The 125353-nt window shown below is 44.7% G+C and overlaps 2 protein-coding genes across 3 annotated transcripts; one reads left to right on the forward strand and one right to left on the reverse strand.

The window, feature by feature from the left end:
* The first annotated feature begins 7040 nt into the window (after nucleotides 1-7040).
* On the forward strand, nucleotides 7041-29999 carry TBC1D8B (TBC1 domain family member 8B). 2 transcript variants are annotated; one of them, XM_059482820.1, is made up of 20 exons: nucleotides 7041-7148; nucleotides 9239-9357; nucleotides 9978-10203; nucleotides 11126-11366; nucleotides 12412-12619; nucleotides 14153-14320; nucleotides 14881-15030; nucleotides 16155-16305; nucleotides 16535-16749; nucleotides 17203-17320; nucleotides 17993-18278; nucleotides 19548-19677; nucleotides 21559-21657; nucleotides 22781-22849; nucleotides 23036-23276; nucleotides 23939-24004; nucleotides 24104-24187; nucleotides 24999-25055; nucleotides 25370-25467; nucleotides 25740-29999. In XM_059482820.1, the coding sequence occupies exons 2-20, from the start codon at nucleotides 9292-9294 to the stop codon at nucleotides 26148-26150; spliced, it is 3084 nt and encodes a 1027-aa protein (XP_059338803.1). In that variant the 5' UTR covers nucleotides 7041-7148; nucleotides 9239-9291; the 3' UTR covers nucleotides 26151-29999. The 2 variants fall into 2 exon arrangements, with proteins under 2 accessions (XP_059338803.1, XP_059338805.1); XM_059482822.1 differs by lacking the exons at nucleotides 7041-7148; nucleotides 9239-9357; nucleotides 9978-10203 and having other exon boundaries at nucleotides 11199-11366; nucleotides 12414-12619.
* A 3043-nt stretch (nucleotides 30000-33042) lies between these two features.
* Nucleotides 33043-83410, reverse strand: PASD1 (PAS domain containing repressor 1). Its single transcript, XM_059482913.1, has 21 exons — nucleotides 83244-83410; nucleotides 60085-60176; nucleotides 58659-58715; nucleotides 57198-57352; nucleotides 56389-56480; nucleotides 54535-54624; nucleotides 53342-53462; nucleotides 51785-51898; nucleotides 51029-51147; nucleotides 50773-50855; nucleotides 47190-47296; nucleotides 44891-45038; nucleotides 42728-42809; nucleotides 41270-41393; nucleotides 40352-40452; nucleotides 38759-38917; nucleotides 38069-38269; nucleotides 37059-37264; nucleotides 36402-36494; nucleotides 35733-35943; nucleotides 33043-34522 (listed from the first exon to the last, which is right to left on the reverse strand). Exons 3-21 carry the CDS (start codon nucleotides 58688-58690, stop codon nucleotides 34352-34354), a joined length of 2409 nt encoding a protein of 802 aa, XP_059338896.1. The 5' UTR covers nucleotides 58691-58715; nucleotides 60085-60176; nucleotides 83244-83410; the 3' UTR covers nucleotides 33043-34351.
* Nucleotides 83411-125353: the final 41943 nt, after the last annotated feature.

A 125353-nucleotide genomic window follows, 5' to 3' on the forward strand; every position in this document is an offset into this window, starting at 1 on the left:
TGGCTAATGACTTTTATTTTATTTTTCCCTTCTAGTAAAGATAGACCACCAGAAATTTGTTGCTTCCTCTTCTGTTATAAAAACAAGTAAAAGAATTGCAATAGTTAAATCTATATTCAATCCTCAAAGTACAGCTCTTCAATTCTACAGCTTCCATTGCTGTGGTGCAATGAGTGACTGAAAAGGAAAAAATTCATCCAGTTTTGAATCTTCCTGTGAGTTAAATGTGATTGCACACTCGGGTCTGCTTTCACACTGCTCCTTTCGTAGGTGATTGCTTGTGCAGCTGGAAGCAGATGGGCATTGCCAAATAATTTCTGTGGCTGTTTGGCAAAACTTCAGTGTGCCTGTGCTCACAAATAGCCCAGTGCTGGCAGCAGCATTTTTGGTAGTGAAGTACTATTGAAAAGCATGAAGGAAGGCAGTATAAAGCAAAAGTGCCAAGGTTGCAATGTACAATTAGTGCATAATGGGCATAATTTTTTTTAGAAAGAGCTCAAAGCAGAGGCTGAATTTAAACAACTGTTTGCTGAATTTTTTGTATGCCATACAATCAATAAAGCATTATCCTTGAAAATCTTAGGAAGGTCAATTATGCTGGAAATAGAGTGCTAAGGAAAGTGCACAGAAGTTCCTGGGAATCAGGAAGACCTGCTCACTCCATTTGTACTGAATGGCAGATTGTGTAAGGAGCAGGACTGGCTCTTACATGGAAGTGGTAAAAGATTGCAGCTCTGGGAAGTCCTGGGCACCGGAGACTGAGCAGGGCAGGCAGTGGGGCATCCAGCCCTCTGAAACTTTGTTTGCTTTTTGTTAGCTTCTCACCAAACCCCACCTGCAGTGGAAAACACACCAGGGCGCCAATCCCGTCCCCAGTGACGTCTGTCTGTCTGTCTCTGTCCGTGGGCTGAGAATGGGGTCAGGCTTGGCCAGAACTGAGAACGGGACTCGCGCCATGGGGGCAGGGCAGGGGCAGCGGGGCACGGCTGGGTGCGGGAGAGCACGGGAGCCGTCCCGGGCACACAGCCGGGACTGGGCACCTCGCTCCAAGGCACACAGCCGGGGCTACGGACCCTCGATCCCCTCCCCGGGCACACAGCCGGGGCTACGGACCCTGGCCCCGCTCCCTGCTCCGGGGCACCGCACAGCCCTGACCCCCGGCTCCGCTCCGGGGCACACAAGGCGGGGCTAGGGACCCCCGATCCCTGCTCCGGGGCACACACAGCCGGGGCTAGGGACCCCCGATCCCTTCCCTGGGCACACAGCCGGGGCTAGGGACCCCCGATCCCTGCTCCGGGGCACACACAGCCGGGATCCCCGATCCGGAACAGGCCGCCGGCGCTAACGGGGCGGAGCAGCCCCGCCCCGCCACGCGGCACGGAGCGCGCACGGCCCGACGGGAGCTGTAGTTCCGAGGCAGGGGAGCGCACAGCCGACGGGAGTTGCAGTCCTATTGCTGCAGTGCAGAGTGGCCCCCTGGCGGCAAGGACTACAGCTCCCAGCATGCTTTAGGAGCGCTGCCCTCCCCTGCCTAGCACCGCGGCTGCGAGCGCGGAGCGGGCACGGCGCTGGAAGCGCTGCCGTGAGGGGCCGCGCGATGTGGCTGAAGCCCGAGGAGGTGCTGCTGAAAAATGCCCTCAAGCTGTGGGTGCAGGAGCGCTCCAACCAGTACTTCGTGCTGCAGAGGCGGCGGGGCTATGGCGAGGAGGGTGGAGGCGGGCTGGCAGGTACTGCCCCCGTGGGGCCGGGCAGGGCTGGAGCGGGAGGACGGGGGTCTGTCAGCCCCGGGACTCCCAGCCAGAGGGGCGGAAAGGGGACCCGGGGACCCGCTCAGGTTCTGGAGCCCCGGCCCTTCCTGGGTTCCTCATGGGGCTCTTCCCGCCTTCCTTTGCCAGGGCAGCAGGGGCCGGCGGGCACGGGCAGCGGGCAGGGGGGCGGCGGGCGCTCCGCATGCCCGGGGCACCGTGGGCAGCGCAGCCCCGGCCCGGCCCCGGCGGAGCCCGCACGGCTCATGGGCAGCTCGGTGGAAGTGGACGCGTCTGAAGAAGGACTGATCTCCTTCTTGTTGGCAAGATGCTCGTTTCCAAATCCCTTTTTCTGGGGGGCTTCTTGAGATGAACTCCTGCTTAGGCATTTCGGATTGCTGGTTTTAAAAGCAAGCATATGATTTGGTGGGGCTTGTCAGCAGTGGTGGGTCAGGAGAGTGACAGAGGGGTGGGACTGGAAATTGACCTTCGTATAATAAAGTTTATTCCATCAGAACTTCAAGGTATGGAGCTGAATTTCTATTTATAATTCTTGCCTGATTGTATCATGAGGCACTGCAGGGGCCCCAGGTACTGCTGAGACCTCTGTGATGGTGGCAGCTCTTCTGACTGACTCCTTCAGAGACTGGTGGCATCTGTCTTTGACCCTGTCAAGGAGAAATCTACAGGGAATCAGCATAAAGTGGGATGTGGTTCTCGAGTGTTTGTATTTCTGTAGCTTTTCTAGGCTTTCTCTAATTCGTGTCATCCTAAAGCAAGCTGTGTTAAACATAAGGCATAATTGTCGTGTGGGAACATATTATTTATTTTATTGAATAAAACCACAAGGTTCAAACTTCTGGCTGGTGAATTTCAGGTATAGAAATGGCCCTTGCAGCTGGATGTGGGGCATTCTTCATTGGCACCTGAACCACTGGCAGGACACATGGAAAGTGTGAAAGAAAGCATCCCAAAATCCCAGGTTGCTATGCATTTCATAGTATTATAAGCAGATAGGTGATGTCAGGCCTTGGCTTAGAACTAAAGGTGATACATTGTGAGCTTGGAAGTCTTGTGGGGATTAGATTTGATGGCCTATTCTCTACCTTGATTTATATGGAAGTCAAGGAAACCAAGTTGCTATGAAGGTTGATTTTCTGCATGATAAAATTCATTGAAGGATTGTGATTAAAGTGGAACAATGAGAAGTGGAATAAATTGTTCTTCTGAAAACCTCCTCATAGGCTTACAGCTGAGTGGACAGCTGGCCCTGCAAGTGCCCTTTGGGTTTTGGTGAAGGTGAGGCTTCTGTAACTGCTCTCCTGCTCTTGGTGTTTGTTGACAGTGTGGGAAGAACACTTGGATGGGATAGTTGCTGTAGTATGTTGCTTTTTTTGGTGTGGCATTGCACATTTTATTTCTGTAACTTTTCTTGTAAATTCTTACAGATTCTTGTGTGCAAGTTACCTTTTTCCCTGGACAGAAACAAAAGGAGTGAGATGTTCTTGAATTAAAATTGTGATTAAGAAAGATTAACAAGACAATTGCATGAAACTGCAATTACATTTGTGTTAGGAGGTTTGGAAATATTCAAACCTCCTAGGTATAAGCCAGCATTAATTTGATATTGCTGCATGTCGCTTGAGAAAATTAGCACTTCTTTAGGAAAAAAGCAAAGCACAGCTGCTGTGTTATGAAATCATCCCAAATGTACAATCCTGTTCTCCTGGAGAGCGTTTACAGCTGGTGAGACAAGGCCTGAGGTGACTGCCAGCACTGAGGAGTGAAAAGAGGGAGGCAGCAGCAGTGCAAGAGTCACAAGGGAAGAGTCACAATGCCTCAGGACAGGAATGGAGACAAAGATGGGCAGTGCTGCAGGGTTTGAATAGCACTGACGGGGACAGGACAAAGGATTCCCAAAAATACAGGAGTACAGTTGGTAAGACAGGCTCTAAGGGGGGAAGTTTTGAGGAAGCAGCCAGTACCTGGAGGAAGGTACAGACGAAGGAGCAAAAGATAGATGCCAACAGAGGTGCTTACCTGGAGGAAGGCTGGGAATTCTGTTGCTGTCCTAGGAATAGAATGCAGCCTGCAGTTGGATTTGTTTGTATGACCCAGGGGCAGGGCCAGTTTGTGGTCTGTAGGTGACACAGGGAGGTGTTGGGGCTTGTGTGCACACACACCACCCTTCTGAGTTTGCTTGTGTGGATCACTTGTGAACAGGTTCAGCAACCTTGTGCTGGCTGTGCTCAGCCGTGCCTCCCTCCCTGCTTAGCTCCACACTTCATTCTCTGCTTTAGAGCTCCTGAAGGATTCAGATGCTGTAACCTGTCTGAGTGGTGCTCCCTTGGGTAATTCATTCATCATGCAGTGGGCTCTCCCAAAGTGTGCTGTCTGACAATGCAACTGTGTGACACCATGTCCTCTGGTTGTTCTGTCTCCTGCAGAGCCTCTCTGGGAGAGCTGATCAGGTTTTCAGAGTGGATGGATAAGAACATAGTTGTGAATATGTGTGCTGTAACTAAGGTCTGGTGAGATGAAGCATGCTGGTCACAGAGCTCTAGCTTTGGTTCTGGTTTAGGAAGGACCTTGATTAGGAGATGGGTGTTCTGGGAGTAGTGATGCAAATGAGTATTTGGTGTCATAAAGTTCCAACCTTTCACTGAAATTTCAGTGCTGGTTTTTTGGGGCATGTCTCTGTGCTAATGTTGATATTTTTCTCACCAAGTCTTTTGGAGACATCTTGGGAATGACACATCTGTATTTCAAAGCTGTTCTGGATCCTTGCCCTTTATTTTGGTTTCTAGAGTATTTTACCCTATTTAGTGAAGCATCTAGGGTATTTCCCAGTAGTTTTACTCAGGCAGCTATGAAACTGATAATGTTTCTAAAAGCAGAGCCTTTTTCCCATGTAAATGTCCATCACTTTTCATAGATGCAGTTGAAGTCATTCTCTGAGCAAAGCAAGAGGATTAGGTGGAATCCCCAGGAAAAACTCTAGTTTTAACCAGAGATGGAAGTGGGGACCCCCTGTAAGTTATCCCTTGGTTCCCATTGAGAAATAGCAATCCAAGGGAATGCCTGGGCAGAAACACACAGGAACTGGAGGGTACAGCAACCCTGCCCAGTAATGCAGAATTCCAAACACTGGCAGCTCGTGGAGGACTTTCAGGACTAGGATGAGATGAGTGAGCCTCTGCTTGTTCCCCACAGTTATGGCAGGGTCCATAGCCATGGAATTAGTGTGTATTGCACTGAGGGGCTGTTTATTGCCTTAGGCTCAAACCTGTAGTCCTGATCCCATTCATGACCTGTGGCAATGCTCAGGTGATGGATCCTCACCTGGGACAGTTCATTGTGTCTGAAATCTCATGACCTTCCAAGGAGACAGGAGCTGTGATGGCATTTTGAGGAGTGCTCCTTTCTAGTGTGTTGTGGTAACCATTGGCTCAAGCTGAGTTAGCCTTATAAATGGTGAATGATATCCTTGTACTGTATAACAGAAAATGTTATTAGGAGATTTGTGAATGAAATAATGCAATATTTGCTGAAGCAAAGCCATCTTTGAGATCAGCTCAGTGTCATGACTCATTCAGTAAGCAAAAGCTGCTTAAACAGACATAAATGTTGTTTCTTATTCAATGTCTGTCTTCAGTCAGGAACTACAAAATAATTCTACTTTCCAGCAGCAATTAACAATCTGTTAATTGCAGACAAAACTAGAGATGTAATATATTGCTCTGGTTGTGGGGTTTTTTTTTTTTTGTTTTTAGTGTGGTTTTGTTTTGTTTTTCTTGTTGGTTTTGGGGTTTTTTTTGTGGTTTGTTGTAATTATTTACTTCCATGTTTTTGAGGAGAAGCATAACCATTTGAAACTTGAATAGCCACAGTGAGGTAGTCCCACCGGCTCTATGCTAAAAGTGTATTCTCAGGAAGAGCATGCTCTGTGGATGAGTGTCTAGACTTATAAATTCTGCTTTATTTTGTTTCCTTGTCTTCTTTCACAATTTATATTTTTCATAATTTGGGAGGGGGTTAATGGAAAGAAAGTGAAACCCAAAGTGCCAAAGCAGCCAACCAAAAAATTCCAAAATAACTTCTGAGGGATACATTTGAAGCTGTCTAAATCTAGTGCTTCTACAAAATATTAATAATCAAAAAATCATTTTCTGTTAAGCAGGGAAGGGTATTTAAAGACATAAAGGTTCTACAAGAGCTATGTTAGCTCTGTGTTTCACCTCTCTACTGGCATTTATTGGGAATGCTTTCCCTCCATAATTTCAAGAGGTTTCTGAAACGGACTTTACAGCAGCTCCTTGAGTAATTGTGTGATGAGTTTTTGGGCAATTTCATTTCTTATTTTTCTGTTCTTCTGTAGGAGACTAAGAGCCCAGTGTGACTGCTTTGGTAACTTTACTTCAATTGAATTTTCTGTTTCTATGGCCATGCTAGGAGAGTGCAAACATAGGAAATGCAGGAAAGAAGCATAAGATCCTTTTGATTGTATTTTTGTTTCTTTTGTAACAAAAAAAGATTTTAGGGTGCATCAGGAACCAAAAGTTTCAATTGTTTCTTCAGTATTGATTTTTCTTCTTTTAGAATTTCCTTATTTTAGATTTTAAAGGATCACTTAAGATATCTAGGCTAATATCTTTATTACTGCACAGTGAGAGAGAATGGTTTTGAGTCATTATGAAATGCACCCTCATTTTCCCAGACGATGTTTTTGTCCTGGTTCTGGAGAGATGAAGTTTGTCTTTTTAGTGAAATTAATATATTTTCATCTGAACCCTATTTAATGGGAGCTAATTCAATACTTAGTGGCAGGGAGGTGACAGCCAATTATGGTCTTGAAGGGCTCTTTCCTGTGCCTGAAAAACAGAACAACAGTAAATGACTAATTAAGAGGTAGTTCAATTACTGCTTGTGCTCACTGAAGGCTGGGACTGCCCTGGTTGTGCTCTGGTTTCACACAGACTGCACGGCTGTCACTTCCACAGGGGCCATCTCCAGAAACTTCTTCACCCTCATTTGTGCCTTGTGGCTTTTACTGGTTCAAAACTTCTTCACCCTCATTTGTGCCTCGTGGCTTTTACTGGATCAAAATATCACATCTCAGAGAAGTTCCTCTGGGAATACTTTGTGCTCTTCTCAGTTGTGCTTCTTATTTTCTCAGAGTTCATTAGTCCTTACTTGGGCAGCGTTCCTGCTCCCCAAGGAAGGAATCAGAGGGGAGTGTGCATTTCAGAACTCGAGTTTCACTGTGCTGTGTACTTTTCTTGGCCACCCCAGGTCTCCTTGTGGGAACACTGGATGCAGTGCTGGACTCCACGTCGAAGGTGGCCCCGTTCCGCATCCTGCACCAGACGCCCGACTCGCAGGTGTACTGGTCCATCGCCTGCGGTACGTACAGCGCCGGGGCCAGCCTGACAGGGCACGGGGAGGCTGCAAAGTGTGGGCCCATCTGTGGCTTAATCCTCTCACACTGTCACTCATTCTCATGACCTTTATATGGTTTAAAAGCATTTGCAAGCCTGAGCTGGACAGCAGAGTGTGGTTCCGGTTTTTCAGAGTCGATCTATGGACTCTTCCTGTTACACCTTCTGATTGCCTGCTTTCTGCAGGAGCCCTTCAGGTGCCAAAGCCTTTGGGCACTGTGTCCGTGATAGAGGCGCAATCTTTTTCTTTGTAAGGTGCAAGGATAACTTGACACAGTTCAGGATGAGCTCCCAGCTCATCTCTGCTTATTCCAAACTGTGCTGTAGGCAGGAATAATAATAGGTGCTTATCCTAATATTTTTGTTTGCTTTGTCTCTTCATGTTAAAACGTGCAGGCTCACAGTCATGGTCAGAGATGAATTCTTCCTTGTATCTGTTGCTCTTGTAGTACAAATTCTATCTCTTTCTCGTGTTACTAATCAACAGGGAATGGAAAAGTAAATACAGATTTGTTCTTGTAGCTTTAATTTAATGTAATTGCATGTCACTTTAAAAGGGCAGCTCTAAAGAATTTGAACAGTTTGTGAATTGACAACAAATAACATTTCAGGGCCATTTCAGAAAAAGTCAGACCTGGTGAGAGGCTATCAAAAAAGTACTTTAATATATATGTTGGAAGTGTGCTCTGGGGAACTCTACTGCCATCAGGTCAGCCTTTGGCAAAATACAAAGCGTAATCTTCATTTTAGGACTGAGTTTATATAGATTTTGTGAGGCATAGATACACTTTACAACAGAAAGCTACATAATATAATTGTCCTAATTGTGTTAGATTGTTTCTTCAGTTAAGAAATTCAAGCGTTGACACTTTGTTCCTGCTATTACATATTAAATGTCTGAAACCGTGCTCTTAAACCATTTAAGCAATTACAACAAAGTTTCATTATTTCTAGGTCGCCTCTGTGCCTCTGATTCACATTGTGACTCAAATAATTGGCCTACACGTATAGTCTGAGAAAAAGAATTACTTTTGAGATGTAATTGCTATGTTAATTACTCTTCATATAATCTGTTAAGTGTAGCTGCAAATCCACCCAGTGTAATACAGTCTATTTAACTATATTTAGACCAATTTTTATTCATTCACAGGGCCACTTTAATTCTATGGAGTTCATTGAAAGTTGGTTAATTGCCCTTTACAAAGTAAGCTGAGAAAAAAGCAATTGTTCAAGGTGTGTTCTTGCTTGAGGGTATCAACAGTATGTGATCACACTGCCTGCTTTGATTGGTGAGCATTCTTGTGGAGGATGAAGCTGCCAATTAATTTAAATTCTAGAATATAAATTTAGTCAAACCTGTGTAAGTTCTTGCACTCTCTCTGTCCCCCAGCATCTGATGGGGTGTCACTGTCTTTAAAGCACTGACTGTTTTGAAATTGCTGAAACCCTGCTGTTTCAGTCGTGGCATCTCAGTCCTTGCTGTCTCCCTGGTTCCAGTGGTGTTTGCTTTACATCCTCACACGTGTAAGGGATTTTGCACAGCAGGGCCTGGTCTTGAAGTTCTGCTCTGGAAACTGTTGTGGGCCAGTGATCAAAGCTGAGGATATCAAAGGCACAGATTTAATTTCCTGCTGAGCCTCATGGGTTTGGTCTCATATTTCCCACATTCTGGCCTGTTAAACTGGGAGTGTTGCAGTGCTGCTGTGCTGTGTTGGGGAGGTGTTGCTGACAGGAAGGAACTGTCAGTCCAACTCAGGCTTCAGCACTGAGCCACATAATGTTGACAAAGCTGAGATGCTTTTGGATTTAATGGCCAGAAATAGAGCTGCATAAAGGACTTGAAAGATAAAAACACAGCAGTGCATATGTTTCATGTACACTGAATACATTTTCAGTGTTCACAAGGGGTAACAAGAAATTTAAAACTTGTGATTTTGACTTGTGTATCTAAATCGCTCTGTGACTCAGGAATTTGCTAAATATTCTCTTGATGAATAGTTTTGGTGAAATGATTAAGTCTGTCCTAATTTAAAGCAATACTTTCATTTTCAATAGGATCCAGCAGAGAAGAAATAACAGAACATTGGGAGTGGTTAGAACACAATGTTATGAAAACTTTATCAGTGTTTGATTCAAATGAAGACATTACGAGCTTTGTCCAGGGAAAGATAAGAGTAAGTAACTGGCATAATTGGGAAAGGCTAAGTATTCTTTTTCCTTTAACTGTACACAAATAATATGTTCTCTATAGAATATTCAAGGACAGCATTGTAGTGCTGCCTATTCTGATTGAGTAGTGTGTGACTGTTCACTTTAACATGTGCCATTGTTCCTGTGTCTCTGCCCCACAACTAAGTAAGATTGTTGGACATAAACTCCACTTAGTAAATGACACATCAAATGCCTTTAGATAGTGATCTAAGACTGTTGATAAATTATTTCACAGTAGTTTTAACAGTGCCTGGGAAGCATATGGTTCTCTTTTTTTTTTGCTCCTTATATGCTAAATATTTAGCCCAAGAACTCTTGGGATTAAGTGAGGAAAATATATCTGTTTCAGAGGAGGAGACACAGGAATGTGTGTCTTGCTTAAGCTGTGTTGGAGACTTGGTGGATGGGTCTGAAATAGCACATTTTATTTGTGACCTATGATTTGATCCTCAGACTCTTCTTCCCCTTCTAAAACTTGCTCTCCTATTGAGAGAACAGGAACTGTGCTGTGTGCATGCAGGTGCATATATGACAACTACCCACGTGGACACATGCATTAAGTAATGTGATTTTTTTGTTGTAGGGTTTGATTGCTGAAGAGGGAAAATATTCTTTTGTAAGAGAAGATGATCCTGAGAAGTTTCGTGAAGGTCTTATGAAGTTTGAGAAGTGCTTTGGGTTACCAGAGCAGGAGAAGTTGATTACCTACTACTCATGCAGTTACTGGAAGGGCAGAGTGCCCTGCCAAGGATGGCTGTACCTTAGTACCAACTTCCTGAGCTTTTATTCCTTTTTGCTTGGAGCAGAAGGTAAGTAAGCTTGATGCTGAGCTGTGTCTCTCCATGCTGCACTGCTCATCTTTCAGATTAGTAGGAATTCTTCCTCTGTGCTAAGGGAGCTGTTTTGGCATGTGAGCAGATGTCTGTAGAGATGAGCAGGAACTGCCAACATAATTTATGGAAATGCATACATTTGTGTAACATACTACTCAATATCCATTATTACTCTTCCTTAATTCAAGCTTCAGAGAGAAGGCAGACTTCCAGAAGATGACTGTAGCTAAAAGTTGTCCATCACCTTTAGTTCATGCTACAATATTAACTCTATAAGGATTACAGTTATTTCTTCACACACAGGCTTAATATTTCACATGGCTGCACTACACACTGGTGATAATTGCACATAACTCTTTTTTTCTGTGTGTAACATTAGTTTGAAATGCCCAAACAAATGCTTATAATAGTGTGTACTGTAACTATATTTATGTGAAAAATGGAAAACATACAGAAAATAGGATCCTTTCAAGGCTGATTTTGATCTGTATTGAGAAATGCCATAGCTAAAGGGCACAGTTCCTCTACATGCCAACACATGGATTTAATTTAAGAAGCCCTATTGGTGAGCTGTTGAAGGGGGTTGGCTTGTATGATGGTATTTATTTGCTGTTTGCAGTTTCACATAAGAGCAATGAAAAGGAGATGTAAACTTGCCTTGTCATACATGGTCTGTGTTTTAATGCTTTTCTATGAAATTCTTTCTAATGGAATTAATTTTTAGGAAATATGAAAAGAATGCATTTTGTGCTTATTAGTTTGTAGTCCTTTCCAAGTGTGTTATCATTTGACTATGTTGTTTAATTATACTCTGTTAGAGCTGCTACTACTGCATTTCTTTTTTAATACAGGCAGATATTGAGAACTGACTCATATGTCCTTACATTTTTATTTTCAGTAAAACTTATTATCTCCTGGGATGAAATATCAAAACTTGAGAAAACTTCCAATGTGATTCTGACAGAGAGCATTCATGTGTGCTCCCATGGGGAAGATCATTATTTTTCCATGTTTTTGCACATTAGTGAAACATTCCTGCTCATGGAGCAGCTGGCAAACTATGCAGTTAGGAGACTTTTTGACAAGGAGACATTTGAGAATGATCCAGTCCTTCATGACCCTCTGCAGATCACCAAGAGGTAATGCATTGCTTATAGTTCATCTGTTCTGAGCTCAGTATTTGTTTAGGAAAAAGAGGAAGAGAATCCTTGTCTCAAGGAGATTGTAAATATTAGCAAAGCTGATATTTTCTTAACCAAGTGAATCATTACAATGTTGGACCAAAGCCATGTGAGGCATTGTGATTTGTTGTTACTTGTCAGGCTCCAAAGTGTGTATATGAAGGCAAGAGGTGATCAAATCTTCAGTTTTGGTCTTCTAACTAAAAGGTTTATATTAGTTTGAATTTTGAAAAGGGGTTCTTGCAGTATTTAGGATTAGAAAATTCAGATTAGAGCTACGGTGTCTCCAGAGATACCTGATGAGGAAGGATAAGGTGGGGAAGAAATAATTTAATAGATATGTGTAAATGATAACTGCATGAGTTATATGATAAATGATAACTGATGGGTGCATGGCTTTCCTGAGGTACAGCATTATTTTGGGTGGTGGGAAAGAGATGAATACCAGTAATTTAATGGTTAAGGTCCTTTCTTTTCCTTTGATTCCTCAGTTTGGTGGCAATGCTGGAGAGGGATGCTGCTCTACAACCAAAATACTGTTTCTGGCTGCAGTTACCTGTGAAAAATTAGCCCCTGGCAGATGTTTACAACATGTGCTGCATTTCTAGCTAATTAACCCTCCATCAAGCCAAAATTTGTTCTAGTTTTAAAGGGATTATTCTCGTGTGTGGGGAAATAGAGCACATAATGCTATTAGTATCTTTTCTGCACTACCTGTAGCTCTGCAGTGCTCTACTGTGTAAGAACATTATTGAATTTGGCCTTGTTTAGTGACATATTTAAATATTTTGTTAAGTGAGTGTACAAGTAGGTGTGGTCTTGCCCTTTGTTGCCTCTTCAAGAAAAACATTGAACCCTTCAAACTGGTGCCCTAGATTATGGTAGAGGAGAGCATGATATTTTACTGTCTTTTCACAAGATACTTTTGTATTTGTTAAGATATTTAAAACTTACTTAATTTTTCTTTTCTCTTTCCTACCCATGTGTTATGTTTTTAATCCAGAGGCTTGGAGAGCTATGCCCACAGTAAGCATTTTAGTGCATTCTTCAGGTTACCTAAAGAAGAGTCCTTGAAGGAAGTTCATGAGTGCTTCTTATGGGTTCCTTTCAGTCATTATAACACCCATGGGAAAATGTGCATTTCAGAAAACTACATCTGCTTTGCTAGCCAGGATGGCAGCCTGTGCAGTGTGATCATTCCATTGAGAGAGGTAATACAAACTACAAATCAGAGTCACTTCTACCAGCAGCTTTGCACTTGTGTACTTTAATGCCACTTCAGCAGATTTTCATTAGAATCTCCTTATTTTATGTGATGTCATGTATTTCCCCCTACCCTGGATACTCCATATAGGAATTCTGTTTGTAGGTTTCTGGAACTGCTTTCATGTTTCAGACTTGTTTCTCTGCCTTCTTTCCCTTTTCTATTTACTCTTGTTTCTGTAGCTCAGTACAGAATCCAAACTTTTTAATACTTTTTTTATTAAATGGAAAAGCTTTTTCTTAGTACTTGTAGGTGAGTTAATGAGACATTCTCAAGGTAAGAAGTAAAGAATTGTAGTGGGTAGAGGACTTTGAAGATCAGTAATACTGCTATGTTTCTTAGCTCAGTAGTGCAGCTTTTTGCAGTGGTTGAGCAGTGCTGGATTTTCAAAAGTCTGGGAAAATCCAGGTGTTGAGCAAGTAGCAATGCCATTACAGCTGATAATCTCAACAGACTATAAGGACAGAATGAAGACCATATAGCAAAGGGCACAGCTTTGGAATTTCAATTTATGCAGTATACTGCAGAACCAACCCTCTTCATTTCTGTCTTGACTTTGTGTGATCTGGGATATTGCCACATTTCAGTTGTCGAGTGTTAAAAGCTTTTCATCAACACCAGACACAAATAAGCCAGGTTCTATAATTGTTCTGTAATAGGGGGTGAGCTGTACTAATCTCAGCAGTACACTTGGTGTTCCCCACTTACATAAAACAATTTATTTGGTTACTTCCAAATAGTGCTGCAAACAATACAGACTTCCATAACATAAGAGGCTGTGTTAAAGGAGCTGCCTCTAAATTTATTCTTGTGGGCTGTCAGACCCTCACTCTTTGTTCTGCAGGACTGCAGTTACCTCATTTCAGTGGTCTTTCCTTCTTTACCTACAACAATGTGCTCAGTGGTTTTCCATTCTTTGCCTTTAACAACATGAATACATCAGCAATGCCAGCCAGTCTAGATTCTCATGATTGTCACATTTGAACTTGCATGATTAAACTGTTTTAACTGCTCTCGTCTGTAACTGTTCCGTCATGGCAATTAAAGTCAGCTCTAGCTGTCATGTGTTATGACAGCTGTTTTGACAGGGTATTCTCAGTGGAAATTCAGTCTTTTAAAACTTGTTTTATTTGATTACTTACAAAAGTCATGTTTTCTCTGCTTTTGGATGGTAAGAAAAAAAGCAACTGCTTCAGTGGGTAGAAGGTGACAAGGTTTTTCAAAGAAGCTGAGCACTCACAGCTGGGAAAACCTTTTTGAAGATTTCTGGTACTCTGTCAAAAATCTGTTGCATAATACTTAGTGCCTTTTGCTAAAATAGCTACAGGCAGTTGAGCTTTCAACTTGTGCCTTGTGTTGCCTGGTCTGCTTGTGTGCTTCATCCACTGTTCCATTTACACATGTATTCCTAACAGGTTTTCTCTTTTATAAGTAAGCAGGTAAAATTCCTTGCTTAATTTATGTGTCTTTGGTTCCATAGGTCACAGGGGTGGATAAAGGAGATCCAGCCAACAGAGGAGTCAGCATTAGTACCAAAGGGAAAACAGCTTTTCGTTTCACAGAGGTGAGAGATTTTGAACTGCTTGTGGCAAAGCTCAGGATGAAATGCAATGCAACTGCAAGTCCACAACACATCATAAGTACTGAGGTAACTGCTCTGGCAATTCTAATTTCTTGAAATTTGCTCATAGGAATAAGTAATGAACCTTTGGTTTTAAGGTTTAGAAAAATAAATTACTCTGCCCATGTGAAAGAGAATGAGTTGGGCAATGGTGCTACTGTGAATGCATTCCTTTTTGGGTTCTTTTACCTTGTTTCTCATCAGGTTTTGAAAAACAACTCTAGCTGTAATGCTGGTTTTTAAGTGCTCTCAGGTTTTCTGTATAGTTCACTGTATGAATGGGGTTTTTTTTTTTGGTGGTGATGAATGGTCAGGCCTCCTTATCTTCCTATTCTCAGTTCTCATTATGAATATTTGTCCTTTTATAATTTAGGTTTTTTTTGCTTGAGAGATGCCTTTTTTTCCTCTAAGTGCAGCCTCCTGAAAGCCCAGCTGTGCAGAGCAGGGACTGTTGTTTATAATTTATTTTAGAAGTCTGTATCTGGCACCTGTAACTTAATATAATGAGCAAAAATGGTCTGATATCAGTGCTGCTTCTTGGAGTATTGTTTGTTATTTACAAGTACCACTGTTAAATTTTTTTCAAGGTTGCAGCTGGTTCTGCCACTGACAGTCCAAAGGATTTTGGTGCAGGACAGTCAAAGATGGGCCAGAGAGATAACAGCAAAACTGTCAGTACAGAAGCCCTTATGACTGTCTACCATCCTCAGGATGCTGAGAACCTGGACTCTAAAATGGTAAGGGATAAAATGGCCAACAGGATTTGAAATTGAATTGAAAAGGAGTGGACTATATCAAAATGAATTCCAGCCAGGCTGCTGATTTCCTCAGAGGATTTGCCAGTATTCTTTCATCTGGATTTTCTGTATTTGGAGTCCACAGGGTGCTTCTTCATAGCTCCATTCAATTTTCTGCTCATCTTGTTTAATAATGATATGCCTTATCTTCATGGAGTTAGATTTTCCTGCTCTTCTACCCCTCAGGGAAGAGTTGGCTGTTTGTTTTATGATAGTGAACATGTTGCATTTCTGTCTGAATTTTCAAGATACAAAGTCACTACAAACTGTGGGAGCAAGGAGAATGTTCTAAGAAATTGATTTAACTTCTTTCTTATTTCTCTCTTCTGCACCACTGTCTAACAGAGTTACGCTCTGGAGAATATTTATGTAGTTGTTTTTGTAACAGATCAGGCAATTCTTGCTTCTCCATAGTATGTGAAAAAAGACAGGTTTTATTTCAAAATAACTATTTCAGCAGAATGAAGTAAATTAGGATATGAAAATTTTTATATTAGAAATACCATAAAACAAATACCCTTTGGGCACGACAAAAGGGAGTCCAGACTTTTAAATGCTGCTTTTTGTAGTATGGTGAACAAAAGTGAACAAAATCTACTTTTCCTTTCAGTACCTTTGATTGCTTTAACAATGTTAAATCTTAGTTCTGCATGCACAGAAATTGTAGTGATGGCATTCACCCTGTCTCAGCTCTGGAGCCTCACATGAGCTGGAGCACCTGATCAACAATTGCTTTGCTTCAGAGAAATGTCTGTGTGGCACTTGTTGGTTTCTGTCAGATGGGATACTGAATTAGATCTACCTTCTGTCTCATCTTGTATAAAAATACTTTAAAGAATAGTAGGTCATGTATGAGATGGCATTTCATGCTAAATTTGTGCTCTGCATGGGCTGGATTTTGCTCTGATTTGCTTCAGTGCTCATTTCACACATCAATACGGATGCCAATGCTGCAGTTTCCAGTTTATATGAATATAACTGGGAGCAAAATTGACTTCTGTTCTCTGACACTTGAGGAGAATCTAACAGTATATTTAATGCTTGTTATCTTCTGCTTTTGGTAGTTGAAAGAAAAAATGAAGGAGCAGTCATGGAACATCCTGTTTGCAGAACGGGGCCATGGGGTCAGTATGTTTCGTACAAAGAAGACTCGAGACCTGGTTGTGAGAGGCATCCCAGAGGCATTAAGAGGAGAACTCTGGCTGCTCTTCTCAGGTATTGCATTACAAGTGTAATTGGTTCATTTTGGGAGGCATCATTGGCAATTTTCATTGCTGAGTGTTTCCATTAATTCCAGTAGAATTACTCTGACACATTACTTCAGAAATATCTGGAGATTCATCAGGTACCTCAGTGGTCACCAGAATTTTTATACAAATTGCAAACAATCAAATTGCTGTGTTACTGTTGTCCTCTAATACTGTGCCATGCAATGTATTGGCAGGTGCTGTAAATGACATGGCATCCAACCCTGGTTATTACACTGAGCTGGTGGAGAAGTCCTTAGGAACGTGCACTTTGGCTACTGATGAAATTGAACGAGATTTACGTCGCTCCTTGCCTGAGCATCCTGCTTTTCAAAGTGACACAGGAATTTCTGCCCTCAGGAGAGTTCTTACAGCTTATGCATTCAGGAATCCACAAATTGGATATTGTCAGGTATAGAAGATTTGAGAGTCTTAGTGTTGGTTGTTGAAATATTAGCTCATTATTGCAGTATGGTAGCACCTCATAAAATCTGTCACAGAAATGTGGAATAGTTTCTTATTTAGTGGCTCACTTACTTTGCTTATTTCATGCCGTTGTGTAAAATGAGTTTTTAGATTGTACTTGGATTAGTTTATAAATGCTGTCATGTCCACTTCATGTATGCATTTGCATTCTAACAAGACATACAGCACTTAAAAATATTTTTATGTGCTTTAGATACTCTTTTCTGTATTTAATAACATAGAAGTAAAACTCTTGTCCTGGATATGGCTGTAGGTTATCCCAGCACTTTAAAAATGTGCTGTAAAGTGCTTTCAGAAATATAAATTCTAAGAAATAATACCAGTTGTGTTTTCTCTGTCTTTTCTCTTAAATGTTTCCTTTCTTGTTTGAATGTTGCAGGCAATGAATATTCTGACATCAGTGCTTCTGCTGTATGCTAAAGAGGAGGAAGCATTCTGGCTTTTGGTTGCTGTGTGTGAAAGGATGCTCCCTGATTATTTCAATCGCCGAATCATTGGTAACATCCATCTGCTTTTATCCATCTTGAACTGAATATCTGCCTATGTTGAATGTTAATGGTTATTCATGAAGAACAAATGTAAGCTGAAAACTGACAAGTGGAGAGAAACCATTGCATTTGTTTCAGTATTGTGGGGTAGAAAATGGAGAACATCCCATGACTTCTCCTTAAATAGGCATGGATGTGATTTTCAGATATTGTCAGTATTCTGGGCATAGCTATTCAGGAAATAGTTAGAGTATTATACTGTTCTTTTGGAATTATAAGTGCAGTTCATACTATTTATTTGAAACTTAGCCAGTTTAGATAAAGAAAAAGGAGTTACTTCAGGTCCAGACTTGGACTTTGATCTCATATGCAGTTATTACAGGTGTATATGTTAGAAGAAAATGGTGTGAATTTTTTTGTTGCAGAGGAATTGTACTGACTGTCAGGAGAGTCACTGGAAGCAGCCATGTGCTCACCAAAGTGCCAGCACACTTGGAGCATGCCCAAGGCTCTGTCCCCAGGCATGGGGGAAGGAGCCAGTGGCTCCCTGCAGCTGGGCCTGGGTGTGCTGGTGCAACAAAGCTGCACTAGAACAGGAACTTTGTTTCTGGCTGGTGCTCTGAGAGGTGTGCTTCTGTGTATTAAGATTTGGGTGGTGGTTTTGTTATCCTTTCCCTGCAGGTGCCTTGGTTGATCAGGCAGTGTTTGAGGAGCTCATCAGGGTTCACCTGCCTCAGCTGACAGACCACATGACGGACATGACTTTTTTCTCCTCAGTCTCTCTCTCCTGGTTCCTTACCCTTTTTATCAGTGTGCTGCCAATTGAATGTGCAGTCAATGTGGTGGACTGTTTCTTCTATGATGGAATAAAGGCAATCTTGCAGCTGGGCCTTGCAGTGCTGGAATACAACATGGAGAAGTTGCTCACTTGTAAGGATGATGCAGAAGCAGTCACTGTTCTCAACAGGTATCAGTGTAACTGTTAATCTCTCAGGCTACATAGCAGCTGCTATAATTGCACGTAGATAAGTCATTTTGAGGTAGCTGAGAAGACATCTAGCCAAGACTTCCAAAGGCTTCAAAGGAATTAGTGCTCATCTCAGGCTCAAATTCTGGAAGAGGTGGCTGGAAAGTGGGCCTGGATCCTCTGAACATCCCATCCTAAAGTTTTACTAAAACCATAACTGTTTTGTGAATTAAAAACAAAAAAGCTATGTGCTTTTAACCTTGAACTTGTATCATGTATAGAAGGCAGATTGCCTTCATGAGAGTATCTAAAGCCCATTATGACTGTTCCAGACATCAGTTCAGGCATCAACTTACAGCAGCAAGTTCTTCAGCTTAGTTCTTGTAGTTTAGTCTGCTGAATCCTCTGATGTTGTTGGTTTAAAACAGAAATTAGACCAAAAAAATGTGATGACCTCATCAGTGATGATATGTTTATTCTGTGTTAGCGACTTTGAAGTGTGCTTTTAACTGACGTACTGCAAACAAAACTTGTACTGTTTTTTCTTCACTAACTAAATTCTCTTGTTGATGCTGCGGTTGTGTATCATGGAGTATTAGAACAGCAAAATTACTGTTCTATAGCAGTTAATGAGTTATGACTGTAATGAACCGATAATAAGAATTTCTGTTTAATGAGGTTTTTACATGTTGCATGTTTGAATGGGGTAGGAGCTACAGAATTATTGAAGAAAATGTAGTTTTTGTTATGAGACCATGCAGTCTGGTGTTTATTGTATAATCTGGCTTCCCCAATGGATATATTTAGGCTGGTTATGTGGATGAGATAAGCAGGTACAGATCAGGCATGTCTTTGTCTTGTACATCTGGAGGAATTAAGATTGTCTTGTTCACAGTTCAGGACAAGCCTTTTTCTCTGTCCCAGTTAGCACAACCTTGCTATATGTATTAGAAAACCAGGGGATTGCCAAGTGGAACAGACTTTGGAAAGAGTCTAGTTTGACTTCCCACTCAAAAGGGGATTGCTGCTAGCACTAGATCACATAGTCCTAAAAACTCCCAAGTCTAGAAGTTCTACAGCCTTCTCTGGGTGGGCAGTTCCAATGTTTATGTATCTTTGTTACTATTATAGCACTTTTGTGCTACTGACTCTGATATTCTTCGTTTTTTTCCTATTCTCTGCTCACTTTTTCTTCAGTAGATGCCAATGTTATTGTTTTATTGTGATAAACTGGTTCCTGCTGATTTCTCATGTGTTTGCTTTGTGCAGATTTTTTGACAGTGTCACTAACAAAGACAGTCCTTTACCTCCAGCTGTGCAGCAGGGCTCCAACCTCAGTGATACAAAGAGTGACCATCCAAAAGTGGACATCACTGATCTGATACGGGAGTCAAACGAAGTATGTGTTCTGTGGGCATGTTTTTGCATCCTGTGCAGGGTTAATGTTTCATGGGCTACTTTGAAGCAGTTACAGTGTACAAACTAGGGTAGAAAATCTGTCTGGATTGGTAGAAATTTGGCTCTTTGTTGAATTTTAAAATGTAGTTCAGTTTCATTCCTTTAACTCATGCACAAATGCAGATTCTTTGGCAGTCTAATCAGGCATAAAGAAGTCGTGTTTACCTAGAGAATGGAAGACTGTACATAATTTTATCACATTAAATTAATTCAGATTTTCATTATATATTGTATGTATATTTTTACTAAGGCCATTGCCCGTTACCAGTGCTCAGTAGCCAGACTCAGTGAATGAGTTACAATTCAGAGATGCAGTTCTCTCTGCTTCCACTTTGTTTCAAACCAGAGGGATGCTGGTAGCAGTCTCCACAGGAACACAGAAAGACAATTCTGGAAGAAAACTCAACAGCTTATCCAGTTCAGCTTCCTGTCCAGCATCCCCCCAGATCATGCTCTAAAAGTCTAGTGTTGTTAAAACAGTTCCACAACAGAAAACCTGCAGAAACTCTAGTTGATCATAGGGTTTGTCTGCCCATGTGGGATAATATTGAGTTAATTTCTCTCACATGTTCATAAAGCACTATTGAGGAGAGTTGGCTGTGGTTTTATCCATAGCTCCTTGTTGCTGTTAGGTGGTTGTTCATCATCTATCCTTTCAAGTCTGGTCATAGAATCAGTTATAGAATAGTTTGGGTTGACAGGGGCTTTTAAAGACCATCTAATCCAATCCCCTGCAGTGAGCAGGGACAACTAGATCAGGCTGCTCAGTTGGAGTCCAGCCTCATCATAACTCTAAGAGAGAAGAATGAATTTTAACAGATTGCTCTCCTAAAAGGGAGTTGCCAGATCTGTTCTTTTGCTAGGTTTAATACAACCAGTTCCTTTAACCTTTCATCAAAGTTAATGCGCTCAGAGTCTTTTGTCTGTGTTGCAGTTTTTCATATCTTGTTTAAAGGGCATTGCTGATAAGGGGACACACACTGCAGAAGAGCTTCTGGAAGTCCTGCCTAATTTGGTTGTTTATCAGTCATTTGTTCTCAAAGTTTGTTATTAGAAGCAGTTTTGCCCATGGTGCATGGTGGTCATGGTTAGGCCATCTCTTCCTAATTGCCTGTGCTGCTGAAAAGTGTCAAAAAACTTACAGAAGAGAAGTTAAATCTATTGAATTTCCTCATAAAAGGAAATTTAATTGATTTTACGTGGTCTTGATAAAGAATGTTGTCCTGTTTTGATCAACTGGTTTCTGTTTAGCTTTTAATTGTTTAATAATTTGTTCCCTGATTTCCCTGGTAATTTGTTTCCAGTTCTTGCCTCCTATCCCACTTTTCCTTTAAGATAAATGCATTTATTCACTCCAGTGCTCAGATGCCTTTCATGTCCTTCAGAAATTACAGAGGTAGCCAGAAATTATTCAGAAATTACTTAGCTGATTTCTTAATTTCATTAGAGTGAACTTCAGTCCCTGAAAACATGCACATCTTAGACTTTGCTGCCTTGCAGAAGTAGTCACCATGTGATAACAGAGTTGGGTATAGAGCCAACACACAGTAAAATCCCTTCCTTTTTCTTCCCACACAGGGAACTATTCCAGTTTCTTCTTTCTCCATCTCTCTGAAACACCCTTTCAAACATCCTTTTAAGAGTTACGCTGGTTAAGGAGAATGTTAGTGCTCTAATAAATTATTTCTTCCTCAGAGTTTCTTTGATCTTCCTGCATGTGTCCATGCCTGTAATGTGCCTATTAGAGGCAAGAGAGACAAAGGTACTTGTTTAGATGTGTCTCCCAGCAGCTGATTGCATGGACTGGTGCCTTTCTCCTCAGAGGTACGGTGACATTCGCTATGAGGACGTGGAGAGCTTGCGCTGCCGGAACCGCCTTTATGTGATCCAGACCTTGGAAGCTACGACGAAGCAGAATGTGGTGAGTGACAGGCAAGAGTTTCAGCCTTCTCCCTGATAAAATCCATTCCCTTTTGGAAGGTTCTGAGAAGAGCTGCAGTTTTCAGGCCAAATATATGATTTTATACTGAACCCCCTCATGTCTGCAGGGTGTCTGTTAACTGAGGCTTGGCCTGTGATGTTTTCAGGCTGTAAATCACAGCATGACCTTCTGGTCTCCTTACAAGCAGCACCATTGCCAACCACTTCAAAAGGCTGGTGCATCTCTCACACTTTGTGTGGATTGGAACAGGCTGACCTATATTTCTATCTGCTGATGTTAATACTGTTCTCTTAGAGGCATAGAGCACCATACAGTAAAACAATTAAGCACCTGCATTTTTACTCCAGGAAGCAGCACTGAAGAGGTTATTGTGGTGGATTCAATAGGGGTTGCTTTTTGTCTGTGTTGTGTGTGAATGTCTGGTAATGTGGCAGCTCTCTATCTGCCTATCTCATCCTTTCAATTCAGACTGCTCAGTGAAGATGGAGGTTGTGAGGAGCTTCCTTTGTTCGCCTGTTTTCTGCAGTGGCTCATTTCCAATACCTGGTGATAATACTAGTCTGTCCACCACCTTGTGCTTCTTTCTGTAGTAAATGTGGCTTGTAGCAACAGAAACTAAATGCCGGTGGTTATGCTAAGATAGTATTGTGTATTTAATTTTACAAAACATATATATTGTGAAATTAGAAGCTGGTCTTACAGCAAACTTTGTTTTTTAAAAGCTGCAAACATTTTTTTCTTATTTAAAAGAATTAAGATTCAAGCTTCACTGTTGAGAGCTGAACATGCATTTGCCCATTTAAAGGAAGCTATATGTTATGTCATTATAAATAATTGAGTTGTATCTCCTGGGTCTCATAGTGTTGGCTCCATGTATGTTAGTAACGTGACTAGCCTTAAGCTTGTCTTTTTATTGAGAAATTATTTATTTTAATCTATAATCTTCTGATTACTTTTTAAAAGAAGTGCTGTTCTTACTTCTAATTGTAACATGCCAAAACCTGGAATATGCAAGCAGTGTCTCTTAATCTAAAGTTAAGTCTCCAATGTTATTCCAAAGAGGGAAGACACATTAATTATTTTTTTCTTGATTTTGTTTCAGCTACGTGTTGTGTCTCAAGAAGTAAAATTCAGTCCTAGTGATCTTGAAGAGCTTTATGAATTATTCAAGGTAATGTGCCATTTTCCTCACTTACCAAACAGCCATCTTAACAGTAGACTTTGAAATGGTTTTAGTAAATAAAGGCTGGACTCAATATATGTTTTATATGCCAGCTCTATATAGTTAACTCCTCACATCTTTCCCCGAGAGGGACTTGTTGTTCCTGGAACCTCATGTTTTATCTTTTCTTTGCAGAAGGAGCATTTCCTCTCCTGTTACTGGAGTGTAAATAGTCCTGTGCTGCAGCACCATGATGCCAGCCTGCCCTACCTTGAGCAGTACCGGGTTGATTGCCAGCAGTTCAGGGTTCTGTGCCACCTCCTGAGCCCCTGGTCCCACTGTGCCAACAGAGACTCCCTGGCTCTCTGGACATTCCGACTGATGGATGAGACTTCCAACTGCCTTATAAACTTCAAACAATTTGCTTGTGTTCTTGGTATGGTAGCAAAACACACATGAGCACATTCACATGGCTCCTGGGAGTAGTCCTGGGGTGTATCACCTTCCATACTCTGTACAAAAAGCTGAGGAGATTGAGTCTCTTAACACAGGGTCAAGTAATGTGATTTTTATTACAGGCAGAATAATTTCCTCTTGGAGATTAAATTTAATATGGCTTGGCCATCAATATATCCACAAATGAAGAATGGCCTGATCTCATTGCCCAGCCTGTTTGGTTGATGATAATTATTCATACTAAGTCATCTTTTACTCTGATTGTGCAGGATGACCAATGCTTTATTCCTCTGGGAAACTGAAAGTTTTCTTGGCTCACTGCTCTCTTTCATCTTGTTTTCAAAGTGGTATGGTCAGGAACAAAAATTTAAGGGAAATGCTGAGACGTTAGTGCTTTTTTTCTTTTGGTGCTGTGGTTTTGTCTTAGTAAGTCATAGATATTATTAGTGTTCTTTCATGAGTGTAGGCTAACCCCAGGCTCAGCCACAGGTGATAGAGCTTTCTTTAAACTTCATATCTAATTATACTCCCTGTAAGGTAGGGCACATGTCCAGTTCCAACCTCTCTGGATTGTATTTATTTAAGTTGAGAGGCTGTTTTAAAGTTTGGTCCAGTTGAACAGACTGTCCTTTCCCCAAACAGATACGATGTATAATGGAAGCTTCACTGACAAACTCAAGTTTCTTTTTAAGTTGCACATCCCTCCAGGTAAGTAAGAAACAGTGGCATTTGGTTTTTGTCATTGTTATCACTGCTTTGGTAATGCCTGGGCACCATGAACCCACTTTATTTAATCATTTATTGCAGCTTTTACTGAAGTAGAATCTCTAAGCCCTTCCAAAGGGGATGATCTTTCAAAGGAAGAACTGATGCACTTCAGCCAGCTCAGTGGTAAGCTCCAGAGTGTGAGGTTTTGCCTGCAGAATACTAGAAGGAATCTATTAATTATCCTGTGAAAAATGGGGAGCTTTCTTCTGAAAATGAGTAAATCCAGTAAATCATATACCCGTTAACAGAATCCCTTGTGAAGATCTTCTGTAGATAGTTACAGTTTAATAAACTTGTGCACAAGTTGTGGATAGCTCTTATGATTGTTGCATTCAAAGGCCCTTGGGTGTTTACATGGAAATAGGGGAGTGTATTTGGTTGGCTTTGTCAGCATTGTGGGCAGCCTGTTGCAGTGTTGAAGTGATGGCTGTTTCATTTCTGCATCCTGAGCATAAAAGAATTAAAATACCAAATCCATACTTACTTTGAGGTGCTAAGCGTTTCAAATTTTTTTGCTTTTATTTTAGACCAAGTGAGCTGAAAAAGCTTTAGTAAATTTGTAGACTTGATAAAATACTATGTTTGAAATACTCTTGAAACCTGTGGAATTTTTATAGGGAAGACAGATCCCTTTTTGTTTTTATAATCTGCCGCAAGTAGACAATATATAGATAATGTTCGTGCTGCTCTTCAAGTCGTGCACCATGAACATTATAAAGATTATTTAATTGATAGAAGTTTCATTTGGTATCTTCACAGTGGCTTCTATTTTTATAGAAAGTATGCAGATTTTGCCATGTGGTTTCTTCTTGACCTAATCTGTGCTGAGAACATTGAGGGTCTTGTGCCTTAAGGAAGGAATTTTTGATAAGGGAAATGAAACACTGGTCCTTTTTTCTGAAATAAGTAACTTTTTTTTTCCCCTAAATTGTAGTTTCATCTATTGGTGATAGCCTTGAAAGTGGTTCTTTGAAGAGCAGCCCAGAAAAAGGTAAAAGAATCCTGGTGGCACATTTGGTAACTGTGTCTTTTGGGGGAGTAGAGCTGGGAAAGTGTGTGGTAGCAGAGTATATTAAGTAACATCAACCTTAGAGTGCTGCTAACGTTCTGTCCTGTTATGTAAGGGTAGTCATGGGAGCAAAAGGGCAAAAGTAAACTCTGGTCCTCTGTAGGTCCTTGGCCCCACCACTCTGTTGAGAAGGAGTGACATTGAAGATGCCAGTTCTTTTGCTTATCATCCCTTATGGGAAGGTCTCCGTTCTTGTTTGTTCACTTTTTTTTTTGCCCTTCTTCCACTTCAAAAAGGCAAGGGGAAGGTTGACATTCAGGCATATCTGAAGCAATGGCAAGATGAACTTCTTAAAAAAGAAGAAAATGTCAAGGATTTGCCAAGAATGAATCAGGTAAACTCTTTGAGTCTTATTTAAATCTATTTTATGACTCTTTAAGTCCTATTACAATATTTCTGAAGGATTTGTAAGATCCCTTTAATTTCAAATCTTCCCATCAGTCATTAGACTGTGGCCTTTTAAAACTGCTGTAATGACACACATCGTTTTCTCAGGGCTAGTCCATGCTGTTGTTAGAGCTGCTGCACCAGGTGCCAGGCAGCAGCAGTGAAACAGAACAGTTGTGTTGCCCTTCTCTGAGCAGTCTCCTCTGTATCTCTCGGTAGTCTCAGTTCATCCAGTTCTCAAAAACTCTCTACAATCTGTTCCATGGGGATCCTGAGGAGGAGCTCCTGTACCGCGCCATCGCGGTGGTGACCAGCCTCCTGCTGAAAATGGAAGAAGTTGGCAGAAGGCTGCAGAGTCCCATGTCACCTGTCACAAGTCCAGTTGCTGTTACAGAAGTGGCTGCTGAAGTGCCCAGAGAGAGGCAGGAGGAAAGCAGCTCTGAGCAGACTGAAGGCAGTAGAGCACAGAGTTTGGAAGGGAACCATGAATGGTCTTTTGCCTTTGAACAGATTCTGGCATCCTTATTAAATGAGCCAGTCTTTGTGAGATTTTTTGAAAAACCTCATGACATAAAAGCTAAAATAGAGTGTGCTAAAAATTTACAACTTAAAGCAAGAACCAGAGTGTAATTTTCTGTACATTTGATCCTGAATTAATCACATAAAGTGCTTACAAATGAAGGCTGTAACTATGGAAATCAAGTCTGGTGTTGACATAGGAAATTAAGTTTGAAGAATTAGCTTCAAGTATCAGATTACTGGTATGTAATGTAAATAAAAATAGTTTGAAGCACAGTCACTTTCTTGCATTGTTCATGAGTTTCACTCCAAAATAGGGACTGAATAATGAACTGCCTTTACCATGTTATTAAAACATGCAGCATTGCTTGGAGATACTGGATGTGTACCTGTTGCAAACCTGTCTGAATCACTGTTACACCAGGTGTTCTCCAGGTTCTTTTCTATTACTGTGATAAAAGGAATGACTTTTTCCCATTTTTCACTTTAAAGGAGTGTCAACTGTTTGGAGGTTGTCTTCCACATTAATTAGTTATTTCTACATTGCTTGTGGACTGGGGCCAAAGCAGGGTGAAGACTAAGAACAGAGGCTGTGGTAGCATGACAGGACCATGAGATTAGAAAAGGAAGTTGCTCTGCTCACAATTCCTCTGCTTTGATGTTACCCATGGGTCTGGACTCTAGTAGATTCCAGCCCCTCTTTCCCATTTTCATACCAATCCTCCTACAAAGAAAAGTTGAAAAGGATGGAAGTTTATTTGGTCATCCAGACTACACAAGGATGCAGAAACTAATACTGATTGTTTAAAATCAAGGGAAAGCAGTGGCTAAATCTGTCTGACCACATGGTGGTTGTAGTTTGTCTGGCAAGAGGAGCCATTGTTGGCTTCTTAGGAGCATGTTGATGAAATGTGGAGTTTTGCTGGTGTTTGGAAAGCCCAAGCACAGGCCATCTGTAGCTGAGTGTTGACTATTGAGCTGCTTAGGGACAGATTGCAGTTGCTTCTTTGCCTACCCTGAGTTCATATCTCAACCCAGTAATTGCTATTGCTTTTCTATAGCACTGTGGATTGTTGCTGCTGTAATATTTTCCCTCTGTCAGGATTCAAGGCAACAAGAAAATCCCCTTGAATCTGACTTGAAATTTTTAATATATAAAATATGACATGGTAGAGATCCTGTGGAGGAAAGCTCTGCCAGTGTAAAAGCTGAGAAATGTTGACCTTGAATCTTTGGTAGCTGATGCTAGAAGGAATTTAGAGAAGGAAGGTAAGAGCTTGTATTTTAACAACAACAGCAAGTAAGTGGGGAGTCTTGCTAAACTAGTTTAAAACATCTGTTTCCAAAGCCTGTATGACAATCTTTCTCTGCAGAGCAGCATTATTTTTATATGTGCATGTTTTTTAAAGAAGCAGAATGGGGATGATGGTTTTCAGAGGCTTTTTGTGCAATACTAGTGTGAATGAAGAATAAACCAAATTTCTGACTTGTGTTACAGGCACTTTGTGAAATGCCATCATTGCAGTTGGTGTTAAATTTATGAATTATGTCTTACACTCTCCTCAACACTCTCAGGTATTAATGTAAAATAAAATTTGACTGAAAAAGTCCAAAAGCTGTATCATATATGTGGAGAATGAGGAAGCTTTTTCCAGAAGCCTTCACAAAGTAATTGCAGCTGATACAATATACTGCTGATTTGTATTTTTATGTATAAAATAAAAAAATCTGAATTTATCCATTTATGTGGATATGGATAGGGCCACTCTGTATTACTTTTTAAAAATGTTTTCACAAAGTTGTTCAGAAATACAAAGCAGATGATGTTTTTCTAGTCCAGGATTTACCCAGATAACGTTTGATCAGTGAATAATTCTGCAAATAGCCATGATGAAATTAATGGAGCCTTATGAGAATAGATACAGCTGCCCCTACCAAAAGCTTTTGTAGGTTTATGAGAGATTTTGTTTATGTCAACAAGTAGTCAAGGCTGTAAGCTATTTGCTAATGAAAGTAAAGGAATATTTTCAAATTCCTTAAAACTCAAGGCTTAATTTTTTGATTGAGAGCCAAGATGTGAAGATCTAAGTGCAGAAGAAGGTGAAGGAACTTGCAAAGTACAGCAACCTTCTGTTGTTACCTGGTTGTAAAAAGGTGCTCAGTCTGTACAATGCCCTTTTCTATTAGTGCCCACCCAAGAGACTGCAGAGCCTTTGCCAGCTGGGCAGTAGCTCTTGTCAAATGTCATATCCATGTATGAAGAGCATATATATCAAAATAGATTTAAGGTGATGATGTAGGGGGGAACACTAACTTTAATTAACTGCATGGATTTTTTTTGTTAATTTTATTTATATTTTTTCCCAAAAGGGATGGTGTCTTTAAATTGTTCCTGTAATACAGCTGCAGGCTGATCCAGGTAGAGTAGTCACAGTGACCAGGCATCCAGTGTCAGCAGGATGGAGGCTGGCAGCATTCAGGCAATGGCTCAGCTGGCAGGTTCTTCCTTTTGGAAGCTCTGGATCATGGGCTGGTTGTTTGGGGAGAGGTGGCTGCAGCAAGTGCCAATGATTTCCAAGGAGTGTAACCCAGAGGTTTTATTTGCTGAGCTGCTTCCTCAGTGCACCATAAGCTGAGCTCTGCTTGTGACAGAGGAACTCTGGAGTTAGTGGCTAACTTCTTTCGTTCCCTTTCCTATTCCAGCTCCTTCCATCCCTACTCCAGACAGGCTGACAAACAAATAGGTGCAGGTTTAGCTGGGACTGGTGGAGCTAGAGCAACAGCAGCTCATTCCCTTCTTCCACTCCTGGAGAGTGATGCCTTGGCTTCACAGCCCTGCCCAGTCAGAGACAGAGATCCCTGTGCTGTGCTGCTTCTTGGCCAGGTGAAGTTGGTGATACAGAGATGGCCCCAGACTCCCATCACATCCCCTGAGGGTGCTGGGTGTGCACATGAACAGGAAGCAGCTTGGTTAAGTGAATTCTGTTCTGTCATTTCACTCACTTGTGTTACTTTTTTTCTGTAAGTTTCCATGAAGTTTTCCACCTTTATTTTCAGGTTCAGTCATAGGAAATAAATGAATGTGCATCATTCAGTACAAATAAGACAGCTGTAGATTGCTACAGCCACTGATGCTGTTTGTCCAGCTTGACAATTGCAGTGCCTGCTGCAGTGTGACTTAGCAGCTGTGTCATGGTCACCCCTGCTGTGGGGGACACTGCACAGTCCCTGCTTGTGGCTGGGCAGTTGTTGCTGTGTGCTAAGATGCCTTTTGTCAGAGCTAACCAGTAGCTTGGGGACACAGCCAGCAGAGCTGGGATGTTCCTGGTGTTGCCATGTGGAATGTGCTGCTCTGGAGCCTGGCTGCTCCCTGTGCTCTGGGTGACCAGTGACAGCCCTGACCCCCACAAGGACCTGCCTGCTTGGCCTCTGTGTGCCCAGCTCAGGGGAGGGAATAGCTCAAATAATAAAAATACCAGCTCTTTCCACCGTGGGGGACAACTAATGGTAACTAAACCGGTAGCATTTTCCAGGACGTGGAAGTGGCTGCTGCCATGTGATACAGAAAAATCACTTTCTGTTTCCATCCATTCCTAAAACAAGCCACTTGTTCATCACTCTAATGGCTAAATAATAATGTAATTTTAGAAGAGTTTGCTACTGTAGTGACTAAGAAATTGCTGTGTGTTGATTTTATCAGAATTTTCTCATCCAGTTGTACCATACAGGGTTCTTGACTGTGATTGCTGTTGTTCTCTGGAGTAAAATAGAAGGAAATAACTCTGATTTGTTTCCAGGAAAACAGGCTATTTTGTCATTTTTGCTATAGCTTTGTCACTTTACCAAGACGGCAGCACATCTTTGTGTTGACAGATTGGCTTTTATACAATGTGTTGTATGCAGAGGTACTTTAAGACAAATGGGGTGTTAAATAAAATATTGTTTCCCTTCAGTAAAGAACCTCTGTGTTTGAGGCATTATTATTTCCTGTGATGGCCTGCTGTGGAAGTTCCTTCAAGAGTGTGGGTCATGTTAAAGCCACATTTAGTCAGTGCTTTGCAAAACAAGGAGCAAGCCAAAGCCCCTGCTGGGACAGCAGCCTCCCAGAGGAGGAGGAAAAATGGAGACCCACTGAGTTGGCTTCAGTGCTGGGCTGCTGAGTACTGGCACTTGCTTTTCCCATCCAAATTCAAACAAAGTGTGCAGACCCTGATGCCTTGTTCTTTCTAATTTATGTGTTGCTCCTATTGCCTCTGGCACTGGTCACAGCAATCCCAGTCCTTGTCCTGAGCCCCATCCCTGCAGCTGTCCATGCACATGGACACAATGGCTGCTGCTCTTGTCTCTCCTGGAGAGCAGGGATCAGATCCCTAACAGACCCACACCACCCAGGGAATAACAACATACATAGTGTGTAAGAGGTCCTACAAGTATTATTTTATTTCTTCTTAATTTTTTTTTAAATACTATGTACAATCTGTTTAAAGCTTGTCAAAATGCATGGGCTCCAATTCAATGGAGTTGTGCAGGGACATAGATTCAAAACAAGAATAAAATCTTTACTGTTCATCTTCATAAGACACTTACTTTTTCCCATTACAAAATACTTTTAAGAATAATAACATTTATAAATGTATTTATATTCAACATCATATAAAATAAACCAAGATTTATACTCAATTCTAGAGTTTTTCTTATTTTCTTTTTTTTTCCTTGCATGGACTATATACAATATATACAGTAACTCCTCATTGTGTTTGTCAAATCAGCCTGATTATACCCACCAGGCTTTAGCTTATATGTACAAATATGCTAAAAGTGCAAGACTTTATTATTTAAAGCTGCCTGTGTTTTCAGAGGTCTGGAATTGTGTGGCCTATATATATTTATATATAGATATACATCTGCATACATATAAATGTACATTAAAAACACGTATATCTATATATAGTTATGGTATATAGGTATTTGTGTACTAGAAAACCTCAGAACATTTATGACTGATAGGTCAACACCGACACTGGAGGCCAACCCTGCTGCCATCAGTCACATCCCTGCCCTCTGCTCATCACCAACAAGTCACACTTTTGTTTTCTTCTAGGAGGCTGGGGGGGGCATGAACCAAACTTACCAGCAACCCTCAATTCCAAATGAGTCATAAAAGCACAGGTCATAGCTAACACCGAGGTAAACAAATACAAATCAACCTGAATAAAGACATCTTTTATCCATCTGTTTTTTTGAGAGTGACAATATAAGGCAAAACCCCCCTGGCCCTGACTCAGCCTTGCCCTTGGCTGGAGGCAGACTGAGCAAAGACCAAGCAAGCCCCAGAAAGGGTCGGTGGGATTTTGTCCTTTGGAACATGTTGAGAAAACAAGGCCCTGCTTTGAGGCAGTGCCTGGGACTGTGCAGCCCCCACCCACCAGCAGCGAGGCCAGTGGCTGGGGGGGCTTTGAGAATAAGGGGGCACGTGATAAAGTGCATTTTTAGGTCTCTGCTTTTAGCAAGGCTGGTCTAACATGTAAACATCCTCACCAAGCTCCTGTGCTCCTGGCTGGGAGCTGTGAGCAGGGGCTGATGGCAGCCCTGTGTCCCGGCAGCCCAGGGCTGCCATCAGCAGGGCTGTGCCCCATCTGGCACACCCACCACCCCCACCTCCCTCAGAACCCCTTCCCAACCCTATTTATTTTTAGGACTCGCTGTCAATGCCACAGCAATGCCAGAAAACTGCTCTGCCTCAGCTTCCTCCCTACCAAGCCCTGTTAAAAAATACACCCCTCAAGGCCCTGACCCCATCCACCACCACCTCTGAGATGTCTGTGAGTGCCACCTGCCATGGCTGGGCTGTGTGGTGCTGGGACACTGCAGAGCAGCCATGGGGATGCTGGGGTGATGCAGGTTTAATGGGGAAGCCAGGGAAACCACAGCCTTTCCCTCCAGCCAGCCACAAACTGTGCAGTGCTGGAGCCCTAACACAGATTTAGGTTTGCCTCCCCTCTAATGTTATGTGCCAAGGCTATGGTGGAAAAAAAATCCCACTAACAACTCCCAAAAATACAACCCTCTCCTACTGCATCCTCATGAGCAACCCAGCTGCCTTACAATGGGGAAAGGGAGACCCTAAATCTAAGAGTGCTTTAAAAACAAGCGTTTCCTACCCTGAAGGCTCTGTGCTGGCCCTTCATGCAGAACAAACCTGCAGAGCAGGGAAGCCCCAGGTGATAATATTTCAGCCCCAGATTGCCCCCCAAAGGCAGGTGTTCCAAATCCCAGTACCAGCAGTGAGGTGGCCCTGGCCCATGGCTCTGCTGTAGCCACGATTTCTTGTCCTGGTTTGAAACGGAGGGGCTGGCTCAGTGTCCAAGCACCCAGAGGCTGCATGTGCTGTGTGGGCAGGGTCTGTGCTGAGCCCTGGTATTGGACACAGGCTGTTGGGCACCTCATTGCCTCCATCCTGTGGGCAGCCACATTCCCCAGCACGCTGCATGTGGGGAAAAATGTCTTTATGCTGCTCTGAACCCAGGATCCATCGTGTCTGGGAGCTGTGCATTCAGTGTCCCAGTCAAAGCCAACCATGCAGCTGCTTTTGCCCAAGGGAGGGGACCCATGAATAGCCAGGGGTTGGCACAGCTTTTTCACAAATCCACCTCTGCCCTGGCCAAACACCAAAGCACCCCAGGGCCCTGCACCCGTTCCTGAAAGCTCCTGGCTGACCCCAGCTCCAGCAGCCTGTCCTGCCACTGCCCCAGGCAATGTGGCACAGCAAAACCCCATCCCCTGCCCGGGAGGAGCTGCTGGAACAGCCCCTGGAGCCCTGCTGTGCCCTTTTCTAAAACCAGGGCTACTGGCAGCTGCTTGTGCCAAAAGCTTCCCCACCAGTAACACCAGGAACACCAGGAACTGCTGCAGTGCTGCAAGGGCCCAGAAACAGGCATGCAGAAGGAAAAGAAGGAAACAAAAAAAAAACCCCAAAACACCATATTTAAAAAAAAAAAAAAAAAGGCAAACCCAAGCATTCTTCACTTGGTTTCAACAGACATTAGGAACTAAACATTAGGAACTAACTAACTAACTCCTCTCTAAACCTTGCTCTGTCTGCCAACTAGAGCTTTAATGCTCTGGTCCTAATGGTCCTCTGCTCCCTGGTCCTAACTAACCACTGCCTTCACTGCCTTGCAAAGTTTATAGTAATGGCCAAACCCATCTACATTTGGGCTCTAACAATGCCCAAAGTTAGCACTCAGCTACTAACACTCCAAAAATGTACTTTTAAAGTTTTCCTTTGGAAAGACACAAACAGTAGGGACACTTAACTATACACCCACTGAGGAATAAACTGGCTTTTCAATTCATAAATATAAACTTACAGTTAAAAAGTGACAATTTACAAAAATACAATTTATTGCTGACCCTATGGGCTTGTAACATCGTGTGTTGTGATTATACATTTTGGGTTTGCCAAATTGAAATATGACCTAGCAAAACCACAAAGTTTGCTGTCATATGCTGTTCTATGCAAGTTTGTTTGTTTTTATGAATAGAAACATTTACAACTACATCACTTGAAACAACAACAAAAAAAAAGGAGTAAAGATTCTTTGTCTGTAACCTGAAAAATATTTGGCTACAGGGAGTAAAAACCATACAAATTTATCTTCACTTGTTAACCAAAAATAAAACATGACAAATATTGAACTAGCTGTGATGTGAGCTGGTATAACAACAGTAAGAAATTCAGGCAAAAGTGGTGTTACGTAAATTAGCAGCATTATCCAAACTCCTGGAAAAAAATCTGCGGGACTGAGGTATAGAAAAAGGAAAAAGAATTCACAATGGACCTACTACAGCAAAACGAGTTATGTACACGGAAATCCAATGGTGTCCTGTGGACTGGTACAGTCTATGTGCTCCAAATGCTGGGCTTAAATTCACAGTGACTTTCAGCATTGAAGTCCTGAATGGAAAAAGGTTTTTTTCCATTGCAAACCGAGCTCCATGACGGCCTGATGCCGATACCTGCCCTCCCTGCAGCAATAGGCACCACTCCCAGTGGCACCATGGTGCTGGGCCAGGGCACACTCTGCTGCTGGAACAGCATCATGGAATGCATCCCATGCATCTGGCTGCATGGCAATCCCACCAAAGCAGGCCCCTGCAGCCATGCACCCCTGTCAGAGACCATCCATCCCTGCAGGCACACCTCCCCATGAGCCCGACCTCTCCGGTGCCGTGCTCTGACAGCTCCGTGCTCTCCCACGTGCGCCGGGCGCGGCAGCTGCACTGTGTGCTCCTTGTCCCCACAAGCGACCTCAGGGCAGCTGCATCTCGGGCAGGTCAGGCAGGTTGCAGGGCTGGCCCTGTGTGTGGTGGCTCTGCTGCTGTGGGTGCAGGAAGTAGCTCAGGGGGTTCTGCTGTGGGGCGTGGGGCGGCTGGAAAATGCGCTGCGTCGGAGCCCCAGGCACCAGCTCGGGACCCTGCATCTGTTGGGAGACACAAACCTGAGCAGTCAGACCTGCCCCAGCACCCAGCTGTCCCTCTCTGCTGCAGGGCTGATGCTGAGACTCATGCCCCAGAGTGTGCACCAAGTCCTGAACCTGAGGGTGTGAGCTGTGCTCCTCAGGATGCTGCTGCTGTCAGCAAAACCAACAATGCCTGGAGAGCTCTGTCCTAACACGCCCCTGGGGAGCCCAGCAGGAATGGAGACCTCCAGAAGCTACTTGGAGGTACAATCTGAAGGATGTGCAACTTTAATCTTTCACTGGAAAGATCTTCAGACAACCGAGGAAGAGGTCCTAGAGTAACCATGTACCCACCCATGGCTGGTACCTCAAAGACCTGGACTTGCTGTTTCACCCCTGTTAAAGGCACTGTGTCATCAAACTCTGGTTTACTGTGGCCCTGAAGCTGTTTATCTGTTCCAGCATCATCATTCTGCTGTGCACACTGCTGGTCCTCAGGACAGCAATGCAGCCCATGAGGACTCACCCAAAGCAGGGACGGCTCCTGCCCACATTTCCTGACAACAGCGATTCATTTCTCACTTTAAATTCAGTCCTGCTGTGTGGCTGCTTTCAGCTGAACCTCCTCCTCTTGCTTTCTTTTCTATCTTTGCCTGGAGGACTGTAACTTAACCTCTGCCATCCAGGCAAGGCTTGGAGAGTGTGTTACTGATGAATTATTAGTTCCAACAACACCTTTCCTTGGTGGTGTCACTAGTTCAGCATGTACTGATGTAAACTGTGTGCTGAAAAACCAAAATCACCTAGTCCAGAGATGTGTGTTGTGAAATGCTCTTTTTTTAAAAAGAAAGCTGTGATGGCAGCTGATAAAAACCTTGCTCTGATGAGATGTAACAGCAGGAGGTATGTTTCCAAAAGACCTTCTCTCCTATCATTTTTCATGACTACAGCAAGCTTCTCACCAGAGTTCCTCCGCATGAAAAGCTGTGTTTGAAAACCTGGGTATTTCTTCTGTGCGCTATGTGATAACAGAGCTTTTTGGAAAATATGGCCTTGAGCAGGTGCAGAGTCAGCCTGGAAAGGCTGAGCACCTGGCTCTGTGGAGATACAATGGGAATAGAGGATGTGCAAAGGCCCTGACCAGGTTGGATGAGCCAGATAAGCCCCATTTCTTCCAAAACGCCCAACCCATCCCGACCCATCCCTCAGAAAGCTGCTCCTGCTCCAGTACCTGAAGGTAGAGGCGGTGCTGCTGAACCTGCTGCTGTGGCCACTGGTGCAGGTGCAGGGGTGTGCTGGGCTGGTGGGAGGTGAAGCTGGAGTGTGGGACAAGGAGGGACGGGGAGAAGATGGGCGGCGGGGCTGCAGGCCGGGCGGGGCTGCAGGTGGCTGGCGGCACCTGTGCTGCTGGGGGAGCCAGGCCCTGCTGCTCTGCAACAAACCTGCCACAGGGGGAAACCAGGCATGAGAACACACACCCAGACCCTCCCTCAGAACAGGCACTGGGGGGGGGCCCAGCTGCTGCAGAACCTGCCTGGAGCAGGGCTGGCCAAACCTTGCAGCCCCTGATCCCTGATTCCCCTCTGCCCACAAAGCATGGACTGAAAATTAAGGTTTTTAAGGTTGTACATTTTCTCTATGTCTTGGTCTAGCATTTTATGCTTTGCAAAGGCCAGAAAATAGTTCATTTTAATTAACTAATTAATTAATTAAAATACTTAATTTTTCATTTATCATAAAGGTCTTTGTAATTAAAAAATATTCTCATTTTTTCCTAACTGGCTAAACTTTTGTTTCACTTCAGACTGAGACTGTTTGTACAAGTTTTTTCATGTCTTTTTCAATGTCATAAAGTGTCCTGCTAAGACACTGCAGGAAAACAGGGGCCACAGAGACTCACTTTCCTTGCTGCCTGCTGGCACTGCTCTGCACGGGCTGGCAGCTGCTGTTGGCTGTGGGCATCATGGCTTGGATGGACTGATCCAACAGCATCCTGGGGTGGAAGGAAAACAGGATGGTCAGGGAAGGGAGAGGTCCAGGGTCCAAGGTCCTGTCAGTCTCTAGAAACAACTCCTTGAAAATCCTCCATGAAATCAGGCTAGAAACCACTACCTCCGTGAAACCACTACCCAGAAAACAAACTAATGAAATAGGATGCTCCTTATCACCTCACACTTCTCCTGTGAGTACTTGCTGAGAAGATTTGGATTGTTGAGACTGGAGAAGAGAAGGCTCCAGGGACATCTTACAGCACCTTCCAGTAAAGGGGCTAAAAAAGGCAGGAGAGGGACCTTTGGCAAGGGCATGGGGGACTGACTTTAAACTGACAGAGGCAGGGTTACAATAGTTTATGGAAATATGGTGAGAAGAAGATTTAAAGCCCTGATGATACAGCAGGATGTGCACAGCACCCTGCCTGCCTGCACACTGGGCTCACCCCACAGAGGGAACATCCTCACTCTGGCTGTGGCATCCCAAGCCCTGAGCCCAGCCACGCCTGCCCTCCTTGCTGCTGCTCCTGTCACTGCCCCAGGATGGTCCAGCAGGGCTCTGGTACCTGAGGCTCCTGTCCTGGCTGTACTCAGCTGGTGTTTGCCTCTCAGTGCTGTCAGTGGGCACCTGTGCAGCCACGGCGATGGGGTGAGCCTGGGAGAACACCATGGGGCTGTTGTAGAAGGGCACTGGGATGCTGCCCTGCCCTGGCACACACGTTTGCTGGCCTTGGCTTCCTCTCATGGGGTGCTGCTGCTTCTGCTGCTGTACCTGGAATGAAGACAGAGGTACCCATGTAAGTTTTAAAGCTCCCTAATGGAAGGATAAAATAACCACTCACAGTGGGCAGGTGGGAAAAGGAGAAGGAACAATAGGATATTGTCCCTGAACTGTAGTAGGAACAGTATATCTATTCAAGACCACCAACCCCTTAGCATTTATTGTCCCTGGCATCCCCAGACAGTCTTTTGAGAAATTAGAGTACAAGGGTAAGGGCACAAAAGGCTTGAGGAGGAAGAGAACAGCTTAAGAGGGGAAGTGCAAATCTGAAGTCTCCAAGGAAAGTATCTTGTGGGTCCTTTAAAGCAGCAGTGTTGGCTTTTTTGTTTTTGAACAACTCAAGTCTTTCCCATCTTAATAGTGGATTTAGGTCTAGTGGTGACAAAATTGTTCTTTCAAAGCTGCCTTCCAAGACTCCTCAGGCAGAGCAAAAGTAATCTTTTAAAATGACACCTACTCCTGTGCTATGAAACCACAACTCTCACTGGCCATGAATAACAAGCACGGTGTTGATGAGAGCCCAGACCTCCCATTCACATCCTCCCCGGGCACCAGGAGAGCTCCAGCACTGTCTGGGGTTTAAATGCTTTTTGGCTACCTGGTTTTTATTTTTATAGTTGAATGCCATTTGTGTCAGGAGACACTTGTTCACAAGTGTTCACAAGTGAGTCCTGACACAAACTCCTCAGTACAGCCAGCACAGAGGGGATGCACCATGGCAGGGACCACGGGGCCATGGCAGACAAGCATTCAGGAGCCGGAGAAGCAGATGAGGAGGATGGAGCAGGCGGTGACCTGGGGGGCAGTGCCACAGGGGTCCCTGAGGAATGGCTGCGGTGACAGCAGCTGGGGGCTGCAGTGCTGCTTTGTCCCGGGCAGGGCTGGCTGCTGTGCCTTCTTGGCGGTGCTGTGCCGGGGCGCGCCCTGGGGCCGCCGGGGGCCGGGCTGCTGCACGGCGGCGTTGAGGATGACGGGGATCGGCTGCTGCATCAGCATCTGCGGGGAGAGAGGCACAGGAGCTGCTGGCTGTGCTGCCTGGCAGGAACAGCACTGCAGCAGCAGCACTGTCTCTAAATCCAGGCAAAATGAGTAACAGAAAATCAAATGTTAGCTTGTGTCAAGTATTTATTCAGAGCCAGGAATGTTGCAGCTCCATTGTGCCTGCTGTGTTTTGCAGGAGTGGCGGTGGGATCCAGCAGCACTAACCAGACATGGAACCACCAAGCTTTTTTGTGCATGGGAGACTTTGGATTAATTTGGGATTGCCTTTTTCTAAATCATAGAAATTACTGATTCAATACTCAGCCAGATATTGACATCACTCATCTCTCAGGAAACATCACTCCCACATCCAAATCCAAGTTACCAATTTGTCAAGAGTTCATTCCCAAAAGATTTTGCCACAGACAATTTTGTTACTGCTCTGTGTGCTCAAAGGAAAAGCAAATGTTTGGTGAGTTTGGGGGCGCCAGGGGCAGCAGGTACCTGCAGGTTGGAGTCCTGCACGAGCTGGAGCTGCTCCTTGATGACATGGAGCTCCTCTTGCTGTGTTTTGATGTCAGCCTGCAGGATGCGAGTCCTCTCCTCCAGCTGCTCCTTCAGCTGGTGCATCATCCCCAGCTGGGTGGGGAAATGGTACACTGGCTGCAGAGAACAGAGAAAAGGGACCACATCGTAGGACCAGCTCTGCTACTCACATCCATTGCAATGCTGGATTCAGAAAAATGACTGCTTTTCAGCTTTAGCCATAAAAAATATGATGCTGACAAAAACTGGCAATTGCACATTTAACCAAAGTGCCACTGTAATTCCAGAGCAACAGCACATCTGGCTTACAGTGCCTCCTGCAGGGGTTGGTCTCTATAATTTCTGCATAGATGAAGTGTCTATACAGGGGACTCTCCCGTCCCCTCAGGATAACATCCTGCTGGTTTGGGCCCAGCTGTGTTTTGGGGCAGACACTGCACCCAGACCCTTGCCACACCTCCTGGCTGGGCTTTCAGTTGTGCTGATAATGATATTTGGCAGATGCCAGGCCCGAGATGGGCGGCAATTCCACCTGGGGATCCATCCTTCACACCTACAGTGGCCATTTTCAGTCTGTTTTATAGTTTGGACATTTACTGCACTGATACCAAAGCCCTGTAAGGACAGACCTTGTCATTATGGTTTATGACTCATTTTTCTTGGAGTTTTTGTTTTCTTTTCTTTTCCTGGCCTAACTCAAACCTTCCATGGCATCCCCTCTTCAGCATTGTATCAGCCTGTAGGTAGCTGGTAGAGATTTAGGGAGAAGCCTTCAGCAGCCCACAACACTTTTTACAAGTGTAAACCTTCTCCTATGCTATTTCCTTGGGTGTCCCATCTGCTCTGTCTGCTCTCTGAAATAAGTGGTTGCCATAAGGTTGTTGCAGGTAAATCTCAGCAACAGAAAGGGCACAGAAACCTTGTCACCACTCTGGGATGAGCCAGCAAGGACGTGGGGGCAATGAACCAAAGGCACTTGGGCTGCCCTGCTGACAGGACACAGCAGTGCTCTGAACAAAACCAAAGCACATCACAGGGTGCTGGGAGGGCACTGCCAGCTGAGCTACGGGGGGCTGAGAGAGGTGCTGAGGAGTGGCTATGGCCTGGAAATGAAAACTGTGCCTTACTGTAGGTCCATAGCACCTCTAGTGCAGAGCTGGTGCTTTAACAGCTCATACCAGGGATGAGCAAGTGCAGGGAACTGGACAACTGAGGTTGGAGATCTGAGGATAAGTCTAAAGGGAGAAATCAGGTTCCTGCATGCCCCTGATAATTTCAAGTCCTTGGTGTCAGCACCCATTTTGGATAAAGGCCACCTCACGTGTACAAACCCCAAGAGAGGAGTGTTGGTGGTGTGAAAAGGGATTTAGCCTGGAGGAGCAAACCGAATGCTGAAAGAAGGCAGCAGAGGAGCCTCTGGTGTCTCTCCACGGCTCTGCCAGCCAGTGGCCCTCCCCAGGAACACCCAGAGTGTGGGACGCAGCCTCTCTGAGGGTGGGATCAGTGCTGGCTGTGCCCATTCCCTGCAGCCCCAGCGGGCTCAGCACTGACCTGGGCGCCGCCGGGCGCTGCCAGCCGCAGCGCCGCCTTGTCCCCCGGAGCCCCGGGCCGCGTGGGGGTGCTGGTGTCCGTGCGCCGCATGGACGATGTGGCTGCGGGAGAGACACTCACTGAGACACGGCACGGCCTGCCTGGGCACCCGGCTGAGCCCGAGATCCACCTGTGCAGATGGGCACTGGCCCAAACAGCGCCAGAGTGGGTCCTCAACCTGCGCCTCTCTGGTCCCTCTGGCTCCCCACCTCACTTGCTGGGTTCCCTCCTGATTCCCCCTATTCTCTGCCCCTCTGTGGTCCCTCTGGCTCCTCTCTTGATGCTAACCCCCTATTCAGCCTGCCCTCCACGGCGTATCCAGATGAGATCCCCCTCCCCACAGCAAGAAAAGTCCCCTGAGTTTCCTCCCCCACACAGAGCACTGCAGTAATCTTGCAGCCTCGCCCAGGGCAAGGAGGGCACTGATGGGAGCTGGGATGAAGCTGCCAGCAAGGCAGGCATCCTTCTGTGCTCCTTCTGCAGGGATTTCAGAGGAGAGACCCCATAATAAAATGATACTATCCCGACATAAAATTTTTGTCAGTGAGCTTGGTTCAATCAAGCCAGCGAGTCCCCTTCTGGGGAAGCACAGCAAAAGCCGTGACCCTCGGCTGGTGACAAGCCCGGGGAAATGGCTCTCACACAGGGGGTGGGCAAGGGGGAGGAGATGACAGGGCAGGTGGCTGTGGCTCTGTTGATGCTCTGTGACTTGTGACACTCGGCTCTGTTGCTGCTCTGTGACCTGCCATGACTCGCTATGTCACTCCCAGCACTGAGCATCCCCTTCCCACCGCCACCTGGTCACTCCCAGCCCAACCCGAATATTTGGGAGGCTGCTCCTCCCTCCATGCCCCCCAGCGGGGCTGCCCCGGCACGTACAGGTGGAGTCGGACAGGGTGGTGTGCGAGGAGCGCCGGGAGCTGTGCGAGGACAGCGACACTCCCTCCCGGCTGGCGTCCTGGCTGCTGCCGCACTGCCCCACCTCCAGGTAGCTGCTGTGGCTCTGCGGGAGCGAAGCACAACGGTGAGACCCTCAGCAGCAGGAAATGGCCCTGGAAGGGACCTCTGCCTCCTGGAGCCCTTGTCTGCAGACAAACCCAGCACCTGCGTACACACATCAGCAAGCCCTGCTCCCCTGCCCCGCTGCGCTCACCCCAAAGCCCGCGGGCACCCACCCGATGGCAGCCAGCAGCACTGGAGGATTGCTGCACACTGTCATTGCTGCCCATGGCCTGAACTCTGCTGTGCCAGCTCTTTCAACCCTGCCCACAGAGCCCTGGGCAACGGGAAATTGCTTTTGTCAGCCTCTTTCTCCCCGATCTCTTCAGGGATGTCACAGCTGGCTGGCTGCGGTGCACTGGGGGTGCTGGCAGGGGGAATGAACAATGCTGGCAGGAGGTGCTACCTGGGGAATGGTTTTGTCCATGGAAGAGATGGAGAGAGATAACTGGAAAGGGACAGGCAACAGCTAGAGCCCCAGGGGGACCTACAGCAAATGTCTCCTGAGGGGGACAGGCACTGGGCAGTGCTGAGAGCTGCAATCCCACTCACTGCTCCCTGGGCAGCAGAAGGGAACAGCCTGAGCTCCCATAAAGTAATGTCTGAGGCTGATGGAATGAACAGCTGCACAACAGCCCACTTGAAATTACTTTGCTGATCTTATTTGTAAACTACCAAGAGGAGAAACTTAAAAGTAGTTAAAATGACCCTGACTCAAGCCATGGAAATTATTGCTCATGGAAGTTATAGGTCACAATCACTCGATGTGATCCAGCAACTGAACTGAAATCTAGGTAAGTGTTTTCCCTTGCCTTCCCATCTTCATCTGAGTATCAGTGATGAGCTGGTACAAGCAATAGAGGTACCCTGTGGTACTGCCCTACCCTGGGATCCTCTGTGCCTTGCTAAGGGTGACAGGTCCAGCAATCTGGCCTCCAGCTCCAGCTCTACTTCTCTGCTTCTGAGCTGAGGTTTGTGTCCTGGTCTCAGAAAGATTACAGGGATCAGAACAGAGAATGCAACTGCTGAATTCACAGCTATTGTGGAATCAGAGAATGCTTGGTGTTACAGACCATCTAGCTCCAATCCTCCTGCCGTGGGCAGGGACATCTTCCACTAAATCAGGCAGTTCAAAGCTTATCCAGCCTGTCCTAAACCAACATGGAGCCAGGCACCAGAAAGCTTCTTAGGGCCTGCCTGAATCATGACCCAGTTCAAGGCTTGGAATGAGATGGGAGCAAAGAAAATGGAGAGGAACAGATATTTCCCTCAGACTGGTAAGCTATGACTCAGTTTGGTTTAAACATCTGCTCACTCAGCTGTGAAGGAACGTGGTACCTTTAGAGAAGAGGATGCCAGTTCAATTGATGACTCTTCAAGGCCAAGATCTCGTCTTCTCTCAGCCCGAACCTCTGCATAACTAAAAGAAAACCGAAAATAAAAAACCAAAAAAACCAAAAAACAAACCCCCCAAAAAACCAACAAAAAATTATTTTACAGCTTCTGCGCAGGTATCCTATGCCAACAAGTGTACATTCATTTTCTAACCTGATGATGATGAACAAGCATCCTTTTTTTTGTATGGTATTTCAGTGATCCCTATGACAGTGCCTTGGGCAGGTTCCGCCTTCTCAGGGTGCACAGAACTGTGCATGCATCAGAGTCAACATCCTGCACTCCAGTGGAAGCTCCAAATACAAACAGGCAGCTACACAAGTGCAATGTGAATTGCAGGAACCCCTACAAGGTGCCTCTGGAACTATATATTTTCTTTCCTTACTTTTTTCCCTCTGAAATAATGAAATATTTACAGTAACAAATGCCCCATGATTCACCACTGGGATAAATTGGAGAGGATGTTTCAAAGACTCTCTGAGTGCTCATGCATCGTGGGCACTGAGAGGTGCCAGACTTTAGGGTGATGAAATATTAATGAGCTGCAACCTTTGTGGGAGGCAAGAGAAGCTGCTGAACCGACCTCACTTACATCATTGTGGTAATGAATTTTCCTGAAAGAACATTTTAACTTGTGTGCTTCAGTAACATATTTTAAGCCTTAACTATCTGAGACAGAATTGAACTTCAAAACCTATTTAGGACTACATCATTAGGTTTAAGAGGCACTGGAAGCAGAAAGAAGAAACAAGTTCATGCACAATAAATTCAGCCCTTAAAGTGAAGCTGAATTCCCTGAAGGATGGCAGAAGTAAGACAACTGAGAAGTAATCTCTCTGTGTAATATTTGCTTATGTTAGCACTTCATATGTAGTTTATACCACAGATCACAGAATCAGAATCAAAAGAATTTGGGTTGAAAGGGACCTTAAAAATTATCTGGTTCCAAGCCCTCACCTGTGGGCAGAGCACCTTCCACTAGCCCAGGCTGTTCAGGGCCCAGCCAACCTGGCCTTGAATGCTTCCAGGGATGGGGCAGCCACAGCTTCTCTGGGCTTCCAGTGCCTCACCATTCCCACAGGGAAGGATTTCTGCCTAAGATCTAATCTAAACCTATCCCTGACAGTTCAAAGCCATTCCCCCTTGTTCTACAACTCCATCACTCCTTCTCCAGCTCTCTTGGAGCTCACTTAGGCACTGGAAGAGGCTCTAAGGTCTCTCTGGAGCCTTTTCCTCTCCAGGCTGAACAACCCCAGCTCTCTCTTCCTGTCCTAACAGGAGAGGTGCTCCAGCCCTCTGAGCATCTTCATGGCTTCCTCTGGCTCATTGCAACACACCCATATTTTTCACATTTACTGGTGTTTGCTCTCCCAGATGTTTGACAGGAAAAGAGGGGGACTAGAAAAAAAGTTGATTCTTGACACTACAAAAACACAGCGAGCGATAAGTTTATTCAAGTTAATAGAGCAAACCAGTGTGTCACTACTTTTTCAAGCCCTTCAGAAAATATATTCTTACTCTTCACATAGTCTTTTTTGAGATGGTGGTGGTAATCCAGCAGATTCCCCTCCAGAAGGTGCATTCACAGAGCATCCTACACATGCACTGCCTTCCAGCACGGGCTGGAGCTCAGCACCAGCAGCTTCCCACTAGGGGGGGATCCAGGGCTGGATTTGGGTGAGGAATAAGGCCAGCAAGCCACCAGCTAACTTCAAGTCATAAATATTTAAAGCTCTGATCAAAAGGTTTTGCAGGAGTTATATGATCTCATTCATGCCCAGAAAGATATGTCTGATTCCCAACAGCTTTAATTCTTTCTATGGCCATGTCATCACTAGGGACAAAAGGGGAATGTAACACACTGATAAATTTGGCCAAAGCTGGCTTCCAGGCTTTTGACTCATTTGGGAAAAGAAAAAAAAAAAAAAGGAAAAAAATAGTAAATAGAACACAATTTCCTTGTCAGAATAGTTTCATGGAATTACACATCATTTTATGTGTCAGAAGCACGAACACACTAAGCATGTTGGCTAACATGAAACAGAGCTAGAAAAAGCAGTGGCTGAACACTAAGACACAACACTCTGTGAGCAGTTTGGTGCTTACCTAACTACCAGATGAGTGCAAACAATGAACTCAGGCTTGGAGTTCCACTGGTGGTAGGTGATGTAGTAGTGAGTCTGCAGCCATATCCACTGCTGCCCTTTGGTCAGGAACCTATAGTAACAGGATTTGCCTTTTCCAAACTGCATCACTGTTGAACAGAAAGAGAAAACAATTTATAGCAAAAGGGGATTTTATGGTGCAAAGGTCCCACACCCCTCTCCCAGACTGGGGCAGTGCTAAAATGGTTCTTGAGCTTTATAAGCAAGACAAATGATACATAACCATGTACTCAGCTCTTGTCTGGGGTCACTCCTGCTGACTTTCAAGAGTGCCCTTTGCTACTTTGAGATTTCTCTTATAACTGGTATAACTAGCTGTATTTTTATAACTTATGGGTTCCCTGAAATAAGCATAAATAAACAAATTATTTGCCTTTCATAAGTACATGAGAATGCATTTCAAAGACTGAAGATGTGAAGTAAGAATACTAATAATGACACAAAACAAGAAGATTGTGGAGTTTTAACTGAGAGTTTTCTTCTAAGATGTGGCCTACTCCAACCTGGTATGTATTATCAGGCTATGTCCAGAAGAATCTCAGGTGCTGTAATACAACTGGAGAATAGTGAGGGGAACCACATTAAATAACCACACAAATTGTTCCAGACTGCTGGGAGTACAAACTGTAACATGCTCACTTAAGTACCCACAATTAATGCAAAGTAAAATACAAACATGGTTTAAACAAACCCATTTCACTCGACAGTAGGCAAGGTGTCTGCCCAAAGTGCCAATGTGACAAACAGGAACCTAGCAAGCCAAACTAACCCAAGTGGTTTTTTACTCACCTGCACACCTCTATTTTGTTAAAATATAAGGACTGATTTCTTTATCGAGCCCATTAACAGTGATGGGCTTTAGATGAAGCACTTAGCAGAGATTTTCTGGCTAACATGACATGCTGGGGATCCCTCAGTTCCTAGTCCTGGCAGACATGTCCTGAAGCACTTCTCTAAGTCACTTTGCCAGCACTTTACTTTGTTTCCCTGTGCACTAAAACAAGAACAGGTGTGTTGTGAAAATATTCTTCTAATAGGTAAGAGGAATGCCTGGATGATAGAGATGTAAAATTTAAATCATCAAACTGATTCTCTGCTGAATGATCTGACCCACTCTCAGTACAGTTTGTGTCTTCACCAAACTGCACATGCATTACCAAAAGGCTCTCACTTGAATCTGAATTGTCTTTTAAGAAACAGCACTAAGAAGAACTGTGCTTGAGAGCAGCTAAAATACTCTGTTAATGTTCACTTTGCTGCATTTGACACAATTTTGTGCTCTCCTGTCACAGCTTCCTCTCTGTGCTCAGCCAGGCAACCCTGGCACCTGGGCAGGGCAGGGCAGCCAGCAGGGAAGGGGAGCAGGGAAACCTGACATGCAGACAAGTATTCTTCCCCATTCTCTTCTGGATCCCTCAGAGGGTCTGTGGTAGAGATGAGGGTGGTTTGCAGCTTTTCTCCAGTGGGCTGTGGGGCTTCTTGGTCCCAGCCTCGTGCTGCTCTGCATCTCAGAGCAATTACAGCATCCTGCTTGCTCCCCTCTCTGGGGTGCCTTTGTTTCCTTTGAACAAAACATTCTCCTCTCAAGTGGAGATAGCAGAGAGACAGACAGTGTCCCCCACAAGAAACCTGTAAGTAATATTTCTTCATGGACCTTCTTTGGTGTTCACTGAACTTGACTTTTGTGCTTTGTTGTTTTCCTTTCAGATTGACCAAACATGAGCCATATTCACCCACAGGGAAACTGTGTTCAGTGCTTTTATGTAAAATAATTCTGAACCTCCAGAAGCATTTTGCTAATGAGTAAGTGAGGTTCATAGCACCTAATTGCACAGGGAGGTGATCCAAATGATGCTCTCAAAAGGTGTTTTGGTGAGCTGAGCCTCCTGGTTAACTCCAGAGCCCAGGGGGATGGCAAGACCATGAACCGTGAGAAATCAACAAAACTCACAGGGCAGAGGGGGGATAGCTCTGACTCCCAACTTCTAATCTCATTTCACTCTGAGACAGCCTGTGCTCAAACAAGGTATCTGCTAATTTAGGAAACCTGCACTAACAGCTCCTGATCTGAGGGAATTCTGCAGATTCCAACCTCCCAGGTAAGTGTCAGCTGTGACAGTCTGACATGGACAGGGAGAGTTCCTACATGTTCCTGAAGAAGCCTTTTGCAATGACAGTAAAAGGTTTTGCACAAGTGACAAAGGAGATCAGAGACACGTTGCAGAGGCAGGGCAACTTACAGTGTTCATGGCACCTAGCAAGAAGCTCCAGGTCATCTGCGTGGTAGTAATCATACCCTGACGTTCCCAGAACCTCAAAGGGCAAATATCCTATAATAGGTGGAGCCCTAGAAAGGAAGCAAATGGCAGGGAGTGAGCACAAAACTTGACTCTGACATCCTGGCAGATAAGCTGTGATGCAGCAACAAACACCATCATTCACTTGGCAGGGAAATCTGGAGTGGGTTTTCATCTAGGCAGTGGTGCATTTTCATATACAAACCAAAAACTGACAGGGAGAGGTACAAATTGAGAAAATGAAAAGGTGTGTGTTTACTGTTCCACAGCCTATTCATTATGTGGGTGTAGAGAAAGGCATGTACATATGTGAGTGACTCAATTCATTAAGGATGCTTGTGAGACACAGCTTGAGAAATGCTATGGCTGATCCTGCACACAACAACTTGGAGCCAGAGTAAAATTATCCAGTAGGTTGGATGTAAGTGTCATTTGGGTAGTAACTGGAGAAGAGAGAATAAGTGGGAAGCTGCAGCTTGGGAAAAAGTAATTGCTCCCCTGGAAAAGCTTGGGAAACTACAGCCACCAAAACTCTCTGTGCTGGTAGTGCAGATAGCCATGGGCATGGGGCTGATTGAGGGCTGTTTGTGCTTTGGTTGAATTGATGAAGTATTTAGATAGGCACATTGCAATGACTGACCTCACTATTCTGCTATCAATTCTAGATTTTCCTTTTTCTAGGCAAAACATGAGATTTTTTTTTTTTAAAAGCAGGCATCCTAACACAGCCTGACAGCTTATGATTATGAAACAACACTGAAATGTGGGGAGAAAACCACTGGTTTTGTCTCTGCTCCCTGTACCAGACTGTCACTCTCCATCTCCCAGAGCTCAGGTCCAACCCTGTCTGCACCAACTCAAGCACTCAGTGGGGCAGGACCTGTGCTGATGTGGCTGCAGGATGTGCTGGCAGTGCTCACCTGCCAAGTTCAGTTTGGGCAAAATGGTGAATAACTCAAAATGGGGCAGAATGGAGGTGATGGTCCCTATCAAACCTGCCTCTCCTGCTGCCCCTCTCCTGCTCAGCTGAGTGCTCTTGAGGAAGAAGACTATGAGGAAAAAGCTATTTCAGTGTATTACAGGTGTGTTTGGATGGATCAGTCCTGAGTTTCTTGGTTATTACTGTGTGAAATTCTCTCTTGGCTGTGCCACATTTCTCCCCTTGAGAGGCACAGTGGGCATTGCTTATTCAGCCACAGAGAGCCCAGGCAGGTCCATAACCTCCCTCCTCCCCACAGGTGTGGCAGCCTGGCACCAAGGAATGGGGGAGAAGGACAATGTGCCTGACAGCAGTGCCAGGAGGAGCAAGGTGTGAGCAGGAGCTCCTGATCCCAGCACAAGGGCTTGGCTGGGAGAGCCAGGCCTCCCCTTGACAGCAAATCCCCTGGAACAGAATGTGCTGAGCACACATGTGGTCTCTGCCACAATACAGCTTCATTTATTTAAGTAACTTTTCACAGCACTCTGTTCCTTTTCCTCATGTGACCCAGATTTCTGTTAATGATGATAATATGTGTATTTATTAAAGTGTCCTTGCTATCTCTTTGGCAGAATGCATCACTGTTTCTCCTACTGCTTATATTCAAGACAATAGTGTCTTTCAGATGCACATCAGATAAACATTTAAGCTGATCAGGAAATTATTATGCTTTCCTGAATATCACCAGAGCTCCTCATAAAAGAAAGAAACCACAAAATGCTCCTCATCTGTCATTTAACAGGGAGATGCCTTGTGGAGCAATTTAAAAGTGTCTTGTTAGCCCAAGTTCCAGTCCTGAGATCTGCAGCTTGCTGTGCAATGGGAATTCACAGTCTTTAGAGAGTCTTTTGGGTGCAGTGTTTTAATAAATGAAGGGAAAATAACAACAGTACCACAGTGCAGAAGAGAAACAAATCATTATCAAAGTTGATGGGTTTGTCTTCCTCTACACATATTTACATAGAGACCCAGAATACAGGTTTTTCCTATCTTTCTCATGTTTATCCACATCTATGGAATGTTTTTATTGCATCTGTCTTTGATTTGAATTGTGATCATGACAGTAAAGGTCCTGATTCCAGCTGCTGCTGGGTACCCTCTGCCCTGCTGATGGCACACCTCAGTGCCAGGCAGCCTGTGCTGATGCAAATCAGCAAGAAACAGCAACATTTCAGTGTCCTGCAGATTGTACTGGAGGGAGCTTGGAATCAGTGATTAAATGAGACAACTCCCACGATCTCCTCTCATTCTTGGGTCTGAGCTCACTGCTTGCATCTGGATCTGTCACAAACTCTGCCTCAGCATCTGCATCATCCTAATTTCCTCTCAGCAGCAATGGCCTCCTCTCTGGGGATATCAGAGGGACTGGAGCATCTGCAAGCACCCAGCACAGAGATTCCTCTCTGAGTCATAACCCACATTCATCAAAAGGCTCTTTGACAAGTTTCAAAGCAGCTCCTACTCAGCTCTTTCACAGGAGCTGCAGGGACACAGCCCTGAGGAGAAGCAGCTCACTTCATCAGTGACGTGAGGGGCTTAGGGCTCCTTTACAAATCTTAACATCAATCAGCTGATTCTAAAAATGTGCATTATCAGACAGGCCGATGAAAGTCTAACAAAGCCACCCCAGCAAGATCTCCTCTGAATTAATAATTATCTGACTGTCCCAAACCACACACAATCAGCTGTAGGGGTGTCACAGGGTCAGTTCCTCCATGCATCAAGGCATGATGTGAGGCACACACCTTCTGTTCTATAGAAATGAAAGTTATTACTCATTTTTATTTGCTCTCTCTCTTTCTTGCTCTAAATGTGGAGATGGTATTTAGATTTTTTTCCTCACCAATATTTTTTCCCTTACAGCCTTATTTACTAGTCTTCTGTTTTTACTTTGCACAGCTCACAAGGGGAGGGATAATGAAGAGGGTAGGATTTTACAATGTGCTTATGCACATATGTCAAATACAGAGAAGTGAGAGAGTGAATAAAACCCACCAGCTTCTTTTGAAGAAAATTAATCCTAAATTAAGCAGCTTAATAAACTGGTTCCAGTCTGTTTCATTCACCAAGCTGAATTCTAGCCCACCATATTGCATTGTCAAAAACTAATCTACAATTAAATAATAAAATCCACTGTTTTTTATTTTGGTTTTAGAAATTCTATCCTTTCTCAAGCTGAAAAGTCAAAAGCTTATTGACACAGCAAAAGATTTAGAAGGATTCCTGGAAGCTGTAATTGTAGAACAGAGGAGCTAAACCAATATGGGGAACATAATGGGACCCACACTCTCACTTTCAATAACATTATCTTGGTTAGGATTTTTCTAGACATTCTAGACATTTTCCATGGTTTCTTACTTGCCTAAAATATGGAAAATAGTGAAGCATTTAAGGATGCCTAATAGGTAAGCTCAGAGTACTGCTACTCACTAAGTTGCATGTAATTAGAACTATTCCATTTGGGATCTCAGGCAACAGGTATACAAATTTTTCTATTTTTAAGCTACAGTTTATTTATTTTTCAGTGACTAAACCCAAATCTCTTACCTGTGGTCCAAGAATAAAAACTTCCATTCTAAACTATGCCTCGACGTAAATTCTTCACACGGCTCTTCAACGTTGCAGAGCTCCTGCGAAAGAGTGGGTACATTCAGACATTTAATTCTGTGAAATGACAAAAGCAGCCTGCTATCAAAACCTAGCATGCATCTTGTATTCCAATACCCAGCCACAGCCACATCCCCTCCTCTCCTCCACCAGCCCCGTGCTGCTGCCCCAGCTGCTGTGGGTGCTCAGGGCTCACCTTGAGGAACTGTGGCGTGACCAGGCGCACGGTGGCCACCAGGCAGATCTGCTCCTCCGGGGCTGACCTGAAAGCCCGTGCAATAGCTGACTCAAAGCCATTACAGGAGGGCGTAGGCACTAGGAACAACCAGACAGTTTATTTAAGAAGAGGAAGGAGAGGTTTCTCCCCGTGTTAAGACAGGTACAGTGAGTGGAGAAACCCAGCAACCACAGGGTGATGCCACCCTGATCCACGCTGGTGATATTTAAAGCACGACCCTGTAGGCTCCAAGGTACACAGCTGTAACCCCCACCCAGGGCAGCTTTGTAAGCTCAGAGCAGCTCACAGTGTGCAGCTGCAGTCTCCTTGTCAGTCCTTCTCCAGGCCAACATTTGCAACATTCAGGATTTTACAGGCACCTCAAAGTATTTAATCTCTGTAAAGTGTCATTCCACGGCCACAAGTGAAACAGAATTCCATATTTTACTGGCTATTTGAATAAGGAAGTTGCTTTATAATTGGCAGTGGGTCCAACAGAGGCATTTTCAGTCTGGTATCAACTTTAGGCACAACATGCAGGAGAGTGCACTCTTCTGATCAACAGACTCCCCACCACTTTTGTATGAAAAATATATCCAATGTATGCACAGCTCATTCCATCCCTGACAATTGTGGGGCATTTTCAGCAGAAACGGAGCCTTTAATATGCTACAGGTCAAGAAAACTTAAAGGAGAGAGGGGGAGATACAAAGGTAGGCTGGAACAGTAACTTACCATGAGTAAAATATTTAAAATCCACTACAAATTTCACATATTCATACATCAGGGGTTCATTTGGATCTAAGCTGCCTCTTGCTAAATGGCAACAAAACTCTATTTGTTTTTCTGCTGAAATGAGAGAAAGAGAGGGAGACACAGACAATGCTATTAGAAGTCTGCACTTTAGCTCACTCACATATTTAATTTATCTACCAAGTGCTATCTGAGCACACCCGGCTGGGAAGATTCTGATACCCAGAAGTAAATATATAACTACTAGGCGCAATTATCATCTGTTTCTGCTTAAGGAAATGCATTCTCACCCTTTTTTCCTGTCTTTGCAGTCACCCCAGTGAGCTGAGCAGGAAGCCCTGGCTCCACTGGCCAGCAGGATTTTCCCCTGACTCCATGGATGGATGCAGGATTTCATGCAGGGCAGGTACAGGGTATTGCAGCACTGTGCTCTGGCACTGCTCAGTGGGACCAAAGGGCACTGAACTCACCCTGAGCCCTTCCATTAACACTGGAGGGCACTGGGCCAAGCTCTAATCCAGTTTATTGCCCCAAGTCTGAACTCTATGGATTAGACCATATGGCCTTCAGCCTGAGGGAAATCACCCCCAGGCAGAGCATCATCAGGCTGCTCAGAGCATCATCAGGCTGCTCAGAGCATCATCAGGCTGCTCAGAGCATCACCAGGCTGCTTAGAGCATCACCAGGCTGCTCAGAGCACCATCAGGATGCTCAGAGCATCACCAGGCTGCTCAGAGCACCATCAGGGTGCTCAGAGCATCACCAGGGCTGCTGAGAGCATCAAGAGGTTGCTCAGAGCACCAAGAGGCTGCTCAGAGCATCACCAGGCTGCTTAGAGGACCATCAGGGTGCTCAGAGCATCACCAGGCTGCTTAGAGGACCATCAGGATGCTCGGAGCATCCTCAGGCTGCTCAGCTCCCACTGGTGCTCGTGGGACAGCAGGAGGGGAGCCCAGCGCTGCTCGGTGGCTTTTCCAAACCCACTGGGAAAGGGGTGGGGGCTCAGCACTGGCTGAAACATTCATTGATGGAACAGGTGTTGGGAAGATGCTCCTGCCTGCTCTGGTCCTGGGGACATTTTCTGAGGGAAGGGACATGGGACAGCAGCCAGCTGTACAGATCCTGATGGACTGTTGTCTCTAAAGCTGCTTAAGTTACACTAGGGCTCCTCTTGTGTCCTGAGACATGCAAGCTTCCTAAGGAATAGTGGCTCTGCCAAAACTGTTTGGGATTTCTCCAATTTTTTTTTCCCTTGAGCCTTCACTCCTTTCTCAGGGTTAGTCCAGCATCCCATCTGGGGAAAAGCATCTACCACCCAAGGGGCAAAGCAGATGGTAAAACAAAGACTGTCTTAATCAAAAAGCAAGTACAGGAAGCACATAGGAACATTAGAGATGTGATCCACTAAAACCCACAAATGCAGCAAGACAGAAGTGGCAGACAAGAGCATTAAACAGCTGGAGAGCTCTGTGCAGACTTCCCTGGGAGCTGTTCACCTCTGGCAAACTTCTCTGACCGACAGACAAGAGCAGAGCTTACCATTGAGAAAATCAGCTGCAACAGGATCTGTCATGAGCACATGTGGAGAAAGCAGCTTGTACACCTCGCTCTGCTCCCCCTCAGGCAGAAAGTTCAATATATTTTGGTCCACCAAATCTGACTGATACAAAAGAATGCTTTGTCATGTTCAGCAGTACAGCCTGACACAACCACATGCCTTTTCACCCTCAGCAGAGCACAGACACTGCTGGTCTGGTGCAGATGCCCAAGACAAGGAAGCCCAGTCAATCTGCAGATGCATCTGGGGCAGAATGCAACCCTTAGACTATTTTACCCCAGGATTACTGTCTATTTGCTAAAGGTTAAATAAATACCAGAGGTTTCCCTTCAGTTCAGGCAGATACAGGCAGGAGAAGAAACCCTGGTACCACAGGAATATAACATGATGAGAAGTGAAACATTTTTCTTTGAAAGCATGACACAGAAGAAGAGCTCCTCCCTACATCCTCCATTTGTCTTCTAGGCCGAACATCTGGCAAAATCAGCTTGACCTGCAAGTGATTCAGTGCTCATCAACCCACACATCCTGATTAAAGGGGTTCTACCAAAATGTCAGCACAGATTTGTTCTTTGCACACATGACATTCAGGTAACTGGGTGCTCCAATTTTCCCTCATTTAGGACATCCTTGGTGCTTCATGCTTGCCACCAGATAAAGAAAAAATGTTTTTGAGGGGCCAAACTGAAATTTCTGCACCTGACAACTAACTAGTTTCTACAAGTTTTCCCAGAAAACTCTGAGGCCACACATTTGTTACTGAAGACTATGGGCTCAAAGTAGAAAAACCCAATGTCATTCAAAGAGCATAGATTCAGTTCTGAAATAATATTTACATTATCTAAGAGGAGCTCCAGCACTCATTTCACAATCATAAGATTTTCCATTAACCTGGTGGGTCAAACACCTCCCAGACCTTTAGATGGACAGCCAAGTGATGAGCTATGAGCACAGAGATTTTGCATAGTTGGGGTTTTTTTAAGCTAATTCACAGACCCTGGGAGAGAATCTGTTATTCACAGGAACCTGAGAAACTCCACAAGAGGTTGTTGGTTGACCTCCCTCACACAGTCAGTTCCCTCTTTGGTTGGACAAAACCAATCCCCAGCCCTGCACTGACTGATTTGCACTGAGGAGGGAATGAGCCTCAGGGAATTGCATTGTCAGAACTTACCGGTAAGTGTCCCAGCAGAGATGAAACACTGTCAGACACATAAATAATAATCCCATCAGTGGTAAGAGCAATGAGAAAGCCATCCAGTGCCTAATGATAATAGACAGGAAAAAAAAAAGAAAAAAAAAGAACAAAACAGAATTATACAATGGAAAAACTTAAAATATTTTAGATTCATTGATTATTTAGTGATGCTTCTAACAGCTTAAACCTAGCAGAAATTAATAAAAGAAATGACAGTTCAATACGGAAAAATAAAAATTACACATGCCATCTAATTCAACATTCTTTTTATATTCTTATTTTCTCATTCTCATTATTATTAAATTGACTTGTATTTTTCACCCAGTGAGTATTTATTTAACATGAAGTGAGACAGTGATCCTTAGAATTTCAACACCCACACAATCCTGCTGACTTCAGTCACTTCATTATGTGTTCTGAATTACACAATAGTTAACAAACTCAGTGCGTAAGGAGATGTCAGATATCATCATGGCAAATCCAGCTTTGTGGATGGATAAGCAGAGACAGAAAAATGATACAATTATGTATTTTGAACAGTTTATGGACAATATGAAAAGGATCTAAAGCCTTATTTAGTTTGCTTAAAGCACTGATTTGTAAGGTTAGTGACAAAACAATTTTTAGGCTTGTTCTGTTTCCCCTTTCTCATTCACAGTGGTTTCTGTCCCAGAGTTAAACCTCTCTGTCCCTTTTAAGTCACTGCCTGTGCTCTTCCCCTTGGATGTTGTGTTCTCCCTATTCTTCACAGTATGTCCTTGTACCATTTATGCAGTGTCTGTCCCTATTCTTCCCTAACATCAAGATCTGGGAGGTTTAATAGCTGGTCAGCACTGTGCACAAAGCCAGCTCTTCTAAAGACACCGTTAGGCTGCTCTGCAGCTCAGCTACAGGGACCAAAAATGCAGCATTCCCCATCTCCTCACCTCACTGCCACACTCTGCCTTTGCTCAAATTGGGTGCTCTCCGGGAAAATCCCACTAATTTTAAGCAAACTGTTCACTGGTCTGCCAGAGTCCAACCAGCAGTTATTAGAGGGCTTGCTCTCCCCCATCACTTCCAGCCTAAGGGGGAAACTTGTTTGGATTCAGCTGGAACAAGCTGGCTTGTTTGGCAAGAGAGATTCCCAGAAAGAATGAACAGACTTTTCCAGAGAGGTGAGTCATGACATCCTGATGAAAAGGAGTAGCTGAGACACAGCAGCACCTCCCAGCTCAGCCCAGCATCCACCCTGCTTTTGGTGGGGCAAAGAGCAGCACTGCCCACGCAGGGCAGGAGGTGTCCCTGCCACAGCAGCCAGGCAGAAATGTGGGTTTGGGGGACGTTTCTAGATCAGCACAGCATTTCAGAGGTGGGAGTGTAAGAGCTGTTTTCCTGAATGCACTTGAAGGCAATTCGAGCAGAAGAGGCAGCACTCCCAGAGAGAGGACAGCAGCTGCAGAGGCAGCACAGGCAGTGCTGCTGCCTAATGGCATGTGGGAGGAACAGAGCTGCTCTGCTTCTTTCAGGCCCTTTCAAGTTTTTCCTAAAACCGCCAGCTCTAGCGGCTCTTCTGAGAAAAGGAAATTCTCTTTTCCCTCTCTCACCAGGCCAAATCAGCCTTGATTCCCAAACCAAAAGCCATTTATCTTCAAGGGGAAGCAATCTTATTTTTACTTCTGTGTCTGCAAAGCATTTAGTACAACATTGGTCTCTGTCAGGTCTGCATTGTGTGTGCCAGCAGAGTAGAAATCATTAACACTGGGACCTACAGGTGAAAAAGAACTGTATATCCCTGATCTACTCCACTGAACTGATTATTTCTCACTAATCTATTTAATTTCTTCTTACCTCTAACATCAACTGGGTGAACTCCTCGTTGCTAAGAAATGAAGGCTTCCAGTCTTGTCTAATCTGACAGGCTTCTGTCTGTGCTGTGATTTCTTAAAGAGAAAATATCAAAAAAGCAACATGACTCATGCTACTTGGATTTTTTTTTCATTTTCAAGTAAGATTTCTTTAAAGAGGCTGTTAGAGGAATAATCCTTATATCATTCTTCACACAAAGCCTTCTTGCATGCAACAGTCATTTTTCATGCTATCATAATACAAATGCATTAGAAATCAAGAAAGGGAAATGGAGACATTTTAGGTGGCCTGAAGATAACCTTAAAAATTAAGATCAATGAGCTAATTTTAGAGTAGTAGAGCATTCCTGTCAGCAAAGGGTATCTGAAATTCTGGAGCTGTGCCCTTCAACTCTGGAGCTGTTTCACAAGCTGCTGTTTTGAGTGCCCAGGCAGCAGGACAGGCTTATCATCTCCTAATCCAAGAGACCTGGGAAGATGGCATAGAATACTCTTTCCCCTGACTTTTGTCATGGGTGCTGTTCCTCAGCTTTTCTGTTTGAGAGAGCACAAAGCAGGCCAGGGGATGTGGAGGCCAGTGAGGGTAATGATGTATCTACAGTAAAAGGCACACAGCACTGCATCTTTTCAAATCTGTGTTTAACTGGTCAGCAATGTATTCAGCCCTAGCCACCTCCTGAGGCCAACTGTCCCTTATTCTGCCCCTCAGTCAGGCTCCTGTCCTCTCTGGGTGGCACCTGAGATGCTTGGGATTTGCATTTTCTGGCTGCTGCAGGGCAGCACCCCCAGTACCTTTCTGTTTCTGTAGGAAGTCGATGGTCCTCTGCAGGATTGTGGACTTGTCCATCTTGAGAGGGTGGCCATGGCCCTGCAGCATGGTGCAAAGCTCCTTAATGAGGACATTGAACTGGTCTCTCCTCTTCTTCTCAGATTTGTTGCGTGATGCCCTGGGGATAAAAGCACAAATGCCACTCAGCAGAATGAAGAAGCTACAGCACAAACCAGGGTGAGGTATCTATCCTGCCCCACAAAAACACACTAGATACAGGAATCTAAACTCTGCTGGGAATGTTTATTTGTTTAAAATTGGGCTTGCACACAAAGATTTTGCTGGTAGCAAGACTGAACTCACCAGCAGCAAGGAACATCTGGAGGTAACACATATTTGGGCTCATTTGGGAAAGATCATATCCTGATATACATTTCATACATTTCATTTCCCATTGTTTCAAAAGCAGTGATAGTGAAGGTGTTATGGGACAAATTCCTCCAGTAAGAGAAAAGTGTGTTCATGCATATTCATGTTTTGCTCACTTAATTTTTATGAACTTTTGTTTTGCAGTTAGTACACAAACATATAAACGTCAAAATGTGAAGTATTTCTCTGATTTGCACTTACAAAAGGAGCTTATCAATGACAGCACTGTGCAAGGCAACTGAACTGCAGAATAAAATCTTGTATGTGGTCTTGAAAAACTACTGCTGTGATGTATGAAACTGGGAATGTTACAGGTCTGGCTGCAGAATTACAATTAGTTTTCAGTTGACAAATCAAGAATATTTATTAGGCTTTCCTCCTCCATTAAAAACAGTAGAGGAGAAAGCAAACCCATTTAGTTCCTTCCAAAGTTTTCTTTCCAGTGCTCATATCTGAGATAACACTTTTCATACAACCTCTTCCAGTAGTAATTAATTTGCTTTACAAGTGTATTCATGATGATGCATACTTGCTGTGATCCAGACTGAGGGTGGTATGCAGAAAGCATTTCCATTCATACTCAGGTTGGCATTTGGATGTTCTCAGATCCAGCATTCACAGCCATCTCTGTTTTGGCACTAGTGTACAATGACTGAACAGAACTGAGCCAAGAGCTTCTCTGACAGAGATTAACTCAGGCCTGGGCTAAAGCAGGACTGCAAAGGGAGCTCTACCCCAGGTGGGCAGCACTGCTTGGTGCCAATAAAATCACAGGTCAGGAATCCTGCTTCAAGATAATAAATAGCCATGGGATAGCATGAGATCCTGAGGGCACAGCAGTGGAATTTAAAGACCACCCAGCCAGATAACCCATTGCAGGGGTGGCCAAACTCTGTAAGAAGCCTGAACTTAAATTGTGCTGCTTGTGGTCAGCTATACACAGCCTGTAAACTGTGTGGGAGCTTTGCCTCTGACATCAGTGGGGTCAAGTTCATTGTCAAGCACTGGACAACACAGCATTTACAGTTCTCCCCCAGGAGTGCATGCTGTCATACCTCTTTGCCCTGTCCTTCTCATCTTCATCCATCAGTTCGTTTACACAACACAGGGCTCTGCAAGGGAAAGACAGAAGCAGTTACTGAGACACACTCCCTATCTTGCTCAGAATGTCAAAACATGGAGTGTAGTGGTTTGTACTTAAAGATGTACTTCCTGGATGTTTCAGTCTTCCCTTTCCCAAATTCCACTCTTGGTATGTCTTTCCTTCCTTGTTCAGTCAGCTACTGAGGCATGAGAAGTGGGACTGCTGCTACATGCCCAAACATCCACCTACAAGGACTTTAAAGGGAAAGATTAAAAGCTGGCAGCCCCTCAGCCTGCCTTTGTCCTGCCCTCTGAGGACAGGGAATCCTGCTGAAGCACCCATCTCTGCACAGGAATCAGCATCTTCCTGCCAAATGCAAGAGCCAAAAAGAGAGAAATCTGCCCTGGTGTCTGCAGCAGGCAGCACCACAGCTGGTCCTGTTCTGGGAAATCACAGAGGTTACTGCTTGATTTCAGTCACTGCCCACCCTGCTTGAAACATATCTGAGATTTCCAGTGGAAAGACAGAAGAGAAAGAAACTGTGCTAATCCCCTAAAGGACTGGCATTAGGCAACAGAGGCAGCATGTTATCAGGATATCTAAGAGATTATGTGATAGACAGGTCCATCCAGAGCATCCTGCAGCCAGTGACTGCTGCTTGCCCTGCTGGACTGCTCCCACATCATCTGAGCTGAGTCCTGGGATTCATACCCAAGGCTTCAGTTTAAAATGTCCTCCTCACGTGGCACTAACCAGGGAAGGAGAAAAGTTGCAACAACTCCCATAAGGACACAGTACTCTAAAGCTCCATTAAATGATGGAAAATTCAAATCAAAGGTAACTTCTTCACTGGTGACTTTCTGTGACTCAGATGGGCTGAGTCTGAGGGACAGGAGCCAGGGAGGTGCAGGTGAGGCAGCTGCTGTCACTCCACACCACGTTGCCCAGTTCAGCTCTGCTGGATTGCCCTTCAGACACCTCCAAAGAGGAAATCACACCCATCCCCACCCTCAGAACCAATCTGCCCCCCATCTCCACTGAGCACTTGCCCTGCAAAACACCCCATGCTGCCCAGAACTCTAGGGGCATTTTTCCATAGGTACACCCAAAAGATTTTCTCTGTTTAGAGACTACTCCAAACTCAAACATGTTGGTAGCTACAAAAGTAACACAAACCAGAACCACCCACAACTGACAGGAAGTCAAGGATGCTGCTCACAGCAACAGCCACAAAATTTTATCCTTCCTGCCCTGCTCCAGGGCAAGGATCTCCCTCCCTGCAGATGACCTGGGCAGGAGATACTGTATGAATTCTTTTGTTATGAATGCACTCCAAAGAGAGGGAGTGGTTCTCATTGTCTGAGTCACCAAAAGCTACAAGCCAAATTAGAAATTACCTGTTCTATTCCTCAGATTCATCAGTCCAGACTGACAGAGTGGGATTAGCACTTCTTATCACCATGTAAATAGAGACGGAGAAAAATTAATCCTGCAAGGAAAAGCAAGTCCAGTTAAAACACAGTTGCAGGTAAGACAGCCTGGACAGCTGCAATCACTTCAAGCTGAGAAAAATCTACCAGCACAAATTAGAACCATGTTCAAGTATGACTAACGAAAGCTCAGCAGAGCAATGGGAGTTAAACTAAGTTCTTGGGCTCCTGGCTCTGTGGGTACCACCTACTGCCACAGAAGCAGCCTGGGAAGGCCAATGTGAGCTCTCATGCCCAAAAAGCTGTGTGACCCAGCAGGGTGGGAGAATGGCTCCATTGGCCAGGAGCCACTGAGGAGCAGCTGGAGCTCTTCCAAATATGACAGTTTACCTGGTGTGCTGTGAAAACCTCATCTATCAAATCTTGCAACCAAAACCTCCTTCAAGACAAACATCATCAGCAAAGTCAGCACAAGTCACAAGCATCCAGCTGTGAATGGACTCAAGGCTTCCCCTTAATACTTGCTACTGATGGGACACACAAAATCTAGGGAAAATATCATGTAACTCCTGACACCCCAGTGGTGCTGTAACTGGAAACAACACCTGCACAGCAAACTTAAACTCAGTGGATCTGCTGTGTCTCTGCTCTCACAGCAGTGCTACCCCACTCATGCTTTATTCCAGTTCAAAAGGAGTGTGTGATTTTATTTGTTACCCTATTGAGCTGAGGCTCTTATCCCCACTGCTCATGCCTCAGTACTGTTCTGTCAAAATCACTCAGTTGTTTCTTCTATAGAAGAATGCCCCCTACATAAGATTTGGCGACTGGGGATAAGTTCAGAGATACACAGGTATAAAGGAAAGTATTTTTAAAGCAATGGGTTAAATTATGAAAAAATTCTTGTGGATATACAGAAAGTTCTATCAAAATTTATCAGGGAAAAATTGTTCTTTGTGTGCAGACTTGACCATGCAAAAATTCAGCTAAAGAAAAGGATTCTTCCCAAGCTTGGAGTGCAAAGAATTATTTTATGGAAACTTTGCTCACAGGTTGTCTAAAAACTGAAAGCTCCCAGGAAGCCTGGTGGGTTTCCTGCCTCATTAGAATGGTTGGCCTCCCTCCCACCCAGCCAGAACAGAAGAAGTCTGTTGAGGAGTCAGACTTCTCTGACTTCTGGGACTGAACAACTGTTGGGAAGCTGAGAGAAGTCCTGGTCACCAAGAGTGCCAACAGCCCAGCTGATGCTCACTGAGCCCAAACTGGGAAATGAAGCCCAAACTGGGTTCCCCAGTGCCCAGGAGGAGCTGCCACTGCTGCAGGGCAGCAGATCTGGGCTGCCAGAGGAATGAGGCTTCCTAATGAAAGTGAGCAATGCCCTCAGCCAGCAGCAGACCTGGGGGAGCTCACAGAATAAATACCCATAAAAGAATTCACAGGCCCAGCCACCCAGAGCAGCTTTCTGCATGATGCAGCAGGAGACGGTGAGCAAGAAAAAGTCTTAGCAGAAGACACCTAAGGACAAAATAATCTTAACTGGATTAAGCACTTCAGGACTGCATTTAGCTAAGTGCTTTTTGTCTTGTTCTAAGACAGAGCTAAATATAGTAACCAGAATACTTAAGAATAGTTTCATAAGGGTTGTATACATTGCTCAGCCAGCTAAGACACTTAGCACTACTGACAGCAGTATGTCTGCAGGTTAAGAGTATTTTAAATAGATCCAGATAGAATCTCTTTGACCTTAACTGCATTAACCAGAGGGATCAAAATTTATTTATTGCCTCCTGAAAATCCCCTTCTGTAACACTTTGAGAGAGGGATTCCTGAACTCTGTGGGCAGGTAAAGAAGAAACTTGTCAGTGCTGCTGGCATCGTTTCTCACCCCACCTACAACAGGTGAGGATCAGCTTTCTCACAAAGCAATGCACATTCATCGCTGCTTAATGCCCCCTGTAAAGGGAAATTATCTTTTCCTTCCTTTGTACAGGGAATCTCAAAAACCACTCATAGCATTTTAAGGGTACATTATATTTCAGACTTTTCAAGTATCACAGTATTTGAAGTTGTTTCCAGGGTTACAGAAAGGGTAATGTAGCCAAATGACAGCCTCAACAAGACAAATGGACTTTGCAGTCAACAACTAATAGTTAAAGTATTATTCCAAGCTATCTGCTATATTCTGGCACATTTTTTACTGAAAAGAGAACGGCAGAAGGAATTTTCTCTTTCACAGAACTATCTGACTCCAGGAGCTATCTAAAACTGCAAACCTGCGAGTAAAGAAAATGTTTATTTATTGACTTGCTGCAAACCATCAAAATATTAACATTACCTTAGGATAATTCTTAATGGAACAGTCAGACTTGTGTCCTGAAACCAGCAATTCCTATGAATGTTTCATTATAGGTTAAATTTTAGTTATTTGGTTATGTCACTCATGGCAGGGCAAAGATATTTCTGTGAGAGATGCTGTCCATTTCTTTGTGATCAGCAATGAATAAAGCTTTCATCCCTCACCTAAAAGTGTCCCTGAACCAGGATGATTTGACTGCTTTTACTAGCTACAACAACTGGTCTAATGAAAAACATTATGCATAGAAGCTTTGTTCTGCTTGTATTTGAGTTTTCATAGAATTTTGCATTAAAGTAACATGCAGCAGTTAAGGAGTCTTCAAATCTATACCATAAGAAACACTTTAATTATGGAAATGTGCTGTACTAATAATTTTCACAGACTTTGCATGCAATGAATTCACCAGAGAGCCCCCAATTACAAGATGCAGCACTTTGTGCCATGATGCAGTCACAAATAAGAGAGATAACACATTCTCCAGCAATATGATTTACATGTCAGTGTACCAATGTTCCATTATTCTTGAGACAACAGGAGGGCACAACTCCCTGGCAGCAAAACAGCTGATTTCACTTTTAAAAGGCAGAATTTAACCTCATCAGTGAAGTGGTGGTTCATAGTTGATGTTTATGTAGATGGCAATTGAAAAACCAAGCAGTGTGGCTGGGTCCCTGTGGTTGTTTAGCACAGGAAGGATCAGCAGCTCTGCTGAAGCCCTGGCCCTGCTGTGCCACCCACCCCGTGCTCCATCCTCTGTCACACAGGGACAGATGTTTGCCCCAGTGTCACAGTGACTGTGTGACAGCAGCTCAGCTCAGCTGTGCCATCCCCATCTGCCAGAGCACCCCATGGGCACGGCCTCACCTCTGCTGTGCCACAGCCCAGCATGGAGCATCACACAGAAACACAGACACTAAACCACGTGTGCCAAAGGAGTTGCATATCTGTGTTATTTGATCTGCTTGCTTAAGTTTTTCTGCCTCCACTTCACCCTCTCCTTGCCTTGCCTCCTGCTGTTCTTCACTCTTTTCTGCCCTTCCCTCACTTATCCCTGTACTTAACATCCATTGGATCACAACTCAGAGAATTGGATCTCCTTTGAATATGGTTTCTCTCCATCTTGCTGTTTCTTATACCACCTGCCTTCATCTTTCCATTAATTTTCTCCTCCACGTTCTTCACTTTCTTCTTCTCAAAAGACAGAAAATGTACAATGATCTCAGTTTTGACAATCACCCAGCCATTCCACTGTGGGAACTTGGCTTCCCAGGTCTGAGCCCCCCATGCCTGACAGGTTCTCCTCTTTAGGGACACACTGCTTGAGGAATCAGGCTGGGGATCTGATGGGTTTTGGCTCCAATGTCCAGCTCCAGGAGCTCTGGGTCCTGTCCTGTCTCACAGCTCCCAGTCCCATTGTCAGACCCTCTTTGGAGGAACTGGGATGTGCCTCAGGTCAGTGGCAGAGCTGTGCAGCTCCAAGCTTGACACAAACACCACCCTGCATGCCCAGGGAAGTGCCCCAGCACAGCCCAGCCCTCCTCAGCAGCAGCAGCAGCACACCCTGCATCTCTCTGGGGCTGCTGTGCCTGCACCTGAACCCTCACAGCATCTTTGTTTGCCACAACGTGGGTGATGGTGCTCAGTGGGAACCAAATGTTCTGTGCTTCCCCTTTGTCACCTGCCACAAGTGGACTTTTTGTGCCACTACTGTGACTTTTGCATCCCAATGCTCTTATCTACAGCACACTCTCCCCTGGTTTACTGAGCTCTAAATTTAGCTGGTTACCTGTGACAGATTTATGACAACATTCATTACAGCAGGAACAGCTTCAGACAGAAGCTAAAAATTGTCCAAAGAAAATGGATTACACAAAACAATTACACCATAAAAAAGGCTGTAATGGAACACTGTGATTCAGCACAGAAGTGACTTGAAAGATACAGGCAGGAACAATGGTGGTATGTTGGTTTTCTTTTTTTTTTTGTTTGTTTGTTTTGTTTTGTTTGGGTTTTTTTCTGGTTTTTTTTGGTTTGGATTGGTTTTCAACCAATACACGCTGCTTCTGCAAAATGAAAGGCGGAAAAGGATTAAAAACTAGCAGATACTTAAAAAGAAAAGATGACTACTGGAACATTTTGTTCTCTAGGATTTTTGTCAAATCCTGGAGAAAATAGCTGTCCAAGTTTGCTCTGTTCTAGCAAATTGCTGAACCTTGCAGGGTAAAGATACAACATTGTAGAATATTATTCAAAATGTCTCTGGGGTTTCTGTAACAAGAACAACATGCATCTAATTAATTCTACCAATTTGTCTAATGGCCCCTTAAAATTCCCAAAACATGGCAAAAAGTAGAATGCTGATTCACAACCCTAGGAAATACAAAACTGTACTTTTAGCACAAGCAAAACAATATTTCTTCTGCAGTCTTGGGTGGATACCTGTGTTCATTTGTTGCCATTCAATTACTACAGGAAAGGTAAATAAATGTGTGTTGTGATATGAAATGATGATATCCAAACTATAAGCAATCCTTTACCATACCTGCCTCAGACAAAGAGCCAAATAATCCTCAAATACTAACATGACTCTCCCTCATGTGGGCTGAGAGCAAAGGTAGTTGTTCACAGTCAATCCTTCAGCAGAGTTGAGATCGTGTGTTTTCAGGGAAAGAATATTGAAAGTGAATGGTCAGAAGTCTTTTGAACAGAATGGTCTCCAAAACCTGTAGCTCTTAAAGCTCCGTTTCTGTTTCTGGCTGATCCAAATGATGCAAATGCATGTGTGTGGGGGTGAGTGCATAAACACACATTTTACTTCAGAGCAATTTGCAAAAAATACCGAGAGCCATTTCTGCCCAGGAAAGCAGGGGTGACATTCAGGTGACTCCTGCAGTGCTCACCTCCTGATTTTGGGAGTTTAGTAACCATTGCTGCTGGGTGCATGGGAGGGGAAGTGAGCACAGAGCCCTTTCTCTGCCTCAGGTCACTCCCTATCACATTCACTTTTCTGGCAAATCACAAAGGCGTGGGGGGTGTGGGGAGGTTAACCCAATAAATTTCAGCAATGAAAACAGTGACTTAACAAGCTAAAATCATTCCTCCCAAAGCTATTGATTCTCCAGCTTAAAAAAAAACTTACACCATCTGATCACAAACCTGGTGTTGAAATTCTGGCTCATTTCAGGGCTTCATTCAGAAGAGTTCTAACACTATCAGAGCCAGCCAGCAAAGGTCAGTTTTAAAGAAGCCAGCACTCTGCTCTGCTTGGCAGGGTTATCTTCTGCAGGGTTATCTCCCTGCCAGGCTGCTGCTGGGCACCCTGACCCCTCCTGCTCCACTTTCAGGGAGTGCCAGCTGGAGCAGGGATCACCAGGCTCCCTGGAGGTGCTGCTGTGCTTTGCTCCCACCCAGAGGGCACAGCTCACATCACCTGCACTGGGGGCATTCGCTGAGCTCGTTGGGTCCTTTTTTGGTCTTGGATTTTGTTTTGGCAACAAGGTAGGAACAAGGACAAACATGTCAAAGCTGCCTGTTTGGATGCATCACCCTGAAATCCTCTTGTAATTCCTCTTCTATTTACTATGGGTGAAACTCATCCTAAGCAGAGAGCTACATGGAGTCTATGTGCCATTAAACTGTCTACCTTTATTCATTGAGCTCTCCCTGTCCACAGAATAAATGTAATCATTAGACAGCAAAGAAAATCAGTGATCTAATTAAACTGAATACCTTCTCTACTTTTCTGAGTAAGAGAACACTCCTAGCAACTACCAGTTCATTGAAAGAGGCAATAATAGCATTCCTGTCCTCAGCTGTTCTCTTTTTCTCCTCAAAAAATACATTTTTGTGCTGTTTTTCTTTGCCTTTCTCTATCTTGTATATAAAATGCATTTCAGATGCTCAAGGATGGTACAGATAAGGAGATGAGCACTTGTGCTTTGTGTTTGCTTGTGCTGGAGGTTGAACTCATATTGCAAAAATAAAATGTAAGGCCTGAGAGGCTGCTTGCTCTGCACAGTGGAAGCAGGGACCTTCAACTGGGTCAGAGATGGGTCCCAGATGGTTTCAGGACCACCCTGCAGAAGTGGGGCAAAACCACTGTGTGTGACTTGGCTCCATGGTGATCTACTCCCAGCCTGCAGGACCACCAGAGGGTAGGAGCTGTTTGTGGACTGGAGGATTTTCCTTCATAAATGTCCTCTGTCTACAAGCATTGCTCCCTGGCCATGGCTCTGCAAGTGTGCCTCAGCTCAGTTTAAAGGCTGGCAGGAGCCAGGATGCACCATGGAAGTGATGCACTCACAGCCCTGACAAGCAGGCAGAGCCCAGCAGCCCCAGCCCTGCCCAGGAGAGGAGCTGGGCACTGCCAGGGCTCTTCACTGTCTGAGCAGATGTTCAGCACAGCTGCTCCGCACCTGCACATCAGGTGTGCCCCGTCTGACATGCCTGGAGTGACTGTGGGTGACACAGACCAGAGTCTGTTAGCAGCACACAGCTTGCTCCACCTGCATCACCCTGCCTGTGATCAGCCCTGTGGCTCTGGATGTCCCTTCCCAGGAAGGACGATTCAGCTGCTGCTCTGCTGCTGTGGGAGCAGGTGGGAGGCAGCTGGATGGGCTGGAGGCTGCACACTCAGTCTGCAGACAGCCAGCAACCTTTGGCCCCAGCATTTCTGCCCTTCCTTAGATCTGCTTGGTCCTCTGACACTCTGGGGAGCCCTTCAGCTGGTGAACTCTGGCAAGGTTGGTTCTTGTTCGGCATCCTTTGATTGCTGCTGAACAATGTCTGCTTTTCTGACTCTTTGCAATCAGCTTGCTGCCATCCTTTCTCCTGTCTAGTGCTTTTACCTCAGGAAGTCTCAGCACACTCTACAAACAAAGTTATCCATCCTTACTGTACAAATGAGGAAACAGGGGCACACATTTTACTTCTGTCTCCTTTTTACAAGTGTCCCAGTTTTGGAAAGCTGAATTTGAAACAGTGAATGCAGTTACAGCCTAATTTTCAGTAATGCTGAAATCCAGCATAAGTACCTACAAACACTGAACATTTTGGAAAGACTCGACCTAAATCATTGACCCAAGGTCATGCAGCAGAGTTAAGAAGTGAATCCAGATGTCCCCATGATTAGCTCTGTCTACTGGCATTCAGTCAAGTCTTCCCTCCTAAAATAAGCTTCCTGAAGCATTTAAGACTATGGTCTTAGAACTCCCCTGAACACCCAGCACTGGTAAGACCTGATTTTCAAATGAAGAAGGGGGGGGAAAACCCAGTTCATTATTCTTTCCTCAAGTGATCACTGAATGACCAATCAAAGGGCAGCTCAGAGTCATTTGATCTCAAACTTCTTCCTATAAATAAAAAAGGGAAGATTCTTCTCCCTTTTCAAACAGCATGAAGAAAAAATGTTCTGCCTCATTAATTCTAGACCTGAATAATTAAATCTGCTCTCTGTTGCAATCTGTTTCCCATGTGTATCAGCAACCAGGAATTTCTGGAACTCAATACATAAGGAAGCCATTCAATAAAAGGAAATACTAGGACAAAAGGATTAGAGATAGATCTGACTCAGACTGAAAGCCTCCCTCTATCAGAGAAGAATCCAGTTCCTCATCCAGAGTTCAACTTTTCAATTTTGACCAGTATCTCAAACCAAACACTGCAAAAACAATGGATCTCCCAGAACCAGACCACCTCTCACCTCTGGTGCAGGCGCAGAAGAAAAGGGGGAACAAGTTGAGGAGACCAGTGTAGTATTGCAGCAGAAATGGAACAGCACTACCTGTCTGTACAGTTTAACTGCTTGGCAGAAGAGAATAAAACAGAATATTTCAGTTGGAAGGGACCTAGAATGACCAGTCCATCTGCCTGACCAGAGCTGACCAGAAGTTAAAGAATGGTATTATGGACACTGTCCAAATGCCTCCTAAACGCTGTCAGGCTTTGGAAATTGACAATTCCTCTCGAGGAAGCCTGTTTCAGTTTTTGACCATCCTCTCCTTAGAGAAATGCTTCCCAATGTCCAGTTTATGTAAAAGACTTGTGAGAAAATTATAAGGAGCTTTAGTAGTTAAAATTCAAAGTCTTCACTGCAAGCTCAGTTATATCTACTTATCCATTAAATGAATATCAAAGGATTCATTGCAGCTGAGCTAGGTGACCTCATTTTCCATCTTTGCCTTCATGCATTCAAGTTCAAGCATAAGAAACATCCTTACCCTCTTGATGTGTTTAATTCTAGAGCATTTCAGGTATAATCTGCACCTAAGTCAAAAGGCTTTTAAACAAAGCCCTTAGATTTCAAAATTTGTCTTATCCTCATTTGGCTCCCAGAATTTCAGCTGCTTTCTTTACATGATCTGCTCACATCTGTGCTCCAGCTGAGCCACGTTCATGCCCCACTGACCTGAGCACTGCCATCTCTGTAATCTTGCAGTAATAACCAGCAATGCACTCAGTCCCTGTGAGCATCAAGAGCCTTTCAAGGAGGAAGAGGCAGAGAAGAGCCAGCCTTTATATAACAGGGAAAAGTAGGATTTCACAGGAAAAACACTGTTCAGCTAAGGTGAGCAATGGGAGCTGCACGCCTGAAGTGCCCTGGCCCAGCTCCCCTGGGCAATGTGGACTGGGGGTGTCAGCACCTTGCAGGATTACTCTCTGCAATGGCAGCTGGCAGATATTTTTCTAACAGAGAGCACAGCAACATGGTTCACACTCATCTGATTCCATTTGCTGCTGCTCCTATTCAAACTCGGCTAATCCGATCAAGTTATTTCTTGGCCTGTGCCTTAAAGCTGAGTAAGTAAACACCTTTCATAAGGCCTGAGCCCACTTCTTTCAAGTGCATGATTAAGGGCTAGACTTGAGCATTATTGTGAGAAAACCTACTACATCATTGCAATTCCCAAAATCACACTCTCAGGTGTCTTGAAGTGGCACTTTCCACCCAGTGTTTTACTCCTTGCATTACAAATATATAATACAGTCACCAAGGGGCACAAACACCAAATATCCATCTGTGTTTCAGCTGCCCTGCAGAACAGCTCTTTGAGCTGAGAATAGCTCACAATGGCACCACTTAGAGACTGTGATGCAAAATATTTTCTGTGGCCACCAGACCTTCTCCACAGATGTCTCTTCTTGTTTACTATGAAGAAGGCAGATGATAAATATAGTCAGCAAATGTATTTTGGACAAAGTTGTACTCATCTGTAGTATTTGCATTAAGTAACACTAGAAGACTTATGCAGCAGAAAAGATGTTGGCCCAACTGTAATTCCTTTTCTGGTACGCCAAGGATGAACTACTGAAGTTTACAAGTTATTTTCAAGAAGAATTGTTGCCACTTATGCTGGTATTGCTAATAATATAACTGATCTTGGTAATAATGTAAAATAAGGGGTATTTTCTCCATTTTGTAAAACACCCCCACATGCTTCTCTTCTCTGAGGCACTTTAAACTTCACATCCAATATTCTCTTTTTGCGCTATCTTGCCCACATCACTTCTCAACTAGCTCCTCAAAAGATGGATACTTGTTTTGAAAGCTTCAGGAATAAAGGAATATTTAAACAATTAACTGCAATCATATTCATCATCCAGCATGGTACCATGGATATGCACTAGAAATATAACGAGTAAGTAAAACTTTCCTTCAAGAAGAAGAAAAGAGAAGATAAACATCCACAGATCTCTCTCTCATTACTTTCTTATCTTTTTTAGACTGCAAATATGTCAGTCACTGGAACACTTTCATACTAGGTCATTATTGTTACACATATTATGCACAAAGACCCAAGGCCTCATTCTGTCATAGATAAGCTATTCACACACATCCTTTTTTCCCCTTACAGTTTATTTGCATGGCTGGCTGGATAATCACTCATAATAACAAAATATGACTCAGCATGGCTGAATGTCCCATTCACTTTGGGGATTTTCTTGGAGTTTTTTTTTTTTTTTTTAAACTATTGAAGACCAGAAAAGATGTGTCCCTCCCAGACAATGTTAATGTAAAAAAGATTTGATTAAACACAGAGGTCAGGGGAAGGGGAGTGGATCAAACAGCAGCATTTCTACTGCCCTGTCCTCAAAGAGGCTCTGACCATGCTGCAGGGTCCCTTGTCCCCCACTGCAGCATGGTCAGGGGGATTTGTCCCAAAATCCCCTCCTCAGGGTGGAAGATGCAGGACAGAGAACTGGCCACGTTCCTCAAGGATGGGCATCCTTGATATTAAGGACATATGTGCTTTTCTGGACATCTAAATTCTGTCTGTGGGTTATTACAATTGTGCAAGCACACAGAATATTTTAAAATATGATTTATTTCAGATCTGCAACAGTCCAGTACCAAGAATCCTCCTAGTATCAGTCTAAATCAACACTCCAGCATGACCATTAAATTAAATACGTGGGTCCCTCTCTCCCAAAGGACAACTCTCCTCTACTTAAGTGAGTTAATGGCAGTAGCAGTGGCACTGCCACCCTGCTGAGCAATCTTGGCTGCATGAATGTGACTGACAAAGATGGCAAATCTGAATGCTTGACACCTCTGGTCCCTGGTTTTCAAGTTAGAGACTAGCCCAGCAGAAAAGGCTGCAGTGTGAGAGCATATTTCACCTGGGACAGAGTGAAAATAGCATTCAGAGCCTGGCCCTCCATTCAACCAGATCCATTGGCACATGTCTCTATTTTTAACCACCTGTGTAATTCTTGGGTGAAAGAAGCAGGATATATTTGTGTTTTCCAGAATGAAGGTAAACATGAGTTTTTTACCTAGGGCTTTCCTGACTAAAGCACCTTAAATTGAGTAACCATATACTAATAATGTCTGTTACTGTATTTAACAGAACAAAATTAGGCTGGCTGAGAAAATCCACATTAAAATCAGCTGATGAAAGGAATCATATTTTAATGTACGTGGATAAAAAGCACATGAAGCTTATTTCTGTGATAATCTGACTACAGAAGACCACCAAGACCAGCAAGATTCCTGACCAACATCTACACAGGAGCATGAAGCCAGCAGCAGAAGTTAAAAATGCCCATGACCTTTAGCTGGCAGTCCCAGTTTCCTCAGAATTCCACACCACGTTTGCGAGGTAAACATCATCTGTACTGCCAGGCTCCTTTAGTGCACTGCTTACGCGCACATCTGCTGAAAATCACAAGTAAAATACGCAGTAGTTTAACTGAAACTCAAACAGGGAAAACATCCAATTAGGTAGAGAGAAAAGCTAACTTCCTCCTTCCTCTCCTTCCTCTCAGCAGCCTTTCTGCAAGAGATCACTACTGACACTCTGATCTACTTTGAAACTGGCTTTACACCCGCCCCGGTTTAATATCAAACTTTCTTCCAATTTAATTTGGTTTTAACAAGTGAGAAGTGCAAAACAAACAAGGAATTAAATCTGTGTCCCGAATTATTGCTTACGCAGAGCAAGCTCTCCAAAGAGCCAGCAGAGATTTGAGGCTGCACTGGCCGAAGGGGCACAGAGCACCTGATCCTGGCCCAGCCACCACAGTGGCTGTGCTCCCCCCACAGCCTGGCACCAACTGCAAAAGCTGAGGCAGGGGATGGGTGCTCAGGCTGTCATCTTCCTCTCAAAGCCAGAATTCACCCTGGTGCCATGAACACCTACCAGGGGCAGGATCTCCAGCTCTGCGCTCATCCCAAGGACGAGCGCTGCATGGTTATCAGGTTAGGGATGTTAAGGATTGTGCTTCTCCCCCTCTGCTCTGCCCTCATGAGAGCCCATCTGGAGTTCTGCATCCATGTCTGGGGTCTTCAGCACAAGAAAGATGTGGACCTGCTGCAGGAAGTCCAGAGAAGGGACCACAAAAACGATGAGAGGGCTGGGGCACCTCTGTTGTGGAGACAGGCTGAGAGAGCTGGGGTTCTTGAGATGCCTCTGGGGAGACCTCACTGTGACATTCAAAGACTAAAGGGAACTTATAAAAAAGAGGGAGAGACACTTTTTACATACGTGGATATTTATAGGAAAAGGGGGAATGGTTTTAAACTAAATGAGATTAGATTTATATTAGATGTGAGGAGGGAATCCTTCACAGTGAGGGTGGGGAAGCCCTGGCACAGGTTGCCCAGAGAGGCTGTGGATACCCACCCCTGGAAGTGTTCAAGGCCAGGCTGGATGTGACTCTGAGCAACCAGGTCTGGTGGAAGGTGTCCCTGCCATCTGGAATCAGATGATCTTTAAGGTCCCTTCCAACCCAAACCTTTCCATGCTTCTCTTTGCTGTCTTCAAAGTGAGCCCCTGGCTACAATCAGTGCTGTCACAAAATGTAATCCAAAATACCTAAACTTATTTCTTCTGCACTGAAGTTAAAATGAATAAGAAATCAAGTACAGTGCCACAAAATGCTTCTCTTCAGCCTCAGAGACTTGTTTACCATTGCTGTAGTAGCTGAGCTGCTGAATGAAATATTTACAACTATTCATGCAATCAAACTCATTTTCCTTAGGAAATAACTGATTAGGTGTCTCACATCTGTTCCTGACAATGATTTAAGCCTCTGCTGATCCCTATCTAGACCTGACGTGAATGTTAATGCTTTAGAAACCATCATCCTCCATGGGAGGGTGATAACAGACTGGGTCTGCTGGTGCTGCACTGCAGTGGGGGAGCTCTGCTGCATCTGCAGCTGAAGGGTGACACAACCAGCCCAGTTTTCTCAGAATTTGCCCTGGTGCCATGAATGTGACCCAAAGCTTGGGGATCCTGGGAGAGCTTGGCAGGAGACAGAAGCCAGAGCAGAGCTCAATGCAGAATTATCTTGAGAATTATCTTCCTATCCCTGTCAGAAGTTTTTAATATCTCCCAGATGCTTGCTGCCTTTATGCAGAGTAGCAATCCTGCTCCTCCCCTCTCCAGCACTGCATGTCATCCTTTCACCAATGTTTCCCCATCAGGGCCCTTCGATGGAAGCTGCTGCAAGTGTTGCAAGGTTGTGAGAAAAATCAGCTGCTAATAAAGTTGGTTGACATTTTACCCTCACAAAGCATGATGTTCACGTCAGGAAAGACAAATATTAATTCCAAATTTTTTCTCAAATAAAAGCAAAGACTCCAAAGGCAGAAGAGTTGGTCTCTATTACTCCTGGTAAGAGTGATAACTCAGCTTCCTAAGTTCTGGCCAGAGCAACTAGAACAGAATAAAAATTTTGGCAATACTTATCAAGTATTACCTGAAGGTCAAGGGACTAAAAACCAAGTGAAATAAATGAACCTTGGCCTGCCAGTGACCTTGTAGAGCTGTATTCAAATAGAGATGAAGTCTTTGTAAGTGTCTGAAGAGTAATCTCTAAAGCAGTCAGAAATGCTGCATAAAAGTAGATTTCAAACACAATCCAAAGCAGATTAAACTGGCAATTCATCTCTCTTAGGACTTCTATACATCATAAATAGGCATTATGCCTTCTATGTAAAGCAGCCCATTATCTGATTTATTCACCAATATCTCTTCTTATTCAAACAATTCAAACCAGCCTATATTAGAAAATCCCAGAAAAATTTCCTCAGCACTGCAACTTTTGAAATAAGTTGATGATTTATATTTATAAAATTTTACTTACTGTACAACTAAATTCATGTTTGTTAATATAATACACTATCTCTAAGGACAATTTTAAAGAAAGATGCTATCCCAGTTGGATCATTTATTAATATTCACATGCTTTCCTTCAAAAAAAAATCACAACACAGAAGCTGTTCTTGTTGGCATTAGTCTTTTTTCATCCCCCAAGTGAAAACAGAAATTCTGCTCTAGTCACAACAGTGTACTACCAACAAACTCATCATTCTAACACTTCAGACTCCATTTGAACACTCATGCCCTTTTAACTATGAATATACCCAATATAAGGAATTCAGCTCCAGATTCAAAATATGTACCCTGGATAAGACAAAACTCTGACTCAGCCCCATTTCAGGTTTACAAATGGCTTAGTGGCAATTTTAGTCCATTTTTTTGCAATTATTCTTCTCCCATTTTAGGCAATGGATTTTTGCCCTTTCCAGACAATACACCAGGATTATTTCAGAACCATATACACTTTCCTTCTAACCACCTTCTTCTGGGAGCCTCTTCTTCCATATTCTGAATTATTTCCAGAAAGTTGAATAACAGAATTGCAGACAATTTTCCCATGCAAAATAATTTTCAGCAAGGCTTCCTGAGAGGTGCAACCTTCCCCAAATAATGGACTTCAGCTCCAGCCCCAGTGAGACACAGACACCTGGAGGTCTCACTGGACTGGAGCTGTGTCGGAGACATCTTTTATGGAAAATCCTTTCCCTAGGATTTTTCCTCCTGAGAAGCTGGGAGGCCTCAGGAACAAAATGTAAACAATGGTTATCTGCTGCTGTGGAATGCAACAAATGGATCTTTGATCAGCCCATGTTGGATGTTTGTAATTAATGGCCAATCACAGCCCAGCTGGCTCGGACAGAGAGCCAAGCCACAAACCTTTGTTATCATTCTTTCTTATTCTATTCTTAGCCAGCCTTCTGATGAAAACTTTCTTCTATTCTTTTAGTATAGTTTTAATGTAATATATATCATAAAATAATAAATCAAGCCTTCTGAAACACGGAGTCAGATCCTCATCTCTTCCCTCATTCCCCTGCGAACACCGCAACAGAGCTGAAGTCCATTGAAAGGCCGAGTCGAAAGGCCAAGTCCCATGAGATGTGCAGATGGCTCAGATAAGAAAGTGCTTTCTCAGAAGCCCATGCTGCAGCAGGATGAGCAACGAGAATTGCCAGCCCCAGGACTGGCACCAAGGCCAGTGCAAGCTCCCTGTGCAATTACACTGCTGAGTGTGGGAGGTTAACCCCAGCGTTTATGACGGAAGGAAAATACAGTAACTCACTTTTCCTCTGTTGACACATTGTCTCCACTAATGAGAAGGCTCAGCCCTCTGCATAAGCAAAATTAAACAGAAAATGTAGGTGTCAAGATTAGCACAAAGAGTTTGTTTTATTAATACTTCCTGCTGTGCCCTTTGGACAAAAAGCCTGCCCCAAAAGGAAGCCATTAGAATTATTCAAGAGTAAAAGCAAACTATTAATACTCATCTTTAATATATACATCAGTAGCAGAGTCAACCCAAGTCCCACCTTTTTGTCTCATGTGAGTCATTTAACACACACACTTAACACATCACTTAATAAAATTTGATTGGAAGCAGTTTGATCAGAGTGAATGTTTTTAAGTTACTGTAAATTGAGCCAGTGTACATTGCACTCAGAGACAGGACAAACAGGTTTATGGTCAAACTTCCTCAGCAAGGGGTGTAACCCTCCCCAGCCATTAGAGCCTCCCTAATTGCTGCCTTGGCTGTGACAGCCAACAGTGGACCAAACACACAGCATCCTCCTCTATACACAAACACCTATTTGCAGTTTGTGCAGCAGAGCTTTGAACAGCCTAAAAACAAGGACCGACTCCTATTTTTCTCTTCAGCTGATACTTTGGGAGAGGTCCCCACAAAGAAGCTGGTGGAAGTTCAACCTTTGTCTTCATCAGGGCCAGGGTTTATCTCATCCCCTTCAGATAAAGTCTCTGCACTGGCTTAAAAATCTTCCTATAATGCTGCCATATCTATGCAAAATACCTATCAGCAATGGGAGCCCTTATCAGCTCATCTATTGCTCATTAATTACCCCAAAAAATGGTTTACTTAGTTGGTTGTTTATGATCAAAACTTTATTGTGCGGAAGCAATGCACTGCATTGTGCTCTGCATTAAACCAAGATTAAAGTAGGCTGAGCCCAGAAAAGAACCAACAAACCTTTTATTAGTTTCCTTTAAGCATGTGTATATGCATATGTTTGTGGGCTGAACAGATGAAGCAAGAGAGGAGATTAGCATTTTTATAGATATGATTCCTGCCATTGCTACATACTCGAAAATCTTGCCTAGGCTTTGGCACTTTGTAAACAAGAATAAACACACCTACAAATATCTTTGCATTCATTTATTAGTCCATCAGCCAATCTCCTTATAACTGACACTCAGCAAACCACCTCACATTTACTTATAGGTGAGGGGGAACACCTGGATGATCCTTCCAACTCAGAATATTCCACAATCATGGGGAGGCAGAGGCCCAGTGCAGGTCTCTGCTGAGCCATAATGGATAAAGAGAGGTGAAGCCTCTGCCCAGAGCCAGGACACAGAGAACAGGCAGGTACAAGCAGGTACCACACAGCAGCCAGCCAAAACCTGGGAACTCGGTGTAAAACTGAAAACACATTTCTATTTCACACAACAGGCCCCTGCAGAGCAGCCCTGAAGAACTGAGGTCCCAGGAGCTGCTGGAAGGTGATGTGCAGGGTGGCAGAGCCCTGCGTGCCATGGGACAGTGGTGCAGGAAACACCAAACCCTTTGCTGTCCCTGCCTGCTGTCACAGCAGGCGACAGGGACCCAGCAGGAGGGTGGTACAGCCTGTCAGCTCTGCAAACATCAGGTAGCAAATGTGTTGAAGGCAGTTGTTAGCCAGGGCCACCTCTCTGATCATCCCAGAACACGTGTGTGACCTGCAAGTCACCTGATGTTCACCTTCCACCACCTGCAACAGGAGCCCAGCTCCAGTGCACGTCTGTGTGTGCTTGTGTGTGTGTTTGTGTGTGTCTGTGTGCCTGCAGCAGTCCTCCACAGCCCGGGCTCCAAGGCCTGGCTCTGCCCCCTCCCTCTCCCCAAACAAAGATGTTTTGCAGCTCTCTCCACAGCAATGTTTAGCGAGCCTCCCAGTTACCATGGCGTTATGCGCTAAAGGAATGTCGACAAATTAATCAATTGTATGATTGTGTTTGCCTAAGAATACAAGTCAGTCAGATGATTCAATGCATTTCAACAGCTCCATGGAGTTTGGTTAACGTACTTCCTCTTCTACCACCTCGGTGTTACCCTCATTGGTGCTGACATTTTTCAATATTTCAATTTCCCTTTACAGACACATTGGCAGGTAGGCGATCTCTGCTGCAGGCTAAGTTGAGCTGTTTTCCTTCTTCCTTGCCTGCTTCATTTCTGTCTTGTTTTATCTACTTCCTTCTCTCCTTCTTGCAATAAGATAGACATCATACATTCAACTTTACACTAACCACACTGTGTTTTTAAAGTGACTAATTCATCACTAGTGGTCAGCAGTCACTTCTTTCTTCTAGATTTTATCTTGCATGATTTAGAGAATTTTGCTCTGATCAGCACCAGAGCAGAGCTGATACTAAGTCCAGGTTCCCAACTTACTTTAGGAATATCAGGTTAAAAGGGAACCCCAACCCAGCACTCATTGTCTTGGAAGCCAATGCTGGAAAACAACAACTCTTCAACCTGCCAAGGGGCACCAAAAGCCCAAGAACACATCCTCATGTCATGCAGTAAACTTATGATTCACATAAGAAGCAGGTAAGATTAAACTGTTCTGTGACACAGCAAAGGGCAGGTGAAGATCCCTGCCAGTATTGCAGCCCATGAGGCCACACAGAGTTCATTTATGCCAGCAACAGATCCCAGAAAATACACCATGGAGTGTAATACGGTCACTGGCAACACAGGCTGAAGGAAAAACATCTCTGGCTCAAAATCAGATGAACAGGTTGAACCAGGGAGCACGCCAGAAAAATTTGAAGGCAATTGTGCCTGTCTAATGCTACAAGGAATCTGCACTGTACATTTTCAATGTCTAGTGTTGAGAGGAACTCAGATGTGGGAGAAAAAAGATTCAAACCTGCAGCAACAGAGAATAATATTTTTTGCCTTGTCTCCCAAGAAAACAGAAGAAGACTTGAGACATGGGGTTAAAAGTGTAAACAAACAAGATCCATTCTCCTTCAAGCATACATTAAAAATATGGCTACACTGCAGAGCAAAGAACTAATTCTGCAAATGTAATTTCCTATCTCCAGGAACTCTCTAATTTAATTGTATAACCTCTTTCATAAGATTATCAAGATCTATCTCAAAACTACCCTAATTGAAAGACTCTTATGCAACTTCAATCCTTGGGTAGATACAAGCTTTCTTCTAATTCTCCACCCAAATTTATTCATGACCAATTTAGAAAATTTGACCTAGTGCAGATGCTATCTATTAGCTTATTTTTTTCCTGCCCTCTCGCTATATAGTGCCAATTGTGTGTCAAGTACCCCAATGTAGCCTGTCCCTTCACTGGTTCACCTGGCCAGAGCTAAAGAGATGATGCTCTTTAACGTCACACTGCACAACAGATGTGTTTGTGTAACCACATCTCTCACCCTCCTACTGCTGGAATTCAACGTTTTCTTGGCAGGGGTGTCTGGAACTATGCAAAATATCAGTAAACCACTCCAAAAACATCCTGGAGCTCTTGTATTGACATGCTGTACAATGATCTGTACAATGATTGTTATCACATTTCCTTGAATTTCTCACATTATTTTCCTTTGGTATCCAAGACATCAGTGGTCTCCTTCCCAGATGCATCTCAGTGCTTGCTCCCAGGTATCTTCTGAACAGCCAGTGCATCCACATTTCTCCCTTGTGTCATGGACAACTGATGAGCTCCTATTTCACACTGGAAATTCTTGTTACTGCTCTCCATGCTTAGGACTTTACTCGACCTTGCACTCAGCACTATTAAATGCCATTTTATGTCTATCACTCCCAATCAACAAAGTCATCTAAATACCTTTCATGTGATAATGTGACCCTCCTCTGTAGTGACAATTCCTCCCAAGTTTTTGTCATCCCACACAGCTCCTGGGCACACACCCACACCCTGCACACAGGTCAGAGTGGATCCATCCAACAGCCCCAAGCCTGGTCCCAAGGGAGCAGCACCACCAATCTCCCTCCATCCTGGTGATTTTCTCTCAGTACCTCTTTCCATTCAGAGAACTTTATTTGCATGCAATGGTTGTATCTTCTCTTTGGCCAGATTATTTTCTACCTTTCAATTCTTATCTTGAACCACCATCCTCATTTTAAGCTGTAACATCCTGTGGGGCATGGTATCAAATACTTGGCTTTAGATAAATGGCATTCCTACCCTACCCCATCTAAATAATCTGTTATATGAAAAAGATGTTAGATTAGTCTAGCACAATCCATCTTTGATAAAATCTCGTTTCCTACAAAATACGTCATGAGACGCTGGGTACTGTTGTGTTCAAACCAGCTGGCCTAACATTTCCTGCATTGCTTTTTTATTTTCTGAGTCTCTAGGGACTCCATGTAAAGGACACAAATGCTTGCCCTCTTCTGCATCTGAAGAGCCATGGGAGAGCCTTGCTGCCAGCTATGCAAGCCTTGTGGCTCTGCTTTCAGTATTCCAGGACTGGGATTATTGGCACTTCTTCATTTGTCTCACCAAGATATTTAAGTTTTGCCTGTTTTCCCTGGGTTTTTTTGAAACCTTTGCTATGAATAGCTTTCACTTGCCTGCAGATTTGTCAGTAATTACACTCTGTTCCAGATTCTACAGAAGGTTCTGCTTTCATGAGAAAGTTGTGTCATTATTTAGAGACATCAGTTCCCCTTCCAGTTTAGGCATGTCTAATTTCAGTTCTGTGCAAATTGACTAAGTGCAGGTTTTGGTTGAACCCAAATAAGCTCATTTGAACCTAAATAAGAATGTCCGTACACAAGGTCACATCAGGTTAATCAAATCACTTTAAAAACAGACTTAAACTAAATTGGTGTAATTTCCCCATGTAGACAAGGCCAAAGACAATAAAGGAATATGAAATAGGTCAAAGTCTCTCATTAATCGCACACACCTTTGTGGTTTGACTGAATCTGGTGATTCTGAAGCTGGCCAGATGTGCAGCCAGCACGCCCAGCTGTGCACAGAGCTCTTGCTGGGGCCTCCCATCACGTCAGCCCCCCTTAAATCTGGGTTTAAGGGAGACTGGAGTGACAACAAGTCGGGTCTTGCAGGACTTTTCTACAGGGACATTGCTCCTTCAGCTTATGGTCACAGGGCATATTGGCCATATACTTTTGGTCACACCAAAGTAGCAGTGAAACAAGGCAAAAAAAACAGAATGGCCTCAGCCTGGGCTGAGGATGGGACAGAGCTGGTGGTGCTACAGGTAGGAAAGCAGATCCCCAGGGCCATTGTGGTGGGCACAGAGCTGCTGCTGCAGCAGAGCACGGCCCCAGCTGAGCCAGGACTCACTCAAAGACGGGGGTCATCCAGGTACTAACAAATAAATACAGCTGTTTGACTTCCCTGACAGAGATTTGTAACTGAAGCAGTAAAGAGGTCTATCATTTCAATAATACCAGAAAGCATTGGTTCATATATTTTGGTGTTTGTAAGTTTTTACTGCTCTGTTTAATGCCATATTATTTCACTAGGATCTCTAAGTGTTCCAGTACAAGCCTGAATTCAGTCACTCTGATGTAGGCACACAGCTTATTTCAGTCTTGAAAGAATGATCTATGTTGGCACTAAAACCTTTGTACCATTACATGTGAATCTTGGGAGGTTGAGTAATTTAGGACGAAACAAAGCAACTTCTGTTCACAGACAAGCCCTGGCTCCAAACTGTAAAGACATCCTACCAATATTTTGATACTACTAATGAGCAGAAGTTGGATTTGACATCAGCATCTCTGCAATGTAATGCCACTTCCTCTATCATGAGACTTTAATTATGAACTACTCATTTGCTAATTTTAATCTTTAACTCTGAGCTATTTTTGTGTACTTGATGTATGTCTTAAACCAGAAAAATAATTTAATACAGATATAGTCTCAGTGGCTAAAACCCAAGAACTATCACATATCCTACTGAAGTTTGCAGTTTATAAACACATTTCAAGCCAATTTAACTTTTTCCTTTAAATCAATTAATTGTAATCCACAACATGGAACAATCAGGATAAGTGAGCAGCAAGCAACCACTCCTAAAGCCATGTTCATTATTCCTATTACCTCTTCCAGAAAAATTCTAAAGATTTGGTACTACACATGTTTAACCCAAGAGATAAGAACTCCTCCTTTCCACACAAATTTCAACTTTTGGCTTTTCCTGGAGCTTCCTGTCCTCATTAGTGCCTGCTGTGTTTGTCAGGGCTCCATCAGCCACAGAGTCCCAAGTGCACTTGTTCTGGTCCTCCCTGGTGCAACACTGACATGCTGGCTTACTCTGATTAGCACATTACAGGAGAATGATCTACTTTTTTTTAAAATACAGTTTCTAAAAACCCAAAATCCAATGCATTTTTCTGAAATACATGAAATTCAGTCAGAATGTTTTATTCTGACTGAATAACTATGGTGAGGGACTACAGCCTAGGAAATTTATAAAAATGACAAATTCCCAACCAAAACACCACATTGTCAGACACTCAGTACCAGGGCTGCACACTGCGCACTCTTGAAAGTGTCTGCAACATCCCTTACATCTCGGAGGACTGTGAAGCCTACACATCAAACCCATGAAGAGCTAGCTGTCTCTTTAAGCCAAATTCACATTTCCAGAGCTAGGGATTAGCCAGCAGTGATCCAGCAAAATAAGGACAGGGAGCACTGGCATTCTGCTCAAAAATGAAGGAAGTGACTCCTAAGATTTTCTCATGGATACACCAGAAAGTCTAATCCCTCTAGTGAAATCAACACCACAGCTTTCACTGCACACAGCAAAATAAACTTCAGCTAATAAATAACCCTACCCTCCCCAGGCAGGTAAGGCGTGGGGCAGCTCAACAGCTTTGATTTCGGGGCATTATTTCCGGAGCCACCCCCCTGCTGAAGGGGACAACTTCATCCACGGATCAGGATCAAGTGCCCCGGCTTGGCACTCGGGTGCCAGTTCTGTCTCCGCAAAGGGACTGCTGTGCTGGACTTCTCCAAAATCCACTGAGCAGCGACCGGCCTCCTGCCCTCGGGGACTGTGGCACTTCACAAAGGACTACAGCAAACCGCGTGCGACACCTCACTGATGAATCACACAGGGCTCAGCTCCGACCTGCGCTTCCAGTGCGAGCTACCCAGAGCAATCACTTCACAATTTCTGCCATAAGGACCAAGGCGTGGAGTTACCATTCACAAATCCGTGGCTGAAACATGTGAGGGACTTGCAAAGCCTTCTTATTTCCCCACTCATAATGTAAACATTCTGTAAAATCAAATGACACAACAACCCTGGTGGGAAGAATGACTTCAACCTGGATTTTAGATGCTATCTTTTTAGGTGCAAGACTCATTTCAGAGGTTTTTCTCCAACCTATTTCAGTCAAATACATTCCACGAACGACGAACTTTAAGACAGAACGAGAAGCCTGCGATCAGACCCATTTCAGTCTCCTGAAAATCAGCTTCCCTCAATCCCAAATCACGGCACGCTCAGCCGCGCTCAGCCCGTGGCGGCTCCGAGCGCCGCGGTCCGCGGGCGCTGCGGGACGGGGATGCCGGTGCCGGCTTCGGGATGCGCTCCTGCATCCCGGTCCCGGGGTCCCCTTCCCGCCTGCCCTCTACAGCCAGAGCCCTCCGGACACCCTGCGCTGCGTGCTCTGCCCGTCTTGACGATACACAGATTTTTAAAGGAAAAAAAAACAGAGGACTTGCAGCTGTCAGTTTTTCCTTTTCAGAACTTACCTGGGACCGTCCTGGCAGCGTCCGAAGAAGGTCGGGCGGAGCGGCGAGTGCCGCGTCCCAGCCCTGCAGCTTTCCCAGGGGTTGCAGGTGCGGGTCCCCTCCTTCCCTCCCTCCATCCCTCCCTCCCGAGCCGGCAGGGTTGGCGGTCCCGGCCGTACGTACCGCCTAGGAAGATGCGCGTCCCGGAGCCGCTCTCAGTGCCATGCCCAGCCCCGGCGCGGTGCCCCCCCGGCCGCAGGGGTTACCGCTGCCCGCGGGGTCCCGCTGCCCGGCGGGGACATGGCATGAGCGCGGCGGGCCGGGGGCAGTGCCGGCGGTGCGGCGGTGGGCGCACGGGGGGCGCGGGCTGCGGGACTTGTGAAACTCGGCTGTGGCGGCGGCCGGTTGTGTAACGCGGCGGGCTGGGCCCGGCCCCCGGCACTGCACAGGCGCGCTGCTTCCCCGCCCCGCCGCCACCGGCACCGCCACCGGCAGCCGCGGGCAGAGCGCGGGGCGGAGCGGAGCGCCCCGCACGGGAGGAGCCCCGCACGGGAGGAGCCCCGCACGGGAGGAGCCCCGCACGGGAGGAGCCGTGCACCTCGGCGGGCGCGGGGCCCGGACGGGGCCGGGCAGGTGGCGCGGCAGCGGCGGTGTCGGGCGCCGAGAGGAAGCGGCGGAAAGTGGAAAGTGGGTCACGACGCCGATGCGCGGGTACCGGCCGCGGAGTCCCGCCGGGACCGGCCCGTTCTCCGTCCGTGCGGAGCGAGGCCCGGCCCGGCTGCCCCGACGGAGCCGCAGCCGCTCTGCGCTCCCCGCCCGGAGCGCGGCACCGGCTCCCGGCGCAGCACGAGCTGTGCCCTGACGGGATTAGTCATCCCGCATCGTGAGTCACCCATTTAACATTTGCCGCTTCCTTCCTCATAGGTTTTTCGGGGGTTTCTGAATTCCCTTTCTCCAGTGTAACTGTTTACCCTCCTCTCCAAGGACAGCGGGCAGCTCCTTTCCCTGCCCGTGCCTGCGGAGCCGCAGCCGGTGCAGGAGCCCCGGGGTCCCGCCTGCGCTGCCACGGTGCGGCCGGACAGTCGGGCCGGGGCCGCTGCTCAGTGGTGCCATGCGGTCCTGCCCATCGCCAGAGTTTGCTTTAAGCTTCTCTTGTATCTGGAAGCCGTAGGTACCAAAGCTGGGGCGTTAAGGCTGTTCTGGAGTCTCTTCCTCTCTCTGCTCAAGGCACCGCCGGCTGGGGACCAGCGCTGCGCTGGGACACCACTGGTTGACGCCACAGCTGGGACGGCTTGGGAGAATATCGCTGGGTCCCTGACTCCGGCCCCGGGCTACTCCAAGCAACTTCCAAAACTGAGTGCACTCCCTTACCAGCAAGTTAATTTTTTGGGGTTCTTTTCGCCCCCTCTCCACTCCAAGCAGCTTCCTCTTGGAAACTGTTCCTTCACCTATGCAATGCTGGGGGATCTGCTCCCTCTGGGAGTGTTACTGCCTAGCAGCCCTTTCCCACAGCTGGCATTCTCACAGTTGGGCTTTCTTTGCTTAGCCAAAATTCCTGTTCCTCTCCCAGCCCTCGTTCTGCAGGAGGAAAGGGGCAGGCACACAGGCAGCCTGCACGGCCCTGTCCCCACGTGCCAGTGCCCCAAAGCACAGCACGGGGGACAAAAGCAGAACCCACAAACAGGGCAGGGGACAAGAGACTTTCCTATGAGGCCATGAGGTTTCTAATATGAACCTGATGCCAGTGAGGAAAGTGACGTTACAGCAATAACCCTGAGGAACATCAGCTGTTATTGATGAGCACAAGTAAAAGGGCACCTTTGCACACAGTTAATATTTCTTATTTACTTTGCTGTCAAAGTAAATAAGGCAAAGAAAATAGCTTGGTTGTGCTGCCTGCCACAAGTGGCAAATCTCTTTTTCTCATTTACAGTGGGTTTTTGAGGCACGCGGCCTCGTCGTGTGAAACACAGCAACCCTTCCCTCATTCATGTGGTAAAAATCCTTCCTGCTCGCTTTCAGACAAGACACAACAGATGTCAAATGCAGCATTTCTCTCCACTTTTACCTAGGTTCAGGTGTGCCTCTGCAGCCTGTCCAGCAGGGACCATCACCAATGGGATGGATGGAAGTCACTGCCTCCCTACATGGACATGCAGATGCACATTTGGGGAAGTATATGGGGAATGATGAGAACATCAAACTCTGTGTCTAAGGCACTTGAAGATTCAGCACCCCCAGACGGATGGGTGGGAAGCACAGGCAGGCAGGATGTGGCCCCGAAGAGGCTGTGGTAGGTTTCCCCTCAAGGTACAAGTGCCGCAGCCATTGCCCTGAGCTGTGCTAGCAGCTGGCCAGGGGTGCTGGCACTGCTGGGACACTTCCTTGGCCAGCCCCCATCCCACAAGACAGACAGGCACAGGAAACAGCATCAACACTGCCTTCTAATAAAGCAAACTGTTCAGAAGTACCACTTTACCTCATAAAAAACCATTCTTTGCTGACCAGAAATCATGTCTTATTTGAAGTGTTCCAATCAACTCCCCTGCAGCCCCTGGCAGGTAGAGCTAGCAGGCTGGGCAAATACAGGGGCCCCTCCTCCTGCAACAATGGTGAAGGAGTTTTCATATCAATTACTTTAATTATCTCATTTAGAATAACACACTTTTCACCAGGATCTTTCCAAAAGTTAAGAAAGAACAGGGAAACAGACATTTCTGCCACTGCAAAATGCACACATTGTTCAGCGAGTTGTGGCATTGGGCAGCTTTGGCTGTGCTCAGCGATGGTTGGCATGGCCTCAAATTTATTTATGTTGTTAATTTTTGACAGTGCTGCATTGCAAAGACATGCCAGCAGCAATAAAACCAAGAGAGAGCTGGTTTTGGCCAGAAAATAAGAATATCAAAGAAAAAAAAATTATCTTTGTTGTTCTTATAAATATTATTGCGTACGGTTTTACAGATGTTCTTGTGTGTGAATAGAACAGTGTATAATATATATCTATTAGAACAGTGTTTAATATATATATATAATCTATGTATATATATAAGTATGTACATACACGTATATTCATGTTACATATATGTATATAAAACCCAGCCTGCTGCACTCACTCGGTGGACTGGGAGATCCTGCAGCCTGACAGGCACCACTAAGGAGCGACATAATTAAATTAAGAACTAGGATACCTCGAGCTGTATTTTGGAAGATCACACTCCCATTCACCATCCATCATCCCGAGCAAAGGGCTGTCCAAACTAGCAAATTACACACTGCAAAAATTCCTACGCAGGAAACGCTTGCATTCCTCGGCGCTAAGTCAACAGCCAGCCCTGGGTCAGGATCGGGCACCTCAGCCTTGTCTCCCTGCGGAGTGCGCCCAGAAATCCAACGAGATGTTTTCCCCTTTTCACGCAGCAGTAACCGCGGGGGTTGGGATCGCGCAAGCGAGAAGGAAAGAGGGGATAGAGACGGCAGAAGGGAAGAGCAGCCTTGCCTGGGTCCGGAGCGCGGCTGGTGCGCGGTCCCGCGGCGGCCCCGGAGCGCAGAGCGGCAGCGCGCACCCCGCGCTCGCCATCGGAGGCTGCGGGCGGGAGCCAAGGCAGGGACACAGCGCTAATTGTGTCAGTGCTATTGCACAACGCTGTTGCCTTGACACTGTGTCATGTAAAGATTTTAAACTGCCTCTTTATTAGTCATCCTCTATTCATTTTAATTGTGCCTGATAAGCAGGGCCATTTCACCTTTGTGTTTTCTGTTCGAGCTTATCGCGCGTATTTATGTCGCCCAAGAGACTTTCAATCTCTTCCTGTAGCGTTGGTAGGTGCAGAGGAATGAGGAGGCATTGCCATCTCAGCCTGCTGGGTTCTCACCTGTTTGCTTGCTACCTTTTCAGAGCCCTGCTCTCTCATTGTGGGCTTCTCCACAGGTTCTTGATCCTGACCCCAAAAATGCCCCCGCAGAGGCTTAGGTTAATGCATGGGAGCCAGTAAGAAGGGATAGGCTGATTGAAACATGCACCTAATTTTTTTTCAGGATCAAGTCCTGTAGGTGTGTGCTTAACACCACGGGACTCACTTTGATCTTCTCCCAGGACAGAATTTTCAATGGATTAAATTCTTCCCTCTGAATTAGGGTATTGGTTACTTAACAAAATCAAAGCTGGGAGATGAATAACTAATTATTGGATCTGATGCAAAGAATACAGTGAAAGTTTATGGAATATTTTAGTCTCACTTGCAACATAAAAATATACTGCCTGAGAGTTTACCCGTGTGAACTCTGTCCCTGAAATTCCTTATCTAGCCTTATCTTTGTCAAGTCTGAAGTTTCACTGAAAGTTCCTGGAAATACAGCATTTTCCCTTCCGTGGCATTCTGACCTTCTCCTCACCTCAGAGATCCCCTTTTGTGTTTGCTGTGGGAGGAGGAAGGGCCCTTTGCCCACCTGCAGGAGCAGGGCAGGTAGCACAGCTGCTCCCCAGGACCTGCAGCACTGAGGGACTGTTTGCTCAGAGCACACCTCTGCTGCAGGAAGGTTATCAGAGTCCTTCTCCTCCTGGAGATGGATCTATTCACTGCGTTTATTTAGTTTCACTTTAATTTTCCCCATTTAAAAATGCTCAAAGCTAGAATTCAGGTTTGAGCCAGAATCATGTGAGGAGATGGGTAAAATCCCATTCTCAATTAAGTTTAGAGTAAGGAACAGAAACACTATTAAAGGCAGAACAAAAAACACATTTACTCCAGTGTGAACAGTATTTCTCCCCTAGCATAAGATCTTGCGTTCCTGTGGGACTCACTGTCCTACACAGCATCTTTGAGGGCCACTTGGAATATTATGCAACTGCTTTAAAGGATTATGAACATACATGAATGAGTTAATCACCATTTAGGACAAACTTCCGCCTAAGCTTCTGAGAACCAACTGGAATTTTTTCATTTCCATCATGCAGGACCTTCTTTTGTAGAAAATGGTTTAAGATGGTTCTTCTAGAAGTAACAAAAGTACCCAAATTTTGTGTGTATTTAAGGTCCTGTATTGCCTTGTGCTGGAGTAATACCTTGGCCAGATAAATTAACGTATTTATTTGAAAAGCTGAGAAGTGCCCAAGTCATAATTTTGGCGCAGAAAAAGATTAAAGAATACTTTTCATGTGGCTGATCGTACTTCCAAAAATAATTATTATTTTTGTAAAGGAATAAAGTGTTCTGACTTAACTGCAGTAAAATATTCTCTGATAAGTATTCTTGTGATCTGTTATTCTGCCTAACTCAAAGAAGGGAGGGGGGAAACTTGCACAAACAAGAGCCTGTCTGCCTTCTCCTACCCATATCCTTACAGGAGAGCACACAAGCTAAAGCTCTTTGACCACATTTTAGCTTGATCCCACAGGATAATGTACCTATGAATTAATTTTCTTTGATGCCTGGTTCATATCTTCTGGAGACTGCGCTGAAGACAAATTCAGACTGCTGCATTCAAATATGGGTTAAGTCACCTCTGATTAGTATAATCAGCTACCAAAGAGTCTCTTGAACAGGGACATAAAACAGAAACTTAATAATAATTATGTGAAAGGCACAAATCCCACTGAATTCAGCAGGCAGAGGACAAATGAGCAGAGGGAGCAGCAGGCAGCAGCAGCAGCTGCAGTGCTGCCCTTGGATGGAGCACAGAGGAAGAACAGACAAGTCAGTGCAGAATTAGTGTCCATCATCTGCAAGTGCATCCTTCCTAACAAATCAGTGGTTACTAGCTAGCACATGAAATAATCCACATTGATAAACATTGATATTTCCTATTAATACTTTGCTGAAATTTATTCATGCGAGGTGGTAACACTTTAAAGCTTCTCTCTGGTACTTGTCCATTCTTAGTTACTTGATCCCATTCACAGCAGTTGGAATTGTGTAGGTCAAATATTCCTTGCACTGAAGGTTTCCCCTTTCCCTCTTGGGCCTTTACTCAGGGCACATGCAAAGGTAATGTTATAATCTTACAGTTTTCAACATATTGGATTAGAGCAGCAGCTGCTGACTCCAAGATAAAACCCAATGGGCTTCTGGCCAAACATGCCAGATGGAAAGTTCCCCCTGGTCACCTGGACTTCCTACTCCAGCCCAGGGTCTGAGCAGACACCCAGGTTGTGCCTGTGGGTGACAGAGGACACCCTTATTGGGAAGGCTCTGCTGCACAGGAGCTGCTCCATCCATACCTCCCCATCTTTCTCACTGTCATTCTCCTCCTCTGTTGTGTCTGGACTGGGCTATGGCCAGAGGGATCTCAAATATATCCTAATCTCCTCCCCAAACTGGGTAACTGGGTCAGAAAGTGGCATTAGGGTGGCTGTGTCCTGCAGGCAGTTCTAGAGGCCCCTTTGCAGCCTTCCCCCTGCAGACCCACCTGCAATGGGGTGCTGAGAGAAGCTACTGCTGATTTCACTTGGTAAGGAAAGCAAAATCTTCCTTTTCATGACCAAGAGACCTGACTGGCCCTTTCCCAGCTCTGTACAAGAAGACACTTAAATCAAGATTATTTAAGATGGATAAGGATGCAGCAGAAAGCAGACAGGGCATTTGTGTGGAGAAGACAGTAGGGTTGACAATTCTACTACACCCTGATTGGAAAACACTGAAAAAACTATACAAATATATCTGTGTATGTACCTGATACCATGCAAACTCACTCACCTCAAACAACCACTGTGGAAAGGCCAGGCATAGTTTGACACTCAGATTATACATGTCAAGCAGTGGATTTTTAGGCATAAATTGTGCCAGTGGTTCTTTAGAAGAACTAAGCAGCCTGAGGGTCTCAAGGGACCACTGACAACACAACCCAGACACTGGAAAGGACAGAAGCCTGAAGAACAAGCCTCAGGACAGAGCTCCCCAAACACCTTCCTTAATGGTCTGTTAGGATACACAGAAAAAAAAAAAAGTGTCCTTCATCCCTGCACCAAAGTCAACAGGGTTCTTGGGTAATTTCCACTGTTTTCCTTCTGCCTTTCTTTAAAAACACTGAAATGTTCTAAGTAATTTCCTGAATGCATAAAACAGGTGGACTGATATCCAACAGAGATTTTGCCCAGGGAGCAGGGTGAGCTGAAAGCCTCATGTGTTGCTGAGGCTGTGCCACTCTGCTCATACCTAAACAAAAGCAAGTTAAATTGCAAGTCTATGAGATTTTATCACTGTTTTACCACAAAATTATACTGAAATGTGCCAAAAGATATTCAGAACTGCGTGGGATGTTACTGCACTCTCTACTCACAGAAAAGCACATGGTTTTTCTGGGCACAGGGGAGGTGCTGAGCACCATCAGTGAATTATCATGGTACTGGAAACTAGTATTATGTGACAGATTTTGTCTACAAGCAGTGTTGCAAAAAGTCATCCCTAATAACAGGAAATGAACCTCTGGCTCTGATTTTCCCTGGGGAAATCAGGTTTATTATGCAGCTCTAAGCAATGACATTTTTGTGTGTCTATAGAAAATGAGTATAGGAGACAGTTGGAATTTCCTCATCTAAATGGGAATATCAAGATCAGTTTTGGTCAGGGCTTGTGATTGAAGAGAGGAGCTATCTAGTGAGCATGTTTTCATGAAAGTCAGGAAGTGCTTTGCAGAAGTAAGACCCGTGAAAAACGGATTGCATTTCTGGTCTTAGGACTTGGCTCCTTACTTGGCCCAGATCTGGAGGTGATCATGAGGGCAGTTATGGACTGCCACACTTCTCACCCTGACCCCAAACCTCCACTGCTCCCCTGACTGTCTTAGAAACAGCTTCAGGTTCTCTCTTCATTAAGAAACCCCCTCTCACTTCTTATTCCAGGAGAGCATCTCCTGGTGCTCCTTGTCTGGCAAGCAAGCAGCACCTTCCCAGCACATTGCAGGCAGCCAGATGAGTCTGATGAGGTTTGTGGGGTGGATCTGTTTTTTTCAGATTTTGTTTGTTTTAGTGGTGTTGGTTTTTTTTGTTTGTTTGTTTGTTTTTTGTGTTTATTTGGTTTTGGTTGTTTTTTTGTTTGTTTCTTGGTTGGTTTTGGGTTTTTTTTTTTTTTTTTTGGTGGGTTTGGCTTTTTTAAATTTCAGCACAGAATGCAAAACATACAGTTCTGCAGAACACAGCCTGAGGGCTCTCAGAGCACTGGAAACCATTTTTAGGAAAATTCTAGCTTACAACAAACTTCATTTCAATAAAGCAAAATGCTGTCTTTCTTCGGACCATCATTGTGTCATTGTGACATCTAGTTTCCCTGAATTTTCATCCTTCCCATGTCCATTTAACACATATGCCTGCCCTTAACCCTGGTGGTGGTGCTAGTTTGCAGAATAAATAATTTCAGCTAAGGAAAAACACAATCAAGAGATCCCAAAAATAAATGTTTAAAAGTGCGTTGTTTCTCTGGAGCTTCAGTCTTTTCAGTGGCAGCACTTTGGGTGACCTGCATTAGCCAGCACTGGCACAGAGCACTACAAAAGCAGCACTCCCTGTGGGTTTGCTGCCTTGTCATCATCTCCTTCAGTGAATTCAGACACCATGCAGCACCACATACCCAGCACAGATAGTGTCACTAGCACAGCAACTGGTGGCTGAATCATAATGAAACCATGAAGAGGAAACCTGTCACAAGCCCAAGGAAACACTTGATTTCAGTGGAGTGTTTCATCTCCACACAAGGGCTGACGTTAAGGAAGCTGGTGAGAGAATGAACTTGTGCCCTGGTCACTAAATGTAGCTGTTTATGCAGTTATTTACTGCATAAAAAGTTGAAGGTTCTGTTGCCATGGGAAATAGGAATACTTGCCATGACAACTGCAGCAGAATGTGGCACATAATCCACTTCACACAGAGCATCTTCCAAAGCAACCACTCCCATTCATACATCCTACAAAATTCTGTGTCCTTGAGAGCAATTCAGTGTGTGTTTTTCAGGCACAGTGGTTAGTTAATCTGCACTTTACTGTGGCATAGTTCTTAGTGTCTAATACTATTTAATACTTGGTTCTTACCTATCCCTTTCAGTAATACATCTGAAAGCTCTTTGCAAAGGTAATCTCTACAAAAACTTCTCTGTTTATCTTACAGAGCAATCCAAGCAAAAAAATAAAATAAAAATCACATGAGTCCCCAGAGAAGAGCGGGATCAGGACTGGTGTTTGTACCCACATCACTTGGGCCAGGGACAGGAGCATTGCAAGAAGCTGGGATAAACTCTGCAGCCAAAATCTGCACCATCAGGACAGAACAGCTGCTGGGGGAAAATTCAGTGAGCCCAGGGCATCTGTGCCTCTGATCAGACAGGAACTACATGCCACAGTGATCTCCCTGAGCCCTAGTTTGGGCTACATGACTGCTGGACACTGTGGGCAGTTTGGGCATGGAGGGCACTCCCTGTGCCAGCCAGAGCACTGCAGAGAAAGGACTGTGCTCCCTGCAGCATTTTGTCCCACAAGATGCTCCTGAAAACATCTTTCCCCATCCACACAGTGGAGCTGTGCATGCTGCTGCTGCTGATCAGAGCTGTGAATGGGGAAAGGTGTTGCACACTAAAACAAAGCATACACTAAAACAAAGCACACAGTGCCTTTGCTGAGTCCACCCTGGTCACCCTGCAGCTCCAAGCACTCTACAAACCTGCAGTGCCCTTTGGCAGATGGGTTTCCCCATGCCAGAGCTGGTGCTGCTCCCCAACAGGCACAGCTGGTGACACAGGGCGAGCAAACCCCGCCAGCTTGGGTGGCCAGGCTGCACTCACTGCATCCTGAGAGCTCACTGAGGCCCTGCCATGCCTGGACCTCTAGTGGAGCATGGAGCTTTCTAAAAGTATTTACCTTAAAGCAATTTCTGGATGGGAAAAAGAAGAAAGAGAAAACAAATTGTGATCAAGAGTTATGAGTAACCTGGAACACCAAGGATGTGCTTGGAGTAAATATGTGACTGAGAAAACTATTACCAACCCAGACAATAATTATTCTGGCTATTTACCTCTTAACCTTGCCAGACACGTTCAAAAGTGCATAATAAGTGACATCTCTCCTTTATCACAAGATTTAGCCTAGAGGGAAACTGTCTCTTTGAGTTCCTGACGTTAATGATGTTGCTTTTGGCTTTGGATCCATTTGCCTGCTTTCAAAAACAGCCCTGACAACTTTTTTCCACCGTTTAATTTGTGTAGTCACAGTAATTAAATATGAATCTTCAAATATTGCTTGGCATGTTGCAGATTTATCATCAGTCAAACAGTCTTCTGCCCATTTTCATAATTATTGCTGTTCAGATCAAAATGGTTATGTGCTGAAAGACTGTCAATTTTCTCCTTTTAGTTAAGTTCTCAGTTGTTTGCCCTTTTGGCAGTGCTGCATAGAAGTTATGTTTCATAATTAAATTAATTTCTATTTGCATATGGAGGCAATAGCTTCCTTTCCAAATTTTTTTTTAATTTTACTTAAAATTGTTTCTTAAGATATGGACTCCAATACGTACTGCAAGGAGCCAGCATATCCTTTAATGGCATCTCAGGCACCACTGCTCATGTGCAGCCCTGAATGAGTGGCAGCACCACTCACCTGGGTATTTCAGCTGGTTATGGTGGCCTTGATGGCCAGGAAAGTTTTGCCTGATTGGTGTCTTTAACCCTCCCTGCTCACATGAGAGGTAGATTTTGCAAAGAATTAACAGTGAATTCAGGCCCTTGCTCAGATTGAAGGGTTGGGTTTTTTCCATTTTACATAATGGCTGCCACTAGCTCTGTGTATTTTCTGCAACTTCTAATCCCTGGACAACACAGCTTTGCACTAAAGAGGAAAGATGACAGGAGAAGTACTTTTGGGCACCCACAAACCCTGGCAGGAGCAGCCTGTGTGATTTCCATGCCTCAGAAGTGCTGAGTGCAGTGTTCTCCATCCCAGCTCCCCGTGCAGTGGCTGCCAATGTTACCTGTCCATCAGTCATGCTGTCACACAAGCTGTTCTCAGAGTCTCTGCCTCACTGTTCATGCATTTCTATCTGCTCAGAAACCCTTCTGGCTGTCTTCTCCTCAGTAAATAAATATGTAGCTTCTTGTGAACAAAGTCTTATCAGATTGAAGAAGCCTCTTAAGAATGGTTGAGGTATGAGAACTAGTACAAAAAAAACTGCAGACAAGCTGAAATACTTAAAAGTGCTAAGAAGCCCCAAAGATTTTTTTCACTAAAAATCAGTATTTCATTCTAGGGGGGGCAGATTACACTTTCATCTATAAAGGTGAGAAAGGAACAGGCTGTTCCTGTTGCATGTGCCTTTCATAAAACCTTAACAAGCACACTCTGTGTCTCACCACCCTGCAGATGCTGGCTGCTCCAGGTGGGTGCTGCAGGAGCACTGCTCAATGCATTGATAGTGCTGAGAGCTCAGGGGCCTCAGTGATGGGACCAAAGGAGAAGAGAGATTAAAAACATGACCTTTACGCTAGGAGGGAACAAGGAGTTTATCACAGCCTAAGATTTTTAGTTCCTGCCTGTGTATGCCTGGGACTCAGTGCTGCTGCCTGGATGGGAGCAAAATCTCTCCCGATTCTCCCAGGCCTGCAGCTCCTGCCCTCCTGGTGGGAGGATGCAGCACATGGTCTCATGCAGCTCCTGAACCTCTCAGCACATGGCTCAGGGTTTCATCACAGCCCACAAGAGCTGGGAGAGCGTTTCTTCATTTCACAGAAGTCAGATCAGTCCTTTCTGAAAAGCAGCTTTCATCACAGATTAGTCACTGTGAGACTACAGCTCTGGATGGGGTTTTTAAATCTTCATAGTCAGTACTGGTTAGGGCTACAGCTGCTGGTGAAGATGGGCAAACCTCAACTTTTCAACAGGTTTTCTCTAAAAGAAGCACTTACATTGAGGTGCTGAACCAATTTTCTGCTAGGCACAGGCAAAACCCATTGCCCACATGAAAATCAGGTGCTTTGCTATCCCTAATCAAAACACACAGGGGCCAGGGAGCAGTGCAATGATCTCTGAGGAACATGTCCTCCTCCTCCCTCCATGAAGGCCTGGAGATGTCCCTGTGCATGGCCAACATTCAGCTGAGTGTTTCTATTTCGGGTCTCAGCTGCTGGAGCTGGCTGGAGCAGTTGATCAGCTTACCTGCTGTCTTGCCAGGATCAGGGCCTGAATGAGGGCAAGCTGGCTGTGACCCAGCCCAGATAAGCCTGAGGTTGTGCTGACAGCCTGGGGAAGAGGGGGAGCTGGGAGAACTTCTGCTCTCTGTGACAATAGCTTGCTTTTTCCTGTTCAGATTTCCACACCCACAACTTCTGCCCATCAATTAATTATAAGAAGAATGAAAGATGGTCTGTTTGCTTTTTGTTGGGCTGCTTTTCTGGACCAGAAGGTGGAGCCCATTCTTTTGAACATGGGTCTTTCCAAGTCATCCAGAGACTGGATTTCAGAAGCTTTACCAGGAGCAATGAAGTTTTCCCCTGGCCAGGCCAAAGCTGGGTTTGGTGTGCAGCTTCCCCTGCCCACAGTGGCTGGGCATTGACACCCTGCAGAGTCACAGAAAGAAGATGTAAAGTGGGTATTGGAGTGCTGGAAATGTGCATACCCACAGGACAGATTCCTCATCCTAAGACTGGTTGGCAGAGCCAAGGCATCCCAGATAGTGCCTATTTGTCATCCTTGGAAGAATAATTTCCTCCTTTGTGTAGCTTTTCTGCTGTTCTACAAAGCTACAAAGGGATGGCCCTTTTAGCAGGGCCTCTTGTGATGGAACAAGGCTTTAAATGAAAAAATGTTGATTTAGACTACAATTTTTTACCAAAAGGATGGTGAAGCACTGCCAGGTTTCCCAGAGAAGTGGTGGATGCCCGGCCCCCAGGAGCATTCAAGGTTAAGTTGGGCTCTGACCAAACTGATCTACTTGGAGATGTCCCTGCTCAGTACAGGGGAGTTGGACCAGATGACATTTAAAAGTCTTCTCCAACCCAAACTATTCCATGATTCAATGATCCTGTGACTTAATGACTGTATCATGACCTTTCCTCACTCAGATGAGTGTAAGCAAACGAGCATTTTGCTCGACCTAACAAACAACAGCCCAGACACAAATGCTAGAAACAAATGTGGAATTTTTCACAGAACAAAACTGCCAGGGTAGGACGCAGCCTCTTCATGGCAGCTCATTTCAACACAACCTCTAAAGCTGAAAAGAGCTGCCTTGGAGAGTGTTTTGGAGTGATATGCACTGTGGCCCAGTAAAGATGAACTTTGCATAAGTCTGACACTGGTAAAGATAAAGCTGAACAAGCAGGCAGTATTTTTACTGCAAAAATTGTATTGCTTACACTTCCCAGAGGGTGAGGTGTCTCTTCATTCATGAAATTTGGTGGGGAGAAAACTTAATCACATTTTCTTAAAATCCTCTCAGAATGGTAATAGGAGGGACCTTTGCTTCTGTATCCTCATAAAACATATAATGGGCAAAATTTTAAAGGGAAATAAGCATTTGTGACTATCAATTCTCTTCTGGGAGAGATAACTGTGTGCTGTGAAGGACAGTCTCTCTCTTAGGCTCCCCTGCATGTTGGAGCACTGGATTTTACTTTTTGGGACTGCAGGGCCTGAGCTGTATTTTAAGATTAACTTGGAAGGTACAACCAAGGTTTTCAGTCAGGTAAGTGTATGACTGCATCTTATGCACAATTTAAAATGGGAGTAAGTAGAGCTATATCCTCTGACTGAACAAAAAGAGAACAGAAACCTTCAGGCAGAATTCTCTTCTTACATCTACCCATGCTGCACACAGGGATGGCAAAGAACAGCATCTTCTATGCTGCTTGCAGGGAGAATGCAGCCTGAAAACAGATGCCCAAAGCACATATCATAGATGAATATGTTACGCCTAGAAGTGTTTCAGACTGAGAAGTGATCATGCAAAATACATTTTCCTTGCCAGTACTATTTTAGTAAATAAGGAAGAAAATATTATCCTACTTACTGTCAAAGATAATCTGGTTAAAGTGGGGATGAAGGTGTAGCTGTGAGTGTGCATTCATAGGAAGTACTGTGACATGTAGTGTACCCTAACTTTTAGATCTTAATTCCTGGTTCTATGGTTAATCAATTAAGCAGAGCTTTCAGTGTTAATCCTTTTTGAGGGAAAGGAACAGCTAAACTCCAGGAGTTTGAAACTTCTTCAGTTAATTAATCAGATAGAATTTTCAGTGAAAATTATCAGGTGCTAATGTTCAGTGGAAGGTGATACACAAAACTTCAGAGGGCATCAGAGGGCTGGGGAACTTCTGCTGCTAAACATCCCTTCTCCAAAGCCAGAAGCCCACCTGCAAACCCAGACCACTTTCATGCCAGGGGGAGTGGAGCTGCATTTCCTTTCTCCTTCCCAGGGCTCTGGGCTCTCCCCGTGCCTGATGAGTCAAACTTGCTCCCCAGTTCCACTGAGCAAAGTGACTGTGCAGCATGGGGAAATCCTTCCTCCCTGGTATCCCTGCTCAGGCTCTGTCCCTGCCATAGGGGTGGCACTTCCCTTGTTCTATACCCTGGGCTGGTTACCAAACCTGGCTCTCTGAGCTGCCCCCTGAGCCTGTAGCACAGGATCTGCTGTGTGCAGAGAGCCAAGGAGGAAAGGGTTTGCTTCCTGCCAGAAAACCACTTGTTTTTGCAGGCATTTGAGGCATGGTGTGCAGGTGGGGTTTGCAGTGCTTCACCTGTGCCACAAGGCATTTACAGAGTTTGTGTTTGGACAGATCTATATCTGCACAGAAGACATCATGATGAAACAGCAGGGTGAGGGACTGTGGACAAACCAGCACACGAGCCATGAGCCATCAGCAAGTGGCTGCCAGCTTTACACATCACAATATATCACTTACTGACAGGCAAAACTTCCCTCTCAGGGCCACTTGTTTATCCTGCCCTCCATGAGGATTCTGTAAACATTTCCTGGGTGGGGAAGCAGCCATCAGGAGGACAATGATGACACAATATAATGAAAAGAATTCAGGGATTGCTTAGCACAGAGAGAAGAACACAAGAGCTCAGCAAGTTTTAAACACTACTGCAAAAACAAAGAACACAAGTCAGAGGAGCTTTTTCCTTGTGGTATTACTGCATAAAAGTTTCCCATCTCTCAGATGGCTCTGTTGAAGTCAGTTTTGCACTGGGAATAGCCACTGGCAGGACGACAGCCTACACTTTGCTCCTTAATTTTACTGGCACATTTAGTTGGCATGGTTTTGATTAATACTAGATCTATTTATAGCTGCAATCATGAAGGATGTGAAAGTTCTAAGAATGACTTGCAAAGTCTAGATCCATAAGATTTCCTCTCATTTTTTGCTGTCCAAAATTTCTTTTGGAGCCTTCAAACATCTCTGACCTCTCCAGGCTGAAGTTTGGAGGTAGGATGGCTCCCTAAACACATTGGGAAATCATACTGAGTAGTGGACAAGCCTGAATCAATGTGTCCTCTCAGCTCCTTTGGGATGGGCGAGCCAGCCGAGGCAGAAGTTGCACAATCCCTGCTTGCCTGGCTGCAGCACTGCCCCATCCAGCATGCAGGGAGGTGTCTGTTTGTGCCTGTGCAATGGGGGCAGTGCCCAGTCTGAATCAAATCTAAAAGCTCTTTCTCAGCACTCCTGGGGCACACATGGGGATGAGTGTGCCTGGTGGCTTCAGCTTGGGGGGCACGAGCCCAGGAAGGAGCTGGCCCACAGGAGGCCCTGCAGCATGGCTGGGGTAAAACAACCCCTCTGTTCTCACCCACCCCCTGACTGTGCACCTGTGTTCCTGGTGCCTGAGAGCAGCTCTTGCTTCAGTAATAAAGTGCACACAAGTAGCCTGCTGAAGGTGGATGGGAGTAACGGGGGCCCAAGTACACTAGCCCTATGCACAGAAAAAACTGAAGCTGGTTCTGCCAAGCAGCAGAGGTCACAGACTGAATAATTCATGTAACTGCAGTGCAACTCTACCTTGACATGGATTTCAAGCCAAAAGTAAGTAATGTTTTGAAGGGCCTTAATGACAAGGGAGCTTGGGTTCTGTCTGTAAATCACAAGGGGCTGCATCCTTCAGAGTGCAGGGTTGTACGTGCTTCTGAAGAAAGAAAATTGTTGTTTTTTGGAAATGTCACACATTACTTTCACCTTTTCAAGCACACTGAGATACAGCCAGATAAATACTAGCTACAAGGAAAATTATGGCTCTGTTGGATAACTGTCTGGCCAATAAGATCTCCATAAAGAGTTATTCAGATATGCCCTGTTCACAACTATCACCAACTAATTGCAACATGACTATCAGATCACCAGGACTGTATTGACATGCTAGGAAGTGATTATGAACACAGAGCTTCCTCAGAAGCAAGGACTGTCCCACTTTTCACCGTGATGTTGGAGACCAGAAATCTCTGTGGAGCTCTAATGGGCTGCAGGGGTGAGCTGACAATAAGCACTCTTTAATTAAGCTCTTTGAGAAAGTCAGGCTCCCACTGGGCTTGTTGTGAGAGCAGCAAAGCTCCTGATTTATAGCAATTCAATGCCCAAGCTTCCTAATACTGATGTAGGACACCAAATCACCAAGACCTCTTCAGTGTAATTAAAGGCAGGATGTGCTCCTGGCTGGCATATCCCAGCCCTGAATGGGAATGCAGTCAGGGGTATTCCTGCAGTTTGTCCTGTAGCTTGCATGGTCTATGCTATACAATAGGTTGCACTGGTCATGGTAAAAGCTAATTCAATTAGAAAGGGGGAAAAAAGTAGTGATGGGGTGCTAATTCAGAATCTATCAAGTTCTTACCACAAACTTGCTGCAAAGTTTTGGGAAGTCCAAAGTTTCTCTTTTCCTCTTCTAAATCAAGTGGAAAAAAATAATGCAGGGGTTAATTAGTTATGGCTTGATTTTCAGAAATTTCAACTCATTCTTGGCACTTTTTATCTTTGAAAAGTAAGGCCAAAGAGTGTTATATTTCTTGCAGCAGTTCTTTATTAAAAGAGACTATTGCCCTTACAAGCTAAACGTACCTTGGCCATCTCATCAGGGCTCTGGGCAGTGATGCAGCCCATACAGTGTCTGCAGTGACTCCCCCTGAGCTGGTGCTGGAGCATACAGAGCATGAGATGTGCCTGTGTGTCCTGTCACTGCTGGCCACCCCATTGTCCCTGTGTGGGTACCCAAGTAGGGGCTGCCAGTGACACTGCCTGGGGCACATCTGGGCTGGCCACCACCACGATAAAGTCTGAAACTTGGAACTGCCCTGCACAGGAGGGTCTGATCTCTGATGAGCCACAAGGATCTGTGCAAATTGAATTGAGAACTTCAGCTTCTGGACACTGACTCTCATAATGCCTTCATGTGCTAAACAGGAGGGTTCCCTGCTCAGAAATGTTCCTTGTAGGGACTATCAGCCCTTTCTGCAGTGAAATCAGCCCTAAGCCTCTTCTTTGGCAAGCACAGCTGGTGGAAGTTGTGGACACTTTACCAACCCATGCATTTTCCAATCCTTCTGTCACTCTTGCTCCTCCTCTTCAGGCTTTCATCATCCTTCTTGAACTAAAGGCTTGTATGAGCAGAAGTAATATCACTTAATATCCCTGACTGTAGTCCTTCTAACTAATGCACTGTGACTATTTAACTGTGACTCCTAAAGTCTCATCCAGAGCCATTACTTTTAATCCTGTGAATTTCCCTTCCCATCTGTGTATTTTGATGCCTGATTCTCTATCAGCCCTCACTCACAGGCAGCTATTCCCTATGTATTACCTTGCAGGGCTAAATAAAAACTGGAAAAAAATAACTGCACAATTTGAATCACCATTACACTTGCTTTCCCACCAGAAAAAAAATTGTCAACATTAAAAAAAAAAAAATTTCTGCTTTGGTGCAAAAATACCAAGGGAAAGAAAATGCCAACAAGAAAATTGAGTTACAATTACAACCCTCAAGGTCACAACAGTACTATGGCCAGTGGGACTCTTGTGGGTGAAGTTACTCTCTGTGCAGAGGCCAATCTGAAGCCTTTGTCAGAAAAATTCTTCAAAAACAGCTTCTCAGCAGCAGCTAGGCTGCTCTTTTACTCAGGATTGAATTTCAGTCTGTGTGCATATCAGATGAGTAAGATTTGGTTCAATGAAAGTGTCTGAAGGGAAAATTTTTTTCAAGCTGTGTGATGTGCAAAAACACTCAACCTATCAAGAAGAAAGACATGAAAAAAACAATAGATACCAGAAGCATAAAGGAGGAATAAAGACATCCTTTGGGATAAGGCAATGGAACATGTGTGGGTGGAAAAGCACACAGGAGAAATATGGAAAGTATTCAAAGAGAAATTACTGTATACCAAATGGTTATGTGTGCCATTGAGCTATAAATACTTCAGGACTGGAGACAAGGGTAAAATTTATACAAGAAAGTGGAAAAAAATCATCTGATGTAAGGTAAAGCTCTTGAAAAGCACAGGGAAATTGAAAAATTTGAGGTGGCAAATGGAAAGAAAGATCAGTTAATGATGTGAAGAGAGCAGGACCAAAACCACGTTTGGTTCTTACATATATGGGTGTGTGTTCACTAAAACCTTACTGTTCACAACCCTGCTGTCCCTGTGAAAGAGTGCATCACAAAATCACAGACACCCTTCAGAGCCACCCTGGCAACACCTCCTGGTCATCCTGCTCACTCCCATTGCTGGCTGCACCCCTGCCCCAGCACCATCCTGCACTCCCCTGCTGAGGGTCCTGCCTGCTGCTCTCTGTGCTCAGCACCAACAGAGCCCAGTGCCTCCATGAGCCTGAGAACTCTGTGTGCTCAGCATCCAAAGGGCCCAATGCCTCCATGAGCCTGAGACCTCTGCGTGCTCAGCATCCAAAGGATCCAGTGCCTCCATGAGCCTGAGACCTCTGTGTGCTCAGCATCCAAAGGATCCAATGCCTCCATGAGTCTGAGATCTCTGTGTGCTCAAAGGATCCAGTGCCCCCAGGAGTTTGAGACCTCTGCTCAGCACCAAAAGGACCCAGTGCCTCCATGAGCATGAGACCAAGCAGAGCTACAAATCACACCCCCAGTGCCAAGGATGGGTCTTAGAACCATCACTGCTGACTGCACACACTTCTGTTTGCCCAGCAGCAAATACCTGTCTATTGGCCCTTATAAGCAGGAATTTCAGGTCCCCAGGTGATGGATGTGAGTATACAAATAAAATGTTGCAAGTCCTGTAACTGTCACAACGCACTGAGAACCTCATACAGGACCTGTGCCCAGAGGTGTGAATAACTTCCAGCAAGGGTAATCATGCATTACCTCAAGGAATTCAGGCTCCCCAGGGCAGGATTCATCTCAACCAAACTGAATTATTTAAGAACTCAATGCTTCCTCCCAGTTAATTGTGCTGACTTGTTTCTAGAAACAGTGGAGGGAGAAAGGTTCCTTCAAAGGCTTTGACTCAGAGGCACGAGCATTGCTCGCAACTTCTCTTGCCATAGCAGCTTGTTGGGCAAGGCATGGGAGGCTGCCCAGTGACTTCAACCCCATTGCAGGAAATTCTGTTTTCTGGAAATGGTTGTGCTGTTGTAATATTTTGGGGAGGTGTGTCAAGAGCTGAGAAGGAATATTTTACAGAAGGGGTTGAAATGTACCTTCAAACCCCCTTGAACCTACTACCAGGAGCAGCTGTGGAAGTTCATCCCAAAAAGAGACACTTTGCCATCACTGTCCCTTCATCCGGGGCAGGTCCATGCACTCTGTGTCTGGGGGAGAGAGAAGGAGCCCTGCAGCAGGAGCAGCAGCCACACAGGCAGGGCTGCCTTGCCCTGAGCAGCAGCCAGGAGGAGGCTGAGCTTGGCTCCCCGCTCTCTCCTCTGTCCTACTTGCTTTGCTCTCATTACATAAGCAGCATTTGCCTGGCTCCTACTTTCCCATTTCCTTTGCTTGTTCTCTGATTTTTAGGACACTCTTTTGCTCGAGTTACACTGACCTCTTTTGTGAGGGAGGGTACGATATTTTCTGACTAAAGCCTCTTATCTTTAATAACCCACCACATTTACTGTCCGAGTCGATAGTTAGACTTGGGAATTCTTTTAATTAGGAAAGCAACCACTCTAATCAATAGTGCAATCTGAAAGCCCCATGTAACAGAAAAGGAGCTGTGCAGAAATCTGCAAGCAAGACAGACACCCACAACAAGTATCACATTCGTTTTCTCCTTTTCATTCAGCAGTGGAAAATATGTGAACATATTGCAGGGCACCCAAATGACCCTAAATACAGTCATCTATGGGAAGTTCTGCTTTAGTTATAGTGAAATAAAAAAATGACAGCATCATTAAAAAAAAACTGGGGACCAGCTAATAACTTCCACAATTTTCCCTGCACTCTGGCCACTGTGGTTAAACCATGCAGCTGTGGGAGACTGTCAGCAGCACAGTGGCTTATCTGCCTTGGCTGGGAGCTTATCAAACAGAGGCTGAGGGTTTCCTTCTCAGATGTGTGGCACAGGTGGCAGCTGATGCAATGGCATAGATAGTCAAACTCCCAGCCCAACCAGCTGGCGCGGAGATGGATTTTCTCTTTAAATCATGATATGCCCAGGTTAATTCAAAAGCTATTTTATCCAGGATGTAAAAAAACTTGTAATGTGGAGGGGAAGGAAGCAGAAGACACATAGTGACGGGACACAGGAGAGAAATGGGTTAAACCAGAAGGTAACAAAATGCACAAGGCACAGCTTGCTCCAGGGGTCCCCTCCTCACCCCACACAGGGACACAGCACATGAGGGCACATGGATTGCTCTCTGTGTGTATCCCAGGTATGTGTTAGGATACCAGAGGATTGCTGTAAAATCTACTTGCCATAGGCTCCTATGGGAAAAAAACATCTGTTTTCCCAACTTTGAGCTAAGCAGCTGCCAGGCTCCTGACTGGCAAGGCTGAACACAAGCCCTGGGATTTTGCTTGCAACCCCTTACAGAGGACAGCACTGGTTGGTGAGAGCCGAAACCCTTCTGCATCTAGCCCAGCATGACAGTGCTTCTCTGCTCAAACAGAATGGAAAATTAATCAGATGTTAAAAATTACTATTCAAAAGATATTCTGTGACATAAATACCCAGACTGACAGCAGAGCACTCAGCAACATGTCCGAATCATTTTCCTCTTCAGGAGAGGAACAGAAACCGCTTCTCAAACAAATGAGAGAAGGACTTTTGCTTTGTTTTGCTTTGCTGCAAAGGAAAATCAACTGATGATAGCAGACATTTAAAAAACAACCCCATGCTTAATTATAATCTTTCTGGAGCAACCAGGATGGCTTCAGATTATTTTACATAACTGTGTTAAATCCCCCCTGAGAATTATTCGCCTCCTACACTCCAGGGTGCCTGAGCTTAAAAGATGGCCAGTTATTTAACAGGCTTGTCAGTAGCTTAAAAAATGTACCAGCACTTGCTGCAAAACAACAATTGCAACTGGGTTTATTTCATTATCTTCACCGACCCTCCACAATGGGCAGGAAATTGTTCTTTGACAGTGGATTTTGTTTTGAAATGCGTATTGCACTTGTGAGTTTAAATGGTAAGGAACTTAAAACATATATATATATGTGTGTATATATAGATACACACACGTATATATATTATACATCTACATATATATCATATGTATATAAAAAGGGTACTCCCAAAGGTGGGAGTATCCTTTTTGAGCAGTAGCAGCCTTGCAAAACTTTACTAGTCAGCTTGTATAAAGACAGCATTTTTTTCTTCTGTAATTTGGAAAAGGAAGAAACATCTTATTTTCCTGCATTGCCTTCCTAGAAAAAGAGAAGACATCTGACTAATGAATAGCCTAGTATTTTGTTGGTGACTTAAAAACGCAACTGGGAAAGGGAAAGGGGACACGATTGAGCCCCAGCTGAAAGCGGTGATCTTTCCTTCTTGGGTTACATTTATTTGATTTTTGGTGTTTAAGATATGTTCTTAACCACAGTTCTCTATGTTCACATAAATTATGAAGTGAGGAAAATATAACATAAATAACGAAGTGAGGAAAGAACTGAATTCCTTTTCATGAACTTTTAAGCCCAGTAATTTCAAAGGAGTTTGCATGCAGACCTTTGTACTTCTCAAAGGTACAAAGAGGACAAGACTGTTGCTGGGCTTCAGTTGCAGAAGGACAATTTGTGTCCCTCTTCTGAGCTGTCTTTTCAGAGTGGAAACAGGTCTTCAGGCAGGTAGATAAAAGAATTAAGCAGTGTGTGGGCTTCAGCATAGCCCAGTATTCACTGTCATAGAGACAAGAAATGAGTACACTGGTAGGATTTTAATTCTTATTTCCCTCTAATGGTCTGTCAGCAAAATATGTCTTCCCTTAATCAAATTCTCAGTGAGTTATACAGGGACAAAAGTGCATATGAGCTGCGACTATGAAGATGAAAGAAGTCTCAAGTGAGATTCAGCAGATTTTTCTCAGCTGCTGATAGTAAGAACCAACACAAATGTCCCATGGAGTTGGAAATGGGAGCAGAAGCCATTCCTGAGCATCCCTGTGCCACCTGCAGCACCCTTGGGACTGCACCTGTGAAGGCTCTTAGAAGCCTTTTCTATTATTATTTTTGGTGATTAATCTATGTGAGAGCTGGAGGAGTGGCACCGTGCTGACAGCAGGCAGCCAGCCCCGAGAGCAGCCTTTGGAGGGACACCCCAACTCTGCCAGCATTGACTCCAAGGTCAGGAGCCTTTCAATTATAACCATAACTCTGACTTCTTCTGGCAGTGGGAGAGCTGTAAGGACTGGAGTTATAGCAGTGCTGGGCTCAGGGTTAAATCTCATGCTGGGAAATTCAGAGGAATATTCCCCTGTGCCTCATGGATCCAGTTCCTTCTGCCAGCCACTTGCACCCAGCAAATCCTGTTCTGCTCTTGCACAGAGTAGCTGGGACAGGTCAGGGAATGGGAGGAGGATGCACTTTGTGGATTCAGTGTTCTCTGTGCTCTAGCACCACATTTTCTGTGTGGTGAAAATACAGCCCTGAGCCTGATGACAGTAACCTTATAACCAGGGACCAATGTGAAACCTTCAGCACTGAAACCAAAACCAAACAACAAGCTGGTCACTAAGTGAAAAAACAACCTCCTGCAAACTGCCAGAAGGGAGTGCAGATCTCGGTGACCAGTTACAAACCAACTGAGAAGGACAGAAGTTCATCATGCCCCAGGCCAGCCTGTACTACACACAGTCAGCATCCCCCAGCAGCAGATGGACTCCAGTGCTGAGCAAAAGGGGTCTTGAGCAGCTGATGCAAACCAGCTGTGTGGGAAGCTGCAGGGTCAGAGCTGCTGCCACCAATCCCTTGGCACAGCAGCCCTGCAGAGCAGCACCATGCCTCCCTTCATGCTTGGGCAAAGCTGTTCAAGAGGATGTGCCAAAACATGGATCTCTAAGCTCTGAAGGGAAAGGGTACAAGCAGAGTTCAAGCTGACAGAAATGATGCCACAACAGCAGAGATGAGCAGCAGGATGAATGCAAGATGGGATGGAGGCAGAGCAGCCCTGCAGTGGCCAAACCACAGCTGGTTGGTCATGAGAGCTCTCTGCAGAGCTGGAGATGGCAGCAGCAGACAGGACACTGTGCTGGCTTAGGTGGATGGATGAGCAGCACTGAGGGACTGATCAAAGCAGCCCTGGCACCTCCACTGGGACCTTGGGCCATGCTAGAGTCCAGTCCCCAAATCTCTGTGCATCCTGACCCATCCCATGCACTGTGGGCTGTGTCCAACCCTGGGCCCTTACTTGCTCAGTCTCTTGGGGTTATGAGGTAGGAAAGAGGAACTCTCCTTCCCTCTCTCCCTTTTTCTGTATTTGTAAAAAAATTCTTCTGAAATAATGTAAATAACTTCATCTAGAAACAAGAAACTCAAGTTTTCCGAGAACACTTAGGAGAGACTGATTTTGTGTTTCTGAGGGTGTAAATTTGGGCTTTGACTTCAGCAGAGTTATTTTGAATTTTCCCCATATAATGAAGCTGGCCATTTTGAATACAAATAGAAAATACAACAACTGATATTAAATGCCTTCAATTCCATTTAAATGAGCTCTGTATTTCAGAGCTGGGATAAGTGCCCTCACTCTCTGCAGTTAGTATAAAAGCTACATGACTACCCACTATTATTATATGTCAAAACTGATACAAAAGTACAAAACTTGCTCATAATTGGTGTAAAAAAAGCTACAAGTACATAGCTGATGAACTTATCTTATTCAACCTTTGGGTTTGCCACTTATTCTATTCAGGGGAATAAACATACACCATTTACACTTGTGAGTACATTATGTCCTTACTGCCCCATAAGTCAGCCTCAGTAGGGAGCACTGCAATTGAGCTGCCAAAAAGAAAACTTTGGAAAAAGTCATAACAGACGATTTCAAAGCTTGGGCATATTAAAAATCGACATTGCCAGTGTGACAGATTTGTGTTTTATAAATCAGGCCTCTAACCAGCTTTTTAAAATGTAATGCAGCAGTCCCAATTGCCAGTGGCAGCTCAGCGAGCAGGGCTGGGAGTACCACACCAGAGCACTGCCAAGAACATCACTGCCACAGCACCTGCCTCACCCACCACAGGGTGGAACCTGCAGTGACAAAGTGCCTGAGGAAATTAAAGCCCTGTTCTGTAAGTTGTCACAAGGAGTTCCAGAGCATTCCCAAACCTGGGTCTGTCTCTGAGGCTGCCCCAGCTGGTGAGCAGCATGTGGCCAGGGCATGTCTTGTGTTTGAAATGGGGGAGACAATCCATCCCTCAGTGGGAAGGTTTGAGTGCCTGGGTTGTCTCCTCCTTTGTCCGTGGTCAGCTGGCAGGGGTGACCCAGGGGAGCCTGCAAAGGGACCCTCCCTGGGCACTGGCCCAGACCCAGAGTGTGGAGAGGCTTTGGGCATCTGCTGTGCCAAGCCTGAGGGGATCATCAGCCCAGGGCTGCATCCCCTTACCTCCCTGCTCAGCAACGAAGACATGAAATCACCAAAGCACATGGTCTATATGCTAATTTAAGTGTTCACTTACAGATCACGGGTACCCAAAGTATCTCCACTGACTGGACACTAAAAGACTGAAACACAAAATCTGTGGCAGGTGCTGAAGCTCATCTCTGGTGGCATGAAGGCTGTTTAAACAAGTGCCAAGGAGAAAGGACTTTCAGAGGATCTCCTGAAATAATCCTCATGGGAACCAGCTGAGATCAGCCCAGCAGCCTGATGTGATTTCCACAACAGAGAAGGAGCTCCATCCCTTTGTCAGCACAACCAAGTGCACACCTTAGCACCTGTATTTGGGAGCAGGGGCATGGTGGCACTGTGGGGCTGCAGGATGCTCAGAACAGCCCTCACCAGTGGAGCAGAAGGGTCCATGTGGATCTCACCCCTGCAGAGCTGGTTCTCCCTGCATCATCCATGCGTTTCTCCCTGTATGAACCACTCAAGGCAAGCCTCTTTATCCACCCTTGAAGAACCTCTCCTTATTCATGGGGCAAGTAACAAAAGAACATTTTACTTGAAACTTCAGATTGAACTCTATGAAACCTTTAGGTTGCATTTCTCACTGAAAAGTAACAAGTTCATTTGCAAAAGGCACTGCTGCTCAGTTTAATTTGTCCCCTTTCCCAGGGGAGCTCTGACCTCAAAAATCCCTGAGGCTTTTGGAATCGATCAGGATCTGTATTTTCCAGGAGAATGCCTTATTCAAAAAGCATCTGAAAAGCTGACTCTCAGCTAATCCCTTCACAACAAAAAGGCACCTCCTTTCCACTTTTTAGTCTCTCTGCTATTTTTTCTAATCTCCCTGCCATTTCCTACACTTTAATGTATATCCAAATTTTCCTCTCTGTCCCCTTCTCTGTGGTCAGCTTTTAGTTACAGGATAAGTACAAGACATGTATTTTTATACTCCTTGGGAAAGAGCAGATCAGAGGAAAGAAAGAGCTGGGTGAGTGAGCCATGTACCCTCTCTCCATCACCAAGCATTTGAACAGGATGGCACCTCTGATCTCAGGGTACAGAAATACCCTGTCTGGAAAAAGTGAATTTTCCTAAATGCCTGGGCAAACCAAAGCTTTGGAGCTGTTATTAATAGACTAGGATAGCTGGAAGAAAGCTCTCTGTATACACTAATGAAAATGTGCCTAAGTACTGCAGGGCTGTGAATTGCTATTTTGAGAGGATGTGGGTAGTTAAGTAACCCCTGCCTGCTTGTGTCAGAGCACAAGTGGCAAGTGCCCTGCCTGCAAAGAGCCCCAAGCCACAGAGGAATGAAATAAAGTCCTAAAGGACTGAAGCAGAGCCTTTCGTCTGAGGGAGACCCAGAGGGCAATGACAAATCCAGATGGATGGAGAACCACACATCCCTAGGGCAAGCCCAGCCAAGCCTGGGGGAAAAGGCAGCAGGGAAGTAGCAGGACAGACTGACCCAGGGCAGGAGGTGCAGGAGAGCCCACCAAAATCACAGGGGGCTCTACAGGTGGGTATTGTGCAGTTATTCCTACTGGGATTCAGCTGTGGAGCTGGAATGAGTGCCCCTCCCTCAGCCATCAAACCCCACAGGCAGGCAGAGAGCCCTGAGCTGGGCAGCCCCCTTGGACATAGCCCCTGCAATGCCAGCCCCATCTCAGACCTTGCTGTCAGGTAATAAAAAGTTGAAAGGCATGAGAACAAGGAGTAGAAATAAAAATAATTTCTGTAATCTCAGGTGAAATACAGATAAAACCAATTTTTGTTGCCACACAGCCCAGGGAAGAGGCTGCTCAGGGCTCACTGTGTTCACTTGTCCACTACTCCTTCACTGTGGTCTTTGGCAAATCTTGAGGCTAGGTGACTAAATGCTGCAACCATGCTCAAACTCTCCCTGAAAATGGTTGGTTTTCCCAATTTCCAGATGACCTGCCTATCATGGTGCTTCATGGGGGACAATTAAATAGCCAGAAGCAACAGGCATGAAGATAGCCTGCTGTGAGCTCTTAAGATTTTCTATGAGTCTAGTATTTACAAGGTTAATTACTCCCTGTGGTGGCCAAAAAAATGGAAAAAAAAAAAGGCCTACTCTAGCATTAATTTGCCTTGATCAGCTCCTATTCATAACAAAAACCAAAACCACAACCCCACCATATTTTGCTGCAATTAAGAAAATGTGGCTAATGCTCAAGCTTGATTTTGCCCACTCAATTCACCTGGAGTAGCAGCACTGAACATGTGGGAAGCCGCTGAGAAGTGAGCATGTCAAGAGCTGATCTGAAGATTTGATCTGTATCACAGCCTTCTCTGACCTTCAGAAGAGCTGAACATTTCATTAGGGGCGTTCAAGAGGATGCTTGTGGATCCTGCTGTGTGCAGTACATGTGCTTATCTTAATGGCATCTCTGTCCAGCAGCAGCTCAGGCTGCTCAACACAAAAAGGGAAAAACACAAGAACAGGCTAAGAAGAGTATGGATCCATCTGTGTGGATAGCAAACCCACAAAGGAAGAAAATTCAAATCTCTAGTTCGTTCAAGTGGAGATTCACCTTTTCCTCACCTTTGGCAAGTTGCAAAATCTGAAACAAAAATATTCAGTGAGGAATTCTCCCTGAAGATACACTGATCATATCCTGATGTAAATTCTGCAAACCACCTCCCATATCACAGACAGGTATTCCAGGTGTTAGCTGACTTCATTTCAGACACCAGAGAGGGAACGGACATAGTGGGACTACTGACAGCCCTGAGCTCTGAGTAAAGAGCTCCATCAGCACCATCCCTGTCTCCATGAGCATCACTCAGCACCATCCCTGTCTCCAGGAGCTCCATCAGCATCACCCCAGGTCTGGCATTAGCCGTGCCATGGTGATGGAGGCAACAGAACTGGGGTCTGCCTGGGGAATCTGGATCAGGTTCAACTTAGCTTCTTTAAAGAGTTTATCTACACCAAATGCAGGGTCCTGGAGAGGTGGAACAGGACCAGTGAGTGGGGGCAGTGCAGAGGTAAGGGAGGTGCTGGGCATAGAAACAGCACAGATTTTGTGCAGCCACCACTGAGCTTGATAAGCAAGGCTGGATCCAACCTTGATTTCTGCAAAAGTTTCCAAGTGAGCCCAGGACTCCTTCTGGGATTCTAATGTAGGGCAGGGTTTCTTCATGTGAGAACAGCTCACATAACTCCAGTGCCACTGTGCTCTGCACATGAGCTAATCTTTCCACCTGGATCAGGCAGGTGCACCAGGTCAGAACTTACATAAAGAGATGACCTGAAGGAATTTGTAACAAACTGCCTTCTACAAGCTTAGTGAGATTGTACTGCCAGCCTTCTCCTGGTGTAACAGGGGTCCTCCTTGCTAAAACAGAAAACACTTGCCTATTTTTGGACCATCACATTGTGTTATAAATGCATGGGAATGGGAGAAATCCCCAGTTCTCCTGCTTGGTTTTCATGAAACTAAAGGTTCTGGGCCAAAATTTTAGATTTTTATCATCCTGGGATGACTAAAAGGTAACACCTAAATAATTGTGGAGCTTTCTGGGCTGCTGCAGGGCCTGCTGTGCCATGATTAGTGTGAAGCACCAGCAGCAGACCAACAGCAATGCACACCAGCTCACTGAGTGTGCATTTCCCTCCCACGAGATAAAGGATGTGCTGATGGATATGGCAGTGGTTGTCCAAGAAGGGCAAACTCTGAGGAAAGAATTCAAAGCTCTCAGAGATACTGAGAAAAGGGAAGTGGGAGATTCCTGCCCCTGCTGTTCTGGCAGGCCTTTTGGCAAGTGTTCCTTAGGACCTGTTTGGGAGTAGGGGCACTTTTCAGATCAGAGAAAATGTCCTATCACTGCAGTATTTCCCATTGGAGGGAATCTTCCAGGACTCAGATCTCCATCAAGACATCACTCAAGAGCAGCCTGGAGTGGCAGTCTTTGCTAAAATATTCCAGGCATTTAGGGTTCAGTTGTGTCTTCTCCTCTGCTTTCCATTCTCCTCCAAAAGTGGTGATGTTCCACAAGAGCCTGAAGGTGGGGGATTGGTGGGAACCTTCCTCTGGAGCTGGTGGGGACCATGGCAGAGGCTGGCTGTGGTTGGGGAGGTCAGAGCCAGGTCTGAGTCCTGCAGGGAAGGGCAGCCAAGGATGCTCCCTGGTGCTCCCAGCAGGGTAAAGGAGGGTGGCAGAGGAACCAGCCACTCTCACTGGTCCCACAGGGGCACCACGATGGGGCTGCCCCCCAGCCCCTGAGCCCCAGCTCCCATCCCCTAGAGGGGACTGCTCAAACCCCAGCTGGAAATCACAGAGAATTTGAATTCTGTGCTTGGCCAGCCATTGTAACAATGGTCTTTCCTGCTATAAAACTCTCTCAAACACAAACACCAGTGTGTTAACATTAGCACGGCCTTGTTTGGAGGACAGAAAAAGAAAATACCTCCTTTCCCACAACACTTCTCACAATAATTGGTAACTATGGAATCTTTCACACTTGCTGTCGGTTTTCAGATGGAAAAATAAATCTTAGCAGGTATAAATAAATGGGAAAGATATAAATATGTAATATAAAGTCTCACCATAAATTAATGGAATACAAGCATGTCTGTGTCTGAATGAAAATGCAGCAATAAGTAAATGTTTTCATCTTTCTTTTCCATTTTTCAAATACTCTTGAAAATAAATATTTGGTGTATTTTTCATATAGACAGAAAGAGAGGAAACCCATTAATCTTACTTTATGAGCTATTATTTTTATATGTCTAAATAGCTGCTGCATTAAGATGTCAAAAAAAAAGCAACTGTGTATTCAGTCCCAAAACAAACTCAGTATGAGCAGAGCCAGTGCTGGCTGCTTTCCCAAGGGTCTTGGTCTAACACACTTCAGCTTTGGTTTGGAAAACCATCTTTAGGGAGGGGAAACACCACAGCCCCATGTCTGCCTGACTGTTTGCCTGCCTACAAACAGCTGGTCATGGTGCTAAAGAAGGCAGGGATGGGACTGAAAAAGACACTTTCCTCCTTCAAAAGAAAAAAAGAAAAGAGATAAGAAACTCCAGCAATCTAAAACCTGAAGAGTTTATGCACTGACTGCTGAGCTGAGGCTCCTCTTGCACAGGTCACTGGACAGATATCAGATGGTAAGACCTTTTAATTGCTAATGGCCTGGTCTGGATTTCAACACATGAATCAGAGATAAAGGACTCTGTATCCTATTATCAGTCTCCTGAGCAACTTCTACATCTCATTAAGTGTAACTATATATTCACGGATCAGAATCCCATACATGGAGAGTATCATGGTACCATAGAATAATTTGGGTTGTGAAGGAACCTTAAAGACCATACAGTTCCATCAGATCTTTGACTGGAAGCAGACTATTACCAGGGCATTCCATTCCTGCAATAATGGTTTGTGAGTTCCAAAGAAGAATCCCAATGTCAGGCTTTATTTTTGCTTTAATGCTTCAGCTGTTGAGGAGACAAAGCTGGGCTGGAAAGCCATTTGTGCAGCAGGGAATGAAGAGCAGACACAGACTTCTGGTCTTTTGTGTCACTTTACACCCCCAAAAAATAAAAAAAAAAATAGGTAAAAGCATTCAGATAGTGCTGTTGTCATTGTTTTTCAGAGAGAGAAATCAAGGCCAGGCACAGCTACAGGCTTTGCACCAGATCACACCCCAAAGCAGTGCAAGGGCAGAAGCAGAAGTGAGCACATGTGATGTGCAGCTCTCTCTAACCAAAACACCATCACCTCCTCTGCTAACCAGGGAGGGAAAGGCAGGATGGAGCTGTGCAGTGCCTGTAAACCCGCCAAGGATGGCACACCACAGAAAGACATGGATTTTTATACAGGTCGACTTCCAGGACAATTTAATATCAACACAATCCCCTAAGAAACAAGGCCAGCAAGGGCTTAATCTGTGTTTTAAATGCACACCTCTCCTTAAACCTGTAGCTTCTAGGCAACAAAGCCACGTTTACTTCTATCAGCTGAGAATCTGATCCAGCCTTCTCAGAAGAGGGGGCACACAGGAGGAGAGCTTTCCTGCCTCTTTAATGCTGCTCCCCACACCAAACACTTGGCACCGTGCAGGACTGGGGTCTTTGGGGTGAGCTGAACATCTATTCCCTGGCAGTGGCTGCACTGGTTGCCAGCAGAGAGGGAACTGTAAGCCAGCAGTGATAACCAGGGCCCTGCTGAGCCATCACCAGTGGGGAACCTCTGCAGCTCTGAGAGGTTGATAGTCTCATAAATAACAGGTCTTCTATGAGATACTGCACTCTCAGTGCATTTCATTAAAAAGGAAGGAGATGAGCTGATCCTTGCTTTAAAATATGGAGACTTGTGTGTTTATTGGCTTCATTGCCACCTTGCCTGTCTTAGAGCAAGTTTTCCTCCAGTTGCACACACTTTCAAGTCATGGACAAGGAACACGAAGAGGTATGTGCAAACCTCTGCAAACAAGTGCTGAGGGTGGCCTTTGCAGGCTGCATGGAACATTTTCTGGGAGTGCTGCTGATGCAGAGTGATTAGGTGCCATTTTAACTCAGCAATGAGCATTAATTGATGCTGTTCTTTCTCTGCCCTGCTACATCTGCTCTAGCAGCAGAAAGCTCTCTGTGATTCAAGACAGAGATTTTGTGAGGTGCAATCTCTCTGAATCCTGCTTTTTTTTTTTTTTTCCCTTAACTTTAATTCCTTCTAGAAGAGTTTTCAGAAGCACTGAAAGCTTGACAAATCACTTGACTGAATGGCCCACATAGTTTGCTCTTAAGTCAGCTTTGGTAATGAGCCACTAAACACATCTTGAGGCTTTGCTTGGAGGAATATTTCAATTGGTGAGATTATTCAAATATTTGAAGCCAGGCCACCCATTGCTTGTGTACCCCACTCTTTGCACTTAACCAGGGGGGAGGAGAGCTGGAGTATCATGCTCTAGAAATCTGGGCACAAAGGCATTGAGCAAGAGGAAAGCTTGCCTCCAACCCAAAGGAATTTCCCTTTGGATACAACATTGTATGTCCAGCTGCAAGGCTGGGGCAGTGCAGCTGTGTGCAGCTGGTGTGAAGGGCAGCTGGGTGTCACCGGGACCAGAAAGGGCTCCTGCCAGCCCTGCAAAGGAAGAAACCACTGCTGCTGCCTTCATGCTGCACTCATGGGGTGATGGAGCTCATGGCAGCAGTGGATGAGAGATCTGCTCCAGGTTCCCAGCACCCAGCACAGGATGGGCTGTGGGGTCCCATGCTTGGGACAGGTACACACCCCCATGCAGCCTGAGGCAGCTTCCCCTTGGCAATCCAGAAATACACAATCACAGCAGTGCTTAGGATGCTGCTGCAGACCTCTAAGATCTCTGAGTCCCACCATGATCTCCTGCCTCTGTGCTCTGTCTGGTCAGGAGGCTGAATTCTCTGTCAGGTGTCCCACCCTCAGCCTGGCACTCCCCTCCCTTGCAGGGACTCCTGGCAGCAGCTGCCCTCTGTCCCCGTGCCCTGCAGCAAATGTTGAGCTCTGCCTTTGTGGAGGCTTAAAGGGAGAGAACACGGAGAGGGGGTGGAGGTGGGGAGGGAGTGACCAAATTTGGACAAAGCAGAGCAAACAGCCAGAGGTATTTCAAACTGATCACAGCTGGAATCAAAACTCAGTTATTCCAAGATTCACTTTTGTGAGCTAGATTCAAATTTTCCAGATGTCCCAAGGGATCTTCTCTAACATAATCCTGGATTTGGGAGTAAATTCTCAAGTACTGAATTTATGAGCCTGCATCTCTTCACTCTTCAATGAGTTTTGAAAGATTTTTGGCTTCAAGCTAATAATTTAAAAGTGATTGTCTTTTTTCCTAGCCACTGGATTCCAATTAGCTTTACTTTTCTCTTCAAAAAGGGAGCCCCGTACAGCAAGCATCCTGCAGGCTGATAATGGGATGCAGGTACAGAGGCACGAGTTCAATCAAGCCCATCTCGCTGCTCTGGAGCTCTGCTCCTGCTCATTTTAGACTCATTTCAGCGTGGCAGGTCACAGCAGTATAAACATCACAGGAAAAAAAAAAAGGGCCGAGCTGGCAAACAGTCAGAACTTGCTGTTCCTGACCCAGTAACCTACTTTAGAGCACCACGTAACACGAAAGCCATCCCTGGCTCAGACTGCGACGTCACCTCTTACTTAACTTCTCAGAGGCAAACAGTGGGGCTGGTTGGAAAGAGTGAGACAGGACGTGGTCACCATTTACTTCATGCTGACCACAAGGATCTGCTTAGTTTAGACAGGAAGGCACAGAGTGGTTTCCAACCTCAAGTGATTCACAGCCACCACCTGAGCACACAAGTTCCATGCACAGTTTGGACACTGGAGTCCCTCGTGCTGACACACGGCGCAACCTGAAATTCTGTCTACAGCACTAGTGCCACCATCAGCTTCACCGGCAAAGAAACTGCCCCAGGGAACCCTTCCTCAAGGACCCCTGTTTTACCTCTGCAGTGCTGCTCTAGCTGTTTTCATTCCAACTCCCTCAGTCTGGCTGATGAGAGCACACAGCTTAGTTTCTAAAGGCAGAAAAGACTTAAGATATAGCCAAAGATATAATAGCCAAAACTGCTCTCTATCCCTGCTCTGCCTTCAACAACAGCAATCAACACTCACCACCTCTGGGATGGCCTCTGTCTTCTCCTTCCCAGAATTCTCCCCCACCACAGTCCTTCCTTCAATTAGCAAAGCTGACCCCATCCTCACATACTTTTTTACCTCTGATGAGGTTAGTAAAGGATTTTGGGGAATGCTAAATATGGCAGGAAAAAATATGTTCTTAAGGATGTGCAGCATCCCTTTTCTCCAAGACAATTCATGGGCTACTAGGGATTTTCTCCTGCAGTTTATACATAGTTTACCTTCTTTCTTTTTTAGTGACAGGAGTGGCATCACTGATTGACATTCACCTAGACAGCATTGCCAGCCTGCAGAGAAGAAACCTGTGGTACTTCTCTTCCTCAGACAGTCCCTACTTAAGAAATGGTTAAGCTTAAGAGTTAAGCTTAACTGTTGCTTAAGTTCAGCAAAAGATCTATATCTTCAAAGCATTTCGTTTGCCTAAAGCCATCAGGAGTCTTCCCATCAAAACACAAATGGAGACAGACTAGGTATAAAGTTTTCAGGCAGTTTTCTACTACAAAGAAAAACTGAAATCACACTCATCCAGTGTTCTTTGCAACTCCATCTGCCACTGTGAACGTCCTTAGAAATCAGGATTTAACACTTGCCATTAGGAAGTAAAATATAAACTAAGACAACTCAAGCTTAACACTTGGAAGGATTAATACTTTACTGCACATCAGGGAAAAGAAATAAGTGTGGTAAAACAGAATGAGAGACATTATAAAGGGAGCTCTTTAGGGAAATGATGGGAAATTATTCTGTACCAAAATACACCCATTTTTGCAGGCAAGTGCTTCCACTGCATCTCAGCTGAAACACACACACAAAAATAGGAAGAGGTAGAAATGAAATTACTTTTGGTTGGATATTCAGCTGCATGCAAAAAGAAGTGGATGAAGTAAACAGAACAAAGTGCCTTGAAGTTATTCCACCTTCCGGCTGGTTCAAAAAGACCATGATTTCATTTCTATTGACACTTGGACTTCCCATTGCAGAGCCAGAGTGGACAGGGCACTGCAGTATCTTAAAAATTCTAGATTCTAGCTACATTTCCTTGCATCATCACAATCCATTTTCCAACCATCTCTTCTACCAGCAGTTTTATCTTAAACTAAGATTAAAAACATGGAACTATTTTACTCTGGCTGGCATAAGCACAACACAAACGAAAATGTTCTAATAGACATAAGAAGTAATTTTTCTTTACTACAATGTCTAATTTAGATCTCTGAAATTGTAAAATTAAAATCTATTCTAACCCATACTTACACAAAAAAGGCATTTCTAGCAAATTATAGTATCTAACTGCTTATTACACAAAAATCTCAGAATGACTGTATTGTAAAAAAAATAATTGCTTAATTATGAAATCCGGATGATAAAGACACCATTGTCATGAAAACATCTGGACTGCCAGCCTCCCAGAATACATGAAATTTCAATAGGCAGAGCAAAATCAGGAGGCAGATGAAAGAAGAGTTTTAAAGAGGTCCAGAGAAAAAACTATCACCCAGTGCAATTTCTCTGTCAAAGTGCAGGGGATGGCTACAAACAAACCAAGCAGTAACAGCCCACTCACAGCAGCAGAGCAATGAAGATGTATGGGGAGGTGAAAGACAATTAACATACACTGTGCCTATTATTGCACAACCTTGGAAAAAATATATTTCTACTCTACTCTTCTACAGTGTCAATCTGGAAAAATAACCATTGCCTCAGGGTGTTGTAAAGCTGTTTATCAATCTGATGTCTTAGAATAACAGGGTGGACAAATCTGAACAGAAGAGCAGTCAACAGCATTTCTGTAGAATTTAACTTGCATCAAACATCATTTAAATGATATTTGAAGAACAAAACAGGAAGAGGAATAGGAATGAAGCAGGGGGAAAGGTCAGTTGCACACTAATAGAAGTATTGAGAAAAGTAAGAGAAGTTTGACTGCTGTGTTCAGTTCAGCCGAACAGAGCTGACCATGATCAAGAAATCTGTTCCTTGTCAGGCCTGTTGTAAATGTTGTGTTAATGGTGAAGTTAGTGCCCATGCACATTTTAGCTGCTTAGGAAATGATGAAAGCTGTCTTGGAAAAACGGGAGCTCAAAGACATCACTATCCCAGATGTGAGATGTTACATCAAAAGGACCAGAAGAAGCATGAGAACATTTCCAGTGGACTGGGGGATGCAGTCTGGTAAGAAGAGAGCTTGCCTGTGAGCCCAGGATATGATCATGCTGGAGAGAGCTCTCTAGGACAGGACTTTTCTCCTTTCCAGATGAGCCCTGTACAAGTGCTGAAGCCATGTACATCCATAACTGGCCCTGAGCACGCAGGCAATTCCAGGGCATCTAATGAGGGTTCCTGGGTCAGATAGCTACAAGTTCAGAGCAGGGTTCACAGGGCTGACAGCCACAGTGAGGTGTGATTCCTTACCTCTAACTAGAGCTCCCATTGCTGGCAGTGACTTCTCACCACTGATCAGCCTTGGAATCCCCAATGGAAACCTCACATTTACATAATCTGCAAGGCCCCAGAACACGCAATGGATGAGAAGACATCAGAGAATGATGTATCACTTATGGGCTTGGACACAGTAACCTCCTCACATGGTTGCCATCTGTGGCTCTCTGCTAAAGGTTACATCAGGACTCCATTGTAAAATGTTGCTGGCTGGGATTTATAATTCAGTGGACAGCCAAGAATCCTTCCAAATGAAAACAGCTCAGTTGTGGGGACTCTGCTCATGTTGGATATTTTTGATCACTAACATGATAAAATCCACAAAGTAGCATCAGCCTGTGCATCTGATATGTTTTTTATGAACAGCTCTGCAAAACAGCCAAACTGATGGAGTTGATCATCTTCAGTCTCAAGTCTCACTGCTTGTTTGCATGGTGTCCAGATAGTGGGATAAAACTCATCCCCTGTGCAAAGGCTCACTGTGAGATGTGTGCAGCACTTTAGTCCCCCCTAAACCTGGTACACAGGGGATTTAACAAGTGTGTGCCCTGAGGAATGGCCTGCATGGCACCAGTGAACAGAGTTGCACGCACTAGGAAAAGCTTTCATAAATTTCTCTCAAGAAGCAGTACTCTTCTGCCAAGTAAATGTGTCTGTTATTTACTTTCCAGCACATATTGCAAAGCTCACGTTAATTAAACCTCTAAAACACACAACAGAACAAATTTTTATTGACGTAATGGCAACAAATTGTATAGGAACTCTCCCCCGCTGTTTACTCAGTAAATATTTGCTTGGAAAGAATAATTTGCACTATCCTAGACAAAGGACAAGCCAGTTAGAGCACCAGAGCCAGGAGAATCCTTTCTGCTCTCCTGGACTCCAGAGCTGAAACTCCAGGACCCTCTGAGTCAACATACACAGAGTTCAAACACCAGGCAAACGCACCAGGAAGGAAAGAGCTGGGATAAAACCCACAGGTCTGAGGGCAGCTCTGCAGCACCAGAGAACTTTGGTACAACATCAAACACCTCATGCTTTTCCCTGGGTGATTTATGGGTTATAGCACAGGGCTATGTCAGTGGTTGAAAGGATGGTTCAAACACAAAACCATCTGCAAAACTCAATGTACATCAGAGCAAAAAATCCTCTTTTATTTGGAGATGCCAGCCCTTTAACAGACTGCAGCTGTCAAAATCCAGGCACCAGAAACCAAGGAATATGAGGTCTGTTACTCATTTATCTTTAGGTGAATTTCTAAAGTATTCCACACATGGATAGATTTCTAAAATCTAGTTTCCAAACCCTAATAACTCACAAAATAAAGCACAAGGAACTCCCAGTCAAACGCTGTATGACATTTACAGAATGCCTTTGGATAACTCCAGTCTATAAAGGCAACTGCACTGTTAGACTAGACAGTGACCAAACACTTGTTAATGGCAAAGCTGCCTCTGACTTTAGCAGACAGAGGTTCATCCCTAAAATCCCATGAAATGTCGATCTGTTAGGACCCTTCTCATTATTAATATATATTTATCTTTAGAGCAGATGGACTGATTGCACAAGGCTGAAAGTTGTCCAAAAGAGAAGTGTCTTCTGCTGGGGAGCAGCCTATGAAGTACAAACACTCCCAAAAGACATGACTCATGCTGGCAGGCTGGCACAGCACTTTTCTGAGTTTGAATCAACATAATCTGAAATCCTTTTCTCACTGGCCAGTTCAGATACATTTCAAGAAAATTGCAGCTATACTAGCAAAGCCTCTTAACCTTCACATCGTCTCCCTGCTGAAGCACATGCAGAATGTACCAGTAAAAACAAAAAAAAAAAGAAAAAAAGAAAAAAAGGAAGATCATCTTAAACTGACAGGTTATTCACACTCTCATAGCTGTCTTTCAAATACAGATTTGATAGCATTACCATCCTGGATTAGAGGGTCTGGGACTCTGTTCAAGTTTCCAAGGAATGGTCATGGGGAATTGCTTTTAGTTGGTTTCTTTTCTTCCATATCCACAGGGATAATGGACATGTAATGCTACTTATCTACACTCCATACCTACATCTGAAAGACAGAGGCATTACCATTGCTTCCTCTATAAGAATAAATTCATAAGAAGGCATATTTACATAAGTTTTGATTACTCATGCAACAGATAAAGAAGACAATGCACATTTTTCTTCTCCTACACACTGCTGTGTGCTCAGTGCTTTGTCTAAAGCTATTTCACAGAAGAATATCTTAATAGCATATTTTTTCCTTCCATACAAGAGCTGTTTCCAAACACCAATGGTAGCTTCTGTTCCAACAGCACTGCCACCCAGTGCATTGCTACTGCAAAGCAGATCCATCACAACCACCAGATTTCAGCTTTGGTTTTTCCTCTTGGCATTGCAGTGCACTGGGCTTGTGTTTTTGAGAAATATAGCCTTGGATTTCCTACATAGCTGAAGGCAGTTCTGGCACCAGCTATTACTTGATTTTATTAACTTAGACCCTTATTCAGCAAGTGCTGAAACTAAATTCATGCTTAGGTTCATCCCTCTTCAACAAAGTGCTGCTGCACAACTGAAAAATTCAATCACAGGTTTTGTGTTCCAGTATTCATCCCTCACCAGAAGCAAGACTGCAAATGGTACCTGTGTTATTTCTAACGTGGCTCAGTTCCCTTGGTTAGCACCTTTAGGAAGAAGCCTTAAACCCCAGTGTCCAGCTCAAAAAGATCAAACCCACCCCAGATCTCCTCCCCAAAAACCAACCAAACAAAACCCCCACAAATAAATGTAATAGCTTTAGCCTGACATGGAGGATGTCAGATGGTCAGAACTGCAGAAATGCCCTCTGGTAGAGCCCAATGAGAGCTCACAGGTAAGTGAGCAGGACAAAGCCAGGCTGCAGAAGAATCCCTATAATGTGCTAGGGGCAGCAATGCCTACCTTCCACCTTCCAGGAAAAAAATCCTGACTTTGTAAAACAGCCGTGCCTGTGAGAGCCAGCAATAACACACATGCAGCAGAGTGAGATACCTTCTAACAACAATAAAGATCTAGACAGGGAAAATGTTACTTCAAACTAAATTCTGTTGTCATCTTATTGCAAAAGTTCCATACCTTCTTGGTGATTTCTCGTGGGCAGTCCCTCACAGCACTGACTCCTTCCTCACAGCACAGCCAACAAACTCCCGCTCTCTCCTCACTCAGCTAACCCACTCTTATGTAGCACTCATCATTATTGGCCACAGCTGTGGCTTGTTAAGGGCAGGGCTGTTCCCAATCGTTGGTGATTAGCACAGCTGCAATTCCTCAGGGGTGAGATTACCTTCTGCACTATCTCTATTTTCTTACATTCTATCCCTCCACAAAATTCCTCAAAAAACCCCCAACACCCATGACTAGATGAACTTCAGATAAATACTATTAAACTTCTGAAAAGTGGTTCAGGACATCCAAACTGAAATGCCTGAAAAGGATCCAGTTTCCAAGATATCACTTGTTTGGGGAGCTCTCCAGCACTTTTCGTGGGCTCCCCAACAATGCCTTCAAGGTGGAGCCCCTGTCTGGTAGGTGGGCCAATTTGGGGAGTGTTTTTTCAGGCATAAATGCCTCATTGGATCTTTCCAGTGGCAGTGCAGCATTCTCATCCTCATAGGCCTTATACCAAAAGTATCATCCAAAGAGTGTCCAAAACCTTTGACTTTCCATTACCTCCTAAGTAATTGCTAAAACCATCTGAAACTCCTACCCTAATTCTGTGGTGGTGAAGACTGCAGAGAACACACATGAAATGTATAACCCTACCAGAAAACATTTTTCTATCCTCAAAAAAAGTTACACATACTCATAGATACCATTCCAGCTAGAAACATCTTCATCTTTGGGAACTACAGCTTAATTTCAACAAATACTTCCTCCTGAATGTAAAATCAAATAAAAGTACTGTGATGGTAACAGAAATGTCCTTTTCAACAGCTTCAGTATTACATCTGATTAAGGCTACAGAGATGTGCTCTCCAGCAAGGCACAACAAACTTTTTGACATTCAGTAGAATGATCCTGCAGCTCCAGCTTTGCTATGTTTAGCAGCTGGTAACCAAAACACATCCCCAGGTGAGCACCAGAGGAGCCAGGCATGCACTTCCCCAGGGCTCGGCTCCGTGACCCCATTTCCCTGATGCTATCACTCTATCCTCATTATAACACTTCAAGAGGAACATAAATATCTTGTATATCAAAATGCTCTTGACTTTTACAAGCAACCTGATTCAGCAGCCCTCAGGGTGCAGCTTCATGACCAGCTCAAGCAAAACTCATCCTTGAAAAGGCACTTCTGCTCCTCCCAACCTCCTCTGTGTGAAAAATCAGGCTTGCATGGTTGAAAGCTACTGCTTGGAGAGGCATTTTATAAAGATAAGCTTTCAACTACTTTGCCACTACTGTGCCAACGCAGCAGAGATTGCAGGGAGCAGAAGACAGAACTGCCTTCTTTAGTCTCAAACCAGCTCCTCATGGATTTGTCTCGGTTGAGACAAGTTAGGAGGAAATGTCCTGGAATGAACGTCTCCTCTTAAAAACGTCAGGTTTCACAGTCCCTACCCCCACCAAACAAAGGCATTTCTTGGAGGAAAATGAAAAAAACTATTTATTTAACACACAGATTGCAGTCAGGCATGGGAAAATGAATGAATAATGTTAGATATTAAAACCTTCTCTCTGTGGAGAAGCTGGTGGACATTAGGGTCGTGCTTGGCTTCTCCCAAGGTCCGGGATGCAGTGCCTCTGCAGCCCCCCAGTGAAGGTCTGGTGTTTTGGAGTGGAGCTAAGCTGAACAGCTCCAGAAGAAGCCACAGAAATTACAGGAGAAGCTGTATGCAGTCCCAGGAAACCCCTCCTCAGCTCACAAACGAGAGCCAGCTAAAAGCCAAGCACACACATCCTCCCTGCAGAGCCAAGTACAGGAGCTGTGTGAAATCCTGCTGAAAGAAGGGGCTCCCCCTGCCCCAGGCCTGGCCTAAAGTTACAGCAGCCATGTCTGGGCATAAAACAGATGATAGGGGACACAGCCCCATACAGTCACCCCAAGATAATTGTTTTCCTTGGTGGCACAACCTATTGCCTGTGACAGCCATCAATGAGTCTCACCTGGTACCTGCAGGGAACAGAGGGACCTCAGCTCTGTGCCTTGTAGGCTTGGGATTATTGTCAGCATTGCTGGGACCTCAGCTCTGTGCCTTGTAGGCTTGGGATTATTGTCAGCATTGCTGGGACCTCAGCTCTGTGCCTTGGAGGTTTGGGATTATTTGTCAGCATTGGTGGGCTGACAGCCAGGAATTCTACACTGAACCTAGAGCCCTGCCACTGAATTATTTTAATAAGCCATTTAGCTTACGTCCCACCTCCTTTTTCTGATAGCATTTAAACCTACTTTCCTGCCTGGTTTTCCTAAGCTGTAATTTCTTAAACTATAAATCATGTAGGCATCTCTCTGCCTCTGACTGTTGAGGATCCCCTTGTGGTGAGTCACAAAGTTGGGGATCTGCTGAAGCTCACTGCAAGCATATTTTGTACAGCCTCATAATTGCAAAATGCATATTCTAATTGACAGCCTCCAAACCCTATGCATGATCTACAGTCCCAGATTAATACAGTATTCCAATCTCATGTAGAACTTCTCATGCAACCACAGGAAAGACAATAATACTAGCAAACATCTTCCTGTGCAGCACTGCATAGGTGACAGGACAATTTTAGGGGAGCAAAGATACTCTTAAGAAGTACTAAATGCCATGGAGGAGCAGTTGTTAAAAGAGGATATAAAGGCCTGTGAAGAGGAAACAATTCCCAGTGTTTAGCACTGAGCTTTATTGCCCCATAAAATCCAGCCCTGTGCCCCATATGCTGCAGCGTTATCTGAAGAAACTGCATCTACAATTTAATGTTTACACGCATAAATACTTTTGTAGCACAAAGGTTGCCAAAGATCAAGGACCTGATTCAGCAACAGACTTAGTTTAATATTAAGCAGCACCTCCATCAACATGATTATTTATCTACTCCAATTCAAGGAACTGCTACGCACTTTGGCCAAACGAGGCCAAAATGGGGGGATTGTTTCTGAAAAACACGTTGTGCACGGGTGAAGTCTCACTTGTAAAAAGAGAGAGAGAGACCTGGGAGAAATACACTGCTTTCCTACACAGAGGCCTGCAGAGACAGTCATG

The sequence above is a fragment of the Ammospiza nelsoni genome, chromosome 15, assembly GCF_027579445.1.
Source record: "Ammospiza nelsoni isolate bAmmNel1 chromosome 15, bAmmNel1.pri, whole genome shotgun sequence".
Classification (NCBI taxonomy): Eukaryota; Metazoa; Chordata; class Aves; order Passeriformes; family Passerellidae; genus Ammospiza; species Ammospiza nelsoni.

Coding starts and splice junctions, on each gene's coding strand:
- TBC1D8B (XM_059482820.1), top strand. CDS start 9,292: ATGAAAACTTTATCAGTGTTTGATTCAAATGAAGACATTACGAGCTTT. Junction 15,031..16,154: donor AGAACCTGGACTCTAAAATG/GTAAGGGATAAA, acceptor TGCTTTTGGTAG/TTGAAAGAAAAAATGAAGGA. Junction 19,678..21,558: donor TGATACGGGAGTCAAACGAA/GTATGTGTTCTG, acceptor CTTTCTCCTCAG/AGGTACGGTGACATTCGCTA.
- PASD1 (XM_059482913.1), bottom strand. CDS start 58,690: ATGGATGAAGATGAGAAGGACAGGGCAAAGAG. Junction 56,481..57,197: donor CTTCCTACAGAAACAGAAAG/GTACTGGGGGTG, acceptor TTTCTCTTTAAG/AAATCACAGCACAGACAGAA. Junction 35,944..36,401: donor GCCAGCAGGCAGCAAGGAAA/GTGAGTCTCTGT, acceptor CCCCTGTGGCAG/GTTTGTTGCAGAGCAGCAGG.